Genomic DNA, 143565 nt, shown 5'->3' with positions numbered 1-143565 from the left:
CAAAATACAATCTCATTGATCATTTATTGCTAAGTAGCTCTGTTGTGGAGAGGCGTCTAAACATGCGCCAATAAGGCCCATATTGGGAGAGAGCCAGGGATCCTTGGTTAAAATTGTGGGCTCTCAAGGCTTCAGAGATGGTTCGTCCCATGAACGAGAGGTCATGGATCTTGAACATCTCCTTGCGCTGCTTCGACCAAATGAATCACGACTGTGTTCACCGCACCAAAGCGTAATGACATGACAAGGCCTTATTTTAGACATAAAGTGACTAGGATTTGGTGTGGAATTTTTCCTAGATCAAACAAGTTGCCTACTATCGACCATCCTAGCGGGCCTGGAGGCAATTTTCTAGATTTTCCATTGCCAATTTGGAGGAGAAGAAGAGATATTGTTGCTGAGAAACAAATGGTTGACCAAACAAACAAGCTCCAAGCCCAATTTTACATGACTTGTTATCTTCTACTATCTATAAAAATGAGATGATGAGGTTTTATTCTCCATTTAGAGGTTATGCCTTGGGATTATTCCATATCTAGCTTTCTCCCAACTGTGATTTGATTCTATTTTGTCGTCGTTTAATGGTGGAATTATTCCACACCAACTTTTGCTAATGCCACATGAACTGTGTAATTCTTTGGTGATTTACATGGAAATTGGTGTGGCATTAGCAAAAGCTGGTGCGATAGTAGCAGCTCTTTTAAATAAAATAACTCGAGCCTAGAGCTGGTAGGGGAAGGTTGGAGTGTCACGTTCAAACAATAATTTTTATTTACCATATAAGGAATTAAAAACTAGTGATGAATGCACGCAGTCTTGGGACGCGGTTGGGTATGTGGCTGACATAGCAAGGGCACAGAATCAATCATATAGTGGGTAGTGGGTATATGTGGATAGCGGATAGCACCGACAATAAATTTTATAGAAAGATTTTCCAGACAGACCTATCTGTGGCAATTTTATTACAAAAACTCCCTTAGTTTGTCAAGTTTGTTAATGAACAACCTCACTATATAACTCATTTTAAAAAAAAAATTGTTTGTTTTAGTTGTACATATCATGAACATAATAGGAATATGCCAAAGATTTCTATAATTCTTGGTTGGTAACATTTTAAATCAGTTTTGATTATTAGATGCATGTTATGATGTTAGAATTTCGTTTTAGGCATGTTAAATTCATTGCTAATTCGCCCTAAATCAATCTGTGACTCTAATAAGAGCAACTGTGGTCCAATTTATATATTATTCTTAAGGGTCAGCTTCCGATGACTCATGAAGAATGACTCTTGGGAAAAACACATATTTCTCACTCTACTACTACGATTAAATGATTAAAACTAATTGACCTGGGTCCCGTTCGGCACCCTAAGTTTTACCACACACTTTAACAAACGCGTTTTGTCCTACATGGGTTAGAAGTTTCGGAATGGGCTGATTTTTGGTGAGGATGATCTCTATGGTGAGGAGATCATCCTCACGAAAAATCAGCTCATTCCAAAACTTCTAACCCCATCAAAAATGATTTATAAAAAATGGACGGTTCACGATTTTTCAACTTGTAAACATGGGGCTAAACATTTCGGAATGGGCTGATTTTTGGGGAGGATGATCTTCTAATCATAGAGATCATCCTCACCAAAAATCAGCCCATTCCAAAACTTCTAACCCACGTAGGACAAAAAACATTTGTTAAAGTGTGTGGTAAAACTTAGGGTGCCGAACATTTCCCAATTGACCTAACCCAAATCACTTGTAGAAATAAAGTTTTACTACTAGCATGGAATTGGTGCTAACCAAGACTTAGATTAAAGCCTTAATCGAGAATTCATGTATGGTCAAACATTGTTCTTAGACCACAAACTTTGGTAAATAGGAAAATTGTAGACTCAAAAAAGATCAAAATCCAGCTCAAAACACAAAACCTAACAAATTAAAGACCTCTCTCCGAACTTATCTGGGCTGGGTACCTTGCAAATCAGTGAAAGTTAATATAAGACATTATGATATATATATATATAAAGCATGTTTTTTATTTTTTATTATGAAAAACAATGGCAATAGAATAAATTTTATCAATTGTATCAGCATATATTGCAAAGTATCATACAAGCCTTATCCTTTAAATTTTGAGGTTGGCTATAGTGACATACCTCATGAAAAAAAAAAAAAAAACAAAAGCAAAAAAAAATTACATTTCGTTTTTATTTTTTATTTTTTTGGATACCTTCAAATACTGAGCTATCTTTGCCGATTGGATTTTTCATGATGGATCAAAATATTTTCTAATGTTTTATTTAATGTGTTATATGTAATATTTTTTTCAAAAATAACAAATTATACGATCTAAACAAAATTGTACAAATATAATTTTTTTCACTAATCATAGTTGAATCACCAGTCATTGTGCTGACTTGATTTGAGTCGAGTTTTGGAGTTTTAAAACATTGATTCCTGTTCGAAAATTAAATGGTTAAGGAACAATCCTTTGATTATTAGATGGTAGATTACACGAATACTAAGAGGGGTTTATATGGAAAACAAATCATAGTTAGAAAAAATTAATTCTATATTGAAGATGATCCACGTACCAATATACACCTTATTATAATACATCATATTTAATATTCTAAACTGAACACAATAGATGATTCTTTCAGCATGATTCATTCAAGTTCCACTAGTACATAGATCGCTTTCTAGGTATTGCTTTAAGTGGAGTAGCCTTTCGCAGCGTGATTCCTATCCTATCATTCATGTCAATCGTTTCTGGACTTAAGCCATGTTCTAATTCCCATTCGAAATAGTGTAGGAGTGATCCGAGAACAAAGTGAACAACTTGGTGAGCTAATGGAATGCCAACACAAATCCGTCGTCCAGCCCCGAATGGAATTAGCTCAAAATGTTGTCCACGATAGTCAATATCGGAGCCCAAGAACCTCTCGGGCTTAAAGGATAAAGGATCATCCCAAGAATTTGGATCCCTTCCTATTGCCCATGCATTCACAAATACCTGTGTATCCTTGGGTATCAAATACCCCATGAAGAAATTGTCATTTACAGCCCTGCGTGGAATCAAGAAAGGAACTGGAGGATGCAATCTTAGTGTCTCCTTCACCACAGCTGGTAAATATTGAAGGTTGTCGATATCGCTCTCTTCAAACTTTTTGTTCGACCCCACAACTTGTGTTAGCTCGGTGCACACCATACTCATTGACTTGGGGTTGCGGAGTAGCTCTGTCATCACCCATTCTATTGTGCTGCTCGTCGTTTCAGTGCCAGCAAAAAACATTTCCTACACAATGTAGGCATTTAGGGGTATGTGTAAGAGTAAAACAGTGTAGTCAATCTCCCAATATACATATTTCACCTCAAAATTCTCAAACTCAAAATTTTAATCACTAAATAAATCCCGAATCCATGTCTCGACTATATAGTCAATATGAGACTATATTGACTATATAGTCGAATTCATTGGTTGGTCGTCAATTGGCCATGCGTTTGACGGCACAAAGAGGATGTTATGGACTATTACACCGTTTGCAATTTGTTGGGGGTGTGGTTTGAAAGGAATATACATATCTTTGAGGGGAAACAAAAGGACTGTCCGGACACGATTATGTCTATCTTGGGTTTTATCTTTTGTTGGTCCAAAGTGCATAAGGAGTTTAGGGGTCTGTTTTTTGAGGATTTGCTGTATAAGTGGGATGAGATTTGTAGATTTGTACGTGAGTAGTACTGTAATGTAAGGTCTGTCCAGGTTGGTCAACTCGACCGATTTGATTTTGTTTTCTTGAATACAATACTACTTATAAAAAATAAAAGTCAATATGAGACTATGAGAGAGATCTAACTCCCTAACTAGGTCACTAGACCAGGTAAACCTTTACATGATACATGAATAGAATTATAACCAATTCAAAAAATCATGAAAATCATTGCAAATGGTTGAATGAGCTTTGAACAGAGTAACCCACGTGTAATTTTTGAATTATATTAAGGATAATGGAAAGTAGACACAAAAATTAAACTTATAGGAAAGAAGTCAAAATTTAAGAGTTTTGCTTCAAAAATCTCAAAGTGTACCAAGCAAATACATTGAACAAAAAGTATAGAGAAATTAAAGAGTTTTAAAAAGTAGAGAATTACCACCATCAAAATAACCATGTTTTTATCAGAAATTTTAGTGGGTTCCTCATTTCCATCACCTTCAAATTCCATCAACACATCCAAGAAATCCTTTCTCCTCTTATTTTCACTTTGTTCTTGTTTGTGAACACGCTTCTGCATAAAGCCAGAGACAATATTCATGGCTCGTTCCATCTCTTGTTCGGCCTTCATTCTTATACCTTGTGGATCCAACCATTTAAGCAAGGGAAAGTAGTCAGCTAAATTATGATCTCCAGTCAACTTTATTAATCTATCCATTGTACTAAAGAACTCGAAACCCTCTTTGGATTGTGGATCCAACAAATCACGAGAGAAGAAGAGGTTGCCAAGCAAGTTGAAGGTCATTAGAAAGACGGAGTGAGCTACTTGTACCCCATTATCACCTTCTACCTGATACAAAATTAGGCACACATCACATTTTAATAAGATATACATTGGTGATACAAATTATTTGCTTTTATTTATTTAAGATTACTCTTTATTTTCTCTAGACACTTTTATCATTGTTGTTAGTTTTATTTTAATTAAGAACAATCAATAAAATTCTTTTGATTTTGACACACCCTCCACTTCTTAGTTGATATTTGAGATACCCTTGTGTTTAAAAACACTAAACATGCCTCTTCCACATCAGTCTCTTCTAAGAGACTAACATCAAATGACTTAAATACCCTTTCCTCTTACCTAGCAAAAAGCTTCAAGGATAATTTTTAACCCTCATCCTTAAGATTCTCTCTACCTTAACAGTAAAAAATCTAGACAACAAGATAGTATTTTGTAGGACTATCAATGGATTGGAACATACGTGAATCCATCCATTTCGAAACAATAAGGTTTCGATCCAATAACTTATCAGATCTAATATGGATCAATCATGTCCTGATCCGATAAAACATGAGAAAATATAATTATATTATATATTTTGTTCAATTAAGCATATGGAGTTTATTTAGGTCTTGGATATGTCAAAATGTGTTTGACCCTATGTGAGTATGCGATTTGGATTCTAATATTGAGGTCCAATAAAACCCGATCCAATAAGAATACAATCCGATGCTCTTATCAGATCTGTTCTAGATCTCCTCACCATAGAGATCATCCTCACCAAAAATCAGCCCATTCCAAAATTTCTAACTCATGTAAGACAAAAATGGTTGGGCAAATGGTTGGGTGCTGAACATGTATATATATATATATATATATATATGGATGGCGTTATTACAACCCCTATTACGACTCACATTGCGACACACCGTTTGTCTTATATGGGTAAAAATGTTAGGAATGGGCTGATTTTTTGTAAGGATGATCTTTGGGATGAGGGGATCATCCTTGCAAAAAATCATCCCATTCCAAAACTTCTAACCCCATCAAAATTGATTTACAAAAATTGGACGGTCTAAAATTTTTCAACTTGTAAACATGGGGCTAGAAGTTTCATAATGAGCTGATTTTTGGAAAGGATGATCTCCTCACCATAGAGATCATCCTCACAAAAAATCAGCCCATGCCAAACATTTTTGCCCATATAAGACAAAACGGTGTGTCGCAATGTGAGTCGTAATAGGGGTATACGGAACCCGACCCTATATATATATAATCAATAAATTACATTATTCTAAAGTACCTACCTGTGCTTCTTCTTCTATCCATCGAATAATATCGTCAACTTTTTCTCTCCTTAAAAAGGCAGTCTCATTGATCCTCTTATTGCTAAATATCTCTTCTGTGCAGATGCGTCTCAACATGCGCCAATATGGCCCATATTGGGCAACTGCCATGGATCCATGATGATAGTTGTGGACTCTCATGGTTTCGGTGACAGTTCGGCCTGCAAAAATGATGTCATGGTTCTTGAACAACTCCTTCGCTGCTTCGGCCGATTGAATCACGACAGTCTTCATCGCACCCAAGCGTAAATGGATCACTGGGCCGTGTTTTCGATGTAGGTTGGCTAAGGTTGTGTGTGGAGAGGTTCCTAGATCAAACAAGTTGCCTATTATTGGCCATCCCCGTGGGCCTGGAGGCAACTTCCTTGATTTTTTATTTAGGATTTGATGGAGAAGAAGAATTGTTGAGAAACAAATGGTTGACACAACAATCAAACTCCAAATCGAATCTTCCATGTCTTGTTATCTTCTATCTATGAAAATGAGATGATGAGGTGTTCTTCTTCACTTTAGTTCTCCTAAATACAAATCTTGGGGCAGGGGCAGAGCCAGGATTTTCCTGTAGTGGGGGCAAACTATGGTTATTTGTGTAGTGAAGATGAATGGTTCTAGGGAGAAATTAAGAGGTCTTTAGTTTGAAGTTGAAGAAAATGATATTTAGGTCATTTCCAATTAATATTTGAAAAGTCCGATCAAGAGGCAATGTCATCAACAAAAATTTGAAGAGGTGAGGGAGTGGGGACAAATGGGCATGTAATTAGTTGAAAATATAAGGGTGTCTCAAAGTTCTGTGAGAACAAATGGGGCATGTTATTCATATTTTTAAATAAAAGTTTAGCCTCACGTTGAGGCTCTCCATCAAACAGACGGTTAAGATGATATAGGTTTTCAAGAAAAATGTACCTATAGAAAAAAAAAATTGTATTGATTCCTAGGCGATCAGTATTGACTTTTAGGAAATATTCGTCATTCTTCTTATCTCAATTGTTTGTCTGATGGAGGAGTTGGAATCTAGCATTTTCAAAAATAATAAAATAATAAAATGACAGTGATGTAATTGTCCATAGGCGGATTTGTAGCTTATAATCCAAGACATTAGATGCATTTTTGGATGTGTGGTTCAATTCGAGTTATCCAACTAATTAAAAAAGTATTCTAATAAAGTTGATGAAACATTAATAAGATAGAGACGGGTGGAGCCAAGCTTTTCCTGTAATGGGGGCAAACTATGGTTAATTGTATATTGAAGATGAATTATTTTAAAGAGAAATTAAGAGGTTTTTAGTTAGAAGTTGAAGAAAATGATATTTAGGTCATTTCCAATTAATATTTGAGAAGTCCCGATCAAGAGGAAATGTCATTAACAAAAAATCGAGAGGTGAGGGAGTGGGGACAAATGAGACATGTAATTAGTTGAAAATATAAGGGTGTCTCAAAGTTCTATGAGAGCAAAAATTAGAGAGAGGTGAGAGTGTGGGGGCAAATGGGGAGAGAGGTGAGGGAGTGGGGATAAATGGAACATGTAATTAGTTGAAAATATAGGGGTGTCTCAAAGTTCTAGGACAATTGCCCCCACCAGCTCCTTACTAACTCTTCCCTGTCTTGGGGCGTCGTATTTTTGCATGATTCCTAATACTTCTAACAATTTTGATTTGATTTCATTTGTCCTTATTTTATACAATTATATTGTCAAACCAAGTTTATTTAAGAGCACCCCATTCATATGTAAGAACCAAAGAACTAGCATAAATCTTGAGATGTTCTAAGTAAAAGTTGGTGTGGCAATAAAAATTCTTGTTTTTATTATTTTTAATTAATCGTAGTTATTATATAGGTAAAGTACATGATTTTTAAATTCTATATCGCGTCTCGTCTCGTTCAGCTTCGATACCGAGTCGTCTCAAACGAGTTTTCTGATACGTTTAAAATGTCTCGTGAAATAACTCAAAAAATTAAACGTGAGACGCAAAACTCGATTAAAAAATGACTTTGTGAGTTGATCTCATTTAGCTCTGATACTGAGTTAACTTAGGTGATACATCTCATTCTCGAACGAGTTTAAAATTATTGGAACCGACACCTCACATTGTTTGATGGGACGGTGGGCGATTGGGAGTATCATAATCAAACCATAATTTTATTTATATATTTTAAAATATTAAAATTATCTTTATATCTCAAATACCTTACGTTTGCAACTTGCAAGCATTAATATAATCCTAGCTCTTTGTCCAACACAAGTTCTAAGCAAATTATAAATGAAAGATGAGATTTGATGCAAGATTCTTGGCCTCCCCGAAGAATCCAAAATTTTAAAACTTCAAAAAAATAAATAAATAATAAATAAAATTTCACCATTGACTTTGTAATATTTGGGCGTTCAAGGCCACCATCCATTTTAAAAGTCTTTGCTCAGTCCAAAATAGGCTCCTTTTTATTTATTTTCAATCCGATCTACCCCATAAAATTAGAGGGCTGTGGTAATACATATGTGAGCCTAGCAAACCTTAGCACGGGTGGGAGTGTGAGTAAGAGTGTTTGATAAGTAAGAATTTACTTTGAGAGTTGGACATTCAACTGATTCAACTGTTTCACTATTGGAAATTCAACTTTTGAAAATTGACAATGAATGTTAATTATAATTATTATGTTTTATTACTTGTAAAAATTTATGTTAGAGGTATATAGATCTCCAACTCCATTTGAAGATAAGACGAATTTTTTTTTTATAAATTCAACTTCCTAATTAAGATTGATGATAAATTCTTTTTTTTTTTTTAATTTTAATTTTAATTATTTTTTTAAAATTTTAATTTTAACGAAGAATGCTGATAATATGACGGACTTTTGGTGGACAAATTTGACACACACTGTCTTAGAAGTACATAACTTATTAAAAAATAAAAAGAGAAAATTTCTCTCTCTTGTCTATTCTCTACCCACATATTTATTTTTTAAGATTTCAAATCTTAAAAGATATTGTTGGACCTATATTGATTATCACATTGACAATCCAACAACACAGACATCTAGATTTCATGAAAATATTCATATTCAAAAAAACAAAAAAAAATTTTAAAAAAAAATTATTTTTTAAACTTGATCCATGGTGTATAAAATGGACTGCTACTAAACACTCACATTTAAAAATAAAATTCGACGATGAAAAATATATATTTTTTTTAAAGTTCATATAATTTTATCCTCTACAACCTCATTTCACCCAATCATGATTTTAAATGCCATGAGCTAATTAGATCTGAAAGTTTTTTTTTCCCTATGGGCAAGAGAGATTTTTTTTTTTTTTTAACAAGTTAAATGCTTCCACGGCAGCATGCGTCAAGTCCATCGTATTATCAGCACTCTTCATTAAAACATGGAGTTGTACTTACCTTTGCTTCCTCTTCTATCCATCTGATCATATCATCCACTCTCTCTCTCCTTAAAATACAGTCTCATTGATCCTTTATTGCTAAATAGCTCTGTTGTGGAGAGGCGTCTAAACATGCGCCATTAAGGCTCATATTGGGAGAGAGCCAGGGATCCTTGGTTAAAATTGTGGGCTCTCATGGCTTCAGAGATGGTTCGTCCCGTGAACGAGAGGTCATGGTTCTTGAACATCTCCTTGCACTGCTTCGGCCGAATGGATCACGATTGTGTTCACCGCACCAATGTGTAATGACATGACAGGGCCCTATTTTAGACGTAAAGTGGCTAGGATTTGGTGTGGAATTGTTCCTAGATCAAACAAGTTGCCTACTATCAGCCATCCTCGCTGGCCTAGAGGCAATGTTCTGGATTTTCGATTGCCAATTTGGAGGAGAAGAAGAGCTGTTGTTGCTGAGAAACAAGTGGTTGACCAAACAAACAAGCTCCAAACCCAATTTTACATGACTTGTAATCCTCTACTATCTATCAAAATGAGATGATGAGGTTTTATTCTCCATTTAGAGGTTATGCCTTGGGATTATTCCATATCTAGCTTTCTCCTAATTATGATTTGATTCTATTTTGTCTTCGTTTAATAGTGGAATTATTCCACACCAACTTTTGCTAACGCCACATGAACTTTGTAATTCTTTGGTGATTTACATGAGAATTGGTGTGGCATTAGCAAAAGTTGGTGTGATAATAACAGCTCTTTTAAATAAAATAACTCGAGCCTAGAGCTGGTAGAGGAAGGTTGGAGTGTCACGTTCAAACAATAATTTTTATTTACTATATAAGGAATTAAAAACTAGTGATGAATGCACGCAGTCTTGGGACGCGGTTGGGTATGTGGCTGACATGGCAAGGGCACAGAATCATAGATCGCTGTCATCGGGATACACAAGAAAAAGATGTATGGTTTTGTGCCCTTGCCACATCAGCCACTTATCCAACAGCAGCGTACCAAGAACATGTGCATTCATCATTATTCTAAAAACTATTGTTGCATTTCAAACCCTACGCAAGCAAGCATTAATTTTGAATACATGTTGTAAGCAAGAAATCATTACAAATGAAAGACTAGAATCATTTGGTCAAAAAAATTTGGTCGTAAAAAATTTAATCCAACATCTTGTAAAACCTGAATTGATCAATCACAAGATATCTCCTGTATTGAAAGCATCCCCAACTTATTACAAGAATACTTACATTAAGAAATCCCTCAATGCATGTAATTTCAATTTGGAATTTTGTCAAAGACTAATAATAAAATGACGCGTTAAAAGGTACTCAGCTGACATGGCAAGTGCACATAACCATAGATCTTTTTTCCTTGTGTATCCTAGAAAAAAAAAAGATCTATAGTACTTCTATGCATTTGCCACGCCAACCGCGTACAAACTGCATATGTTTTAGTGCGTCCCTTTGTCAAATCCTAAATTGACTTTTTTTTTTGTGAACAAGAAAATCCTCTCTAGTAAGTGAGAGCTCTAGCATTTGAAAAAAAATAATAATAATCTGACCATACATGTTTGTAAGGTTGGAAGCCTTTTCTAATCCCTGGGTTGGGAGTTTAATTATTCTAATCAAGCTGGTGCTACTGAAAAAACTTATGAGTATGGCAACACTCGGATATGTCATCATAACCTCATTTCAAGAGAAAACGATAAATTATGAGTCTAACTAGCCTTACTAAGTTAGTAAGGATTTCACCCTTACTAAGAGTCTTTGGGCTCACCTTGTGGAATCCAAAATCATGATCTGATGCTTTAGGATTGTAGATGAAAAAAAAACAACAATTCCAAAAAAATGTTATTTTTCACCGTTGAATTTTAATTTAAAATTTTGGAGTTATGTGGCAGTTCGGTAGCCATACATTTTTTTAAACCTTGGATCAAGCCCAAAAAATTTTGTTTTTTAATTTGAATATTTTTTATTTTGAATATGAGTTTTTCATACAATTTAGTGGTATGTGGTGTTGGATTGCTAATGTGGTAATCCATTTGAGCAAAAGGACCCTTTAGGCTGTGTTTGGATCGAGAGAAGTGGAGAGAAGAGAAACTCAATTTCTCTCCACCATGTTTGGATTGACAAGAGATAACTGGGGATAATTTTGAAATTTTAAAATATCTTAAAAGAGATTTAGGGCAAAGTTGAAATTATAAAATATTTTAAAAGGCTGTATCTCCATTTCTCTCCACTTTTGGAGAGAAAGAAAACGCACATATTTTTCTCTCCTTTTTTCTTCTCTCCCCACTTAACAATCCAAACAAAAGAAGTTGTGTTTGGATTGAGAGAAAAGGAAAGAAGAGAAGAAAAAAAGAAAATAAATGAGTTTCTCTCCATTTCTCTTGTTTGGATTGTTAAGTGGGAAGAGAAGAAAAAAGAATTGGAGAGAAGAAGAGAGAAAAAAAAAAGTGAGTTTTCTTTCTCGCCAAAAGTGGAGAGAAACCCTTTTAAATTATTTTATAATATCAACTTTACCCCTAAATCTCTTTTAAGATATTTTAAAATTTCAAAGTTGCCCCAAGTTCTCTCTTATCAATCCAAACTTGGTGAAGAGAAATTGAGTTTCTCTTCTCTTCTCTTCCCTTCTCTTTTCTTCTCTTAACGAGTTTCTCTTCTCTCCACTTCTCTCAATCCAAACATAGTCTAAGGGTCCTTTGCTCAAATGGATTACCACATTTGAAATCCAACACCACAAACCTCTAAATTCTATGAAAAACTCATATTCAATTAAAAATAATAATTTTTTTTGGACTTGATCCAAGGTTTTAAAAATGGATGGCTACCGAACTTCCACATAACTCCAAAATTTAAAATTAAAATTCAACGGTGAAAAATAACTTCTTTTGGAATTTTTTTTTTTTTCCATCTACAACCCTGAAGCATTGGATCATGATCTTGGATGACACAAGGTGAGCCGTAGGACCCTTAGTAAGGGTGAAATCCTTACTAACTTAGTAAGGCTAGTCAGACTCATAATTTATCATTTTCTCTTAAAATGCGGTTACGATGACATGTCCATTTATTGTCATACTCATAATTTTTTTCAGTAGGGCCAGCCTAACTTGAATAATTAAGCTCCCAGCCTAGGGATTAGAAAAGGCTTCTAACCCTACAAGCATGCATGGTTAGATTATTATTGTTTTTTTCCAAATGCGAGAACTCTCACTTACTAGGGAGGATTTTCTTGTTCACAAAAAAAAAATGTCAATTTAGTATTTGACAAAGAGTAATGACAAAGGGGCGCACTAAAACATATGCAGTCTGTACGTGGCTAGCGTGGTAAATGCATAGAATTGTAGATCTCTTTTTCTTTTTCTTTTTCCAGGATACACAAGTAAAAAAGATCTACAGTTCTGTGCACTTGCCATGTTAGCTGAGTACATTTTAGCGAATTGTTTTATTATTAGTCTTTGACAAAATTCCAAATTGAAATTACATGCATTGAAAGCTTTCTTAATGCAAGTATTCTTGTAATAAGTTGGGGATGCTTTCAATACAGGAGATATCTTGTGATTGATCAATTCAGATTTTATAAGATGTTGGATTGAATTTTCTATGACTAAATTTTTTTGCCCATATTAGTCGCATCTTTCATTTATAATGTTTTCTTGCTTACAATGTGTATTGAAAATTAATGCTTGCTTACATAGGGTTTGAAATGCAACAATAGTTTTTAGAATAATGATGAATGCACATATTCTTGGTACACGGATGGGTACGCGGCTGATGTGGCAAGGGCACAGAACCACACATCTTTTTCTTGTGTATCCCGATGACAAAGATCTATGATTCTGTGCCCTTGCCATGTCAACCTCATCCCAAGACTGGGCATTCATCACCACCCTAGTTGTTAATACCTTATAGTAAATAAAAAACAACTCTGAACACATGCTAATCAATATCTAATTTTAAGGAAAAGGGAAAAATATCAAAACTCGAATGCATGGGACTAGAGTCCATGGAGTGCTGGAATCTGATTTTGTGTTGGTTCACACTTTTAAAAGACTTCATATAATATAGAATTTATTATTTCTGCATTTGTCTTCTTCCATTGAGGTTTTGCACCTTTGAGATTCTCCTCTCTATGTGACATGTTTTCCTGGTTGGCTTATAGGTTTGCCATGGTTACCTCTTGGAATTCCTTATGAACAATACACTAATCCATCAACACTTTCTACAAAACACTATTATTTTGTATTTAATGAGAACATAAAAAACTAGATGGCTTAATGTTAAGTGGAATATGAATTTAATTATAAGTGCTTTCTGATTGTTCGTAGATGTTGCATGACAGGGCTCAGCTCACAGAGGTCCAGCATTACCACCAGTAGAAGTGCTGGTTGCAATCCATGACATTAATCCTGAGAAAAATGGAATTGCACTTACGAAGGCATGTTTTCTTTGATTCTTTTTAACATGACTCTTCAATTCTTTAAAGTGACAATGCATCGTTTTGTTAAACCATCAAGATGACCTAATAGAATAACCCTTATCTATGCCAACAATTGGTCCATATGCATGATTGTAATCATCCAATATGTCAAGTCTTTTGGTTGGTGGTAACTATAGAGGTCCAGAATATTGTTTTACTAATACATTTGTGGTCTATGCTTTGAGGCTCACTTCGGGGAGAAGCTCTAAAAAAAGGCTTTGGTGTTTAGAAGGAAATGCCCATTTCCTATGATGGCTTACATCATATTCAAAGAGGTGTTAAACAACTGACACCTTCAGAAAGTCCATACCTTTTGACTAAGGTGCGCATCGTGGGGATCTGTTGTATTTCATTTTTTTTTTCTTCCACTTGTTGTGGTATCATCGTGGGATCTATTTGATTTTTATTCGAGGGAGTAAACTTTGTATTTATGAAGTGTGAAACTATGGGTATGGTTCAGTTTTAATTTTGTTTTGACCAATTTGGGTTTGGATGTTGAACTTTTGGTGGTTAATTTTAAACTTATTTATACACTTGGAAAAGGTTACATGGCCCAAAGGACCATGTCGAGCCTAGACCGAGGTCCTCATTACATCTTAACAAAATTTAAAAAAGAAAACATTTTTTTCCCCAATCAAAGGGCTAGGATTATATTAATGCTTGTAAGTTGCAAACGTTGGATGTTTGAAATATAAAAATAATTTTAATATTTTAAAATATATAAATAAAATAATGGTTTGATTATGATACTTCCAGTCTCCCACCGTCCCATATGTGAGGGGTCAGGTTCCAATAATACTCTACCTATACAGTAACAACTCTTAAAGAAAAATAATAAAAAACGAGAACTTCTATTGCCACACCAACTTTTACTCAGAACACCCCAAGAAGTGTGCTAATTCTTTGGTTCGTACATGTGAATGGGGTGCTGGTTTGACAATAGATTTCTCTAAAATAAGGACAAAATGGAATCAAATCAAAGTCGTCAGAAAGTATAAGGAATCATGCAAAAATATGACACCCAAGATTATATTTAGTAGAACTAAAGTCAAGAAAAAGAACACCTCATCATCTCATTTTGATAGATAGAAGATAACAAGTCATGGAAGATTGGATTTGGAGCTTGATTGTTGTGTCAACCATTTGTTTCTCAGCAATTCTTCTTCTCCATCAAATCCTAAATAAAAAATCAAGGAAGTTGCCTCCAAGCCCACGGGGATGGCCGATAATTGGCAACTTGTTTGATCTAGGAACCTCTCCACACACAGCCTTAGCCAACCTACATCGAAAACACGGCCCAGTGATCCATTTACGCTTGGGTGCAATGAAGACTGTCGTGATTCAATCAGCCGAAGCAGCGAAGGAGTTGTACAAGAACCATGACATCTCTTTCGCAGACCGAACTGTCACCGAAGCCATGAGAGTCCACAACTATCATCATGGATCAATGGCACTTGCCCAATATGGGCCATATTGGCGCATGTTGAGACGCATCTGCACAGCAGAGATATTCAGCATGAAGAGGATCAATGAGACTGCATTTTTAAGGAGAGAAAAAGTTGATGATATGATTCAATGGATAGAAGAAGAAGCACAGGTAGGTACTTCAGAATAATGTAATTTTATAGAAGAAGAAGCACAGGTATATATATATATAGGGAAATGTTCAGCAACAAAATATATAATATAATTATATTTTCTCATGTTTTATCGGATCAAGACATGATTGATCCATATCTGATCTAATAAGATATTGGATCGAAACCTTATTGTATCGAAATGGATGGATTTCGCGTATGTTCCAATCCATTGATAGTCCTACAAAATACTGTCTTGTCGTCTAGATTTTTTGTTGTTAAGGTAGAGAGAATCTTAAGGATGAGGGTTAAAAATTATCCTTGAAGTTGAAAATTGAAGGCTTTTTGCTAGGTAAGAGGAAAGGGTATTTAAGTCATTTGATGTTAGTCTCTTCGAACAGACTGAGTGAAAGAGGCATGTCTAGTGTTTGTAAACACAAGGGTATCTCAAATATCAACTAAGAAGTGGAGGGTGTGTCTAAATCACAAGAATTTTATTGATTGTTCCTAATTAAATTACAACTAACAACAATGATGAAAGTGTCTAGAGAAAATAAAGAGTAATCTTAAACAAATAAAAGTAAATAATTTGTATCACCAATGTATATCTTATTAAAATGTGATGTGTACCTAATTTTGTATCAGGTACAAGGTGAGAATGGGGTACAAGTAGCTCGCTCCGTCTTTCTAATGACCTTCAACTTGCTTGGCAACCTCTTCTTCTCTCGTGATTTGTTGGATCCACAATCCAAAGAGGGTTTCGAGTTCTTTAGTACAATGGATAGATTAATGAAGTTGAATGGAGATCCTAATTTAGCTGACTACTTTCCCTTGCTTAAATGGTTGGATCCACAAGGTATAAGAATGAATGCCAAGCAAGAGATGGAACGAGCCATGAATATTGTCTCTAGCATTATGAAGAAGCGTGTTCACGAACAAGAACTAGGTGAAAATAAGAGAAAGGATTTCTTGGATGTGTTGATGGAATTTGAAGGCGATGGAAACGAGGAACCTACTAAAATTTCTGATAAAAACATGGTTATTTTGATGCTGGTAATTCTCTACTTCCTAAAACGCTCTAATTTCTCTATACTTCTTGTTCAATGTATTTGCTTGGTATGCTTTGAGATTTTTGAAGCAAACTCTTAAATTTTGACTTCTTCCCTATAATTTTTATTTTTGTGTCGATTGATACCTATCAAATCCACTCTGACGCTTACATCATTTTAGAAAATAATAAATAATGAGTTTATATAAATTAAAATTCTCATTTGGCCGACCCTTTTTTATAAAGGGTATGTCTACTTTCCATTATCCTAAATATAATTCAAAAATTACACATTGATCACTAGGTTCAAAGCTCATTCAACCGTTCGCAATGATTTTCATGATTTTTTGAATTGGTTATAATTCTATTCATGTCTCATGTAAAGGTTTAACTCGTCTAGTTACCTAGTTAGGGAGTTAGATCTCTTTCATAGTCCCATATTGCCTATATAGTCGAGTCTTGGACTTGGGATTTATTTAGAGATTAAAATTTTGAATTTGAGAATTTTGAGTTGACATATGTATGTTGGGAGATTGACTACATTGTTTTTTACTCTTACACATACCCCAAAATGCCCACATGGTGTAGGAAATGTTTTTAGCTGGCACTGAAACGACAAGCAGCACAATAGAATGGGCGATGACAGAGCTACTCAGCAATCCCAAGTCAATGAGTAAGGTGTGCACCGAGCTAACACAAGTGGGGTCGAACATGAAGTTTGAAGAGAGTGACATCGACAACCTTCAATATTTACCGGCTGTGGTGAAGGAAACACTAAGATTGCATCCTCCAGTTCCTTTGGTTCCACGCAAGGCTGTAAAAGACAATTTCTTCATGGGGTATTTGATACCCAAGGATACACAGGTATTTGTGAATACATGGGCAATAGGAAGGGATCCAAATTCTTGGGATGATCCTTTATCCTTTAAGCCCGAGAGGTTCTTGGGCTCCGATATTGACTATCGTGGACAACATTTTGAGCTAATTCCATTCGGAGCTGGACGACGAATTTGTGTTGGCATTCCATTAGCTCACCGAGTTGTTCACTTTGTTCTCGGATCACTCCTACACTATTTTGAATGGGAATTAGAACATGGTTTAAGTCCAGAAACGATTGACATGAATGATAGGATTGGAATCACGCTGCGAAAGGCTACTCCACTAAAAGCAATACCTAGAAAGCGAGCTATGTAATAGTGGAACTTGAATGACTCATGCTGAAAGAAACATCTATTGTATTCATTCTAGAGTATTAAATAAGATGTATTATAATAAAGTGTATATCGGTACATGGATCATCTTCTATATAGAATTTTTTTTTTTTAACTATGATTTTGTTTTCCATATAAACACCTCTTAGTGTTCATGGAATCTACCATCTAATAATCAAAGGATTGTTCCTTAACCATTTAATTTTCTAACAGGAAGAAATGTTTTAAAACTCCAAAACTGGACTCGAACCAAGTCAGCACAATGACTGGTGATTCAACTATGATTAGTAAAAAATGTAAATTTGTACAATATTGTTTATCATATAATTTGTTATTTTTGAAAAAATATTACATATAACACATTAAATAAACCATTAGAAAATAGTTTGATCCATCATGAAAAGTCCAATCGGCAAAGATAGCTCAGTATTATTTCAAGGTATCCACACAAAAAAAATTGTAATTTTTTTCGCTTCTGTTTTTCGTTTTTTTTTTTTTTTTTTCATGAGGTATTTCAGTATAGCCAACCTCAAACTTTAAAGGATAAGGCTTATATGATACTTTGCAATATATGCTGATACAATTAATCAAATTTATTCCATTACCATTGTTTTTCATAATAAATAATAAAAAATATGCCTTATATATATATATATATTATAATGTCTTATGTTAACTTTGACTGATTTGCAAGATACCCAGCCCGGATAAGTTCGGAGAGAGGTCTTTCATTTGTTAGGTTTTGTGTTTTGAGCCGGATTTTGATCTTTTTCGAGTCTACAATTTTGCTATTTACCAAGTTTTGTGGTCTAAAAACAAGGTTCGACTGTACATGAATTCTCGATTAAGGCTTTAATCTAAGTCTCGGTTGGCACCAATTCCATGCTACTAATAAATCTTTATTTCTACAAGTGATTTGGGTTAGGTCAATTAGTTTTAATCATTTAATCATAGTAGTAGAGTGAGAAATATGTGTTTTTTCCAAGAGTCACTCTTCATGACTTATCAGAACCTGACCCTTTAGAATAATATATGGACTGGGCCACAGTTGCTCTTATTTAGAGTCACAGATTGATTTAGGGCGAATTAGCAATGAATTTAACATGCCTAAAACGAAATTCTAACATTCTAACATGCATCTAATTGTCAAAACTGATTTAAAATGCTTAAAACATGCTTTAAAATGTTCAACCAAGCATCGTAGAAATCTTTGCCATATTCTTATTATGTTCATGATATGTACAACTAAAACAAACAAAGAAGTTTTTAAAAGGAGCTATATAGTAAGGTTCGTTCCTTAACAAACTTGATAAACTAAGGGAGGCTTTGTAATAAAATTGCAACAAATAGGTCTGCCTGGGAAATCTCTCTACAAAATTTATTGTGGTTGCTACCCGCAATCCACATGTAACTCAACCTGAACTCTCTCTCTCTCTCTCTCTCTCTCTCTCTCTCTATATACGTGTTTTTTTTTTTTTTTTTTTTTTTTTGGGGGGGGGGGGGGGGGGGTTCATGATTTCAAAACTTGTCCGAGACCAAGAGGTATCGGCCAACTAGTCTCAATATCAGGCATGGACGAGATGATAAACAAGTAAATTTTTCGGACAAGATACTAAACCCTATGTTCATTTTCCATTTTTTTGAACGAGATGTCTCAAATGTATCGGAAAACTCGTCTGAGACAACTCAATATCTGGTATGGACAAGACGCGAAATCAAGTTTTAAAGCCATGGAGGGGATTAATCTGACATCTATAGCTAATTGGGTTTTATGCTTGGGAATGGGCTTCCCATGGCCTAGGCATGGCTTTCCATGGATTGAACAACTCAAATTGATCCATGCAATTCATTGGGCTCACCCACATTCTATTTGATTGGTTAGCCCATGATTGAGACAATAGATCCATAAAAATTTGGTGCCAATTTTTGGGCCTCACACTCAAGGAGATGGGTTGGGGGTGCCAAAGTCTTTACACCTCTAAATTTGTAATGAGACTACTTAGCATTTGGATCAATAAACAAAAATCTATCGAGTGAAATGGCATAATAAGTCAATCCCATGATAGTTTTAATAAAGATTAATGCTGGAGTGACCTCAGTGAGAAGGCACATGGGGACATATTGACATGGTGGCGCACACATGCTTATGATACATTTTCTTTAAGATACAAGCAAAATGCATCTACGGACATGCGCACCACCACGTCAAGGTGTCCTCCACTGAGGTCACTCTAGCATGATTCTTTTATAAATGGCAAACTAGAGCCTAGGAGTAATCCTATCATTCAAGAAATTTTTTTTGGTCGAACCTCTATGATAAATATGGGTCTTAGTAAAAAATGGTCTAATATTTTTATTTTATTTTGACAAATTAAAATTTTTGAATTTGTTCTTTCTTAAAATAGAAAAAACGTGAAGGGTGATTGGATTGATGAAAAAATAAAATCCTGGATCACAAACAAAGATTAGATTGATGATGAAGATCATTTTTCTTACAGAAATCAAACTCCTTCTTAAGAAGTGTTAAATAATAGAGACAAACAAATTGACAATGGAAAAAGGAAAAATAAATAACACTCAAATTTACGTGGAAAACCTTTCGGCAAAACCACGGGCAGAGAGAAGAAAATCCACTATGTCAAAGCTGAATAAATCCCATATAGAATTCGGCCGAACAACATATATATAAAAAAGGGAAACCCTAAAACATAATAGGTCCATACTACGGGGGCTCCGCCCCCGCACCCCTAACGGGCTCAGTGGTGGGCTACGAGATCGGACCTATCGGCCTGATCCCTCCGCTACCACCATAGAGCCCCAAAAATTTCCCTTAATTTTATTTCACCACAAAATGTCGCACCGCGGGCCTTCTGAACTGGGTCAATTAGAATTCGGGTCACACACTCAACAAGAAGATCAAGCTTATAAGTCCTTTTCCATATCCATTCAAGATTATTTTTCTAAGAAATGCTTAGACTTCAACTTTAAAAATGATCAAGCTCATAAACTATCTTTAGAGACAGTATCTTCCAACGAAATCATTATCACAAGTCCTTCAGAAGCAGAAGCCTCCTTCTTGACTAAAAAACGCATGCACGAAATCAAAAAGAACAAAAATCCACTAAAAGTTATGGAAGCAAAGTCAAGCACTGCAAGCCTTTCATCACGGAAACTAATGCCTCTTTTTTAGTCGATGTGTGAAGTACGAGGAGAAAAAATCTATGCTAGATTCCAAAGAATGAAGAATGCATGATATGATGCAAGAGAACAAAGCATTATTTTCACTAAAGAGAAGAAACTACAAGACATTGTCTAGAAAAATAAAACATCACTGTTAATGGAGGAGTCGTGTTGGAGTAACATTGAAATTGATATCGTTTCAGACATTTCCACATTGGTGTGCACAGAACCATAGATGCTTCTTACTCGTATCTCGATGAAAAGCATCAATATATGGTTCTGTATACACATCCATCTCGATGAAAAAAAACAATGAGGCTGACATGGATGTGTATACAGAACCATATATAGATTATTTTCATCGAGATACGAGTAAGAAGCATCTATGGTTTCTGTGCACACCAATGTGGCAATGTGACAATGTGTGAAACAAGTTCAATTTCAATGTTACTCCAACACGACTCCTCCATTAAAAGTGGTGTTTTATTTTTCTAGAGAATGTCTTGTAGTTTCTTCTCTTTAGTGAAAATAATTCTTTGTTCTCTTGTATCATATCATGCATTCTTCATTCTTTGGAATCTAGCATAGATTTTTTCTCTTCGTACTTCACACTTTATCGACTAAAAAAGAGGCATTAGTTTCCGTGATGAAAGGCTTGCAGTGCTTGACTTTGCTTCCATAACTTTTAGTGGATTTTTGTTCTTTTTTATTTTGTGCATGCGTTTTTTAGTTAAGGAGGCTTTTGCTTCTGAAGGACTTGTGATAATGATTTCGTTGGAAGATACTTTGTCTCTAAAGATAGCTTATGAGCTTGAGCATTTTTAAAGTTGAAGTCTAAGCAATTTTTAGAAAAATAATCTTGAATGGATATCGAAAAGGACTTATAAACTTGATCTTCTCAAGAAGGAGTTTGAATTCTGTAAGAAAAATGATCTTCATCGTCAATCTAATCATTGTTTGTGATCCAAGATTTTATTTTATCATCAATCCAATCACCCTTCACGTTTTTTTCTATTTTAAGATAGAACAAATTCAAAAAATATAATTTGTCGAAATAAAATAAAAATATTAGATCTTTTTTTTACCGGGACCCATCTTTATCATACGGGTTCGATAAAAAAAAAATTCTTGAATTATAGGATTACTCCTAGGTTCTAGTTTGCCATTTATAAAAGAGTCATGCTATAGTGACCTCAGAGGGGGACACCTAAACGTGGTGATGCGTGCATGTCTGTAGATGCATTTTACTCATATCTCGGAGAAATGCATCATGGGTATGCACTCACCACCACATCAAGATGTCCCCCACTGAAGTCATTCCAGCATTAATCTTTATTAAAACTATCATGAGATTGACTAATTATACTATTTGACTTGATAGATTTTTGTTTATTGATCCAAATGCAAAGTAGTCTCATTACAAATTTAGTGGTTCATAGACTTTGGTACCCCCAACCCATCTCCTAGAGTGTGAGGCCCAAAAGTTTGGCACCAATTTTTTTTGGATCCATTGTCTCAATCATGGGCTAACCAATCTTATAGAATGTGGGTGAGCCCAATGGACTGCATGGATCAATTTGAGTTGTCAATCCATGGAAAGCCATGGGAGGCCCATTCCCAGGCATAAAACCCAACTGGCTAGGTGTCAGATTAATTCCCACCATGGTTTTAAAACTTGGTTTTGCGTCTCGTCTCATCCATGCTAGATAGCGAGTCATCTCGGATGAGTTTTCCAATATATTTGAGACGTCTTGTTCAAAAAAATGGAAAATGAACGTGGGGTTTAATATCTCGTCTAAAATATTTACTTGTCCGTCCGTATCGTCCATGCCTGATACTGACACAACTCGGGAAATACCTCTCAGTCTCGGATATGTTTTGAAACCATGAACCCCACTAAGTTACTTAGCAAATCAAAACATGACAATTCAAAAGTCATATAAATAAATTATTTGGGAAACATTTAACTACATATAATTCATGAATTATTTTGTATCTTTAAATTTGATATTTGAAATATACAAAAAGAAGATGGAAAAAACAAAAAACAAAAAACACAAACTTGTCAACTATATGTGGAGGGGAGATGAACTAGCCTACCTGAAATTGAGGACATGGAGATATGTTTATACTCAAAGATTAGAATTGCCAACAGGAGGGCCCGACCGGACTTGGCTGAGATCTAACCCAACCCTAAAGAGACAGACTACATTTGGTCCGGCCTTAGATCCCCCATTGGTTCTTAGCCTCGACCGGCCCACGTGGGCCAGGGTCGTGTTGAGGCTTTGTGTTGGGTTCAATGTTAGATAAAATCAAATAAATATGACTTTATATAGTTCGACACAAGAATCACCAACCACCGCAAAATTAATTTCGATTATAGACAAACACCTAAAAATGGCCTATATATCAAAAAATAATAATTGCATAGATATTATAATAAAAGAATTTGATAGGATCCAAGCCCCTATCAATCCAATGTGAAAGAGAGAAAGGGCATCATCTTTTGGTTCTTAAGTTGTTGGTGGAAACAAAAACATCCGTATTTCCATTATTTTTCAGAGATTTACATAAGAAAAAGCCAACTAAAATAAAATAATTGAAACTAATCCAATCTTCTATCAAACACCATAACTAAAGATGATAGGATCTCTAATCTTCTATTGCCGCACCAATTGTATTAAGAGTAGCCCAAGATGTGTACTAAATTCCTTTTTGATATCACATGAATTGGGGTGCATTAGTCAAAGTTGGTGTGGCAATGGATTGTCCCATTCTTAAAAAAAATAGAGAATCTCCATCTTTTTAAGGCTTCTGCATCAACAAGCATTAAAGTATTTGTGATACATTATTGTAGACATTATGCAAGAACTTGAGAAAAAATGATCTAAAATTTGATAAATAAATTATTTTATTTGTTAAAATTTGGATACAATGACTTATAATTTTAAATCAGTATTTCAACTTCGTATTTTGTGAGAAATTACTATATTCTATTATGTGTGATAGAAAAAGGGCATATGAAATAAACAAACATATAGTTAAGACATTTATTTTTGGGAATCAAGACATCCAAACCTCTTAGAACATCAAACTAATCTTCGAGTCACATGTAATCCCTTCTAAGATAATTTATGAGATAAATCCCTAAAGATAATTCTTAAGGGGATTTGAACTCAAGACCTCTACTTCCTCTGATCAAAGTAGTGTTACGAGGTTCACTAATATAGTATTAAAATATGAATTAGTACAATCTAAATCAATTCGAGATTCAATTCATAATGGGTTCATCCAAAACAACGAACCTAACATTTTCGTCAATATTGGAAGTACTCTTTATTTCGAAAATCCCTAGATTTAGTCAAATATTAAAGATATCCCTTTATTTTCAAAATGATGATATTTTCCCTTGACCTAAGTCTTCTTCTTTTATGAGATTAACATAAATGACTTAAATATCCTCTACGTATCGGGTTTCTTTCAAAAGCATCAAACCACAAATCGGGAACCCTCGAACCGGGGCAAACCAACCCCTTTTTTTTTTTTTTTCACTAACTAGACTAGCCCAATGTCAGCTCTTTAAAAGATCCGAAACCCTAAATCGAAGAAACTGAAAGTTCTCTCTCTCTCTCTCTCTCCTCTTACTATCATGTCCCAACTACCCTTATCTACTTCCCTAGAGAATCCACCAATAGATTTTCCTCGATATTTACAAACGAATCTTCAGACACCATCAATGGTTCTAAGTAGTTAACAGTCCTTAAAAGTCAAAACAAATCTTTATACATTATTCTCTTTTATTGGGAACTGCGACCCTTTTAAAAGGTCCAAAAGAAACATCAGCTTCTCTGTCTTAGTAACAAACCCTCTTTTTCTATATTGGTCTCTTGTATTAAACTTAATATAGTTTTTAATAGTTTATCTTTGATTCTAAGAACCAATAAAAAGATGCCACGTAGTCGTCTCTTTCTTTCTTTCTTTCTTTGATGGTCAGACTTGCAGTCACGTATAGGAAGGCAATGGGACCGTTGGAAAAGCAAGGCAATTGGGAATCAATCAGATAATAATTTGAAATGTGGGCCCAATTTCCCAAATATTGCACCACGTACAACACTCTCTTCTATATTTGCTTTGAGAAGGGTAGACCAACTTTACAGTTTGCCTAAGAAGTACTTTATCTTTATTACCTTTATTTAAGGGGTAACTTAGACACACCCCTGTATATTTTGCTGAATAGTTGGGATACCCCTCTATGTCATCAAACTGATGAAATACCCCTTTGACCTTTGGTTTTCTCTATGATGTTAATAAGAAAATGACATAAATGCCCTTATTTTTAACATCTTGCTCTCCTTAAGCATCTTCAATTTTTAGGATAATGTTTTTTTTAAAGTTAAGTTTTCAACTTCAAAATTCCATTTTCTTACACCTTCGTACCATAAGCAAAAGATGGGATTTTTAGAAAATGAAGACGATGGAATTTTGGTAAAAAAATAAAGGATTTTCGATAAAAGATTAAAGATGGAGTTAAGGTGACGTAAAATAGATTTAAAAAGAGTTTATTCTAAGGTTTAACTTGGAAAACAAATGTTTAGGTGATAAATCAAGGTTTTGGACTGAAAGTCAAAGATGAGACGAAGATGCCAATTTAGATAAGTTGGTAAGGTTAGTTGAGTGTTGATACGCAACTTGGACTCAAAATCCGTCAAACCTACCTTTCACATTGACCACTAATCCTTAATTTGTTTAGAGAAAAAATAGATTATTTTAAGTCATTTTATGTCTGAGGTCAGGATCAGTAGACTCGTGAAAAGTGAATTCATATGTTCACATACAATCACAACCATTTATATGTGAGATCCAATGATTGGGATAAAATATATGTCCTCATAATATATTACAGGTCTCTAAGATAAATCTCAACTGTTAGATCTCACAAATACATGATCAAGATTATATGTGAATAAATATGAGTTCACTTTCACGAGTTCACGGATCCCAACACTTTATGTTGAATCTCTAAAAGAAAATAGGTTGAGTATGTCATAAGTTTAAATTACCCTTACTTTGATAACATGTCGTAAGTTTAACTAAATAATAAGTAAGTAATATTGATGCTCCTTCATCAACTTAAAAATTTAGAGCTGCCTCCTTATTCTTTTGACGTGAGTAGTGTAATGGAAGAGTTTCCATCTTGTACTCCCAAATGTCGCATAGCTACTTTGCTCCCTATCTGTTTACTTACTACATAGCCCACTAAATAATGAATCTTTATTTAAAGAAAAGTCAGCTTGATTGGTACATCAAGCCAATACGTTTAAGTGCCTTTTTCTTAGCAGGTTTGGGATCAGTTACTAGTCTTAAGGATTTTGAAAAGAATAATGATTTTCTTAACCCCCCCCCCTCTGCCGCGACATACACTCCCATCAAAAAATCATAGATTTTGCCTCGGGATATGCATAACCATAAATCATTTTCTTGTGTTTCCCAAGAAAATGACCTATATTTCTGTGATGGGACGTCAAATTATCACAACTTTAAAAAAAAAGATAAACCGACCTTATTGGTCATGCTCACAAAAGAACTTTAATTGTGAATTCTAATCAATTGATTTGAGGGATTTTTTTTTTTTTTCATGGTCGGTACTCAATCATGAGAATGTGAATTTTCATAAAATCTATCATCACGAGATTTCGAGATTTGCAAGCATATAATAATATTTCATTTTTTTTTTTTTTTTAACAATAAACATCTAACCAAAGACGCTTCGATACTTAAATTAAATATATATTACATACATAGGTACAAACAATGAATCCAATAAGTAAATTTGACTATTATTGACACCTTTCTTTAGGTCATGCTTTCTATTATGATCACATCTTTGTATGTAACAGTTTTTTTTTAACTATGATTATCCAATTTTACGAATCATGTTATCCATTACACCTCTGATGGAGACTCCAATTGAGACTATGCACGTGGCACACCTAACATTTGGATCTTTTATGACTTCAAGACATAATATTATTATCATATATTACGAGTTGATGTTTTTTCTAATAAATAAAATTTTATTTACATCATATGATCTTCAAATCAAATTTATTATTATATATCACGAGGTGATACATGTATAATCTGAATTAGGAAAGTTACATTGGCACCACCCTCTCCATCACCTATGTTTCTTCTCTTGATGAACTAACACACCAATCTCTCTCTCTCTCTCTCGATCACCTCAAAAGTGTGCCCTTCGACATGGAGTGCCCAAAACATTTTTCAATTTTTTTTTTCGAAAATTAGTCTGTCCTTAGAGATTATTGGTGTGTCAATATAATTTCTCTTTTGAAGTTGTTTCTCGAAATGAAGACTTGGTGTACTGGATCCAAACTCATTATAGTCTTTCAAAGTCCAAACAAAAGCTAATCATGTTAGGTAACTTTCCCTTTAATCAAACCAACTTAAGTGATAGTAGATACAGAATTACATAATCAAAGAGAGTGAGAGTGAGAGAGAGAGAGAGAGAGAGAGAGATACAAAATTACATAAACAGAGAGACTGAGAGAGAGAGAGCGAGAGAGAGAAACAGAGACAGAGAAGCTTGGCTTCTTCTTCGTCTTCTTCAGTTCTTCTTCCCACCAACTGAAACTGAAACTAAAACCAAAAATGGGTACTTCAACCTTCATCTTCATCACCACTTTCTTCTTCTTCTTCTCTTCTTCTCTTACTGCTTCTCAAATAACTAACGACACCCACACTCTCACTCTCTTCCGCACTCACACAGACACCCACTCCAACCTCCTCACCAACTGGACCACCACCAACGCTTGCAACGCCTCATGGCTTGGCGTTAAGTGCACCAACGGTCGAGTTACAGCTCTTTCTCTCCCCTCCTTAGACCTCCGTGGCCCAATCGACTCACTCACTCAGTTAGACCAACTCCGTCTCCTTAACCTCAACAACAACCGACTCAACTCAACCATTCTCCCCATCACCAATTGTTCCAATCTCAAGCTTCTCTACCTCTCAAAAAACGATTTTTCCGGACCGATTCCAACTCAAATCGGTTCTTTAAAACGTCTTCTTAGGCTCGATATCTCAAACAACAATCTTCAAGGTGTAATTCCTATAGAGATCTCCGAGTTAACTCGTATCCTTACGATTCGTCTCGAGAACAATGTTCTATCTGGAAAAATCCCTGATTTTTTCTCATTTGCTTTGCCTCAGCTCAGAGACCTAAATTTATCTAACAATCAGTTGTTTGGGAAATTGCCCGAAAATTTACAGAGAAAGTTTGGGGAGGGAAGTTTTTCTGGAAATTTGGGGTTGTGTGGGTCGAACCCATTTCCTATTTGTTCGATAACGGATTCTCCTTCAAATTCGACGACCCAAACAGTTGTTCCATCCAATCCTAGCTCATTACCGGCAACACCCATAGCCGAAAGGCGAAAAATTGGGACTCGGAAGGGATTGGGTACAATTGCAATTGTTGCAATTGTCGTTGGAATTGCAGTAGTTTTACTTGCTATCGTGACTGTCTTCGTTGCTTATTTATGTGGGAGAAGAAGCAAGAGTAGTCGTAGTAGTAGTAGTGAGAAGAAAGTTTATATGGTCAATAGGGGTATAGAGATCGATGGGGATCGAAATAAGCTTGTGTTCTTGGATAAAAGGAACCAATTTGAGCTCGAAGAGCTTCTTCGGGCATCAGCGGAGATGTTGGGGAAGGGAAGCTTGGGGACTGTCTACAAGGCGATTCTCGAAAATGGGTTCACTGTCGCGGTGAAGAGGCTTAAGGATACTAAACCTTGCACGAGAAAGGAATTCGAAGAGTACATGGATGTGATGGGGAAGCTCAGCCACCCCAATGTTGTTCGTCTCAGGGCTTATTATTACACTAAGGAAGAGAAGCTTCTTGTCTATGATTATCTTCCCAATGGAAGCTTGCATTCACTTCTCCATGGTTGGTGTGCTCTATCCTTGAGTGAATTTTTGTCATTTTACATGAATCTCTTAATTGTGGGTACAAAATATGGTCCTACCCTTGTAACTTACATGGTTTGAACTATTTCAGTTGGGCACTCCTTGACAATGGGGACTTGCCAAAATACTTCGACAATCAAGTTAGTTGTTAATCCATTAGTCAGGCAAAGTCTAGACTTCAGTGAAAAGTGCACACATTTCCTTTAAATGAACTTTTATTTATAGAGTTTGCATACAAATATTGTGATCGTAGGAATTGACACATGTCAACAGTTGTCCGAGTCGGCCAATTCCAAACGTGTGATGTAGGCATATGTCCTCTTGTCAGTTTGCGTGTTTTGTTTAGGTTAACTACTTTGTCAGTTCAACCACTCTAACATAACACGACACTTGTCAGTTCAGGTCAACCACCTTGCCCTCTCGGGATAATCTCATTTTGATTTACACGGAAAACTTTGAGTTCTTGGTACTCACCCACCCCATCATTGCATTTTCTCCTTGGCCGTTCAAGGCGTCTTCGGAGAGGTCTCTTGTCCATAGATTTGTTGGGTCTTGGCCTCGGTGTGGTAACTTTTTCAGTACAAAAAATTTTCTTTTGCCATACTAACCATAATCTGGAGAAATGCCTGATTTCTGTTTTTTGTTGTTACAATTAGGAAATCGTGGGCCAGGGAGAATTCCTTTGGACTGGACAACAAGGATCAGCTTAGCATTAGGAGCGGCTCGTGGGCTTGCTAGGATCCATGAGGAATACAGTTCGACAAAGATACCTCATGGAAACGTGAAATCCTCCAATGTGCTTCTTGACAAAAATGGTGTCGCTTGTGTATCTGATTTTGGGTTGGCTCTAGTTCTCAATCCAAATCAAGCCGCATCAAAATTAGGAGGATACCGAGCGCCCGAGCAAGTAGAAACCAAGAAGCTTTCTCAGAAGGCTGACGTTTATAGTTTTGGAGTCTTACTGTTGGAAGTACTCACCGGGAGGGCTCCATTGCAATACCCTTCTCCTACCCATTTGTGTAATGAGGAGGGACAAGTGGTTGATCTTCCGAATTGGGTTCGATCTGTGGTGAGAGACGAGTGGACGGCCGAGGTGTTTGATCCGGAGCTGCTGAGGTATAAGAACATCGAGGAGGAATTGGTGGCAATGCTACATGTGGGACTAACGTGTGCGGTGGAGCAAGCGGAGAAGAGACCCACAATGTTGGAGGTGGTAAAGATGATTGAGGAGATAAGGGTGGAGCAATCGCCGCTTGGGGAAGAATTTGACGAATCACGTAATTCGCTCTCGCCGTCACTAGTTACCACTGAAGATGCCCGGGCCAGCTATTGATACATGCTTTAGATGTCATTCATGGAAAACTGTGTGGTAGGTAGTGTTGATCCATAAGCACTAGTGTTCCTTCTCTTCCGCTTTTGCCTACAGAAATGTTTGTTTACATCCCCAGAGTGATCCCTTGTTTCCAACTCAAGTGAAGATTAGTACTTTGTTTTAATCAAACAGTACATTATTACTTCAAATACAAAACTTCTCTATCAGATTTTTGTTCTTCAGCATTAACTAAGGAACCCCTATGAGTTATCACTTACAAAACATAGCTTCAGCGTTAACAAGTAAAATAAAAATACTGGGCATAGTTTAACATTTATAAAAAGAAAAGGAGAGATTTTATTGCCACACCAACATTTATGTTGAAGTGACCTCAAGATTGTACCTCGTATGGCACATCCTGATGTGGAAGTGTGCAGAAAGCATAGGTGCTTTAAATAGAGATACACAAAAAGCATCTATGGTTCATACACATTTCCACCATGTGCGATATGAGGTACACTCTTGAGGTCACTCCAGCACGACTGTATATAGTACACAAAATAAGATACAAACACATCAATGACAGTGAAAGCTGCCCAAGTTGAAAAAAAACTTTGAAGCACCCCTCCCACTTAGAAAATTTCGGTAGAACCCTCTTCTTTAGATTTCAAGTGATGTCTTCAAGGAGGTATCCCAAATATTAGCAATAAATTAAGAGCATAAAATAAACACAAAAAGCTGTGTCATGTTCCGAGGAGGGTTCCTCCAAAATTTTGAAGCGACCTTCTGCAATGAATTCTGACAACAGCCAATCATCGATTTCTTCCTCTGGACACTCACTCAAATAGTCAGTTTCTTTGGTGTTCAAAGATCTTGAAGAAGAGAGTAAAATAGAAGATGCAGTCATTGAAAAATTGTTCATCCACCTTCCATACACCATATTTAATTTCATTGTTTGGTGTCTTATACTAAAAATTGGTGCGACATAAGCTCTAAAACTAAATAAACCACTGACATCAAATGCATTATTGCAGTGATTTTAAATAGCCTTCAATGCACTTAGCTTACCTAGACAGCCTTCAAGGTTTAATATCTTTCTTTGCGATAATTAAACTCGACCAAAACATTCTCAAAGCATTCAATCCTTCATCCCGATCATGACCGATATTATAATATTCCACAACAACATTCCAAAATGAAACAAAACTATTTTGTCAGGTCATATCGGGATATTAATTTCGGAAAACAATATCCAGAGTCGACAGACATCCACATTTTATCCTTTCCCATCAAAACTACTAGTGGGAAGTATGTATCACAACCATAACTACATTTTTGCATCCCAATTCTTGTATCAGACACTTTCCCCCCAACATAATTTTATGACAAAAAAGACCCTCTAATAAATTTACAGGCAAAATACATACGTCGAGAACAATTGGGGGTGCACATTAGGTTCTCAACCTGTATCAACAAGGCATCCCTCACTGTAGTAACCAGATATAACCTGATAACCAATCAAGCAATTGTCTACTAACCCTGTTAAGTATGGACAAATCAGAACCTCTTCCCAACTTTCTTGTTTTATATATCACAAATGCCAAACTTCAAATGAAGAGCATTGGCAGGATGAAATGCATTAGGGCTTCAAACAGATTTGTGTTTGCCCCGTAGCAGATTTCGGTGTGTAGGCAGTGTTTCAAGAATGATCTCAACTGCGATATTGTGTTGCTTCTGACATGTAAATGGTATGAACATTAGAGAAGGAATGCTCCATATGTATCAGCTAATCCTTCCTGCTTGATCTATGAGGGTACCAACTTGGTCTCCACATAAAGCTCTTGAAATATTGCCCGGCTCATGTAAATTAAAGACCACAACTGCAAAGGGTAGGACATACCTTGGTCAGAAGACATGGGACTGGATAGAGACACCAAAATTTGGATTCCAAAAATCCCCACACCTTAACATTTAAACTTAATACAACCAGGGTCATTTCAGTCAAAACCCAAGAAAATTGTAATCCCACATCCCCTAAAATCACGTTAATTAGTTTTTAAAATTATAAAAATAACCACTTTTCTACAGAATTTTTAAAAACTGTACTTTAATTAACATTTTTTTTTTTTTTTGAGAAGTAACTTTAATTAACATTTTAAATTACAAATAAAAACTTCAGGGTTGTGTGTTTGCACATGCCACCTTCTAGTCCCCAGTAATAAACAAAGGGTCTTGGTATCGTGTGTCCTAAGTGCACATGTTAAGATGCATTTAAAACATCTTGGAAATCAGTATGAGGGTGGGTATTTTTGGTAGGAAATATTTTTTAGGGCATTTCCGGTAGTAAAATAAGTTTTAGAGGTGTATTTAATGCCTCTTAACTCGTTAACAGCACCAATAAACGAATTAACGAAAGATGAGAAGAACTAGAACCAACCAGGAATTCCATTCTCTTCACAGTATGTTATTGCCATCATGTCCATGGAGGTTGTCACACCTCTGGAAACCAACTCCCTGAAAGAAATGTGCTCTAATGTCGTATTGGTGTTGTTTCTGGAATGGCAGTCATAGATACCATCAATGTTGGACCCTTTGAGGAGTGCATCGGCATTAACTGGCCAACGATAACCATTACAACTACATCAAAAATTTCTTTGCAAAACGAGCAAATAAATTACCCAAAATAGAAGGGATGCAATTAGAGAGAGAGAGAGAGAAATCATACTTTCTGAAGCTCTAAGAGCAGCGGCTGTATCTGTTGTAAAGAGTGGATTTCCTGTGCCGGCACCAATCCCACCGAATATAACAACTCTTCCTTTTTCGAGATGTCGAATGGCCCGTCTCTTACTATATGGCTCAGCAGCTTCTTGCATTGGAAATGCACTTTGTACACGAGTCTGAACACCTAGCTTCTCTAAAGCTGACTGAAGTAGTATAGAATTCATTACGGTTGCCATCATTCTGTGACCAATACATGGCTACCACACCATTAGCTCATAATTGGTAAGACAAGTTTACAGTGACAGCATATATTACCGTAATAAAAATAGAATTAATGTGAAGTATAAAACTAGAAATGGGACAAACAAAACAATCACATTCAAGGGGACAAACATATAATTATTAAAAGAGAAAAATAATTAGTTTTTTTTTTTTTATTGCATAAAGAAAGTAACTTTTGCTATCTGTTTCTTTTACACTATGTTGATAGTCCCAACCCTGGATAAATAGTTAAGTAAGGTAGCCATTTAAAGACTTTACCACGTCCTAAGATGGCTCAAGACATTGAATAGAGGAACAGGATTCGTTCAGCCCAACCCAGCATTTTTATGACAAGGGTCTCATATGTTGTCATTACAATCAAAACACTAAATACGGGTCATCAATGTTCAAATCGGTTGTCTGCAATCTGCATCGTGTTATTGGAAAATGAAATGAAATGATTTGCTGTGCGCATGAGATTTGCCACTTGAGACGGCAAATCTTTTCTACCCCCCCCCCAAGAAAATGTTTTGCCAAACGGCACCAAAATTTGGATCTCATAAATGCCCTCACTTTTTTGTCTAAACTTTTTATAATCAGAGTCATTTTGGTCAAAAACCTAAAAATTGCAACCAACGACCTATAATCATGATGGTTAGTTTTCAAAACTAGAAAATATCCGTTTTACTATATAATCTTGAAAACCCATTCAATAAGTATTTTAAATTATAAATAAACCCTTTTGATACGTGTCCATGTGCACATACACTAATTTAAAAAAAAAAAAAAAAAAATTTAAAGAAACATTTTTCTTGCTAACTTAGCAAGATTTCAAATCTTACTAAGGGCCTTGAGCTCAAATGGATTACCAAATTGGCAATCCAACACCATAGCCATCAAAGATTTAATGGAAAAACTTAGATTAAAAAAATAATTTTTTTAACTTGATCCAAGGTTTTGAAAATGGACAGCTATTAAATTCCCAAATTGAAAATGTGGCATAGAATTTTTAAAGTTAAAATCTTAACAAGTTTGAAAGGCTAGATTTACTCAAGAGGGGGGAAATAACCCAATTTAAATGGAAGAGTACAAAGAGATTTTCTGTGATGTGCTCAAACAGTGGAAAAGGATTTGCATGTACATCATTTGCCAGGTAAATATTTTAGTTGCAATCAAACATGCCCTAAGGTCTGAATCATACTAAAGGAAAAGTTTGCATTGCCAACAACAATATAAAAGTAACAACATTACCCAATTTGGTATGCCGTAGATCTATCGAATCCAGTTTCAGTTACCCATGAGTCTCCACAAAAGAAATTACGACCTCCAACAACAATTGCCACCTGTAAATAGTGTAAGAACAAGCATCTCGGAAATCAAATAAAAGAACAGGTTGGATAGAGCAACATTTAGAATAGTAGTCTTAAATTACACAATGAGGGGAGTCTTGGAAAGACCTCCACTCCAAAACGACAAGCCATTGCAACTTCCCTAGCAATCAGCAACACGACCTATCAATAAAAGGAAGCACTTCAATTTCTATAACCCAAAAGATTACACATGGAAATTCCTATATAGTGTAATTTTGGAAAAACCAAATGTTACTTAACATGGAGGAACTGAAGAAAGTACCTTTGGATCAATATTCTGAGATCCAGTCCCAGATAATGCAGCACCACTAATTTTGAAAACCACTCTTCGCCATCTAGGATTTGACAATGATTTTGACTTCATGTTATTTACCAAACCAGCAGTCATAGTTGTTGCATTAGGATATCTGCCCACACAAAAATCAGAAGTTTGACTTGAGATCCGACAGATTACATGATGCATCAAATGGTAACTCTGCAAAGTGGCATTTGTTATGAGGCAAGTATCCAAAACTCAAACCAGCACTCCATTTGACATTAAAGTACTTAGAAAGAAAACAAAGCAACAGAACAATCTCTTCTTTTGTTGGTTAAGGATGCCCACTCAAATATCAGAATTTTGGTCCGAAAACCAATCATTTCTACCTTTTAATCCATAGTATTCACACTACAATGGATCAAATAGTAATACATTACAAATTTCACTCTGCAACGTGACATGTTTTTTCCAGTGTTGGAGGGCAGAAAGAGGATGTCTTTGTGGACCAATGTTCTAAAAACCGGACTGATAAATGAAACAAAATTTTGCTCAACTGGTCGAACCGGGTTTTGACCGAGATTCAATTTGGTGTACTGATTTCTATCCCTTTAACTAATTATATATACAGTTAAATTATTCAATGTCCATTGATTTCCAATTTTTCACTTTAAGTAAAAGTCCTAAAAAGGTAAAAAACTGTAGTAGATTTTTTATTTAATTAAGATTTAAGAAGGTTTTTGCATTTATTTAAACATCCCTAAAAATAAAAACAATTTAGTAAATTTACAGCTTTTATTTATTAATATAGTTGTTAGAGTTTTAGCTTTAGTAGGTTTCTATATTTATTTAACAATAAAATTCAATACAAACCTAAAAGGATTTATTTCCCGATATTTTAAGATTTTATCTGATTTTTTACAAGAGAATCTAAGAATGAAGCATTGAAAACGTGACATATTTTAAAATTTCCAAAATCGGTCCTTAAAAGAGGACAGTTTTCACAGTTGAACTTGGTTTAAAAATAAAAATTTGACGGTTCTTGATTGAATAACAGTTCCTATTGAACTGAACCATTTTTTATTGATATCCTGGTCGGACCTGGTTGGACAGCTGGTTCGGTCTGGTTTTTAAAACATTGTTGTGGACGTTGGATGCAAAGTGAATTGGGTTGGGTGACTAGTGATCCCAACCTTCCGCCTAAAACCAAGTCATCCCCAAAGATCTCGGTCAGAGTGGCATATGCCAAATGTGAATACATTCTGAAGCCACAGGCAAAACACCTGGTAGAGAGACCCAGTCTTGTAGGAAATAAATAACGGGAATATGGCCGTCCAAACACGTACAAAGAGCGGGATACAAAAAGTATAAGTACCAAAGAAGGGGAAAAAAGATTAACTAGAGAGAATGAAAATGCCAAGATTCACTTGCAGAGGTAGACACAAGAAAGAGAGGGATAAAAAAGGCATCTTGTGTGTCTGCAAGTCTTCAGTGTCCAAAAGTGCATGTCTATACATGCACGTATGTACCCTTTCATCATGCCCAAAATCCTCTATTTATAGGTAGACCTATCGTAAAAAGATTAGGGGTGCCCCTCTAACCGAAATTTGTTACAAGGGTCAAGATGGGAAAAAAGTAAAAGGGTGAAATTACCTCTTTCATAACAGAAACCCATAGTGGACAAACAGATTAGCCATGATATCTTATACGAGTATCAGAACATGCCTCAACGACTATCAAAATCAATTGGTTGTAACACATCATGCACTGCACCAAGCGCCCTTGTCCTCACAAAGGCGTGTTCCCACAACAAAGGCATTATATCGGAGAACGTCAACAAGGGATTCCTCCATCCTAAGCTTTCCATAGCCTTTGACCCTCGTATCCCTCACAATTAGTCAAATGGCACTCACTCTAGTACCCTTAAGATCTCAACCCAAGCCCAACCAAAATTTTAGTTGAGTTGATATCCTAGGAGCAAGAAGCTTTTACCTAGCATATTGCCTCCGCTTTGAAAACCATCTCCTACTTCTTGTAAAAAAAGACCAATTTCTACTTTTTTAGGACATTTCCACTTCCAACATAGAGTCGTTCCACAATGCATCCAATAACTAAGGTTCATATTTCCAGGCCTAAGCCCAAATAAAACTCAAAAATTCCTACCCATGCCTTAACCATGGTCGGTTTGAGCCTATCAGGCTCCAAGTTGCACCTAAATATCGGAGGCATACACCTCACCAGGAATGTGGTGTTTGGTCATTGGTGCATACCTCAAGATTTTGCATCGCACACTATTCTGAGCACATCTTACACAATTCCGAACACTACTTGAGAAAGACTGATGATCCATTTAGGATTTTTTTTTTTTTAATGTGAATGAAGGCAATCAAGGCAATGATAACTCTCGGGCATTAAAATTCAACAACCTTAAGACATGAGTATTATAATATATTCTCAATTTCTTAAAATTGGTGTTGATTTCATATGACCTTTAACCTAAAGGTCTCTCTATTAAAGAACCTTGATTTCCTTGGTCTTCTGCCATACATTGAAATGGGAGTCAAAATGCAACACACAAAAAAAAAGCCTAGATTGGTGAGCACCATCCTAAGTGCACCAACCATAGAAGAGACAGTCAAAGAATATACAACTAGTGTTTTAAAAACTGGGCTGGACCGACAGTCCAACCTGGTCCGACCGGGATTTCAATAAAAATCAGTTTGATTCAATAGGAACCGTGGTTCAATCAAGAACCTCCTTTTTTTTTAAAGGTTCAACTATGAAAACCATCCTCTACTAAGGACCGATTTTGAAAATTTTTAAATATTTCAAGTTTTCAACGATTCATTCTTAGATTCTCTTGCAAAAAAATCAGGAAATCAACCTTCTAGATTGGCATTGCATTTTATTATCGAAAAATATAGAAACCTTCTAAAATCAAAACTCTAACAACTATGTTAATAAATAAAATCTGTAAATTTACTACATTATTTTTATTTTTAGGGATCTCTAAATAAATACAAAAACATTCTTAAATCTTAGTTACATAAAAAAATCTACAATGATTTTTTTACTTTTTTAGCATCAAATATCAAGTTAAATTTTTTTAGGACTTTTACATAAAGTGAAAAACTGAAAATCGATGAACATTGAATATATATATATAGTTAAATTAATAGAAATCGTTCTGGCCAAATTGAATCTCGGTCGGACCAGTTGAGCAAAATTTCCAGTCCGATTTTTTTAAAATATTCCAACAACAACAAGACGAATTCATGCAGGTGCCAAGTAGCTTAGTTGGTAAAGTCTTTGGGTGATAATACCAGAGACCTGGGTTCAAATCCTACCAGCAATGAGTTACTGGACTCATTCAAAACAAGCTTACCGATCAAAAAAATAAAAGACGAACTCATGTTCATATTGGCATTGCTTTGCCACCTTCGAAAGAAAACTTAATTGCTTCTTACCATATTAGACAGACCACCTGACTTTATCGTAATTACTTTGTGAAGTAAAACAAACAATTTGAAAGTGTTCGAAAGAAACAATTGTGCTTTCCATTGGAGGAACAAGATATCCAAGAGGTCAATATCTGCATTATGGACCTTATTTACTATTGGTGCAAGAGTTTTTTGAGGAGTTGGACAGGTCATTTCTTGATAGTTTGTTAGAAAAGCATGTAAGCTTGTTCAAGGAATCTTGTTCTCAATTTTGGGGTCTCTCTTTCTTTGGAGCAATGTCTTTGAAGATTTTGTAACAAAATGGGGTTGGGTGTGTAGTATTGAGGTCTAATCTAGGTTTGCTTTTTCTCTTCTTCCCGTTTTGTGTAGCTTCTTGCATGGTCACCTCGACCATGTTTTTTAATAAAGATCCTTCACTTATCAAAAAAAAAGAGGAGAGCATGTAAGCTTGTGCATGTAGCTATTTTCTTCTTTTTTCCGTTTCTTCGTATTTGTCAGGTCTCCTCGACATCCTTTTTTTATATTTCTAAATAATCTTTTTGATCCATAAAAACAGAATTAGCTCAAGTCGAGCATACTCCAACATCTAAATTACAAAAGATAAATCAATATTAAGCACCAACTATACATAATGGGTAAAAATGTTCCTAGGAACTACTAACATACTAAAAACTAAGTATTAAACATGATCAAATAATGGGTAACGTAAAACCGACAAAAAATCAAATCTTTAAGAGAACCCAAAAAAATATACCTCTTTGCCTGCTTAAGCATATTAGCAGAGGAACCAACAGACTTATCTTCATCCGAAACAGCTTTTGATGAAGTCGAACTACTCACAATTTGCTCAATCTTCTTAAACCAAGGCCAATGACTAACAACCACTCCGCTATTACTCATCCGTTGCCGCTCCACCTTATACCTCTTCTTCAAATTATCAACTTTATTCTTACACTGTTCAACACTCTTCCCACACTTCTGCTTCTCGCATCGCTCACTTACTATTATAGCGACTTCTTCCCAATCTCTCCCCCTTAAATTCCCCCGATTAAGCTGAACAAACTTCTCGGTATACGCATCGAGAAGAGATCCAATCGCGGAATCACTCCACTCCTCACGATCCTTCCTACAATCTCCCCTATATTCTCCACCAACACTGCCAGGTTTCGATCTTTTGTAATAAGGAGTTCCACCATCGCTAAGTTCATCTCGATCTCTCCTCTTATCGAGTCGAGAATTAGCCCTAGATTTGTTCGGATCGGATTCATCGTCACCAACGAAGGGATTCGGATCTTCTTCCGAAACAAAGGGGTTAACTCCGTTAAACGGAGGCGGACATTTTGTGTCAGATTTTGAACAGAATCCGGCGTCGCTGTAGTCGTTTTCACCGTCGTCTTCGTCTCCGGCGGTGGCGCCGACAACCTTCTTTAAGTTTCCGGCTCCGGTGATGAGGTGGTGCGAAGGTGTTGGCGCGTGAGATTGGATCGGCATCGCTTTGGCAAATCGATGAGTATTGAAGGATTGGTGGTGGTGATGGTGGTGATGGTGGCTAGGGTTTTGGTTGTCGTCTCCAAGGAGAGAGAAATCGTCGTCGCAGGAAGCCATTAGAGAGAGACGGAGTTAGGGTTAGAGTTAGGGTTTTCGAACCAGAGAGACGGAACGGGAGGTAGACGACGTTAGTTTTGAAGGATGGATTGTTGTGGAAACGTTACTTAAATGAATAACGGTGGGTAGCGGACCGTCACGGCTTGTTAAGACTCCGTTAATTAATAATACAAGTCTGTTTCCACATGGGTGGGCCCCACTAAGATTATGATCACCACGAGACATCTTTAGTTGTTAATCCAGATAAGGAAAAACTACAAGTAGTAGAGGTATCTCTCTTGGTAGGTTGGTGTGGTTGGTTAATGAAAATAACCTGTATAAGATTCTGTGCTCCCGGGAGTATTATTGCAAACCAACTCCATCTTTCCTTTGTGGGTCCACAAGGAATCAGCCCCTACTAACTATAATATGTGGATTCCAAGCTCATGATGCTCAAAACCAATGGATGAGATGGTGTAAGTTTATAAAGGATTGGATCGCATAGTCATTGAAGAGGTTGGGAGTCAGATTGTAACCCAACTCCCGGATGTACAGAATTTCGACTACCAAGAGAGAGAAAATGGATATTCTTTTTATTTGTTGTAGGTCACCTACTTTTTGGTGGGCCACCAATTCATCCAACAATGAGAATTGGTGGGCCACAGATTGAATGGCTGAGATTGTTCGATGTTCGACTTATCAAATGTATACATCTTTATCATCATGATGAAAACCTTATCTCAAAGATTTGGTCGACTACACGAATCTTAATCTTCTATTCGTTTTGTTGAGAATTACGTTTTTTATGTCATTGAAATAGTTTTTTTCATGTCACCTTTCGCTATCATCATCCATGTTTTTTGAATCCTTCTTTCATTTATTTTATGACCTTCAACATGAACATTTTTTTCTAATTATTATCATAATAGAAAAGAAAAAAAAAAAAAATTTAACATGAATCACATATGTAGGTCACATTTTTTTGCTAATTCAACTGTATCTACATCCGATTTTACTATCTCAATCCACCTCATTTTAGTGTGTGTTTGATAACACTTCCACCTTTAAAATCGAGACTTTAGAATTGAAATTCAAAGTTTTGAACCAGTGATGGGGAATGTTGGATGAAACTTTTGAAGTCTGATTTCTAGTTTCCAGACTTCAGAAGTGTTACCAAACATGACCTTAGTCTTCTTCTTCTTCTTCTCTATGTACTTCGAGAAAAAAGAAGGCCAATGTAATATTTTTTGAAACTTAAATCGAATAATAAGTAACCAATTCGATCAACTAAGAAAAGATAACTTCATTTTTAGCTCAAGTATGAAAAAAATTCACTTTTAGTTATAACATGTCAAATTTCCACAAATGCATGCATTTCTAATTTGAAGTCCAATTCCTCGTAACTCAAGTTGAGATTAAACAATTATCACACCTAATTTTAAAATAGGTCATTTTAAGATCTTTGTTTATTTTCCTCAAAAGAATAAAGATCAGACCATATCTCATTTCTACGCCGAGTAGCTCCGGGGCGAGCTTACACCTAACTCTAGGTGACAAATGATATGACCGTTACAAAAATGTCACGGCCCTATTCTTTCGAAGTGAGGTCGTGCGGCGCAAGGGGGTCAAATTCACTTGCAAGCCTGTACCATTACATGATCCAATCACAGTTCACACAATAAATATTGCACTTTCCCAGATTCCAAACAAAGACCAGAACGCCAAAAGAAAAAGAAAAAAAAAAAAAAAAAAAAAGATGATTATGAACAATTCATCTGGGCTGATGTTTAGATTATGGGAGCCCCAAGTCTTCCATGGCTTCTCAAGATTTCTCAAAATTTTACATTGTTTCTCTCAGATCTGTACAGTAATGTATTACAAATAAATCATATTCTGTGTGGTAATAGAAACCTGGTGGATTTTCTCGAAAGACGGATCCACCATATCTTCCAATGTGTACTATTTACCTTGAATAGGCCATGGCCCGAAAATTTGAGACGAAAGTTGCATCAAAATGGGATGAAGCCACCTTTTTTGCCTTTGTTGTAGACATGGCATGCATGCATGCACAAGGTTGGCACCACTGCACCATGTCTGCAGCACAAGAACAAGGGATGGCTTCTTCCCATAAGTTTTGGGGGATTCTAGTGCCACACCAACTTTTGCTAACACCACCCCAAGATGTGTGCTAATTCTTTGGTGATTTACATATGAATTGGGGTGGGGTTAGCAAAAGTCGGTGTGGCAATAGAATCTCTTGAAATTTTGTATGAAATCATATTCCACAGTTGGCTACAGAGTCACTGTGCCTTATATGCTTAGAGCAAAGAGAAGCTTTTTCTGTGTCCGGAATGGCGGGAAGAACGTGACCGATCAAGGGAAGCTCTCGGGCTAGGGCCCACACTATCGATGGTATCGGCTTGTGTATCTGATGCTCGCGGTAGAAGCTTACACCCGAATCTCCTAGCCATCAAACGTGGAGAACTGAGAGAGCTATGTGATTTAGCTACCTTTTGCATCTCTTGCTTGATTTTACCGAATTCTTGTTCAAGCTCTCCAACTCGGGACCTCATCTTTTCGAGGTCTACTCTTAGAACCCGGTTCTCACGAACAACCGTGACCCACCCATCTCTCTGCACTATTGGGCCCGCATTGGTGGGACCAGTTGGAGCTGTTTCACCATCGAAGACAGGGAGACAGCCAGCAAGGGCTGTTCTTAACTGCAATTGCTCAAAGAACAGGACTTGAAGAATAATCCTTAGCGGCAAGCGTTCATTTTGAGATGCGTGAGCACAGGCATCGATAGAGAGTTTCTGGTAGTCAATGATGTTACATAGTTGTTCCTTCTCATTCTCCGAAAGCCAAGGGTGTGCCTGCAAAATGCCCTTAAGTAAGAAACTTTGATGATTTTAAGTCACAAGCTTATATGTCAATCTGCATTACCTTGACATGTGGCACTAGTGATAACTGTCAAGGTGTCCGTCATGGCAACCACTTGAAATTTCAATATGGCGGCAGAGCCATACAAATATTAACTTGTGATACAACATATCTTCTAGGTGGTAATCAAGTAATTTGTGGCACATAAAGGAAACTTTGAGTTGGATAGCTACCCAAGTTATTAGACTACATGATCTGCTCTTGATGTTAATTCATTTGAGAAAAAAATCAGGAAAACCACATTATTCTTCTTTTTTGCTGTTGGCAGATGAGTGAGGCGGGCTAGAAGCAAAGATGAGTGAACCATCCAGTTATAATCCAACTCTTCTTTCTCTTTTTCTCTTTTTCCCTTTCTCTTTTTTTTTGGTATAAACATTCATTTCTATCCGTTAACTCCTAAAATTATGCCTTCTGTTCATAGCCTGATCTATGTTGAAGTTGATGGAAAATCATAGTCAACAACAATAATTTATCCAAAAAAATTATAAGAATTTAATAATATTATAGCAATCAAGAACCTATTGAAGTTACTAGAAGTTAGAACTAGACAAAGATAAGAAAACATAAAGATGAGAGCCTGATAGTTATTTACTAAGTCTTTAAAAACAGAACTACCATCCAAGGGAAAATTTTATAAGAATTTAATAAGACTACATATTCATACCTTGAAGTAGATATCCAGTGCTCTATATAGCCCATCATGCAAAGACCTTGAAGATTCCGGGAGAGCCTCCGCAAGAGATCGTATCTTGTCAGGTTTCAAGTTCACATCAGAAGCAATCTCAGCAAGATAGTTATCTATCAACTTCGAAACTCTTCTTAATGGCTCAGATGACGGTGACGTTTCTAGGTTGAATGATGATGGAGAAAACAATGTTATACTTTGTTCCGAAGACAAAAAATGCTCGACAATTCGTTCCACACAATCAGTATTGTACAAAGTATCAGAATCCGAATAACTAGGAATGAGAAGACCGTCAAGTGTCGCCAAGTCTAGTTGCATCCCTATTCTCCTCTCCAGAGACTTCTGGCATGGTTGACTAACATCTAGTATCATTGCGACACGTAGAAGTCCCGATAAGAAACGACAAAAAGATTTTCCCTTCTTTTCGGGGAGCAATCGTTCAATGCTTTCGAGTAGAACCCTTTGATCAACAACAGCGGGTTTCATGCTAAAACTAGCAACGCTTCTAGTTTTGCCACTTTGACTGCCTTGCCATCTACCAAGACCCGGTAAATATTTTCTTGCATAGTACATGATGGCACCAGCCAAGTTTTCAGGTCTCATACCTCTTGTTTTCATTGTTTGAACAAGTTTCTCAAATAAAGGTACACTAAGATACGAGATATCTTCAAACCACCAATCAGACTCCGAGCTTCTGATTCTAGCCCCCGTATTTATTCCATTCCATAGGATGCTTCCACCAGGGCTTTGTAAGCTACCATACATCATCATGGGCCATCCAAATAAACTTGGATCCGTACATGCCATCATAGATAAAGCATTCAAACATTTGCTCACTATTTGAAGACTTTCAGCTCTTGAAATAACAGGTTCTGAACTTTGAAGACATAAAATACAATCCTTCCAACTACGAAGTATAGTCTTATGAAAGAAACTCTCCGACTTGGCCAATAAATTATCTTCTCCATACTCTTCCGTCATTTCGAGAAAATCTGCTGCACAATATACCATCACTATGTTCTTTGGTGTCAATTCCACTCGGACACCATAACAGAATTTGGCTGCAACCAGGAATGTGTCAGGCCCACCGGGAAATCCGGTGAGTGACGTGTTGAAAGTCTCTCCGTGCTTGTTTTGAGATTCTTCTAATATATTTGCGATCTTCCCACATCTTGACATGAGAGGAAACTGGAAAGGCATGCATTGTTGTTAGATAAACTAAATTCTAGATGAGCATAATGTATTCTTTCTTATTATTAAAGAAAGAAATAAGACAATGAAAAATGCATGGTGAATGTATATTTCAATAGTAACAATTAAAGAGTTTGCTGATTCACTAAAAAGTGAGACAATTAATAAAGATACAAATATATTTATAATCTGCAAAAAGAAAGTCTTCAGGTGCCCATCTGACAGATGGTAAGAACAACATTGCACAGGGTCCACCTTGAAGATTCCCTATGTTAAAAATTGACCCAATTGAATGCTTGTAACCATCCAATCTACAACGTTTCAGATGGCTTGGAAAAGTGTGGAACTGCCAGGAAAGGAGTTCATAGATTAGACGATCACAACCATCCAACAGGGTATATTTTGGGCCTACTTGTGCTGTTATGCATAGCCCATGTGTATTGACAGCCTTTGGTCGATTGTCTTCTGACCTATCACAGAGGCACTGGTACATCTCTGATTTCCTTGTCTATTACAATCAAAAGAATGAATGGCAAGACTCATCTATTATCAACATGATCAATCAAGCCAAGTTCCTATTAGTTAAAATGTATGGCAGATTTAACCATGAAATTATGCTAAGCTCGTTTTGGCCATCTTGTGTTGGGACCCATCATGCCAATCAAATGTGATTCATAAGGTATGCAAGTTAATTAGGTTCATGTGGCTAACAAATTTGGTGGCAAACTGCTTCCTTTATGGAGGAATAGCTGGACTTCAACACAAACCACAAGGTTTCGTTACAATATGTCAGTCAACTAAGCTACAAGTGTAATTTACAATACGTTATCCTATATATCATCAATTTCCAATATTCTTGTAAGAGCAATGCCTCTTTCTCTTAAATTGCTAATTCTCAAATGTCTAGTGCTTAACGCAGATATGCCATAGATTTTCTTCATAGTCCACTGCTTTGAACAGGTGGAACACGAGTAGTCTCACCCATAAAACCTGTCAGTCTGTCACTATATCGCAGAAACCTGTACCCATCAAAGTCTCTAACCCATTCATTCTCTCAAATTTTCAGACACAGATTGAGCCATTCATTCAATGTAAATTCATTTCCAAAAGTGCACAAACAATGCTCCAAAGCTTAAGTCAAGCGATCATATATCTCTTCATTTTTAGTAATAACTATTTTTTTTTCCCTTATTATTATTATTATTTTCTGATCAACTCAGCAAGTATCATAAAACATTGATAGTATAGTGTTATATTTCTTTATCGCTTGGTAATAGCTTCCTTGCAATTCAAGGAATTATCTTTGATGTCATCAACTACATTCTTAGATGCAGTTTCATCTATCACCTGACCAACAAACTTTCATGGCACTTTGCCTGATAATCACAACCATGCCCCAGATGTCCTACTAAGGTTCACTTATTCAATGAACCTGGGGAAGCATGTGCAACAAATGAGATGTTTATACACTTGCATTACCGAAGTTTTATTAATAATAATATAAATAATTTACATGGGAACTCTTGACACAGAATCAAGTACCCATGAGACTTCCCGAAGAATTGTTTTAGAAGGAAATCCACTCATTGCAATGACTTGAGTGGCTCACAAGGAACTCTCCCTGCTAAGGGAAATGCCCTCTGATATCTACAAATGACATATATTTTGTAAATTGGCAGTATTAAGTCCTTCATTTATTGTAAGTCTGTGTTATATTAAAAGAAATATAAAATTTTCTACTGCTATAGTCCCCCCTATTACAAGTCTTTCATATCAGACATAGATATGGTCAAGTTGGACAAAGGGAAAATATAGGTACTACAAAGATTGGGGAAGATCTATTCCAGGTCTCACAATTAATAATGAGCAATTTTCAATTGGTGGCCCTAAACACAATCACTTTGGATCATCCCCCTCATCTAGAATCTTAGGAAAAAGCTTGGCAAATGGTGGAAATATTAAAAAGGAGACATTACCGTCAAAACCTAAATACACAACAATAAAATCCTATATACCTATAGGGTTTCAAGGGAGCGACTCTGAAGTAATGAGTTAATTGAGCATCATATTTTGAGTCGAATCCAACCAAACCCTTAAATCCTTCTCATACTCCTGCTCCCCCCCCCCCCCCCCCCCAACAAAAAAAAAAGTCCATATTCAACTTTAATCAAGTTTTTGGTAAACATTAAGGATTCAAATTCTTCAATTTATACCTAGTTTTAAAAATCTGAATTTCACCTAAACAAGGGATGATTCCCAATTGCCTCAATTTTAAATTCGGCCACTGAGGCTCATTTTTTAATAATTAAAATTTTCTCAATGAGGGAAACCAAACACCAAGGCAGACGAGCAGCATAAAGACAGCAGAAAAACAACAAAATCAAACACCCCAACACCTGCATTTTCAAAATCATGAAAAATATGACTTTAATGTTCTGAATCACGCTAACGGATTAAAAGCGAGACCTACCCCATACATGAAACAATCTTTCCATCAAAATTTTGCCTCTAATTCACTCTTAAACAAAAAAAATTTCCACAAATGCAACATATCCAATCCACAAAACATAAATCCAAACATAAAGAATAAATCTTCTTTCCCCGAAGTCCAAAACATATAAAAGTAATAGAAAGATATGAAAAGGCACACCTTGTGAAGATGAAAAAATACTCCCTCAACTTCGACCGTAATATCACTTGGCAGACCAGCATTACAATACCTGCCATTAAAATAAATAAATAACCCCCCTTCACATTAAAATTGAATAAAATAGTCTCTTTCAGAGGGCATTAAACTAGAATTGAACCCAAAACGTTGAAATTGCAAGACTTAAAGCCCCACCCAATTACAACCGGGTAGTAAACCAATCAACAAAAATCCTACAACCCTTTTTCGAAAAACACTTGATGCAAACCTCTGTTTGTTCAATTATCGAGGAAAAACAAATGCACTGTACTAAAAACACCAAATTTAATTAAAATTCAAGAAATTTTCCAATAATACACATCATTCACATCCCTCACATCAAAATGTCGGATAAAATCAAACTCTTGGAGAAGGAGTTTAAACCAGAATTGAACCCAAAACATTGAAATTGTAAGACTTGGAGCCCCAACCAATTCAAATTGGGTAGTAAACCAATGGACAAAAATCCTAAGACCCTTTTTCGAAAATTGCTTGATGCTTGCCAACCCCTTTTTGTTCGATTTTAGAGGAAAAACACAGGCACTGTACTAAAAACATCAAATTTAAATAAAATTCAAGAAATTTTCAAAAAAAATCACATTATTCACATCCCTCATTTCAAAATGTCGGATAAAATCAATCTCTTGGAGGAGGGGTTTAAACTAGAATTGAACCCAAAACATCGAAATTGCAAGACTTGGAGCCCCACCCAATTCCAATACAACAAAAATTCTAAGACCCTTTTTCGAAAATCAATGGACGCCAACCCCTGTTTGTTCGATTATAGAAGAAAAACTCACGCACTGTATTAAAAACATCAAAATTCAATTAAAATTCGAGAAATTTTCCCGAAATCGAATTCAAAGAGGCAAAAACTGAAGCATAAATGGAATCAAAATTCCAAATTGAACAAAAAAAAAACAAAATTCCAAGCAAAGACAGATCGAAAGAGGAACACCTACCAGTCGTTGCCCTCGCGATGGAACCCACACGCCTTCCCAGTTGGAGCCATCTTCCCCATAGTTAGAGAGAGAAACAGAGGGGGAAGAGAACGAGCGAGTTAACTCAGTAGAAGGAGATACAAAGTGTTGGGGAAACGGAGAACTTCATGCCTTCGACAACGCCAATAACATTAAACAACAGAAGTAACCAACATTGAAAGGAGAGAGAGAGAGAGATTCGAAAGATATTAATGCACACAGATCACGACATGTAAACGGCAAGAGAGAGAAGAGAGAGAGAGAGAAAGTATGTCTGTATGTGTGTGACTGTCTTGCGTTGTGAGATGGACTCACAGACTATAATATATTTTGTTGATTTAGATATTTACCCCTTCATGTTTTGGTGAATATTTGAGATACCCCTGTGTTTTTCAAAATCAATGATATACCCCGTGACCACAATTTATTCATGAAGACTGATAAAAATGACTCAAATACCATCATCTTCAATCTCTAACTAAAATCCTTCGATAATTTGTAAGGTAAAAGTTTTTACTCTCGTCTTCTACCTTAATATCTATTTATTTCAACCATCTCATAAACAATGAAGGTGCCAGCTTGGTAATTGGTTAAAGTGTGTTGAGTATTGGTATCACAAATTAGATTCAAAAATCACTTTTACCTACTAATTATTGACCATCATTTTGCATGCCTAGTAAAAGAAAGGGTTAGATCTCGATGACTCCTGTAAAAATGACTCAAGTGAAAAATATATTTTCTAACATTGTAATCGAGATTTATGAGTATTAAAGTAATACCCATCTCGAAAATAAATCTTAACAATTAAATTCTGCATTCATACAATCCAAGATCATGTTTATTTACAATAGTCATTTTTCAAGAGTCATCAGAACTTGACCCGATATAATAAAATCAACTAAAAAGGAATTTGACTTAAGACACACAAGAAAAATATTTATGATTTTACGTATCCTTAGACAAATGATCTACGATTCTGTGATAGGGGCACGTATGTTAAAGAGGCATCAAAAAATCATTACTATTTTGAGAACTAGAAAAAAAATTGGATTTTAATGATTTTTTTTCAAGAGGTTGAATCTCATGGATTGAAGATGATGGATTATTGGGAGAAAAATCAAGGATACTTACTATAGGTTGAAGACAATGGTATTTTAGTCATCTTCTATTTGTCTTCCTAAGTAGACTAAGATCAAGTGGGCAAAGTATTCAGCTAGAAAACATAGAGATATCTCAAATATTCGCCAAAAAAAAAGTAGAGGGGTGTGTCAAAATCAGAGAATATATTAAGTAAATCTCCACCACCAGAAAACCATTAATATATATTCTATATGGTGGGGGCAAGGAGTAGGCGTACAGAGATTTTGATGGGACCCACAGATTAAACGAAAGGGCCATCACGGCCGGCTATCCTAGTTTCCACGCACCGCACTGCGCACGCTTCCTAATTATCAACCCAACTCATGTTTGTCTCCAACACTTTTTTTTTTATTAATGATCTAACGCTCGAGGAGCATTGAATAATCGATTACTACAAGCACAACAAAATGACACGTAGCATAAGAAATCTTGACTGGTGAATTTCAGGCTCTGGGTTTTATAATTCTGCATCATGAGCTAGGCCCATTGGTGATATAATCGTGAGTGCTGCTATTGGCACCCCAATTAAAAATAAGTAAAGGTTTGGGTGTTAATAGAAACTCTCTCCTCTTTTTTCTTTTTTTTCTGAATTTTTTTTTTTTTTTTTGAGTTTAAGATTTTATACGAGCCTAATATTAGGTAAGAATAATGCTGAAGTGACCTCAACATTGGACTTCAAATTGCACACCCTGATGTCAAAATGTTGGGAACCATAGATGCTTTTCCTAGAGATATGAGTGAAAAAGCATCTATGATTCCTATTCACTTTCAAGTCAAGATGTGTGATATTAGATCCAAGCTCGAGATCACACCAAAACTACCCTAATCATAATTGTAAACACTACTAAATTTTTTTGAAGGATTATGTTTTATAATGTTGAGATAATAATTTGAGCTAAACCTTTGTAGTGTCTGAACAGTGTGTTTTAATCTTTAATTGGGGTGTGAAATAATTTAAGAAATAAGAGTGTAATAAGTAAAAGTTGGGGTGCCAATAACAGCTGTCTAAATCATCCCTTCAAATGAAAGGAGCTTGGGTACAGGTGCACACAGTTCAAACTTCGATGAGTGGATCTCTCTCTCTCTTGTGCCCGCACACACATGGTTTGAATTTGGGTGGCTTTCCAACAACTAAAAGTAAAGGTTTGATTGATCGATCGATCAGCACCATCCGATGCTAAATTATCACATGGACCCACCATATATAATTGCCTTGTCCAGCGTTTTTAACAATCCAATTGAGTTGAACAAACCTATAAGAAGCAGTGTCAGTGAAGCAAAGTTCGCTTTTTCAACTTTTTGTGTTCTTTAAGATATGTAAAAATGAAAGCTGAACTCATATTGTCTAGAGCAAAGATTTGACCCTACAAGCCAATTTAACATGTTAAGAAGAAGAGAAACAAACAATAAAAGCAAACAACAACTATGTTTAAAGTACTAATCATCTGTTGGGGTTGGTTCTTCGTCTCCCGTCTCTGGTTTATTGGAATTGTTAGCTTTCCTCTCCCTCCATCTAGCCCACATCCATCTTACAATCATGAAACCTCCAAGCGCATAAACCTAAAAACAAAAGAGAAGAAAAGAAAAATGAGCCACATATATGAATAAATCGAAACCACTCAACCCTTGATTAGTCCAACCCAAATCCACTGATAAGCTATCTTATCATCCACTCAAAAAAAAATTGTGAAAAGTAACAATTAATAAAGAAAAATGTCAAAGACAATTTACCAATTAGTAATGATGCTCAGTTTATTGCCCTAATTACTACCCATATATGCACTCCAACGGTGTTACCCATAATTACTAACCCTAAATTGGTTAATGATGTTTTAATTCAATTCAGATTTAAAATTTTCTGAAATTGACTTGTTTTCAACATAACTGTCTGAATTTTTTCCCTCCAAAAAGGATGGGTCACCAAGTGGGAGTACCTTTTTTTGGTATCGAAAATGTCAAGACCCAAAGAATGGTGAGGGATGGGTATTGGGTTGGAGACACTATTTTTGGACTCCAGTACCCAAAACAGCAGTTGGGAGGGGATTGAAAGATGGATGGGTATTGCATTGGAGTTGCTCTAAAATGCTTATGGTCATAACAAATGGGCGGAGACTGAAGTGAGTTGATTTCGATCATTGTGCTTATTTTGGCTCCGGTCGAACCATTCTGCTTTCCATAACCATAAAAACAAAGATAAAAAGCACTGGATCATAACATTCACAAACAATGAAACAAAAAAGTACAATGCCAAAGAAGCAACAATAATCCTATTTTTTTCGTCATTTAACTCTGTCACAAACCATATCTTTCCTTACTGCATCCATCTATGTCATTGTCAGTTTTCTCTTGCCCTTTTAGAGTCCTCAACTTGAACCAAAAATCCTCCTCGCTGGTGCTATTATTGCTCTTCTCTGCACATGATAAAACATCTCAAAGTGCATGAAAGCACGAGGCAAATTCTTGGCACAATGTAGGGTCCTCAAATCCTGTCTAAAGTAGCTTTCTTTGCAAATGCGCTGCGGCATGAAATAGAGTTCTAATCACTGATAGTCCAATCAATTGTATCTCATAACACCTAGCTTTTGTTTCCTTTGTAAAGCATCGGGTGAGTCGACTAACCATTTGTTAATCCATTGCTCATTTGTAAGGGAAATTTGATATCACTTCTTACCACTCTCATAATCTCTGGGTTTTTCCTAAATCCATCTCTTAGCCTTCTTTCAATCATGGTAAGAGTATATCTTTATCACATAGGGTTAGGATCTTGTGGATTCAACACTCTTTGCTGTTTGTTAGGGGATTTGGAAGGAAAGGAATACAAGAATATTCGAGGGGAATGAGCAATATTTTTCAAGAAGTCACTATAAGCATTTTAGCTAGGTTTGATATTCTTTTGGTGCAAGACTGGTATGTTTGGTAACATTTCTGAAGTCTGGAATTTGAAGAATGAAGTCTATTTTCTGAAATCTGGAATCTGAAATATGAATTCTTACTTTGGAAAAGTTGTTTGTTTATCATTTTTAAAAGCTTCTGGTTACAAATAGAATTTTAAAACATAATGGCATTTTGACAATAATACCATTTTGTAATTCTAATAAATTGTTAACCGAAAAACATAACATGTTATGCATAATGAAATCATCCACACATTTAATTTCGATTTCTAACACATCAAACACCCTAAAAGTATTATTTTCAATTTAAATTCACACTTGAGAAATTATATTCCAACAAGGTAATACTTAAACAATAAATAATTATTTATTTTCTAATTGAAAAATATAGGGTTCTAAGTTTCATATAAAAATATAGGGTCTTCGAACACGAAATGAGAAAAAGGGGAGAGACTTTGACAACACAGTCATAGAGGAAGGAGAGGTAGAAAAAAATGAGAGGTAGAAAAACTAAAAATAAGGGTTTTAAGGTTCGTACAAAGAAAGAATTAGTGATAGAAATTAGGATTTTGAGGAGGGTATCTTAGAAATAAATAACAAAATCAGATTTCAGAAGTTTCGTCCAGCATCCTTCCATCGCTGGTTCAAAACTTCTAAATTTTGGTTTGAGGTCTGAAATCTGAACCAAAACAAACGGAAATAAAACTTCTAAAGTCTGAATTTTAAAGGTGAACCACCTCCATTCAGACTTCAAAAGTGTTACCAAACACACTTATGATGAGTTCAAAAGATATTTTTTAAGAATTCTTTTGGGATGAGATCTTATAAGTTCAAAATCTTGTTAATCTCTTGTTTTTCTTGTATCTAGGCTGGTCTTCTTGACCTCCTTTCATTCAATAAAAAAAAAAGTCTAGAACACTAGCACCGACTATGGTGTTGTCCAATTCCTACCATTGACATAGGAAGCTAAAAATAATTAAGTGGCAAAAATCTTATATTTTAAGCCCATGACAACATCAATGCAACTTGCAAATTTATAGAATGAGTAATTCCTCTCTCCATTTCTCTAAGTGGCTAGCAACCCTCACATTCACTCTGGCAACCATCATTCTAATCTTGGATGAGAGAGTAAAATATAAAAGTTCCACATTGATGAAATGGCCCCCACCTTTTCTTCCATGACTATATTCCCAAAAAAAATATATAATTCTCCCAACATTAGCCTCCTCTTGTTGAATTGTAAGCATGGTCAAAATCTTTAGAAGAATAGAGAGTAAAACATACTTCACAAATAAAATGTGAGACCATCAGCCGTTATTCAAACCCTTAACCTCCTTTACTAAAGCCTCTGACACCAAAGGCAAGATTGCCAAGAATATATTCATCATAAACATGTTGAGACATTTTCTATTTACCACCCAGTCCAAAAAATGCATCAACAGCAGCCAATTGAAATACAATGCTTGGACATACTCAGGATATCCTCTTAACATCTACACAATGAAGCATATGGGCCATAAGGAAGTATGGCACAACCACACAACATTGGAGTGACACCTTGGAGTGTATCCACATCCCTCCATCTTTGGCAAGAATCCTCTTATCCTAATGCACAACTAGTGAAGTATTTGCCCAAGAAAAATCCGCAATTGACATGGTTTTATAATCAGAAGAAAAAAAAATGGCAAATTTAGTTGATTTTTATAGTTTTACAGCCTGAATAACCAACTATTCAGGAATCATGACCAAAAATGTTTAAAAACATTTCTATCCCCATCTTTTCACATTGGCTCATATTTGGGCTTTGCTTGGTACACTCAAAAACCATTGTCAATCAATGTAAAACCAAAAAAAAAATTGTGGACATGGCCCTGGGCACATGCTTGGTTGTCCCTCTGCAAATCGCCACAATTTTTGTCGAGTGCTTTGTTCCACTATGTGGATAGCAAATTGGCACAAAACTTTGCACACTCCCATGAATTCCCTCAAGAAATCGCGCGCAAACCTTCACTATCCCGCCACCCCCCAAAAAAAAGTACGAAAGACAGCAAAGTTTTGCAACATAAAACTTCACAAATTTACTATATAGGGCACACAAAGTAGGACCCTGGAGGTTGTTCTATGGAAAACTATCATCCGATTAAGGATTATTGAGCAAAAACCAACTCGTGGGGGATTGAAATGAAGATCAAACGCTCCTTAAATTGCGTATTTGATCTTGTTCTTGATATTTTTTTTTTAATGATCTATACGTTTCTTCATACTGTTAGGTTGTGTTAGTATTACATATATGTAAATCTAACATAAAAACATGGTTTGTCTTCTTTTTTTCGTTTTTTTAAAGTATAGATTTTTATTAAGAAAATAGGTGTGGCATTATTTTATTGTCCCTTCTCAACTTGTGTTTGGCATTATTTTCTTTTAGTTTCCAAGTTGATTGGGTATTCCCCTTGGAGGTTCTTTATTTGTTCATTGGGTGGCGTACAACGTTTTCTCCACAAAAAAAAAGATACATGTGGGCTATTCTCCCCTATGCAGTATGTTGGGGACTATGGAAAGAGAGGAATAGAAGGGTTTTCTAGGGAGAGGAAAAGACCCCCTGTGAGGTCATCCTGGATATCTTGGGTTGCTTATATTTGTGGAGTAAATTGAGTAAGGATTTCGTTGGGTTGTTCTTTGAGGAATTTGTATTTAAGTGGGAGATGTTGTGTCAAGAGTAGCTCGTGTGTGTGGGACCGACTTTGTTTTGTTTGTTTTCCTTGTTTTTTTCTTTTTTGTTTTCTCTTGCCTTCTTGTACAGGAGCCATCTCGGCCACTGCTTTTTCTCTCTTCTAATTAAATACGTATCAAAAAAAAAAGAGACAATTATACAAAATTCTAGAGACCCACTCCCATCCCCCATAAAAACTTCAAAAAAGACATTTACACCAAAAGAAAGCAAGTCCCAAAATGAAGATAATGAATGTATACCTTACTGCAATCTGACATGCTTCGATCTAAGCCTAAACCGACCATGGTGCAATCAAGGCCCATCTAAATTGAGTAATTTGCTACTCCTCTTCTACACATATGGACATATGATCCATTTTCTTTCTTAGGCAGACAATTATCATCAATTTTTTTTAACCTTCTCTCTTCATCTCATCAATGGCATACACTAAACAAGACTTCATCAATGGTCATCTACTTCAACATGGAGGCTATATGACATTCAACCCATTCTCAAAGACTTTCTTTGTAACAATTACAGTGCCACGCACCAATCTAGTTTTCACCGTTTGACTGAAGAAAAAACACACAATCTCGACAGTGTAACCGATTGAGAGGGGGGAGGGGGGGGGGGGGGGGGGGGGTAACATTCCATTACTACTCTTAGCTTAGCTGGGGACTCAACTCTTTTTCCTTTTTTTTATCTTTTGATAAGTGACTCAACTCTTGTCTTATCAGTAGTAGTGAGTCTTCTTCAACTAGCTCTTTTTATGTTTAGAAAGAGACTATAATATAATTATTACAACATAGAGTACAGATATTCATGTGACTACTACAACTTTTAGATGACTACTACTAAGATAGAGTACTAGTCCTATTCGTATATCGATGACCAGGGTTACCCAATTCATTCATAAGGTACCGAACTACAAACAGGGTTGAAACCAAACAAGTTCACGGTACGTTCACTCTCGGTTTGTGAAATACAGTGAACCAAACGAACTGCATTTTACCGTATCTTTTTTTACATTCCCCTCCACATGTTGATAATATTTGAGATATTCCCTAAAATTTCAAACTGATTGCATGCCCTTTGACCTTGGTTGTTATTAATAGACTGATGAAAAATGAACAAATACCCTCACCTTCAACCTATAAATGAAAAAGTCTTGATTTTGCGTCTCAAAATCTGCCATCTTCAAGCTCTTTTTTACCCTTCTCATCACTTCAACCTTCAAATGCCATCTCTGCCTATCCCTACGAACCGGGTTCTTGACTTTTTCTTCTCAAAATCTGCCATCTTCTATCTCTTTTTTACCCTTCTCATCACTTCTACCTTCAAATGCCATCTCTGCCTACCCCTACGAACCAGGTTCATTCTCGAGTGACAACTCATGAACTGCAAACCCAAATTCAAACTAAGCGAACCCCAAATCAGGTAACATAATCGATGACTATTACTAAGTACTAGTTCAGTCTTGCCTCGATCACTCACTCAACAAGCACTCTAAAGAAAGTCTATCTGCTTCTCATATTACATTGATCCTCACTCACTCTTTTTGGAGGATCATTCGTTCTTCACTCTCTTGCAACCAAGGTTCATATTATCATATGGAATGCTAACAACTAAGAAAATAAGAAAAATTAAGCAAATTAAAACAATTAATTTCTTTAACAAATCAGGTATTTAGATTCTAACCCTAACAACATGTTTAAAGATCTAAATAACAGTATTCTAGAAAACAAAACAAAAAAGAATTGAAATCATAGCTATCTAGGATTAGGGTTTAAGACGAAGCTAACCTGCCACATATTACTGGGGCTGATTCCTTGTTCGGATTCTTCGACTTCTAACTTCAAAGCTGGGAAGTCTTTCCGAACATCTGGAAGTCTCACAATTTCAGGTTTCTGCGTTTTGGTTTCTTCATCGTTTGTGTTCGTTCTCTCTGCAACAACAATCTCTTTGGTTTCTTTCTTGTTCAAGTTCAATTGGGGAAAGTTTAGCAGAAATTTTTCAAAGATTGATTGCAAAGATAGGTCCTTGATTTTTCTGTTCTTCTTTGATTTGAATCGATTTTTCTTCGATTTTCGCTACGTTTTCTGCCATTTGTTTCTCCTATGTTGAGTTCCTTCGGCAATGGCGGACTTGGCGGTGACTACAGAGTTCGAAACAGAGAGCGAAGTTTTTTTGTCTTTGCGGAACTTTGGCTTATTTCTACTTCTCTAGTCCTATCTATTGAAAAACAGATTGTGATACCATGCACCAGGTGCTATGGTAATTAATCATGATTGAAATCACAACCGTTCATTTGAAAATAAGGATTTGGACCCAAAAACAACTTGGCCGTTTTTAGCTGTGTTTGCGTTGAGAAAACTGGAGAGAAAAGAAGAGAAAAGAAATGTTAGGATTGTTGAGTGGGGGAGAGAAGATAAAAGAATTGGAGAGAAACACTTTTAAAATATTTTATAATTTCAATTCTGCCTCTAAATCTCATTTAAGATATTTCAAAATTTCAAAATTGTCCCAATTTCTCTCTTATCAATCCAAACATGGTGGAGAGAAATTGAATTTCTCCTCTCCATTTCTCTCAATCTAAATAAAGTATTATAGAGATAAATAAGTCCAACTAACTTTACAAAGTTTGTAAGGATTTCACCCTTACTAAGGGTTCTCGGGCTCAACTTTGACTTCCAAAACCATGATCTGATGCTTAAGAGTTGCAGAGAACAAAATTCTATGAACTTTGAAAGAAAAAAAAATTCACGGTTGAATTTTAGTTGTCCATTTTCAAAACCTTGGATCAAGACCAAAAGAATATTGAATTTTTTTTTTCCGAATATGAGTTTTTCCATGAAATATAGAGGTTGTGGTGTTGGATTGTCTATGTGATAATCCATTTGAACAAAACAACTCCTAGTAAGGCTTAAAATCTTATTAAGTGTTAAAGTGTCAGTGATATAAAATAGCAATAAACTGACATTCTTTGTATGCTTCTTGACCTGGTAGTGCACAGAACTATAGATCTTTTTCTTCGAGATACATAAGGAAAAAAGATCTATGGTTCTGTTGACGTGCCGCCTCAGAGAATGTACAAAGATCACCAATTTATCATTGGTCAAAATGATAACATACCCATCTTAATTGTGGTCATTTAAGTTATAAGACTAAAAATACCCTTCTCTTTAAAAGACTTGAATTTATTACCCAAAAATCTACCCTCTTCAATTGGTTTTTTTTTTTAATTTTTTGTATTCAATTGTTGATTTAAAAGATACAAATTAAAAATATCATTATTCAAATTATGTGGAGTGTCGATCTCACGACCTAGTTTCACCACTTTGCTTCTCAACATTATAAAAAACTAAAATATAAAATTAAAAAAATTTCATGCTTGACGCACTTTTTCGTCTATTGACCCCATGAACTTTTGCGACAAACATTTTATGTAAATTAGTTTGATTGATGATTTGTAGTCATTGGATTTTTAACAATTTACATCAAGGCTTGGAAACTCTTATGCTTATCACCCACATTTATATAGGTCATGATGAAAAACGCTTATATGAACAACAAAAAATAATCAATTTTAAAGTGAAAGTCTACTAAGGAGTGAGCCAAAAGTTTTTATAAGAGCAGTGGTTGATGTGTGTCATGGCAAATTAGTAATATTTGGACTTAGAGCCAACACCAAGATGGACAAATTGTAATGCAACTTCAAGGTTGTAGGTTCGAATCCAACTTTCCTAATCAAAAAATAAATCTATCATACACATCCCCCCTCCATATAAACATAGTCGCCCCCATATAAACATAGTCGATGGTGTTAGATTGTGTTGGAAAGATCCCAAGGTTGGAAAGGCTTGAAGCCTCCCATAAACACATTTTGAGGTGTAAGATTGTGTGGCACAGATCGTGAGGCAAAGAGAACTTTCCACTAAAATAACTCAATAGTTTGAAATCACACACTCTCCCATCTCTCTCTCTCTGGGCAAATGGTCTATTGGTTTTCTTATATTATTAGGTACTTGAAAAAGCTCAAATTTCTTTTTTATTGGTTTTTTTTTTTTTCTTTTCTTACTTCAAATTTTTTTTTCATGTGGGGAAGAATTTGTGCACTTGATTTTTGTGGAATTCTTCAGTTGTGTTTCTAATCTCTCTATTTTTTTTATTTTCTTTTTTCTTTTTAAATGAGAAGATGAGTTGAGTTTATTAGGTTTGAAAGTTGGTTCATATAGAATTCTCAAATATGTGTAAAATATTTTAAGTGAACTTCTGGACCCACTTTATTATCTAAATTGGTATTTTGAGACCACATCAAGGTACAATATATCTATTAATGGATAAAATCGAATTCGCATATTTGTTGGAAAGTGGATGGGTTGAAATTCAAAGGGTACCCATCATAGTAATTAAGCATGACATTAAAGTAAGTAAACCGAGTTAAAATCTATTTTCTTAATTATTATTATTATTATATATATATATTTATATATTTAGAGTCGTGCTGGAGTGACCTCAAGTTGAACCTCATATCACACTTCTTGAAGTGAAAGTTGATAAGAATCATAAATGATTTTTCACTTGTATCTCGGTGAAAGTATCTATGGTTCTCATACACTTTCATGTCAAGAAGTGCAATATGAGATTCCAACTTGAGGCCACTTCATCATTATTTAATGATGGGTAGGTGCTAAATAAATATTAGGTAAATATGTATGTAATATTAGTGTGAAATCTTCAAGATATATGCATTTCCCTTATCTTAGGCCATTCCACATAGGAGTAATTCTAAATAGAGTTCAATGGGAAAAAAATTTGAGGAATCTTCCCATTAACACCAATTGCACAATAGAAAATGCCCACATCAATAATCGTAAGAGGAATGTAGTCCCTTGATTTTCAATCATCGAAGAGCGAAGTAGATGAATCTTAAGATTGAAGATGATAGTATTTTTAACTTTTATAATTTTTGAAGGTTGCAGGGATAGAATCTTAGGATTGTAGTGGGGTAAAAACTTTTCCTAAGGGGTTGAAGGTAATTGGTTTTGGGAAGGTTAATGATCTTCCGCTTACATGTAGACTACACAAGTTAACCTAAAAAATATGTAAAAAATAATTTACGATGAGATTAAAAAAACTTGATGATGACATATTTTAGGGAGGGTAAAAAGAGGGGTTTTGTTAAATGTTGAAAAATCAATCGATTTAGGTAATTTTACATTAGTCTAAAAGAAAATATTGGATCAAGGGGACATCATCAACTTGGAAATATAATCCTTTATTTTTTTATTATTTTTTTTCCTTGATGTTGATGCAAAGTAGCTTAAAATGCTTACCCTGACCACATACTTCAAACACATGCTTAATTGTAAGTCATTGCATAGTCATGTCGAACACTTTATCCCAATAAATTGTTCTGCTCTAATACTAATTGTTGAATTTTTCAGGTCGAAACAGAGTTAAGACTTACTTTAGATTTCGTAATTTCAAACAAATGTTAACACAATGGATATCTCAATATTAATAAAGCCGAGAGAAGAATAATGTTTCGCACAAACCATATACATCCAAAAGATGAAGGAGAAAAGTTGAGAGAAAATAATAAAATAAGATAAAATTTATTTTCTCGAAGGCAAAATTCGATACACCTCACCACCCTCGTTGGTATGGTATTTATAGATAAATAAAAATAAATCCTAACACAATAAAAACTCTTAAGGTGTATTTGATGGCATGGAAAATCAAAATCCATAGAAAAATGACAATGAAAAAATGAGTAAGATAGAAAAATTGAATCTATTATTTGATGTTACTATAAAAAAAAAAACAAAAAAAAAAATGAGAATAAGAAGAGGAGGAGAAAAGGGAAAGAAAGGGGTCAGACGGCAAGGGCAAAGGTTATAGAATAAGGATGTCAAGTGGAGATGGAAAAAAAGGGGAAGATGCGGTGATGATAACAGAGGTGAGGGTGAAGAAAAAGAAAAAGAAGGAGCAAGAGAGAGAGAGGAGGTGGCAGGTGACGGAAAGATGGTGATGGTGAGATTGAGTGTGATGGTGGGGAAGAAGAAGAAGGGACGAGTTAGATTTTTAATTTGGGGATGAAAAATAGAGGTGGATTTTGTTGAACTTTCTTTTATGTGAGTGAAAAATCATTTTTCATGAAAAAAATACAATCAATCACATAAAAAATGTCATTTTCCACCCTATTTTCCATATGTAGTCAAACATACCCTTAGGGTATGTTTGATTGCACATGGAAAATAAGGTGGAAAATCAATTTTCATGAAAAATGACATTTTTCAAGTGTTTGATTGCACATGGAAATGGAAATTCATTTTCCACCTCATTCAAAAAGTCCATTAAATCATGGATTTCACTTTCCCACCTATATAGGTGGGAAAATGAAATCCACCCATATTTTTCACCCTCAATTCTTCCCTACCACCACCACTACCATTACACTAACCTCATCGTCGTCGTCATTGTCGTCGCCGTCAGCTCCCTCTCTGACCACCTTCTCTCTCTCTTCTTCTTCTTCTTCTTCTCCTTATTCTCCATCCCTCACCTCATCCGCCGCCACCACCACCACCACGTTTTCCTCCCATCTTCCTTATTTACCTCCGTTGCCGCCGCTACCGTCGCCATATCCTCCCCCCTCCCTCTTCATCGTCATCTTTTTCTTCCTCTCCCCCTCCTCTCATCTTCTTCCTCCTTCTCCTCTTCTTCTTTTTTCTCATATTTTTTCCATGATTTTATCCAAGTGAAATCAAACAATGGAATTTGATTTTCCAATCCTATCTATTTTCCACAACTAATTTTTCATGGATTTCAAATTCCATGGAACGTGACTTTCCATGTAATAAAAAATACCCTTAATTGAATCTAATTTAAATAAAATCCTAATTTAAAACAACTCCTAATTAAACTAAATCACTTAATCATTAAAATAGTCTTAATCTAATTAGGATTAAATCCTAATCTAATTCCAACACTTATTAGATATTGAGTCTACCGTCTCTATGTGGTTGAGTCGTGACGACTCTAACAATTTTGACCAGCATTTATTGATTCTCTCAAATCTCAATCTAATTTTCATCCCCCCCCCCCCCCTCTTAAAAAAAAAAAAGGTTTTGTAAAAAACAACCTTCTCCACCTTAATCCATTCTCCTCTCTTAATACGTTCATTCTGAATAACGAACAAATCTACGGTTGAGATGAGAGGAAAAAGATAGATATTGTAAAGATTAATATAGATTTTGAATATGCTTTATTATCAAATATCTAGAGAATATCCTTTCATTAGAGTCGTACACTCGAGAATGTAATTTCGCTGCGTGAAATAATTCATGTTTGAATTTTGATTAAGATATATTCTCAAACCCCTTTTGTGACTTTGAATGCTGGACTTTATAGTATAATTTTATTTCTTTAATAAAGTCTACAGAAATTTGAGGTCGGCATTGCTTTTATCCAAAAGTTTATTCGAACTTCCTGTTGAAATTGGTATTTCAATGTAGTGGTATCGTTATTGTGGGCAATAATCTTGGTTACCCATAGAAAGCGAAAAGTGAATAAAGAAAAAGAGCATTTTATTATAGACTTATTATTGCCACACCAACTTTTACTAATAACACACCAAACTAAGGTGCAATTCGATTTGCATAGGAATTGGTGTGGCATTAGTAAAAGTTGGTTCGGCAATAACAATTCTCTTTTATTAATACCCCTTGCAAGATTGGCAATGTTAGGTTTATCCCTGCAAAGTGCAAGATTAGGTTTACCCCTTAAAGGAAAATCAACATTCCTCTTTTTTTTTTTTTTTTATGAATTAATAATAGTGGAATTTGATTTTATTTAAAAAAATCCTTCAATAAATTAAATATAAACATTTGAATAAAATTAAAATTCCACAGCTAATTCCTAAAAAATATAGGCCTTGCCTTTCGATAAAGGGGGATAAATCTAATATCGTCAATTTTGTAGGGGATGTTATTAAAATTCTCTAAATAAATTAAAAGGGAAAAAGTAACAAAAAGATCATAAGTGAGGCCAAAATTATGAATAGAGCCGTGATAAATTTACACGCTAAAATATATAATTTTTTTTTCTTGTGTATCTCAAAGAAAAAGATCTATGATTTTGTACACTTGCCACGTCAACCATATCGTTTTTAGTGCATCGTTTTTACATTAGTCTTATGGATACAATCATACTTTTTTAAAATATATATATGGGTCAGGTTTGACAACCAACATTTTGTCCTATTGTCATTTTTAAATTCAGTCCAATCTGAATCTTTTTTTTCCATGAAAAGTGTTTTAAAATGTGGACCGTCCATTTTTTATCGATAATTTGTAAATCACTTTTGATTGGTGGGGGTAATTTGTGAGAAGGGGAGTTACAAAATCATTATTCTTATTAAATAGGTAATACGACGAGATGAGACCCGGGTGACTCATTTAGTAATTTAGTAAACATGTTGGTTTATGTCATATTTAGATCGGCACATGTAACGTGTGAACATGACATGATAAAGACCCAAGACTAACATGATTACAAATTTATAACCCGAACACGAGCATAAAAGTGATTATGACTTGAACATGAGTATAATTTATATCTATCGACTTACCATCGACATAAATTAGGTAACACAAAACATAAATAGAATTCCAACAAAAAAAAAATCAAAAAAAAAAAAAACATTTAAATGGGTTATATGTGCCGGGTTGTATGTGGGTTAACTTGAAACATTAGTGAGAGAAGGGCGGATTTACAGTGGGGGCACTTGCACCCACAATAATTTTCAAAGTCTATAGATTAATGAGTTATTGCATCAAATATCAAGGGTGGATAAAAAAATTTGTCACTATTGCTCTCATAAATATTTTTTTACTCTTAATTGCCCTTACAAAATATTTTTTTCACCCACATGTAAAATTGGTGATATTATATTTACCCCCTTGAAAAATACAAGATTAAATTTAACCCCCTTGATCATAAGCTAACATTGTTTTTTCTAGAGTATTTAACAGTGAAATTTTAATATTTTCCAAATTTTGGTTTACTTATTTAAGTATTTAAAGTAGGGGTGCAACTTGGTTTGGTTCAATTCGGTTTGAGGTCAAATTGGAACCGAAACGACATAGGTCGATTCCACTAAATAAGAATCAGAACTGAACCAAATTCCATTGGAACCAAACTAACCCAAACCAAATTAAAGTCGGTTTGATTCAGTTCGATTCTACGGTATATTTTATAAATTATAAGTAAGATTTTTTAATGAAAAAATAAACATAAAATTTCATATAATAAATCACAAATCTATCAATAAAAATCATTAATTTATCCATAAAAAATCACTAATCTATGTATTAACTCTTAAAATAATTCATAATAATAATTATATACATATATATTTATTTATTATATAGGGGTTCGATTCTCAGTTTGATTCGGTTCTATACAAGCTTGATCCAATAATTGAATCAAATTGATCAATTCTCCATTTTTATAACCCGGAATCGAACCGCAACTTGTTTTAAATCAAACCAAACCACCCTAAAGCTATTGATTTGGTTCGGTTCTCGGTTTGAACCGGATCAAGTTGCACCCCTAATTTATAAGGTATTTTGAAAAGGATTAACATTTCACCGTTGACTCACGGTCAAGGGGTAAGTCTAATCTTGCATTTTGCAAGGGGTAAAATCTAATATCACTAATTTGATAGGGGGGTGTTTCTAAAATACCCATTAATGTATCAGTACACACGAGTGGGCCCAAATGGGGTTTAGTTAACTGTTACGACAAATTAGTGCGTATCCTGTGGGCCTAACTTTTCTGTGAGTTGTTACTGTCGCAATTTCCCTACCTAACTCCCAAAATATCACAAACCAACCACCACTTGCCATGCAGCCCAGCTCATCATTACTTGCCACGTGGAAGCTATGCACGGTTTACTTCATGGTGGTGTAAGTACGGGATCAGCACTCGTTAGAAAACCGCAGCAGCACGTGGATATGAATCGGAACAATTGATAAAGAGAAATTTTATTGGCACACCATATTTTACTTATAACATATCAATTAATTAAACTGTAGATTTCACACCAAATTCAATTAAAGAGACACCAATTTCAACTTCAATTTAAATAAAAAAGAAAATACCACAATGAGAGATGAGGGAGGGAATAGAAAAAAAATTGAAAGATGGAAAGATAGTGGGTTGAAGAAAAAGAAAGGAAGAAAAAAAATTAAATGAATTTACTTTAAAATTTCTATAAGAAATTTTAGATTTCATTTTTTTTTTAATAAAAAAATCCTACCACAAACTCTAAATTTCAAAAATCTCTATGGAACTTTTAAAAAGAACCCATTTGCCTCTCTTTTAAGAGAATATTTGTAGAGAAGAAATGGATTCCATTTTTTCTTCTCTTTGTGGAGAAATATTTGGAGGAGAAGAAATGTATTTTCTTTTTTTTTGAAAGAAACTATCTAGAATATATTTTTTTTTTTTTTATAGAGATAAATGAGTTAAGGGGGTTCAATAATTTTCTAAGAAAAAATAGGGTATTATAGTAAAAAGAGTCGTGATATTTTAATTCCCTCTTTGACAAACTCTCCGAATGTGACTGCATAAAAATATGTGCAATTGTATATCTCGAGGAAATAATTTATAATTCTATACACAATCATGTGAGGAGAGTTTGTCACAAGGGGGAGACAATTTATCATTATTCACATTAAAAAATTAATAATGACTATATGCATATTGACAAATTAATTGAGAGAGTTTCTATTGTCACACAAATTTTTACTAATATCACACCACCAGATTGCAATATTTTTGGTGATTTATATAGGAATTGGTGTGACAATAGTAGCTTTTATTAGTTAATTTGGTTTGATTACTAAATTTTAAGTAAATATTGGTGTGTCAATAGAAATTATTCTCCATAAATTCAACTCTTTCAAATATTTCGCAACAATTATGAGGTTATAAAATTTCCTCGAAATTGATCACAGCCAATCTAGAGGATTTATTAACGGTGTTGATTTCGGACATCAGCCTCTACAAATCGCACACGTGGAGAAAAGAAATCTTTGCTATAAACATTAGATAGAAAAGTTTGATCTCCACCACCCCAAATGCGTTTTTGCGCCAAAGACATATTCTTCTTCTGCTTCTTCTTCTTCTTCTACTACTTCATTGTTGCTCTCTGCATTCTACTCAGCTGAACTTCGGTCGAAGGAATCAATCTCAGCCGTTAATTCAACATGCAATCAACACATCTTCTTCTCGAAGAACCCATTAGGATGTCTTCCATCCTCGAATCATCCAAACCTGTAAGTAACAAATCTCTCTCTCTCACACACACACACAGTTTGTTTTCTTCATTTTAGAGAAATTCGTGTTTAGTTTTTGTAAATTTTTTCGAGCATTTGAGAAACTAATGATCGAAACGTAAAGAATGGGTGATTAAATGATTAGGGTTTCTTCGATCTTTCTCTGACTGTGATTTGGGTTTTTTTTTACGATGATGGTGAATCATGCAGAGTTTCTTTCCTGCAATGACGAAGATCGTTGGAACACTCGGTCCGAAATCGAGATCTGTGGAGGTGATTTCTGGTTGTCTCAAAGCTGGGATGTCTGGTACGAGTTCTCAGATTTTTTTCTTTTTAAGATAAATAATTGAGTGAATTAATTCTGGTTTTATTTCCAAAGATGGGATTTTGATTTTGTGTGTGTTCGTGTGTGGTGGCACGTGGCAGTGGCACGTTTTGATTTTTCATGGGGAGACATAGAGTATCATCAAGAGACTCTGGAAAATCTGAAGATGGCTGTCAAGAGTACTAAGAAACTCTGTGCTGTGAGCTCTGCCTTATAATTTAAAGTTTCTTCTGATTTTCTCTACCATTTTATAGATTGTTTCCATTGCTCCTCACTTGGTGCATTTGTTTTAAACATCTCCAATTTCATTTTATTTTGTTTTGTTCAGTTGAATTTGATGGTTTAGTCCAATTGGGTTTTTTTTTCCATTTTCATTTTGAGGGTTTAGTCCAATTTCTTTTTCTCAAATAAAAGGGTAGTTGGGTTTTGCCATTTTCATTTTGATGGTTTAGTCCAATTGGGTTTTTTCCATTTTGATTTTTTTTCTTTAAGAAAAAAAAAAGGAAGTTGGATTTTGCTATTTAATTTTGATGGTTTAGTCCAATTTGATTTTCCCATTTTGTTTTTTTCTCAAATGAAAAGGTTGTTCGATTTTTCCATTTTCATTTTGATGGTTTGTCCAATTGGTTTTTTTTGGTTCTGGCCCTTTCTTGTTTATTTAGCTAAATTGGATGGTTTAGTCCAATTTGGTTTTTTCTCAAATAAAAAAGGTAGTTGAACCGTGTTTTTAAGAACCCGCTTGTACGATTGTTAATAGTTGCATTAAAATGGTCTTGAATCATATGCCACTTTGTTATATATGTAAATAATGCTACCTAATATAATGCCCATCCTGCTATTTTAGTTATTAGCGAATGAAGAAACATAATTTTTTTGTTTTTGTTTTTTGGTATCAGGTTATGTTAGATACAGCAGGCCCAGAATTGCAGGTTGTTAATAAAAGTGAGCATTCTATTTTGCTTGAGGCTAATACCTTTGTTGTTTTAACTCCGGATCAAGATCAGGAAGCGACTTCAAAATTATTACCGATCAGTTTTGGTGGACTATCAAAGGTGCGCAACTTCTTGTCATCGCAAATGACTTTTTAATCTCCAAAGTCCAAACCCTCGACAAGTTCCTTCAAGTTGAGAACTTTATAGTGTGTATTCACAAATGTTCCTGCACTTCTTGACCATTTCTTCATTATTGTTATTATTTTTTTCGAAATTTTGGATTGAAGGGGATATAAAATGCATTGTGAATGGATCAATGGTTCCCATGACATTTTTTTGGAGTTCTTTGGCATGCTTGAGATTATTCAGCCTCTTGATTAGCATGTAAACAGGGAAGACAGTGATAAAGATGATTTCGTTGTCCTAATATGTTTCCTTCTTTCTTTTAACTCATAAACTGTACTACTAAATTATTGGGAACCATCTTTTATCTTTTCTTATTGTTTGCCCAGTGTTGGCGTTATATTGTTTTTTTGATGCATTCTCTAGATGTAAAATGAAGTAAAATTGGTGTTTTACAGGCTGTGAAGAAAGGAGACACAATCTTTATTGGTCAATACTTGTTCACTGGAAGTGAAACTACTTCTGTTTGGCTGGAGGTATGACAACATTAGGATGGTAGATCAAACTTTAAAGTTGCTCTCAAGACTACTGACTTGGCCAACGTGGAAAAATGGTGATCTTGGTTACATAGGCATGTTAAATCAGCCTATCTGCTAAATTAGAAGTATTTTTTCTCATTTTTTATTCGTTTATGCTTTGGGAAGAGTATTAGTTGTCTTGACTGCCTGCTTGTCAAATTAATGTCATCAGTTGGGGTGGGGGCAACTGCCAAAAGTTTTTTTAGGGCAAACTCAAAATTTTCAAGAGGACAATGTAATTTTTTATTGTGGGGGCAAGTGCCTCCCCTGTAAATCCGCCCTTGAAGTTGGGCATCAAAGCATGGTGCTTTGAGGATAAGTGGTAATCTTTAATTAAAGGTGCCAACTTGGTAAATTGATAAAGTTTGTGAGTCGCAGTACTGCAGACTTCAATACCTGTCTACACACCCACTTGTCTACCCAAAAAAAATGAAAAAGAAAATCTTTAGTTTAATGCATTCTTACCATCTTGATATCGTGAGTCTCTGAATGTATACCCTTAACTGCCACTGCAGGTAGATGAGGTGAAAGGGGAGGATGTCGTTTGCTTGATAAAGAACTCTGCTACTTTGGCTGGGTCATTGTTCACTTTGCACATTGCTCAAATTCGTATTGATCTGCCTACCTTGACTGACAAAGATAAAGAAGTAAGATTCAGGTTATTTGCAAATGTTTTCCTACTATAGAGCTGAGTTAATGCCTATTGTACCCAGATACAACAATTGTATGAGACTGACATAGTGTGGATACACCATTTACATGTAAAATGGAAGTATTCAGTATGGACACTGTTGAGTGTATACTTTTCTCCACTCTTGGTTTCTCATACCCCAGTTAAGCCTTCCCCCTCTCCAACAGATTGGTCTTTTGGAGTAGTTGGTTGGTTAACATGGTATCCGAGCGCTAGGTTTGTATAGGTCACGGATTTGATTCTTTCTACACTTATGGATGAGGGGGAGTGTTGAATATATTTTCCTCCACTCTTGGACGTCTCATTCCCCAGTTAAACCCCATGACCCTCTTATATTCATAGGTCTCCCCCTCTCCAACAGACTGGCCTTTTGGAGTAGTTGGTTGGTTAACTGACACCAAATGGATACTTCATCCATTTTGGAAGTATTTGGGTATGATAGGTTAATGCTTCATGAGCAGAACATGTTTTTCTTTTAAGCCCGACATAATCAAACTTCTGATAACATTGGAATGTGAAAAGTTTAGAAACCATTGATAATTAATATTATTTGTGGATGTGGATCTCTAAACATGTCGCGTTTCAGTGTCCAATATTCAAAGGGACATTTTTTTTAGTTTTCTTTTTCAGCAAATGTTAGTTTGTTATTCTAAGATAAATTCAGATATTGTTTAAATCTGCAATATCCATTCAAAGTTCAGGAGAAATAATTTGCTACAAGGGTCTTCTTTGCTGTACTGCATTTGTGCTTTCTTTAACTCAAATTTCATATTGAGTGGTAATAATGATAAATCAACCATTTCAGGTCATAAGGACATGGGGTGTTCGAAACAATATTGACTTCCTCTCATTATATACCCGGTGTGCAGAGGATGTTCGCCATGTAAGGACTTTACCTGATAGGATATGAGTATTCTTGTCAAGTTCATTTTCATTATATTTTTGTAGGTGCAATACACAGGGCCGTTCATCTTTCCTGAAGTCTTTTTTGATACTTTATGACTATTCCGGTTTTTTAAGACTTACTTTGTAGGCTATGACCTATTTATTTTATATTGAAGACTCTATTGCAGCTCACATGTATGTTTTTTTTATTATAAAGGACCTCTTGCTATTATGCAGGCTCGTGAGTATCTATCTAAATTGGGTGACCTCCATCAGACCCAGATTTTCGCAAAGATTGAAAACATAGAGGTGAGCTATATGAAGAATTTGTTTGCTTGAAAATCTATTTAATCGATCTGGCTAACTGTAACTTATTTTACCTCTATTAGAAAAAAAAAAAAAAAAAAACTTACTAATGTTAACTCGTCAATCTCTTTCGGCAATGACATGCAGGGATTAACCCATTTCGATGAGATCCTACAAGAAGCAGATGGCATTATTATTTCTCGTGGAAATTTAGGCGTAGATCTCCCTCCTGAAAAGGTGAGGATCTTGCACTTGAGCATAACTAACATTTAATTTTAATTACATTTACGTGTCCAACATCATGATATTTTCTTTGAAGTTTGTTTAGGTCTCTGCTTCACTAAAATCTACAAAACTAAATGGATCCAGTAATACTTTAACCACGTTTGCTCAATCAATCTTTAAGGATGCCCTCATTACCACCTGTTTTGAATTTCAAAGAAGCTTCCATCGAGTTTAAGCTTTAGTCGTACTTCACTTGGGTTTCCCAAAAGGGACTAGTCATCTTGTTTAATCAATTAGTCTAAGTAATTCATTGATTCTTGTTATTTAGTGCTAGTTTTTGTTACTTTGTTTATTAATAGAACTCAGAGAGGCCCTTTTGCAGGTATTCTTATTTCAAAAGGCTGCTCTTTACAAGTGTAATATGGCTGGAAAGCCTGCAGTGATTACTCGTGTCGTGGACAGCATGACTGACAACCTGAGACCAACTCGTGCTGAGGCAACTGATGTGGCTAATGCTGTATTGGATGGTATGCTACTTTGTTCTGATGTGGGAAGATATTGCTATATAACAGTTAGTTGATGCGCTCAACACCATTATACACCAATTATTCCATGTCCTGTGCTCTTACATTTGTTACACCTATGAATCTAGCCATCTTGGCAATTTGAAACAAAGAAAAGAAAAAAAAAACTCATCTTTTGATGGTACAGGTAGTGATGCAATTCTTCTAGGTGCTGAGACTTTGCGGGGATTGTACCCTGTTGAGACCATTTCTATCGTTGGAAAAATTTGTTCTGAGGTAAATCTTCCTTGTTTTTAAGCTAATAGAGTTTTTGATTGGGCAACTTTCTTTGGTCTTGTAAAGTTTCTTCAGCATAATCTAATGCAGCAACAAAAGAATAAGAAGAAAGTGCATTGTGAGCTCCATTCATCCATCATCAAGTGTTTTGTGTTCAGTACTAATTTACATATTTGTTTAAACTTTCCATATTTTAGGTATATTTCTGTATTTGGAATGTCTTGAATATTTTAAATGTGTGTGGATCACCTTTTTTGTTTTTAAAAGAACTTCAATGGTGGTTGTTTTCGACTCTGTGTCCTATGTCCAACAATGACACATGAACACATGTCCCAAACTCCAAATTACATAGACCGTATCTTATTCTTTAGATACACGCTTCTAAATAGACTCAGCTTTTTCTGAAATGTCTAGTGGACTGCATTCTGCGGATGCACATGGGGAACAGATGCCTGAAACATTGTAGCCATGCTGTCATTGCAGATACCGTTCCATGTTAATTCAGGTTTCGCCTGACACACAGAAATATGGAATGCTGACATGGTGCATGTAGACCCTCCATCTGATCAGTCACCAAATTCGGCGACTTATTGAAGAAGTTGTGATTAAATTGTGACTTTTTTACTTCACCGGTTTAATCACGACTTTTTCACTAAGTCGTGGATTTTGCAAACTGTGTGATTAAATTAGGAAAAATGAAAAAGATTTATTTCAGCTTTACCAATGAAATGTCAGAGAAAGAGCAAGGTTGACATTGAATTTGATGATTTTGATCTGTTGATGAATCATAGCTTGGATTCATGATTGTTATCTTTTTAGATTTTGAACAATATAAACCTTGAATGTGCTGTGGACTTGAGGTTACTTTTTGTGGATGCATTGATTATATTAGTATGGGGTTTTTGGTGATTTGTAATTTAGTTTAATATGAAATTTGATGATTTAATATGAGAACATGACTTAATAGGAACAATTACACAGCCCTAATCGTAGTTGTTTTTTTCCCCCCATTTTTTTCAAAATTGGCCCATGACGGCTTATTCCCAAATCTGATTGACGACCATTGGGTGGGAGCTGTCCATAGGGGTGATATGTGGCCGTTCTTTAGTAGGTATATTTAGTTGTGTTTTCTTCATTTTTTCTTGTTTTTTTCCTTGTATATGACCTCCTTGTTTATCTTTCTTTGCTGGGTTTCCGTTCAAATTACTCTTATAAAAAAATTACATAAAATGTCCGAATGACAATTGTTTTACTTCTCTGTGTTCCCTATCATCTTTTTACAACTTTTTTGGAATTATATATCTACCGTATGAGCTCACATTTAACATGGATCATTTGCCATTTACTTGAAATGCACTATTTCCAGGCAGAGAAGGTTTTCAACCACGATCTGTATTTCAAGAAGACTGTGAAATGTGTTGCAGAACCAATGAGCCATTTGGAGTCTATTGCTTCCTCTGCGGTATTCTCTTTTGGGAGTTCCCATTTAATTTTTTCTCTCATTGTATCAATAGGTTGAGTTACCCCTTTTGTGAAATCGTTCTTTATTATAATAAAAAAAATACTTATAATTATGGGTTTTTATTATGATCTTTTGTCTAGGTTCGTGCTGCAATCAAGGTGAAGGCATCTGTTATTATTGTCTTCACTTCATCAGGAAGGGCTGCAAGGTAAATTTGATGATGTGTTTGTTGTGCTTCTTTTAATACAATTTTTTGATGTGCATTCTTCCACCTTAGATAAATGGGACCCCTAAATATTTTGTATAAATGCAGATTGATTGCGAAATATAGGCCAACGATGCCTGTGCTATCAGTTGTTATCCCTCGGCTCAAAACTAATCAACTCCGATGGAATTTTACTGGAGCTTTTGAGGTATGCCACTGAGTCTAATTCCTATAATTTGTTCGCCAGAAATTTGCTTTGTTGGGTTTTAGATCATATGTTGATGAAATATAAATTTTACATGGTTCATACAAATAAGTATGAACCACAGAAGTAAATCTCGTTTAATGTGGTTGGTATGTTAATGCCCTTTATTAATGTTCCAAAACATTTATATCACATAAAAAGCATTTTCTTTTCTCACTCAAATTATCACACTTTCTTCTTTTTATGCCCTCTTGTATCCACTTGAAATTGGAGCTAATGAAACTATGTGTACCTTTTGATGTGAAATGGGCAGGCAAGGCAATCACTTATAGTCAGAGGTCTTTTTCCCATGCTTGCTGATCCTCGACATCCAGTAAGTATTTTTTTCCTTCCATATTCAGTACCTTTCTTCTATATGAGCTCTTTAGCATAATTCAGATTTTCAATTTAAAATAATTAAACAAATTTTTTTAATCACAATGTGCCCTCATAAGTAAAGGTATATAAGTCGCCCATGTGACCCCTATCCTGTACAAGTTATCTAAACTCACTGAGATATATCAATTTTAAATTAAGAGGGTGTTTTGCAGTCATAACATGGTTGTTTCATCTTGTTAGAGGTCGATTTAATGTTCTAGATTTATGTTTCATAGAGTGATTAAGTGTTCTCTTAAGAGTAATTCTGGTGTTGAAATGTAAAATTGTCCTTCCTTCCCGCTGCACTATTGGCACACATAGAAAGGGTTGGATTCCATCATTCAATGGGATCGAACTGGTTTTTGTGGTGTCATGATTCATCCAATTAGATTATCCTAACCAGCTGATCTACCTCATGCTTTTGCTCAGGCAAAATCAATGAGCAGTACATAATTTTCTATGTATCAGTTAGTTACAATCGGTTTCAATTGAGTTGCTTTTTGATTTTGAAGTTTGCTTCCTTGGACCACTGAATGGTGTATAAATACCAATTTAATCCCACTTGCACGTCATCATGTTAACCAAAATGTTTTAGAGTAGTAGTGAATGGTCATATGGTGTTCTTCAATGTGTACCAATTATAGTTCATTTTTTTGTTGTTTTGTAATACGGTGTTTCACCTACTGATCATGCAGGCTGAGTCTACAAGTGCCACAAATGAGTCGGTTTTGAAGGTTGCACTAGATCATGGCAAGGCCTTTGGGGTAATTAAGTCGCACGATCGTGTTGTTGTTTGTCAGAAAGTAGGCGATGCTTCTGTGGTGAAGATTATCGAACTTGAAGATTAAACCATTTTCGACCCCTCTTTTTCTTTTTTTCGTTAGAGATGGGTTGATGAGTTGATCTTTGTAGCCATGCACAACTTACTAATAAATCACTAGGTTCAAGAGAATGAGCTTGTGAGTAAGCATGTATTAATTAAGGATGCACTAAGGGAGTTATTACCCTTCAAATACTTCATATATACTTTGTTGCAGTCATCGAAGCATATCCATCCTGCCTATTTCATTTAAATGCGCATCGATTGTGTGTGTGTGTGTAGCTTACATGTAGTTGGTAATTATTCAAATAATTTATATGAATTTTTTTCTCAAATAGTATAAGAACTGGTTTTAAAAAATGACTTTTTGCGAATAATTCAAAATTTATACGTTTTCTGAATTAAACAGTCTTAATTTTTAAAATTTTCTTTCTATGTCGGAAGATAATACTCTCTTTATTCTTCTGGCGCACTTTACGGTTTCACTGATTGCTGATTATTATCTATCATCTAAGGTTACAACCATCAGATCAATTTCTTCTCCTTTTATATGTCTCTTCTCTCTCCTCTCTACAATTTTAGAAAGGAGTTTTGATGGAAAATCTCATTTAGGTGAGTCCTTGCTATGTATTTATAAAGTTGTGTTAGTAGTGTATTAGCTCTTGGAAAAATTTTACCTTTTTTTCCTTGGTTTTAGACTTATTTGACTTACATGTGTAAGAGTGTTCCAAGTTTTCTTAGGTTGTAGTTTGGTTAGTAGTTTGGAGTCATTTATTTATTTCATGTGTTCACATATTTATTTGAATTTTTGGAATTTTATTTAGAGTGTTGAACCTGAATTACATATAAACTATTCTCATAATATATTTTATTTGATTTTATTGAAATTTTTAAAAAGAACTGTTGAATATGTATTCCAAATCCTACTCGAGTTAATCCCGTAACAGATTTTTTCCATTTGGCGAATTGCTAACTATGGTCTAGCTAATGTAAAAAGGATTAAATTTTCAGACTTGAAAGGTTTTTTTCTTTAATTATTGGGATTTAGACCGAAGTATAAACCTTTGAAGATCCACATTGCCAGTTTTGATTTCAATCTATCGAAGATTCCTTGCTTGTTGCCTGCAAATTCCATCTGAAAAGGGTTTCATCTTTCCATATCACAACACCTTGATTAGGCTCATTGTTACCATTGTTTGCTTGTTGCCTGCAAATTCCATCTGAAAAAGGTTTCAACTTTCCATATCACAACACCTCGATTAGGCTCATTGTTACCATTGTCCTTCTTCGTTACATACACTTTTGTATTTTTGGAAAATTACTTTATGGACTCTCGTGGAAGGGGTTCTTTCTAAATAGTTCCTAACTTTTGCGTGGTAGCTTGATAGGACATTTTGTACACTTTTTCTTTCTTAATGGTCCTTCATTATTGGCGAACTCACTGTTTTTTATTGATTGTTGAGTTCACCACTTTTTATTATTGTCGAACTTTACACTAGTAAGACCCACCTATTTTCAATTTTCGAGTTTTTTTGACTAAAATATATGGAAAGATCGTCTAAAAACTTGGCATAATGACTTGTTTAAATGATTTCAATTCAAAAGAATTATTCTTGATCGATTGTCATCCAAAAACAAAGAAAAAAGTGAAAAAAAACTCTTAATATTTTACATACATCTTCAAAATATTTGAAAATGACTTCTTCTTTCTTAAATCCTTTCCAACGTTATGGAGTCTCCAAATTCGATTGAGATGTCAAAAATCTAATTTTTGGATGAAAACAATGAATTTGAACAGTTAACACATTCAATCGAGAGAAATGTGGGAGATGAGGTCCAAGACCATTTAGGAAGAATAAGTTTACTAAATGTCCTGCCAAGTTACTGTCGAAAACTTATGAATTATTTAGAAAAAATCCTTGCACGAGGATCTTTTATTCTTTTTTTTTTTGTTTTGTTTGTGACGTGCCCCAACGCCCCTCTTTAGAAGTGAGATTAATTCTTGCAGATACTCTGCCCCTACTTCAACAAACAAATGTATCAGAAAAAATTGTTAGTAGAGATACTCAAATCTCACAATCCTGAATAGCAAAGATTGGTCGTTGAAACACTACTCTACAACTTGGATGGTTCACCATACACATTTCTACATATATTTAGGCTTTCCCTTGATATGTTAAGCTAGTTGAAGATGTAGTGTACTATCCCATTTTTGTGAAACGATATTAATTGCATTTATTGCAGTCTTTCTCCTAATAAATGTAGTTCACATTGCTTTTAAGTCTTTCCTCTCCTCATGTAAGAGTGTCTCCCTTCGATTTTTTGAAGTCAAATCTAATTTAATGAATTGGTCCTCAAGGAACACCCACCACCTTTATATCTCCGTTGAAAAATCATAGATTATATAACACGCGTATAGTCGCACTCACTTTCCTGAGGGCGACCTAACACATGTACTATACAATCACCCCACTTAGGCGATAATACATGAGAGTAATACTGGTTTTTCTTACTATTTTTTGTTTTACTATATATATATACTTAAAAGGACACATGTTAAAATGCATTAAATAAACCTTGAAAATATACATTTGAAGATATTTTGATAGACTAATGATAAAATGATGTGATGACACATACATGACTTGTACACGGTTGACGTGTCAAATGCACAAAACCATAGATCTTTTTCATTGGATATCCCAAGGAAAAAGATCTATGGTTCTGCATACTTACCCCCATCAACCTCATAAGTGTAAGCGTGCCATTTTATCATGACTCTTCTTGATAAGAAATTTTTCTTGGGGTAGTTTTGGTAGAAAAATCAACTCCCTCCCATGGTGCATTTAATGCACTATAACGTGTGCCTTGAGGGTACATGTTAACAAAACCCTTCGCTTACTGGGCTGTTATCCTGGGGCTGTCTCATTGATTTCTTGTCTACCTATTTTGCATAGGCACGAAATGCTTAAACAGAACGGCTAAATCTACCAGTCATTCGGATTCAACATTGTTTTTAGTAAAGTAAACTATGTTAGAATGGATTAAAATGAAATTTCGTGACGATGATCAAATTCGCCCTACTGTTGGGTGGCCTTAAATGTAATTCACATGGACTATTACAAACCTTATTTGTGTGCATTTCTCCTCATCTAACTTTGAGAGGAGACAGATATATCTGCTTAAACTTGGGACCAATCTTAGCCTATCTTTAATGTCTATTAAAGGATTGAAAGACCACCCAAAGAACAGAAAACCATACAGGAGACAAGAATCAACTGAAAGAGAGAAACTTATCATACATAAAGATACACAACTACAAAACATATTAAACAAAAATTAGAAAAACAGGGAAAAAACCAATACATCCATCCATCAAACTAATTTTCTCTTTATACAATTCATCCAGTAATGGAAGATGGGTCAGGCCTTTTGATGGAGGAATGATTTTGTTGATGTAGATCAAGCAATTCGAGTTCTTTTTGCCGAATAAGAAGAACCATCCTCTCATTTTCGAGCCTCATTCGTTCATTATTCAATTTCATCCTCTCCATCTCCCTCTCTTTCTTCCCACTAAACTTAACCCAATTAAATCGTCGCTTCTCAAGCTTGAACGCTTGGCATTGGTAGCTAACCCGTTGTTCCTCCAATTGAATTGATTGGTTTCTCATCCATTTCCTTTGCTCCCAAGGACTCTTTGTCCCATCTTGAAGCACATTCACCAATTCACTACTTAATTGTTGTATCGATGGCGATATCAAAGACATACCTGTTCTTCGCCTTTTCTTTGATGAAAATTTATCTTCATCATCGTCATCCTCATGTCCTCCACTAGGCTCATTAGAATCCTTCCCACCAACATCTTGAATTTCCTCATCATCCTCATAATCTTCTTCTTCATCATCGTCTACATCGTCATCAACATCATCATCATCATCTTCACCATCCTCATCTAGTTCTTCGTGACTTCCTATTTTCACCATCTTTAACGCATCTGTCTCTACCCTTCTCTTCGAATTAGCAATAATCGTAGCACTTTCGGATGAATGAAAGCAACTCTGCTGTTGTTGATGGTGAGAGGACTCCACTGCCATCTCTGATTGATGGGCATTTGTAACACCACCACCACTATTATGATAAGCACACATCTCTCTAAAGAATAATGCTTAGAATTGAGTAGCTTTCTTGCTTCCTCCTTCATTTTAGGTGGAAGATGATCCATTGAATCAAGCAAACTCTGATTCTCCACTACTCGACAAGCTGTTCCCTTTCCGAGTATATCGTTAACCCTCTTATACCTCTTGTTAAGATCATTGAATTTGTCTTCACATTGTTGAGGAGACACATAGAAACCTTTTTCCATCATCGCTGTGAAACTGATTTCCATTTCCCTTTCTTTTGCAATAGCCCACCACCACCTGATTTCTTCTTGGTGGTACTAGATGGATCATTTGCTTCGGGGACAATGTCGTCTCCAATATAGAAGACAACCATAATTAGAAGCTTAACCATGTTATCTGTCCATTTCACTCTTTGCCAAGGTGATACTCGCTTCCTCCCATCTCCACCGTCTTCGGTCGTGAAGCCATGCTCATCTTCATCGCTTAGTCCTAATTGTTGTTGCTTGCCTTTGGTGGGGTAAGGATAGGAATTTTGTTTAATGGATTGTTGAGATTGGGCGGGATGTTCGGCGCCCTGGGCGGCAAAGGAGACCATTTGGTGGTGGTGGTGATTGGGATTGTGTGGGTATGGTGAGTGGTGGGGATTGGGGTGGTGGGGGTGAAGAGGCATCTCTAGACCAAGAATTCCTGAAGTCATGCTAGGAAGCACTCCTCCTTGCATACCATTGGTGTCCATTATTAACAAAATTTCTTCTTCTACAAAGAAAAATGGGATAAACTATAAGACCCAATTCTATAAAGTATTCTTCACCTCTAAATTCTTGTTTAATGTAGAGGTGAAAACAAATGTTAAACAAAGAGGGACAAAGTCTATCTACATAGACATGATTAATGTAGGAGAAAACGTATGAGAGAGAGAGAGAGAGACCCAAATCTGCAAAGGTCTTATTTTTACAAGTTCTTGTTTACTGTGGTGGTGAACCATATAAAACAGAGAGACAGAGAGAGAGAGAGAGAGACAGAGACAGAGATTTTCTTCTAATAAAAAGACAAATGAGAGAAACTCCGAGACCCAACCTCTAAAAAGGTTTTTATCTACAAATTCTTATTTACTGTAGTAATGAATAGTAAAAATTTATGAGAGAGAGAGAGCATGAACCCAGTGTTTCTCTTTAATTTTTCCCTCTATTACACCCATTAGAGAGAGAGAGAGAGAGAGAAGAACCCACTCTTTCTCTATGATTTTTTTTCCCCCTTTTTTCACACCAATTAAAGATATACAGAGACAGAACATGACCCAATATTTATCTTTGTTTTTTTTTTCTTTATTGGGTGTAATAAACTCTCTATGATTTTTTTTTCCCTTTTTTCACACCAATTAAAGATATACAGAGACAGAACATGACCCAATATTTATCTTTGATTTTTTTTTTTTTTATTGGGTGTAATAAACACTATAATTAAACAAACCCAGAAACAAAACAACCCCAAAACAACTAAAACAATAGTAATCAAGATTAATATCCAATTTAAGATAAAAGAAATGTACCAGTAACAGTTCTGGATCAAATACTGCTTCTGCAGCTTTTATCTCTTCTTATAGAAATCTAAAATCTTCACAGAAAGAAACCCATTCTAAAACTCCAGCTAAAACTCCAAAAAACAGAGAGAGAGAGAGAGAGATGTGGACCGATGGATTGGTGGTGAAGGGAAGTTATTTGTGCTGGCTAACCCGAAAAACTGCCCATGGTTTTGTGTCAAAACCTGCCGTGGGTTGGAATTGGAAATCCACAGGATTTCAAAAGGCAAAAAAAATAAAAAAAAAACAACAATCGTTTGACAATCTTCATCAAACGAACGACTGAGATTATAAACAAAATCCTTACCATTTCTACGTGGCGAATCTCTAAGCAAACTAGAGATCAATATTTTTGCTCTCACATCATGCGTACGTTTGATGAAGACTCAGCAAATCTCGTTAGATATTGAAAAAGTCTGAAAATTTTCAAACTATTTTGAATTAAATAATATAAATATCTTATCCAGTCAATCTTGCTAGACATCCTATTGGGAGTTGGGACCACTTTACAACAACGTTTGATGCATCCTTTGTTGTATTATCCACAAGAAAACAGTTTGATTGGTGATTTCTAGCCGTTGGATTTGGTTTTTTTATTTTGCCCACATATTTGGGCTTGAAGCCCATCACTAGTGATACTCAAAACAACTTCCTAGAACACAGATTTATCAGCAACCATCATGATTTTAAAACTCGTCCGAGACCGAGATGTATCGTCCAAGTTAACTCGGTATCAGAGCTGAACGAGACCAACTCACAAAGTCACTTTTTTGACTGAGATTTAGGATCCACGTTCAATTTTTTTGATTTTTAGAACGAGACGTCTCAAAAATATTAGAAAATTTGTTCGAGATGACTCGGTATCAAACCTGGACGAGACAAGGCAAGACGCAAAACCGAGTCTTAAAACCATGGTGTTTTGTTTGAATCAATCACACCGTTAAACACAGAAATCAGTAATTATGGGCCACGCCCACATATTTGTCCTCATGTAAACTATTGTGTTCCCCAGCTTGGGTTTTGTTTGAATCAATGACCACCGTCGATTTCAGTATTAGATTTGATACCTATAATGCCGCCAAATGCTAAGTCAATTTAACATTAATGATTGAATAAATTTAAATTAACAATAATGATTTTATTGGATGATTTGATTGATGAATCCAAAATTTTTAACTTCAGGTCAGCTCTAGATTACATCGTTACGACGGTGACAGATAATTTATTAATAATAATTTTTTGACATATGCCCTCATCATAGAAACGTAGATCATTTGCCTCCTCGGTATACACAGAACCAAAAATCTTTTTCTTCTGTTTACCAAGGCCAATGATCTACGGTTCTATGATTATCACGACTCATAATTTATTCGACAATTGGATTGTTCAACATGATTTCATATCCATTACGGTTGGATTGTTCAATTCTCAGTTTCTCACCCCCTTATGATACAATGAGGTACTTTTTCTTGATTCGAACCTTACTGTGTAAAGATCCCAAGCTTACGTGGAATGGCGTTGTAGACGAAGCTTTGACAATCAATTTATAAATTATAACATATTATATAAGAGTTTTGGGATTTAGTTTGCATACCTTTGATTATGATGTTGCAGCTATCTATAAACGTTGCTTACGACCGTTACACGTTCATTAATCATTGATCATAGAATTGATTTGGAATATTGTCTCTGATCATGGGCAATTACTAATGATCATGGGGTTAATAATACTTGTCTATGATTATGTGCCATTAACTTCATAATCGTTCACGAGCTCATCATTTAGTACGGGCCATGATGGTTGCATGGGGAACATCGTCCTTAACATCCTAGATGGGTTCTTATGTGTCTTCTTTCTTTCAATCTTCTATGTTTTGTTTGTCTTTCATCCATCTTCGATGTTCCATCTAATATTGTTATCGATTCATTTTCTATACATCATCGAAGCAACTGAATCTCTTTCGATATGCAACTGAAACAAGTTCTTGCTAATAGTAGAAAAGGGATTTCGAATGTAGGGGCTGTTCTTATTTTACTCGATGGATTAGATGAAAGAAAAGATGGTTAATCTGTCTTTTTAGAGTTTTTGCTCCACTCAAATATTCTTGTGGCACTTGTTCGGTTCTAATGACTTTAATACCCTCATATTTGTATTTATAGTGTTGATATATCTAACAAGAGATTGATGGAATTTCATGAGTTTTGTGGGCCCTATTGATTGAGGCCTAGGTAGTCATGTTTGAGACATGGACACGTGTGAAAATAGTACAAATGATAAAATGAGGCGCTGACACATTGCGATCTCTATGTGGTTGATATGGCAAGTGCACAGAACCGTTGATCTTTTCCTTTTGTGTCTTGACAAAAAGATCTATGGTTATGTGCACTTGTCACGTCAATCATGTACAAATCGTGTAAGTGAGAGCGCGTCATTTTTCACAACTCTTTTATAAAACAATGAGGAAAAGCAAGAATGATTGGAGACATGATTAGCACTTGTTGCCCTCACTATAAATGCACCCCAATTGGTAACAGGTTAGCGAGAAAAAATGAACCCACTCAGCAACCATTTGTTATGAATGAGTTTGATAAGAGTTATGGGTGTTAATGGATCGGTTCTGATTAGCTTCCTATAGGAATCAAAACCATTAATTCTTCTCGATTCCAATTTTGTTTCTGGTTCTCAAATAAATGGAACCAAAATTAGAGCCATCAAAAAATTCTCTTTAGACAGTTCTGGTTCTCAGGTGTTATTGTTTCCTATCAGTTTTTGTTCTCAATCAGTTTGGTTCCAAGAGACCCTACTCGAATCAATTCCAATAAAAATGGACCCCAAACCATCCAATCGGTTTTCGTTCGTTCTAGTTAAATGGGTACCTATTGCGACTCGTTATGTCCAAAGCCAATCATTATTTCGGAAGGGCACTCAAACCAACCCTTGCCAATTTCCACTACAATCAGATTCCCCTGTAACACAATTGCTTCTAAGAAGCATCTTAGCATGAGCGGAGTAAAATGTTTGATTATAATTCTATGTTAAGGGGTGATGGACTATTACGTTGGCTACCAACTCATGAAACTCTTCTTATTATGTAAAGTCAAGATATGATGAATGTTTAGTGTACAATTCTATAAGCGCAACCAAACTTGAGATCCGTATACAACATTATGTACAAAAAAAATTCAACACATACCTACAAAATGAGAGGCAGAGCAAACTCTTTAAGAAACAAGAGGCTTCTGCATGTTATGCCCCAAACATAATAGTCTTCAATGTGAAGCACTTCAATATATGTATGGCTTGAAAAGAATTGGACTCACTCCACCCCCTTAGCTGCAATTGGGTTTGCAATGGCTTGCTTGATAGCTTCTGCATATTTCCTGTGTTGATGTGTAAGGGTCGACTCCAACAGGTCCCGGAGTGATGTCTTCGGATTCCACTCTGCATTCAACATCCATAATATTGGTCACATTAATGTCCTTTAAACCCTATAAATTGGGTGAATATCAATGAGTGAGATAACAAGGAAATAATACCAAGTTGTCTCTTGATTATGCTTATGCTGGGAACTCGCCTGTCACAATCATCGTAACCTTCACCATAAAAATCTTTAGAGCTCACATCAATCGTAGGTACCTCCAAAGCTGGTTCCCCGCTTACCTTTGAGTACACCTAGAGCACACAAGAAGGAAATACATATTTCATATCAAGAATTTAAGCTAAGCTACATATACGAAATATAAAAACAAAACAAAAAAAAAAAAACAATATGAATAAGGGATTGCTTGTTCATGTACTTCTATCATCATTTCCGCAAATTGTTTTATTGTAACTTCATTATCAGGGTTGCCCACATTGAAAATGTGACCACTCGCTCTGTCTGGATTTTCCTAAGAAATTAATAGTTATCAGTTGCTTTGCTTTACAAAATATAAACAATGTACAAAAAAAAAAAAAATATTAAAGAAAGACAGGGTTGTTTACATACAATCATCAACAGCACAGCTTCAATAGCATCGTCGATATAGATAAAGGTTCTCTGAGACTGACCACCATCCACAAGTTTGAGTGGCTCACCACGTAGGAGATTCTGATGTAAGGGGGTTGGGGGATGATTATTCAGAAACAAAAAAAATTTAAAAAGGTTATTTTAGAAACAACCCCAGTAAAATTGGTGGTATTGGTTTATCCCCCTTGATTGTATGTCAACGTTTGTTTTTTCTTGATGATTTAACAGTGAAATTTTGATTTAGTAATTTAAGTATTTAAATAGCATTTTGAAAAAAAAAAAATCAAAATTTCACTGTTAAATCATTCAGAAAAGAATAATGATGAACAGACTCCCACTCTGACATACTCCCTTCTACTTTCCTGATGTGGCCATGGATTTTTTCCTCGGGATACATGACTGCACATCCCCGTAAATATGTGCAGTTGTGTATCCCAAGGAAAAAAAATCTATGGTTCTATGCACATGCCACGTTTGGAGAGTATAAGGGGAGTATGTCAGAGGGGGGAGTCAGAAAATCACAACTCTTAAGAAAAGGCAACGTTGACTTACGGTCAAGGGAGTAAGTCTAATCTTGCATTTTTCAAGGGGATAAACCTAATATCACCAATTTTACAGGGGGGGTGTTTCTAAAATACCCTTTAAAAAACTTGAAGCAATGAGAGAAATTTAACGAACATTACTGAAGCAAGCCAGCACCCTAGGAATACCGTCACTTGGTCCATCAATGCCAGGGATGTAATCCATCCTGGGGCCAATCAAGTTGAAAGGTCTCACGATGGTGAACTCAAGGCCATTTTCCAAAGATTCTGCTGTAATCGGTCAGTAATTAACAAAGTTTCAGGGGACTATTACATGAAAGAATGATGTTTTAGAATTTTTTAGCAAGCTCAATGAATATGTCTCCCACCATATATAGCCCTCTCAAGGAGTTGCTTTGCACATGCGTATGTCCACCTCTGTTTCTGAATAGGCCCAAGAATGAAAGGGGAGACATCTTCTTTAAGGACATAGCAGTTTGGATCCTGTTTCATTAGAGCACATACCACTGACATGGAGCTCATAATTAATAAATATAAAGTTGTAGCAAATTTGAAAATGCCAAGCCGTTAAGCCAACTTCTATCTCTAGGTTTGAAATCTCTGTCCATGAGAAACGGCACAACAATTATAGCTTGAAGTTCAATGCACAAGTCCAGCACTACCACGACATGATTTGCAAGGTTGTCTGCCTTAACACAGCCTTGTGTAGAGTCTATGAGATCCACCCATTCCAAAACAAAACATGTAAATATCTAAATATCCAATATTCTGATTGGCATAATTGCAATGGATTAGTGGTCGACAGTGACACTAACAGATGAATGTAATTCACACAAATCCTTTAGAGTTAATAAAACAGAAGCCACACCAAACCATGTGTGTAAGCCCTTCCCCAACGAAAGTTGTATTCTCAGTTAGTTATTCTTAATGAAACCATTTTTAACATTTCTTATGCTGTATGAATGGGGGGAGAGATAATGAATAATTCGAATGCTTGGCTATATCATATCAAGCCAAAAAGCACATGCATATGTGAATGATGCATTCACATCTCAATTAACTCATCACTTCTATTGCAAAAGTGCTTCCCTTGTGCCAAGAAGATCACCAACGTAGCACTTGGCGCTATATACATCAAAAATTAATTTAAGGGAGTAATGCTAGCAAACAAGCCCTCATAGGTGTTTAAAAATTCAATTCTGCATAAATGAAGGAAATCAAAATGTGTTTTTTTTTTTTTTTTTTGAGGTAGTAATTGATTTAAAATTTTATTTCTTCTAAAATTTTTTGGGGGTCTAATGTGTTCAACTTCTCTATAGCATTGCTTGCTAGTGTTCCTATAATGTAATGATTAAACCTAATTGATATCAACAACTCCCATAAAAGGGTACAAGAAAACGCCTCATATCAGGATAACCAAATTTTTTTTTTCTTTTTTAATCACAATCACTATATTAACAATAATATTGTTACACAAGTTGCAGAATTCTAATAATAAATTCAGATAAATAATGAGATAATAAATGGATCTAATATCAGGAACCAAATTACCATTTAGCATGCCAAACCGACCAATTTTCAGCCCTACAATCACTGAATTATTCATGCAATGAGTCATGACTGCTACCAAACATCAAAAAACCATTTCTTGATTAGATGTAAGGCCAAATCCCACACACGGTTTCAAAACTTGGTTTGACATCTCATCTCTTCCATGGACGAGACCGAGTTGACTCATCGGAGTTGTCTCATACGAGTCAACTCATCTTGGATGAGATAAACCATTTAACTCGATTTATAATGATTTCTTCATAAATATTTATATGAAAATAATCATGAATACTTTTAGAAAATAAGGTATATTAGATGATGTCTAGTCATGAAATCATGTTTTATTTAATAAATATTTAAATTCCAAAGATTAATTATTTAACCAAATATACAAAATCCCAAATGCTCAGCCGAGTTTTACTGACTCAACTGGGATTTTTAAAATATCGTCCGAGTCATCTTGTTTATCTCGCAAGATGATGTGAAATTGGAGTCTCGTTGAATGATACCGAGATGACTCGGGCGAGTAATCTTAGTCTCGGATGAGATTTAAAACTATGATCCCACAATCCAAAATTAACACACAACAGATATTAATTTTCTTAAAAACACGCATACATAGTAAGATTTCAGGTCTAAAATCCACTAAATAACGTTTAAAAAATAGAAAAGAAAAAACAACAACAACAGAAGCATTACCTGGCGCAGAGGGTGATCCTTGGGAAGAAAGCTTTCGATAGTTTTCCCATAAACTTCACAAGAAGAGAAGTGAATGAGTCGTTTGGCATAATCCGAGCAGCTCTTAACCTGAAGAAATAAATCATCAAAATTCAAATTCAAGAACAAAAACTAACAATTAAAGAAGAAAATCCCAAACCCTAAACCCTATTCTACTTGATTGACCTAAAAAACCTACCACCAGAAGTGCATCAAGGAAATTGCTGTAAATCGTCTCAATAGGACGACTATTATAATCAGCTGGAGTACAATTCGATGCAAGATTAATCGTCTGCAACAAAACATAATGAATTAACAAGATCTAAATTTACAAATTCAATTAAAGAGAATCAAGAATGAATTAAAGACCAGATCTGCGATCTTGATGAGTTCTTCGAGCTTGGGATCGTATCTGATGTTCATTTTGTGGAACTCGATCCTATCGGCATAAATTAGGGTTTCTGGTTCAAAGAGATGCTTGATCTTATCTTTGTAGAGATCGATGGCACAGACCTTGTGAGGTGTATCCACCATCAATTTCTCGCAGAGGTGAGATCCGATGAATCCTCCAGCACCAATTATGCAGATTTTTAAGGGTTCGATAGGTTTTCCGCACAGATTTACCCTTGAAGACGAAGCCATTTTCAGAGGGATTGTGTTCTAGTCTAACGTGCGCAGGGGAGAGGAACAGAGTTACAGAAGAAAGAAAGGTTTGATGAGATTACGCGGGAAGATTTTGGAAGGAAAGATGTATTTAAAGATGGTTACGTGTCCCTGACCCCACTTGTCTTATTTAGTGACACGCGTACAGGAGCACCATAGTTACCTACTTAGTTATTCATTCTGTCTCTTCTTTCCACGTGTCAGCTTTTTTATTTATTGTCATTTTGTTGATAATCTGACTTAGGCACGTGGCAACTCATTCGACTTATTTGACATGATTGGCTGGAGAATCATCGATGTGCTCTCCTCGGGATGCATTATTATGATCCCAATAAAAAGTGCAATTTTATGTCTCGAGGAGAGTAGATCTACAATTTTCGAGCTTGTCACGTCACATAAGTCGATTGAGTATGCCACGTACCTAACTCAAATTATCGTGACTCCATTTTAAAAGAATAGTCTCTCCATCAATTAGACGTTCAAAATGAATCGTGATAATTGGACTACCCCACGTGACACACTCAATTGACTCTCCTAACATGACAAGTTTCTAGAATCGTAAAAGATCTATACGTCTCAAAATACACAGTTCCCTCGAGATAAACTTTTTTTGGGGAAGTGCAATTGTGTATCCTGAGGCGTATAGATATATGATTCTCGAACTTGTCACGTCAAGAGAGTCGATTGAGTGTGCAACGTGGGGTAGTTAGATTATCACGATTCGCTCAAAATACTTTTCTAGATAGCATTTTAGAAGATAAAGTTTTGATATGAAGCAACGTCGTAAATCTTTCTAGGGTTTGAAACAAACACGTCGGACATTGTTTGAGTTTTTTTCTAGTTGATATTGGATTTACACTATCCAAAAGCCATATCACAACAATTGGCCAAATTCCGACAAAAGAACACTTTGTAACGGTCGACAGTACCATCAAAACCTTCTATTTGATGTGAAATACTCATTTACATCCAACAACATTTTGAGGAATGTCGCAGTGGAATAAGAGACTAGGTTCCACTCTTCATTGAAGAATCAATCTCGTCAAATAAAATTTACTTGTATCTCGGAGAAAACGCATCAACGAACATGTGCGCACGACCACTTCATGTTGTCCCTCATGTGTCCCTCATTGAGGTCCGTCCAGCACGACTCTTTAAGATATGAACTTGCCTTTTATGTTTTTGTTTTTAGCCTTGAGAGTCGAGTAAATAAATAAATAAATTAATCTTGAAGAATTACCAAAAAATTTGAAATTTTATTTTTTAGATTAAGTTGAATTCAACAACGGTAAGCATTTTATCATACGAAACGCACATTGAAAGTAAGATCAAATTCTAATATATTTTATCTATGTAGAAAGGCATTTTGAACGTTCAGTCGAGGGAGAGGCCATCGTTTTGATGCAAAATACCCATTTACATCCAACCATATTCACGGGATTATCATGGTGGAACAAGAGATAGGGTCTCATTCTTCATCAAAATTGTAATCATTAAGGTGAGACTAGTTTCAACTAGGGGTATTAATGGATAGTCAAAAATTCGAATCCGATTAGAATTTGAATTTGAAAATTTTGGATGTTGAATTCAAATTTGAATAGTTTTATATATTTAAATCCTTATTGGATACGTATTCGGATACCTTTCAAATCCGATAATATCCGATTCGAATAATATATAAAATATATTATTTTATTTGATTTATTTATTATACAAATACAATAATATAAATAGTATAATATATAATAAGTTTTTTTTTTAATAATAAAAAATCAGTTGGATAAGGAAAAATTATGTTTTTTATATATACAAATAATTCGAATTCTAATTGGATTTGAATTCAAATAGAGTTTTAGAACATTTGTCGGATTCGAATTCAAATTCGAATATCAGATAAAAATTTTAGATTTGAATTCGGATATTACCGTATTTGAATCGATAAGTATCCGTTGACAACCATAGTTTCAAGGGCAAGACCATTTTGTTCTTGAGTGTGTGGGCAAGAGAAGTTATTAGTAGAAGTTTGATACAATAAGTTCTAATGGATACTCATACATAGTTGAACTAGAAGAAAAAGACGATCTACCACTCTTTCCTAATTGACAATAAAAGTGAAAAAAGAAGTAAATATATTTGGAACAACAAGATCACGATTAGAGACAACGATTAACAATATGCAACATCGAACCTTCTCTTACAAAAGAATCGATATTATTACATTCCAATTCCTTTCTGATACTTCCCAAGGAAAACTCGGAGCCGGATCCCAAATTGATGGGTTAGTGTGGGCTTATCCATGCAATTATGCATTCGTCAATTGAAACTCCATATTCTAAAAGACCGACTTTGGCACTTTTTGATCATATTCTTGGGATGCAGTTACTTCGAGGAGATTATGCCTTAAAAATCATTTACACCAGAATCATGGTTTTAAATCTCATCCAATACGTCTTGGTATCGTCCACCAACGAGACAGATAGACAAGTCAAACGTATAGGACAAGATTTAAAACCACGGTTCATTTTTCTCATTTTTGAACGAGATGGCTCAAATATATCAGAAAACTTGTCCGAGACGAGATGTCAAAACGAGTTGTAAAACCATGACCAGAATCCAATTATTCAGACATTTTGGTTCGATTATTAAAAATAGGACAGTAGATCAGACCAACTTGGAGATTCATTTATGACCAAGTCATTGAAATATTACCAATTTTTTTTTTTTTTTTTTCAAAATGAAAGAATATAAATGGAAAAGGAAAATCGAAAGGAATTTAAGAATCTATAAAAGAAACACTTGCACTATAATGGGCTTGTTCTGGAATCCCACAATCAGGCCAATCAAGGTTGGTCTCAACTTTTTTAACTTTGTTCAGCAACTTTTGACCTTAAAATAGATTCAAATCTTGCTTTTCTGAAACAGACTAATTCAAAAAGCACAAAAAGAACTATAACTTTTAACTGGGCTAGGTCTAGGATTATGAAAACTTGATCCCCTACACAGGCCAAGTGGTCATAAAGCTCTTCACTGGAGTGGCAGGGTTTTTCTACTATGTGAATGGCTCTCTAAATTGGCCACTCTAGTGGAGAGATCTCTAGTTTCAGTCCAGAATAGCCATCCCCATAACGGCAATACTTTGATGGATCTTCGATCAAGTTGACCCTTTTTGCTATTATAGATATTATGTCAGACACATCTTCTGATTCCAATCCAACTCCTTGTAACTGTGCTAATGTTGAACATATCAGACATTAGGATTCAATGGTATAGATCTAATGGTGCTCCTAAAAATTTCTGAAAATTTTATTACCACAGTAATGCGAAAATGCAGACCCGTGTAGAAATTCAACCAAAACTTAACATTAAGATGATCTGTGAAGACTTATACTATGAAAAAAATTACCATGTAATGGATATAACCCCCCAAACCCACACTATAAGACCTTCACATGATACCCACATATGTGCAGTCACTCACAAAGCTCTCTTTGTCGCATTCGGTTCCAAGGCACAAGAGAATGGGGAGTTACAAGTAGGTGTGAACCTTGAAAATCGCTACTTCAAATAAATATTTCTCCGGAGAATCCAAACAATTAGGATCTCCATACAAAGAATGTGTTTTAGAATCGATAGAAATGTATCACCGGTTTTGAAGACCTTCGATTGCCTTCTTCCATTGCAATGCTCTTTGTTTTGCATCCTCAAATGATATTACCTTCTTCGGCTAAATATTCCAAGAAATATAATTCAGCAAAAGGAGAAATAAATTCGTAAGTAGGATAAGAGAAAAGGAGGGAGGAGCATACTATGCAAATCTTGAAATGTGAAGAACTTGACACTTGTATGCTGAGATCGTTGAGGTTGTCAGACAAAATTATTTTCCCTTTAAGCATCATTTTTGCGGGGTTCACGCAAATCAACTTGGGTTTGTCGGTGAGGATAAGTTGCACCTTTTTGTTTGTTAGTTTTTGTATTTTCTTCAGAGTTGAGATCATAACAATAGACTCCCCAGGATCCAGGAATTGTTGCCTGTAAATACAACCAACAAACAGATTCAACATTCACAGCTAACAAACGAGTAAAAAACAAAAAATTATAGAATACACCACTCCCATCCCATGTTAGCCTACAAACATAGAGAAATTCACTCATTCTGCCATCTTTGTGTATATCAAGATATGTACAAAATTACAGGGAAAGATGGATGACTTTGATCCACCAAATATCTGGTCTACTTTCACTAACTATGCTCTCTTAGAAGTTGAAGCTAATTATGAAAGAACAAGAAGCATATAACCAAATAGAATCTTGAGAAAGTTCCAAGCTAAGAAACTTAAATTTCAGTGGACCTCTCTATGTGATTTTCTAAAAGGAAGCATTGAATTAATGTCAAGCACATAGGTGTTCAGTCAATACCATCTAGAATCGAAAGAGTCGATCGAAGCAAGCCTAGTTATATGACCATATGTCTCAGAAGAAGACGTGGCACCACCATTCCCATCATTGTATCCGACCGACCCATCACCGATGTGTGAAAGATTCCACCCAGAATCCTGAATGTCATCACCCTCGCTCGTCTGAAACGAAAAATAATTTGTGTAGTTTAAATTAAATTATCACTTTGGGGCCCCAGTAAAGAACTGCTAGAATCCTCGAAATCAATAAAGGAAAATTGAATTTAAAATAAAATTCAAGAAGCAAGAAAATCATACATTGGGGTCTAAAACAAGTTTAGGAGGTGATAGCAATCTTAAATTCTTCCAGTCGATTCCCTTAAAGAAGGGATGCTTCTTGAGTGCGGCATAACCACCCAGCCCAGCGCCAGGTCTTTTGCTGGGATCTGTATCCTGAATTGGAATTGCATGACAGATTAAAATTCAGAGTCATGAATTATTTAAATAAAAATGGAAATTTCTCATTTGTCATTGGAACGGCAGGAATCATCATTATAATTAAGTCATGAGGTTGGAAACATTTATGTAGCTAAAAAAGAACTTGGTCTACATCAAAATCGATAGGAAAATGGTTTTCCAGGGTAAATGCGATTTTCAGGTGTATGACTGCCAATTTTGAAGGGAAAATCCTTTTTACCCGGAACCTAGGACGTGGGAACAACACTCTACACGTCTTGCCAACTTATTATCTAAGTTGGCTATGCTTGACATAGACTTTGATAAATGATTATCAATATCTTGATGTTTGATGAATTACTTGTATCAACAGAGAATAGAACTCAAGGCTGATAAGTAGGCTAGTGAATGAATTAGTTGAGAATTTAGTACTGCAATTAAGTTAGCATTCTAAACAACATATTAAAGTAGCGGATGACTGTTAATCAACCAACTACTCCAAAAGATCGATCTGTTGGAGAAGGGAAGAACTATGAATATAAGAGGGTTTAATTGGGGTATGACACACCCAAGAGTGGAGGAAAATATACACCCAATACTCCCCCTCACCCATAAGGGTGGAAAGAATCGAACCTATGACCCATACATCAATCTGTTGGAGAGGGGAGAACTATAATATAAGAGGGTCACAGAGCTTAACTGGGGTATGACACACCCAAGAGTGGAGGAAAATATACACTCAACAATGACAAGGGTATTCATGACCAATAAGATTTTTTGCGTAGGTAATGCAAATATGACAATCTTTCGAAAAAGAATGTCAAGCTTCAATTGGGTACGTAGTGGAAACAAAGAAGATGAGATGCGTAAAAATAGTTCATGAAAATAAAGAAATGTGGGTTAACAAGCTAATACATAATTCAAGGCTAAATGTAACCTGCAGGTGAATTGTTTCTTACCAATAACTTATCTATAAGGTCTCTAGCTTCTTCTGAAAAGTAATCTGGAAATCTGAGATCCCTCGCAATAATTCTTTGAAAAATAAGCCATTCGCTTGCATCTTTAAAAGGAGAAGTTCCTGAAAGCATCTGATATAAAGTGCAGCCCAATGCCCAAATGTCATTTCTGTTTCAATATATATAAACAAGTGCATGAGTTACCAACAAAAGACAATACCTAATGAAAAGAAAAAAAAAGGAATACATATAAAAGCATACAATCATACAAATAGTGGCATCTAAAAGAAATACTTTGTCAATCAGCTACACATAGACTAACAAATATTACATGGAGGAAATAGGTAAAATTAGGGTTTAGTCCCGTTTGTCACATTGAAACATGTCGATTTTGACAAATAAATTTGGAGAGTTGCTATTGGCACCCCAACTTTTACTTATTACACACCAATTTCTTAAATTACTTATCGCCCCAATTAAGATTAAAACATATCATTCAAACATTACAAAGGTTTGACTCAAATTATTATCTCAACATTACAAAACACTATAATACTCATTCAAAAAATTCCTGTAATTGTTTACAATTATAATTAGGCTCATATAAAATCTTAAACCCAAAAAATAGAAATCTAGCGAAAAAAACAGAGAGAGTGCTTCTATTGGCACCCCAACTTTTACTAATTCTCAACCATTTAATTATTTTCTTTATTCTTAATTGGGGTGTAATAAGTAAAAGTTGAGGTGCCAATAGCAGCTATCTAAATTTTCCCTTACCCTAAAGTGGCTGGAGAAGAATTAAGGACTTCGGGTGGGACATATGCAGCTGTTCCCACAAAGGTGCAAGCTTTTTCATCTGCATAGCACATCAAAATAAATATACAGAAGGTATCACTTAACCATCTCAGTCAATGTGCTTCCTAAGAATTGTATGATAACCTTACCTGATGATAAAGATGGAAGGAATGTAATCCGACTGTCCTTGATAGGCTTTACACTACCAAAATCAGCAATTTTAATATGCCCTTCTGCTGTAAGTAGCAAGTTCTCTGGCTGATATTAGAAAAACTGTTAGAAAGTTTAATGTTTCAAGGAAAGAAAATGTGAATATAGTCAGAAGTACCTTAATATCCCGATGAATCAATCCAACACTGTGTATGTATTCAAGAGCATCAGCGACCTCTGCCGTGTAGAAGCGAGCTTCATCCTCTGACAGACGGCCTTTCTGTAACCACAAGAACAAGTTGGATAATATTAAAAGACTGACTTTCCAGGCATTATATTGCTAGAAATCAAAAAGAAAAAAAGAAAAACTGAAGCCATGTACTGAGTATTTGAAGTTTACTTGCCCTGGTTATTTGGTCGAAAAGTTCTCCACCTTCACAAGATTCGAGTGCCATGTCTTCACAGAAGAATTAAAACCACAATGTCAGACAACAAACCCAGTTGGATAAACTAAGCAATCATGACAAAGTAAAAAAATCATGGCCTCTATGTGAAACTATGGCAATGGTGCACTATGACAACTATATGATGAGTTGACGACGGCAAAACCCAAAAATACCTACATAGAGAAAAGGAATCTTGAAATGTGAAAAATAGTCGGACAATGCCGGGATGATCCAACTGATCAAGTACAACGCGCTCCAACTTCACATATGATGTTTTGTTTTCTTTGGTGATGAACTTTTTGTCCATGATCTTCAAGGCATACACATTTCCTGTGTCCTTTTTCTTTGCCTTCATAACCTGATTAGAAAAAAAAAATTTATATTAAGAAAACATTAATAATAACTGCAGACAAAGTGACAAGAAGTAAATACCTATGCTCCACGTCTCTTAACTACTGCCAATAGTCAAACATCCAAACATATTAAAGATCTAACAAAAATTCAGTCCTGGACTTTTAACAAGAACTGAAACTCTATTATTATTTCCCATCCATGTGCATCACTGCAGCAAACCACTTCTCCCTCCGCTCATCATTTTACTTTTATAAATGAAATGACAATTTGATTCCTCGGCGACAGCTACACACCTCCATAGAAATAGTTCAATTCAAGACAAGCATGAAATTAATACCCTCAGTCTAAGATCTTGATATGAACGAAAACAAGCCATCCACAGACACGCCCCATTAATCAGAGTCTATCTAATCGTCATAAGTTAAAATTTTCTATCATGTCTAGTCTTGACCAAAAAAAAAATTACTATAAATCTGAATTCTTTCCAATCCCCCACCCCCACCACAAATTACAAAATTATAACTAGAAAAAAAAAAATCTGTTGTAATTTCTAGATTTACTACCAGTAACAATCCTCAATCCTGATGTAATTTAAGTATCAATCGGGATATGGTAGAGGCCCAATGGATTTCTCACAAACCCATTGAAGCTCAACTAAAGGGGAATTTTTTTTTTATTTTGTTCAATGTGGAATATCCAACAATTTGTTGCAATTTATAAGATCATATACGTATGTGGGTTTAAGAGTATTACAGCTCTGGATTGCTTTTGTTTGAGTGCCCTCATCAACTCATTTACAAAACAGTTCCTAATTCATCACAAATACAACCACTCATCCCCTTCCCACCATCAAAGATCCCACCTTTGAGTCAAACCCACATCACAAAACCAATTTTATAATAGTTTTCAGCTCCAATTGGATTTTTCACATAATCAACAAAAATTAAGTAATTAAAATAAATGCAGCATTTGATCATAATTAGATCATTAAAACCTTAATGAGAGAGAGGAGAAACCTTGGAATAAGAACCAACGCCATAGATCTTGCCCAATTGGAAGTCGCGAATGGAGAAGTTCTCTTGTGGGGCCCTGAAAGCGAAGCTCTTGGATCTCTGTACAGATTGCTGATTGGGGTTCTGAAGACGAAGTTTGGAATCGAAATCTTTCTCCATTTCTGCTACACCTTCATCACCCACCAACGCCACCAACATCTCTCTCCCACACACGCAACCCTTGGTCTCTCTCTCTCTCTTTATCTTTCTATTTCTAAATATTTTTGAGAATTTGACAGAAAGAGAGAGGAGAGACTCTTTTCGGGAAAAATAGGGTCTCACGGCCTCCAAAGAAGGGAAGACTGGTCAACGAAAAACATATAAAAGAAAGTAACAATCACTCTCTCTCTCTCTCTCACATCAGAAAGATTCCCTTCTTTGCGAATTTTGATAAAGAGAAGGTTCTATCTGCAAATTTCTCAGCCTTCGAAAAAGTACGTGACGTCACCACCACCACCAACAACAACAAACAGAGAGAGAAGACGAAGAAGAAGAAAGAAGAGAGAGAAAGAGAGAGAGAGAGATCCTATTATTTAGGGTGATTTAGACCATGCCCCTCCGATTTTCTATGAATATTTGAGGCACCCCTGTGTTTTCCAAACTGATGACCACAAAATGACTTAAATACTCTTAGACCCTGGATTTTTCTATTATAAAAAAGGAATATTGAAATTGACATCGATTCATACATTGCTGATGTGGATGTTTGTATTGAGCATGAATGCTTTACGTCGAGATGTAAGTGAAAGCATCTATGATTAGGTGAGCACCTCGACATCAACAATGTGTGAATCGATGTCAATTCTAATGTCACTCCAGCATAACTCAGGAAAAAAAGTCGTATGGAAGTGGCCTCATATCACACATCCTGACATGAAAGTGTGGAAGAACTATAAATGCTTTTTAACTCGTATCTCAATGGAAGCATTTATGGTTCTTACGCACTTTCACATTAGGATGTGCAATATGAGGTACAATCTTGAGGTTACTTCAATGTTAGCCCAAAAAAACAAGAGTTGTGCTGGAGTGACCTCAGCGGAAGACACGTTGAGGTGGTGGCTCACACATGTCTATAAATGCATTTTAATCATATTTCGAAGAAAACACATCTATAAGCATGCACACACCGCCATGTCAAGATGTCCCCCACTGAGATCACTCCAACATTAATCGATAAAAAAACATCGTCTTCTACCAATACTCTAAAATAAGACTGATGTAGTGGTTTCAACAAGGTCTGGCCGAATTTGGTAATTAAATCAGTTCGGGTTAGGGCTTAATGAGGGTATTTAAGTCACTTAATTTAAGTCTCTTTTAAAAGATTGAGATCAAGGGGTATGTTATAAGTTTGAACATAGAGGGGTATCCCAAATTTATGGAAAAACTGAAGGGGTGTGTCGTATAAAATATATCACCCCATTTGTTAGGTTCAGACACGTCTGGCCGGCCAAAACACCTTTGTCTTTACCTTTTTGGGTAAATTACATCAACCACCTATAGTTTGGCATAATTTTATTGTAACCCTATAAAATTTTCATAATTGCACTTACCAGCCTTTTCATTGACGGAGTTAAAATTATGATGTTATTTTACTATTTTACCCTCTTATTTTATGTTATTTATTATTTAAAATAAATTTTAAAATAATAATTAAAATGCCTCCGTCAGGCATTCATTGAACTATTTTTTCACTACCATATCTTTGTCTATAACATTTTAAAAAGGCAAAATAGTCTTTATAAGAGGAATTTAACTCTTAAGTTAAAGGCAATTTGACATAAGGGGGTAAGGGAACCTCTTAAATAATTACATCTATAAGGGAGGTAAGTGCAATTATGAAAATGTTAAGAATCAAAATGGATTTATGCCAAACTATAGGGGTCAAAGTTTAATTTACCCATCCTTTTTCAGAGAAGTACTAATAACAGACGAAATTTTACTTATGAAACACCCAACTGTATTTAGATAACCATTTATCTCACAAGGATTGGTGTGTAGTAAGTAAAAGTCGGTGTACGAGTAGAATCTCTCTTTTTCTAACCACTTGTAACCATGAGGATTTTATTATGATGTTTTGCTCACTATTTACTCCATAATTATGACTTAGTACATTCTAAGCATCCTTGTAGTACCATAGTATCTCATCACGGGGCTGTTGTTCTAGAAAATCGATCAAGTTGAAATGACTTGACAACATCCATATCAAAAGTGCTCGGGCGAGATAGTCAACGTGAATTGTTAACCACATTGATTCGTCGAAGATCTAAGATGATTCGTTTGATATTTGAAAATAATGATTAAGTAAATCAAGTTTTATAAATTTATATATGAAATAAGTATTTTAATAATTTAATATTTTATTTATATAGAATTTGATTTACTCAAAATGAGATGATTTTGATTAACTTAAAATCAATAGAGTACGAAACAAGACAAAATACCATGTTTTAAGACCACAGTCCCAAAAATTACCATAGAGTCGTGTTAGAGTGATCTCAACATTGTACCTCGTATCTCACATCTTGATGTGGAAGTGTGTTGGAAGCATAGATGCTTCTTGACTCGTGTCTCGATGTAAAAGCATTTATGATTCCTACACACTTTCTTGTTAGGATGTGCGATATGAAGTACAACCTTAAGGCACCCACCAGGGGTTAGATGAGATGGCAAGATTGATTGGATTTACTCTTCAGGTCATGATTTCGAATCTCTAAATGCCCCCTCCACCAAAAAAGTGACTATTTAATGATGTACATGCATCGAGTGCTAGAGTGACATTTTGACGTGAAAGTGGATAAGAATCATAGATACTTTTCACATATATCTCGAGGAAACATTTATGGTTCTCATACACTTTCACGTCAAAGTATGCGATGTGAGGTCTAATCTTAAGGTCACTTCAGCATTATTCTTTAGAAAGAATTGATTAAGCTAGACCACTCAATTCTTCTTCACCAAGAATACACTAATACAACTTTCCTTTCTAAGTGTCTTGATTTCAATTGGTTGAGAGCTAATCAAGAGAACCTCAGTCCCCATATGGTATTATTTTGATAATACATGAGAGGACATACATTATTGCTATAGGGGTGACCCCACATATTATTATTTATTCAATAAAATAAAATAATATTATAACTTTACTTTTGTGGGTGTGTGCCAAGTAGTAGGATAAGGAGCATTTAAAGATAAGAGAGTAGAGAAGCCCATACTTAATGCAGCCAAGAAATATGAAGTTTTGTGTCTCTAAAGCCAAATACAGTTTTGTAGATGAACTGGGCCATAGTTTGGTTGCAATTATAATCCTATAATAATATGGACATCACCACAATCAATGAAAATTATGGGTGAAGTTGACTTGGTTCGAATTGAACAATCTGATTCTTGCACATTAGCATTTCAATCATAATCAGAAATCTGCTACTATCATAAACAAGACAAGATTTAATTCTTATATTTTTGGAATATGTTCATTTTATACGTTTCGAACGTTTTTTAAAGTGATGTTTTTTATTATTTTTGTCGCGAATGTAAAACCTGATAAGTAAAATGAGATTCTTAAATCAATTTTATAATCTGATTCTTACAATTAAAAAAAAGTGATTCTTCATTTTTTTCTGTTTCCAGGACCTCTAGACTCCTTTAAGAAAAAAGGGCAAATTCACAAGTTGAAAAATCAGTATCATCGTCCGAGGGCAGATTTAAGGGAACAAACTCATACAAGTCCAGGCGCTTCTGCTCGCCCGATGATTTCATGCACGTCTTGTTCAGACATAAAAGGACAAAAAAAAAAACTCATAATTTAGTCAATTGTAACCATTTGATCAAAGCCATTTGATGAACCATCATCGTAGTCTGATGAAACCTAAGACTAGATAATGTCCGGGATTTACTATGTTGAAACTAGTTTACAATGCCTCTTTAAGCTGGAAGGTTCGGGAAATTGCCCTGGCATTGTCATATTCATTGAGCTCTACCAGCATCTTTTTCAATCGACGAGCTAGCCCTCTAGTTTCACTCTCACTCACACCCGACACGTGCTTCTTCTCGAGTGTCTTTGCTAGTGTTAGCACGTAATCCACCAATGGTTGCAACTTGTAGCTGCATAAAAAAGAGGACAAAAGAATTATAAATCGAACAGAGCTCGGAGAGAAATGCAAACTAATTCTTATATAGATGGGTAAAATAGTGAAGACAATTGATGATGCACAATCTATGGCAACGAACAAAATTCAATAATGTCGTAAACCAATCAAAAACTTCTCAAATGATAGCTGTTGGTAAGAGAGGCAATACAGGCACACGTTAAGGTGCATTAAATACACCTTGGAAAGGGTATTTTGGTAAGAAAAAAAATTGAGGGCAGTTTTGGCATGAAAATCAATTCCCAAGCTGTTTTTAATGCATTTTAACATGTGCCCTTAGGGCACATATTAACAAAACCCCAAAAACATATACATATGAAGCCCCTGGCGTATCCACCCCTGAGATTGGGGACCCATGCTTCCTGGGCCGAACTAGAATTCCAAGGAAAATAGTTGCTAAGTAGATGATCTCTGCTCCCAAAATGACTCCAACACGAATCTCACCAAATAGGTAATATGCTTATTCAAGCCTCAAGGGCCTTTTTTTTATTTTTTGATAAGTAAAGATAGTTTATTGAAATAAAAGGGAAGAGAAAGGGAGGTCGAGGTGACCAACCCAAGAATACAAGGAAGCAAAAACCGAAAAAACAACCCCAACAAGGATGCCCAACACAACCCTAGGTTGTCTCTAAGTTACACACCCTATCCCAACTTATAAGAAAGTCTTCAAAGAAAACCCCCCTATGTTGTCTCAAGGGCATTTCATTGGACCAATGTACTGCTCAGCTATATTTGTTTCAATGACAACCATTGTATCTAAATCAAAATGACTAATTACATACACATGCATATGAACACAACTTTGTTAGGGAAATGGTTATGTAGGCTCAGTTCAGACCGGGTGAGTTTCTGGAGGAAAGTTACCAACAAAGTTTGGAGAATTAAGGTACAGTAGGGAATGTAGGTCATCAAGATTAGGAATATAGAGTAATACACATATATAAGAGTACTACAAATAATTGTACCTGCGCTCCGCTATGACTTTGGTTCCTGTCCAAACCCCAGATAATGATGAAATGATCCTTTCAGTCCTCGTGATCGCATCATGAATATTTGCAGTGATACTTCGTACGTGAGGCAGAACTTTTCCACAAAAAAGTTCATCAAGAGCCAACTGCTCTAAAACTGGCAATGCGAGGATATCTTTCCACAAGCAAATGTTTCTAAGCAAACGAATTGACATTCCAAATTGATATGCTGCAACTCGTGCCGCATTTGGCACAGCCTTTATTACAAGTGGACTCCATGTTGGAACCTATTCATTAAAATTGATATAAGAAACAAGATCAACAGAAATGCTATTATATTTTTTTGCATTGATAAGGTTCGGATCAGATCAGGGTCGATTTGGTACCAATCTGATAAGCACCGGATCTGATCCCATAAATATCGGATCGGGCTCTTAATGGACCGGGTTTTATTAGGATCTCAATATTAAGATCCAAACTAGGTCCAATAACAATTGGATCGGATCAAACCCGATTTGATGTACAAGATCGAAATAAATTTCATATATTTAAACAAACATATGATATAATTTATATATAATTTCCAACATTTGATCAGATCGGGAAATGGTCAATCCAGATCTGATCCAATAAGATATCAGATCGGAACCTCATCAGAATCTAAATCATCAATCCATACCCAAAGTTATTGGATCAGAATGGAGATTTCGGGTCTGATCCGATTCATTGACAGCCCTATTGATAACTAAGGTTGTGTTGTCAGGCATAAAGGACTTACAATGAGGTTAGCAATAGCATCTGCTAGACGGGTATGAATAGCACCCAACAATTCTCGTAGGGCCTCACTGGAAGCTGGGACGTAATTAATGACCAAGTTCATGGCAGAAACCGCATTCCTTGTCCCTCTCGTACTGAGCATATCCCAGCAGTGAGCAATTTGATGATGCAAAATGGGAAGCGCAATCTTTTCCACTAGTCCAGGAACAAGGTCAGCATCGGCGTCACCTGGGTTAAAGTCGCTTGTATCTTCCGGCAACCCATAATCAAACAGAAGAGAATGCCTAAAAGTGCAATGAAATAAATTGTAAGGGCAAAAAAAAAAAGGGTAAATACATTTTCACCTCGTGCTTTGGCCTAATTTTATGTCAACCCCCTAGCGTTTTGACCATTGCACTTACCTCCCTTATAGTTATCTAAGGGGCCCACTTACCCTCAATGCAAACAGTTAAAAAATGATTTTTATTTTTACAAAGACCATTTTGCCCTTTTTAAAATGTTCATTTTTTTACAAACAAAAATATCCCTGTCAAAAAAATGGGTTCATGTGCAATAATGTGAATGATTAGACGGGTGCATTTGTAAATATTGTTTTAAATTTAAATTTTTTAAGAAAAAAAAAGGATAAAATGAGAAGGTAAAATAATAAAATAACATCTGAATTTTAATTTCATCAATGAAAGGACAGGTCGATGCAATTATCAAAATGTTAGGGGGTCAACATGGAATTATGCCAAACTACAGGGGGGGTAAAGTGTAATTTACCAAAAAAAGGGGGAGAAATGAAAACAGAACTGCTTCCATGGAAGCCTTAAGTTGTGAGAACATCATAAATGAAAGAGAGAACAATGGTCCAAGTCTAATAGACCATGATACTTCATTGTAAAATGGAAGTCGTGCACATGGCACCCATGCAGAGCAGGATCCGCCATTCGATGTTTCCCACCTATGAGATGCCATACCACAATCAAACAAGATCAATATCTCACAGGCAGGACTTATCAAGCAGAGTTCCCTTCCCCTTTCTTTCATGTGTGCCACTAGTACGATTATACCATTTGGAAACTGTATTCATGGTCTAAGACACTTGAGACAATCGACTTCACCTAAATGAACAACCCTAAAGATCGCAAATATTTACCATTGCATATCATTGAAATCTGTCTCTTCATAGAGTGGGTCCCATTTTAGAAGTTCTAGTCTCACATATGGGGAGAAGATAGCAGGAACACTTAAAGACATATAAGCATCCCGGTAGCTTGATGAGTAATGTTTCTTCCATCTTTCAAACCTTTCTTTAACAACAGAAAGATGAGAGTATTCTTCAGCTGCATCACTGAAAATCTGCGCAGCCGTCTGTAGCAACAAGTCGCGGTTAGATCGGTAAGATGTACTCTCGCTATCACTCTCATCTGTGCTTGACTCTCCTTCTATGTGACTAAATGCACTATCATCTCCAACAGATGACATTCTCCTTGACTCAGACTTAGCCTTCCTGCGCTTCCGAGCCTCAGCCCTCCGCATCATATCCATACGTTTCTGTAGGTTCATATCTCTACCAAATTCATCTAACTGAACCGAAAGATTTGATTGTTCCCTTGCAGAAGATGCAGCCTGTGCTGCAGTCGCAGCGGCAGCAACCATTGCTGCACTGCCACCACCTTTACCAAGTACTGACATTGCAGTACTCACAGCTGCTTCGACTTCCTTAAATTCATCAGTATTATCAGCAGCTCTTCTTTCTAGAATAGCTGAAGCACGTTCTTCATGAAGTTTCTGCATTTGCTCTTCAAGTTCCTCTATGAAAGGTGCCTTATGCTGGAAGGAAAAAAGTTATAGCATAATGGTCAAAATGCAACCATGCTATCAGAAACATGGTTCAAAATATCGGAATGTCTCGCTTCTATGCATATTGGTATCGATTGACCACGCATAGTCACAAAGTCGGAGTACGGGTTTTGGAAAAAACATTGAAAACGGGAAAAAAAACGAGAAAAAAGAGGGAAAAAAACGATAAAAATAAAAGATAAAAAAAATATATTAAAAGTTATGAAAAATATATATATCTAATGAAAATCCATCAAATCAAGTTATTATCATCAAATCCCATATTTTTACATTTATGAATCACCAAATTCTATTATGTACCAAATCCCACATTGAAAAAACAAGACGTGTTTAATTTTATTTTTCCTGTGAAAAAATAGGGAATAAAATGGTGTTTTTTGTCACAAATGAAAAGGTCGCGTTTTTTAATCGTTTTAATCGTCAGAGATACAAGATGTGTTTTAAACGCATTTTTTTTTTCAAAAAATCGCCGTTTTTTGTTACTATGCGACCACAAAACATTGAATGTATCAGGAATGTAGCAATCGATACAGTATTGGGTTTTTTCTTGACCAAAACGTCATTTTAAACATTGGGGAACGTAACATATAATAGTTGCTGCCCATCTTATAAACGAAGATACACAATCTTAACTAGAAATGAAATTGAAGATCCAAATGGGAAGCAATAACAGTCAAAATGCAGGTATGTTATGGTAATCAATTTAATGGAATTCACAAATCGCATTACTGCCTATAGGTCAAGGTTTAAGCATAGGGAGACTCTGGGCTCAAGTCGATGTCAGGCACAGGAGCCCATGACAATCACCTCATGTGAACTAAGGATCTAGATGTTCAAATAAGAGCACCCCGAGACCCAACATTGTACTTCAAGAAGCAAAGAAGCTTGGCACCAGCATATTTCTGTTTTGTCTGGTACAAGCAAGCATTACCTCGCCCCTTCTTTTTTCATGTAATTACTGCAGGTAATGATGCCAACATCTTGTTCCCCCCACATTCAGGAAGATGGGGATGAAAAAAAGGACGACTTGAAAGTCTAATTGTAATGCAACTAATCGAATTCAACTGATGATTCAGAATCAGTAGAAGAGGTACCATTGTCAGTGAAGGCAGGAGAAGTTGAATTGGTCACACGTTTCATTCTGATGGACATTGAAGGGGACCAGCGATCAGGTAAACATTGTCAACTTGTCGCTTTAGAATATGCCAAGTGCTAGAGAAATAGGAGCAAAGAGAAAGAGGTGTTGAGAATGAATTTGCTTTTTTGCATCCTCTAGATCGCAATCGAGAGAGAGAGAGAGATGAGAATCCACATCAAGGATTCTAAAAATAGGAAAGGATTCTAAAAACTTTTACTTGGATAAGATATGAGCTGGGTTGAGAACCCATACCAAGGCTTTGGATCAAGAATACATGGAGAGGATTGACAACCTTGGCATACTGAATTGAGAACTTGGTTAACTCCTGGTTGAGAACTGGCACACGCAAAATAACTTGGAAATCCCCTAGCTATGATTACATGATAAGAATTTTCTTAACATTCTTACAATGGGTCCTTGAGCAAGGATCTCAAGATTAAAAATAAAAAATAAAGAAACCAATGCTTAAGACAACATTTTCAACATAAGTAACCTACCTCTATTACTATTCTAGGGTTTAACAAAAATTCATCAGGGCATGATGTGAAATACACATGGCAGAAGTAAAATAGTTAGCAAATAAAAAATATGCTAATGTATCACTCATCGATAAATTCTACCATGGATAAATACTTAGGCACGAAAATCTGAATCCGATTAACGGATTCTCCGCAATTGTCAAAGCCACTGGGCATCCAGCCAAGACAAAACCTAGAGGCAAATAAACATGTCACAGGATAAAATAAAAGTTCCAGGAAGTACACGAGTTTTAAAGACCAGCCATAAGGTCATGTATTCAAAAAAGAATGAAGGGCAAAAAGATTAGTTGGACCTTTCAATTCATAGATTCAGATCTCAGACCTATGAATGGGGATAATCCCGATACTCACAAACAAAAAGGGAGTGACAAAACAAAAAGAGAAGTGACTCGGAGAAAGAGAGAAGTGACTTGGACAAAAGAAACATAATGACTTAGACGCTATACTCAAGGAATTTCTGTAAATATTTTGATTGGATAGCTTGTTATCAAAGTGCGACAAATCACAATTGTATTTACTTTACCAGATGGGTTAAATGCATATGGGTGAATACTTCCTCAAGCCTCCTTTTTCAATTTCATAGGTGTATTTTTAGGAGGAGTTTTTAAGTGGGATCTCATGTGCTGTAATCTACCATGTAATCAAGGTGAGTCATCTTGACCTACTTCTTCCATTTCAATAGAAGTGTACTTATAGAAAGAAAAAAAAAATCCCTCAACCCTTAAAAATCAAACCTAGCCAAATAAAATAGCCAGGCCCACCCAATCACGAATAATTGCTTTTAAAAGCACTCAAAAATGGCAGAATGTAGGCTCAGAGTGACCTGAAAACATTCAGCCTCTGCTGCCAACAAAACTCGAAAATTGGCAAACTAGTGGGTTAGGTTTGACCGAACAAACCAAACCCAACATAAACTGCCCCACTCCCTGATTCAAAAATCCACAAAATTGCATATTTCAAAATGTGAAGACTATGCTATGATCAACATGAATTCTAGGTACTGATATTTAAGGACAGATGCTGGCATCACTGTTCACAGGAAAAATAAAATATACTAAAAAGAAGAAAGGAGAAAAGGTTGCATATCTGTTCAGCTAGTTGAGTATTCAAGAAGCTTTTTGATATAGATAAGTATTCAAGAAGCAATATAGAGGCATAAAAACCAGGAACACAAAGAAAATGCACACTAGCAGACCTCAGACTGAAACTCATACCTGTAAGAAGTCACATATAACAGAAACAAAGTCACGAAGCTTTTGCATAAAGATGAACTTCTCACCCGCTGCTGATAAAGACTTCTCCAGATCAGTTATATTTGAAAGTGAAGAAGACAAATTCTCATCAGTCCTAGCTATTGATGACATGGCTCTTCCATAAGATTCCTGATTAAATGAAAAATTGGATGCGGTGAATTATAAACTCCACACAAAATGTAATACTAATGCATGACGAGTGTATGGTAATTTTCTCATGGTATGAGATTGTACAAAATAGGAAGAACAATGTGTCATAAATACCCCTTCATAACATTTATGGAATTTTAGAAACATTATGATATATATTGGCAAATTCTGAATAAACCAACCAGACTTGAGTTTATTTCATCATACTAACCATGTTCTAGAGCCCTTACTAGATACTGTAAATTTGTAATCATTCACCAAATTCTCCTACATATTGAAAAAGTCGTGACTCCTTCCTTCACCGATTTAATCACAACTTTTTCAACAAATTGTGACTTTTAAAAACTTCTTGATTAATTCACAAACTTTGCGATTAAATCAAATTAAAATGAAAGATGAAATTGAAGCATTAGTAAGAGAAGATAGCCTTGATGAAATGATGATGAACATTCTATTAAAGAAGCATTAGATACTGAGGATGACATTGAATACTTTTACATTTTGAATAATATAGACCTTCAATGTGTTGTCGAGTTGTGGTTAGTTGTTGTGGATGAAACGATGATATCTATATGGGGGTTAAGTGATTTATTATTGTCAATTAATATGAAATTTGGTGATATAAAATGAGAGCACCTAGTATGAACAATTACGCATATTTAAGCCTAGCCCAATTTCTTTCCAATTTTACCAAAATTTTCCCGACTTGGAGACTATGTTCGTAATTATGAATAATTTCTTCTATTAAGTTAAGAGTGAAAAAAAAAAAAAAATTTTGAGATTTCAAGATTAGTACTTAGCAGTAGAACATAGCTACAAACCTTGAGCCTTCTAATGTTCTGTTGAACTGCTTGGGTAGCAACCTCGGCCTGTTGAGATATCGACATCACCTCCGCACTCCGTGACCCTCCAACGGCTCCACCAATGGTTGGGGCAGCGGGCACACTCGGACCCAACCCATACCCCGACCCGGGATACCCATAATGTTGTTGCTGGACAATCTGATTAACAGATGCAACACTGTTACTCACTTTATTTGAAATCGAACCATCTTCAATCCTCTTCCCCAATCCCTTTCTGAACTGCTCTTCTTCCCAAATCTTCTCCTCGTCATCCTCATCATCCTCAACTACAAATTCGTCAACTTTCCTCAAATCATTCTCTATTCCCCTCTCATCGACACTCTCAAAAACACCCTTCTTCGCAACATCGGTCTTATCACCAAGCAATGCGATTCGCCCTTGAAATTCGGGCTCTTCATCGCTCAATCCCTCGGCTGCCCCATGATTACTTCCTCCGTCCAAAGAAATGTAATCAGGAGCCGCTGCCCTAGACTGCCGAAGTCGCTCTCTTTTAGCCCTAATTGCGTTAATCGTGGCTTGATCAGGAATCAAAGAACCAGAAGAATCCCTAGATTTCCCAATACCCATTGACGCTAATTGATTCTCAGCTTCATTCAATCCTTCTTCTTCCTCTAATTCTTCATCTTCTCTCGAATTTCCTCGATCTTCATCAACAGAATGGGGTTTAACGAAGCCCTTTAAAACAATTACAGGTTCTGATGTATTGGGTGTAGAACTAGCTAGGGTTCTGGTGTTCTTCTGAAGCTCTCGAAGTTTCTCCTTCGTGTACTCTCCTGCTTGAGGTTGAACATTGGATGGGAGTGAAGGAGAGGTAAAGACTCGATCTTTGGTGGTTGTAATCTTGTGAGAAGATGAGGAGGAAGAGAGAGAAGATTTACTGAGACGAGAAGAGGGTTTGATTCGATTGGAAGATGAGGGTTTTGATGAAGGTGGACGAATTGGGGATTCTTCGTCTTCTTCGTCTGCAAAGCTGAGAAGTTTGGGTCCTTTGGGTTGCTGTTGTTTCTTGGTTTTAATCGATGAATCCTTCGATGAGGGTTTGGTGGTAATAGTGGTGATGGACGTTTCTTCGCCATTGACGTCTTCGTCTTCGGCTCGCCTACGAAAGTTCTTGCTTCTGCTACTCATCTCTGAAGCCGCTTGATGAACTCAGGACTAAGGTTGCGGGTTTTTCTTCCTTTTTGGTTTGAGAATTAATTTTGGGTGATTTAGTCATGCCCCTCGATGTTTTGATGAATATTACAGATACCCCTGTATTTTCAAACTAATGACACACCCCTTGACCTTGATTCACTAATAGACTTGTGAAGAATGACCTAAATGCATGGTTTTAAAACTCGGTTTTGCGGCTCGGCTCGTCTCGTCTCGTCCATGCCCCGTTACCGAGTTTTCTTAGAGGAATCATCTCGTCTTGTTCAACAATGATTTTAAACCATTTAAAAAATTTGAATTTTTTTTTTAAAACCCACTTCGATTTCATCTTGATTTAAAGGAGGAAGATGAAATTTTTTACCAAACTCCTTTATTCTATAGTTCACTTGGTTGAAAAGATGAGAAAAAATCATTTTGGTGCTAAAAATGATAGAGTTTAGAAATGAAAATTGATAATCTCGCTTGTCTTGGATTAGATTTTTGATATCTCATCCGAGACGTATCTTTGTCTCGCGAGATTCGGTAAAACCCAAAAAACACGTCTCAATCTCGACCTCGCAAGATACTAAGATGACTTGGGCGATATGTCTCGATCTCAGACGAGTTTTGAAATTATGCCTAAATGTCATCATCTTCGGAGTTTAAGTTAAAAACTCATTGAGTAAAATATTTTATCCTAAGATGAGGAAGGAGAATGGTACGATTCTAGACAATACACCAAAAATATCCCAAGTGTTAGTGGTACGCAAAATTAAGTTTGTATTTCTTTGGGGTCATAAAATACCATGGTCTAAATGGGTCGATAGACACTCATTTAATCGAAATCGAAAATTTTAGTTCTAGATCTTTTTTTTTTTATCAAAATTGAGAGAAAAATCAAAATACCAAACTAATTGAGAATCAGAATTGATGAGGACTGGTAAAATTTAAAGAGAACTTTTTTAGGATTACATTGTTTATTTCATTAATTTGGAATTTGCATGAGAACCAAAATTGAGAAAATTTAATGACTCTAATTCTAATTTCTTTCATATTGACCCATTTGCACTCTTATGACCATGCTCTGTGGTCAATGTTCACAAGGGCCACTTTATGGCTGTTTTCACTTTGATATTATTATTTGTAGGTTTCTAGGTAGTCATTTGTCAACATTATCCTTTATGTTAGAATTTTTTAATAATTTTAAATTATAAAAGAATATAATTTAAAAGTAAAATTATTTTATTATTTATTTTAAAGTTTTATTTGAAATTTCAAAAAGTTTATTTAAAAAGTGATTGTACTTTTAAATAATTTTGTCTTTTTATAAATTCAAATGTTTTTTAGGGAATTCAAGCTTATTTTAAATCTTTTAATTTTATGAAAACTTTCATTTTTATCTCATGTGGAATAGGAGTGAGAAACTCATATCAAACTAATAAATGACTCATCTTTTATTGTAATTATTATTTATTGGAAAAACTTTGTAATATGTGCAAAGTGACGGCTCGCCACCACGTTCATAAACTTGTTGAGCGATTGGGTGATTAGGGCTTTTTAAAAGCACACTTTGCACTTGTATTACAGAGCTCTTTCCTATTTGGTAGGTATACCACCAAGGTTCGATTTAGACCATTGGATGGATGATCCCATTGTCGCAAGGACCATTGATGAGCTCTTTCTTATTTGTTAATTATACTATCAAGATTTGATCTATATAGTTGGATGGATGATCGAGTTGATCAATAGTTCAAAGTAATTGATCGTGGTCAATGGATGGAACGTTGTGACCTTAACCATCACATGACTGTTGGTCAACGTGATTTGACTACATGATGACTTGTTAATGGGTATGTATGACCATGAATCAAATAATGTTGACTGTGGGTCAATGCAGTTTCTTCAACTGTTGGTGTCTATTCTAGAATAGTGTGACTATTTAACAGGAACCATTAGATGATTGTCTAAAGAAACATAATTCATTTTAAAATTTCAAGTTTGAAAACTCATTTTACTTACTGAAAATTACAGATTTTTTGTATTTTCAAATATATCTCTATTCTTCTTGGGTATAAATTGTAGTGTTCACATTTCTTACTGTTAGTGCAAAAAAATGAGAAATAACACAAAGATTAGACTTTGTTGTATCTTGGGAACGTGTTTGGTATAACTCATTTGCATTATTGATTTAATAATGGAAGGGGATAAATAACGTTTAAAGAAACATTGCTACAACATGCCTCAAAGAACAATCAATATTTCTTCATCTTCTTTTTAGTTATGTGTCGTTTCCATACAATTTTTACTACACTTTCTACTAATGCCCTTGATGCCCACTTTGAGAGAGTGGTATCTTCCCTCAAGCTGCTCATTTGAGTTTGAATTCGAGACGTGGTACTAGTTCTCATACCGAATAATTCTAACCCAATCAATACATCAAGATACATGTGTTTATGGTGTAGAAAATTAACCAATATCTCTTTGGAGACATAATAGATAATGAGAGAGATAAAAAGAAGCAATGACCAACATCATGATTGATACATACCTCTTCAAGTTCTTTTTCAGTAACCAAGAATGGGTCAAGATCAAGTCTGAGTTTTGCTTCTTTCGAGTTCTCAACTAGTTCAATGGCTCCAGTTCAAAGAGTCAACTTGGATGAAAATCTTTGTCCACACATTGTGTTGGGGAATATGCGAGCTTTGATACCAAACAATTTATACATTTTACATGTGTTCTCCTCACAATAGGAACAACTTATTCCAATAAGCACTAATCTGATACATATGTATGGGGGTCTCTTACATGACATTATTCTCAAAAGCAATAAAAATTGATTGATATTAGCGTTCTATTGGTGGACTCTGAGGTCCTTCTTTCCCATCCGACTTTACAACAATCACAAGGTCTAGGACTTAACAAGAAGATGACCTAAAAACATCCTATAGTCACCATTTGAGCATGGGATCCCAAAGATAGTGCAGTATACCAACATTGTGATAAGAATCGAGGAATAACAAAATGCTAACCTCAAAAGAGTTGTTTTTAATAAACTAGGGATATGAGAATGATTCTATCCACTCGTTCATAAGCACGGTATGAGCCTTTAAAGGATAGCTATTTAATTAGAGTTGTGAGAACTCTACCAGCAACAAGGATTTGAAAGAGAGATGGAATAGTGTGTGGAGTTCAGGAACGAGCATATGAAATAAAAGCGAGTGGAGTGCTTGCATACTGATCGAAATTGAAGGAAGTGAAGTGTCAACTATACCTGTGCGACATTCACACAATCACCACTTTAAGTAATTGAGTAAGCCATCCCCAAAGAGACTTGAGGGCTCGTACACTCACTAAGGCACCCTTCTCCCATTCTCTCTATAAACAAAATCAGTCTAATATTGAGATCCAATCCAATTTTGATTCTATTGTTATCAAATTGAAATTAAATCTTGGTTTTTGGATATGTGGAAAGGAAATTAAACATCACTCCAGGACCAGTTAAGTTATGTGGTACCAATTGATGCAACCTTAGTTCATTTTGCATATATATAAATAATGATTTTCTGATGCCCCACTCTCGCATATGTTCCTTGACGTGGCATGTGTTAGAATCATGGATTTTTTTTTTCTCGAGACACATAAATATGTGCAATTGTGTATCCCGAGAAAATATATGATCCTAATTTGGATTGGTTTGGGTTAGGAAACATGTTCATCGTTGGACACTAATGTGTCCAACGTGGTTGTAGCCAAGAGAAGTCATGATAAGTCAACAAAACTGAGAGAGGGCTATGGTTGGGAGTTGGGACTTCGAAGAACCAAGTCGATAGATCGAGAGAGGAGCAATTTGAATGGTTCGTCTCTGGATTCCATGGCTGAACCTCGGAAACAAGTCTCTCTCTCTCTCTCTCTCTCTCTGATCTGATAATTTCTCGAACAAATCCACTTTTAATTTAATTTAATTCATCAAATTGTTCAATCTTCTGTATTTATCCTCTCCAATCGATCAGATCTCCAAAAGTGAAAATTTCCATTTTTTTTTCATAAGTTTGTGAACGATTGATCGAAATCTAATTAAAGTGTCTACTGTTCAATCGATTGATTTTGATATTCTATGATAATCTTGATTGCTTGATTGTTAAAGCAGGTGTCGTTGAGAGGAGCGAGCGCCAAAGAGATTACAAGGGACGCCCTCCTCGAGAAGGTCTCGCATGAAAGAGAACTCCGCAATTACACTCGTAGGGCTTCCGCTGCGCTCTCCTCATTCAGGTTCCCCTTTTTTTGGGCGAAATTAAATTCTATAAATCGAGATTGTTTAACTGCTCTTGCTTTTTGGTTGTATTTGTTTTTAATTTTTATTTTTGATTTGGGCAAAAAGTTTACTGTTACTTGGTTGAAGATAAAAATAGGATCTTTAAAAAGTGTACCTTAAGATGAAATTGAGATGCAATTCTTAACAAGAACTGTGATTCACACAAGGTGCAAGCTTGCTAAGTTGGTTAAAGTCTGAGTGTTGATTTCGCAACAAGGTTCAAAATCCATCTTCACCTACTAATTACTGATCATAATCTCACTTGCCAAGCTAAAAAAAGAAAACACTGTGATTCACTGACCACTTCAATAGGCGTAATTGAAAATCCACGCCCCCCCTCCCAAAAAAAGAAAAGAAAGAAAAAAAAAAGAGGAAAAAAGAAGAAGCTCATTTAGAGCAACTCCAACACACGATCTATCCTACTGCCATCCCCTCTTGTCTGCCATTTTGGGTCATGAAAGCCAAAGTAGGATTCTCCGACACACAACCCATCCCACGACCCAAAGTAGGTAGCTCCACACAGCTTCTCCATTTTTTGGAGGGAAAAAATTCAGACAGTTGGCTGAAAAATATAACAATTTCAGACCATTTGAAATTTGAGTCGAATTAAAAAATATTAAAATATCTATGGATAGCCTTTTTTGGGTAGCACAATTGTGGAGTGTATACCCATGAATGGCTATCCATAAGCCCATGGTTACCCATTTGTGGGTATGGAGATGGGTATCCCCATTGGAGTTGCTCTTTGAAAGAGAACTAAATAGTTATAAAAGTGAGTAGCAGCTTCGATCTGAAGTCACAAACTATTATGGAATCGGCTTTGCATGGCAAAGTGAGTGGTGCATTCTTTTACCGAGGGTGAAAAAATAGATGTCTTCTGGTTTTTGATATCTACATTGCTTAATTAATCTTATTGTTTGGTGGGTAAAGTTATTTTCTCCATTGGCACTTATAAGAATCTTTATCTATCTTTGAAACTGCATATGAATATATGATTGATGAAACAATTTCTTTCAAACACATCACTATTCATTTTTCAAATAAACACTCATTTCACACAAGAACAATCGTCAATGAAGGTAACAAAGCCAAAGGAACCGGAATTAGAAGCAACTAGGTAAAAGCCCTACACTTAAGTATGAAGCATATTCAAGAGTGCCATGCACCAAGTTTGACTACTGGAAAAAAGGAAGTTTCAAATTTTCTGGTAACTGAAATGTAACACATCCACGTGACTCTTGGGTGATGGACATAGGCGAAAGAGGAATGGGTTCTACATTCTAATGTAGCCCTAGACTGAATCATTCTCGAGGGGAGAGAAAGTGCTAAAGAGATTTCTTTCTTCTGGAGTGTATGGGTCCCTTTGGAAGGAAATGAATTGAAAAGTGCTCAAGAAAAAGGAAAGTGCCGAGGCTATCATGTTGAATGTTGAAGGACTAATCACTCATGTATTATTGTAAATCAGCCTTGAAGGATTTTTTTCCCTTCATGTATGTATATAAGTGGCCTTGAAAGAATTTAGGGATGCCATTTTGACGATTTCGTTTTTAGTAGCTGTTAATTAATTTTTGTATCTTTCCCTGTTTGTTTCTCTCACTGAAACTCCTTTGCTTTTTGTTTTTTTGTTTTATATTTTTTTAATAATTTTTTTGATAAAATTCCTTTCTACACTATTGCCTTTCCATTTGGAGCTTCTCTTCACTAAATTCATCTGTTTCCAGTGTTTTTATTAAAATATAATTTTCACTAATAAAAAACTATACTTTTCTTGTGCCTGTTAAATAAAAGCACTCTGAACAACATAGTATTTTCACGTGAAAAATGTTTTGGCTTTTCATTCTTTCAGAGAGTCTGGAGGTGCTACAACATTACAAAGAAGGTGTCTTTGCAAGTTCAAGAAGAATGGAAAGCCTTAGTGAATCATCATAATATTCCAATAACCAGCACATGGGTTTCTAGTAGCTTGTTGAGACCTTTTCTTTTCTTTATCACTCACTCATCCATTGCACATCAGAAGCAGCAAACCAGAAACTTAAAGTGTATGCTGACCTGCTTCAAAATTCTATTGCAAAGCATAAATTCAACTGGTAAACCATCTTTCTCTCCTTGTTTTGTGTTTTATTTTCTTTTTCAAGTGAGAGAGTCTATGATGTCAAGGTTATTTTTAGAATGCTGGCTTTAACTGTAACTTGTTACATAATGTTGAGCTTACATGGGGGAAATAATTTGACAACTTGATCTTTTTTGTTTTCTCGCTTCTCAATATGGGTGCATATCTGGTAGGTTATAGTGGACAAAGTTAACCAAAATTATGTGCTACATGCTCCCAACCCTTTAATTAGTTTGCAGAAATGTTGACTTGGATTACATAATGCCACTGTCTCCCTCACATGCGGTGACTTGGGAAAAATATGGCTACTATAGTGAACCTAGGTGTCAACTCTCTAGTAGGTCTCTAGATTTGTTGAGATTAAGACACCATACTTGATTGAACTTGCTATAATACAATAAATGTTATACCATGGCACATAAACCCATTTGGGACTTTGGAAAAACAAGGCTGATGTTTGTCCCAAGAATCTTTCCCCTCTTAAGGTTGACTCATCCAGTTGAGTTCTTGGACATGCCATTTAACTAACTCCCTGATTTCAACATTAAGAAGCTCTCTTGGTGCTCTTCGACGTTGCAAAGGATACCATATTTGCACCATGTTATCTTTAGAGATCCTGTTTAGAATATAATTTTGTAAATAAATATTTTTTTTTGATAGGTAAATGCAAATATATTAGAAATTGGTCGAGGTGACCAAAGAAAAACGTACAAAATATAAAAGCAAGATAGAACCCAGGCCTAATGCATTCTATCCCATCTTCCCATGAAGTCATTAAAGAAAATCCCTCTGAACTCCACAAAGACTTCACACCAAGAAAAAAAGAAACCCTTTTATAGAGACTAAAATGTCCAGCAACGAGGCCTCCTTCCTATCGAATATGTGACAGTTCCTTTCTTTCCAAATGCCCCAACAAACCGCAAACAGTGTAAGGGACCACAAAATTCGCTTTGCCCTCATAAAAGAAGTTCCCAAGGTGAGTCAAGATTCAAATAGGCTCCTCTCCGAACATGGAAGACATCCCAGCACACCAAAAATACCCCAAAAGAGGGCATGTTTGCTAGCCACTGAGTTATGTAAAGAAATATTAGTTAATGAATATGTAAACACTTTTTTTTATAAAAAAATGATTTTATGAAGAAAAAAGGGAATGGTCGAGAAGACCACCCCAACACAGGTACAGCACAGAAATATTACAAGTGACAGACCGTACAAATTATGTGATTACACAGAAATATTACAGTCAGTGTTGATATAATGAATATATCAATACTGACTTAAAGAATTAAGCTAATGGAACTTGTGAATCTATAAAACCGACAAACTACTAAAAGATAAAGGAAACAAGATAGAAAAATGATAATCAGAGCTTTCTGAGTTATTGTAAATGATAAGATTTTTTTTTTTGTTGAAAGTTATATTATTTTAATATAAAGAAAAAAAAAAAACAATGGTCGAGATGATCAACCACTGCAACTCGAAGAGCTTTAATCAGTAGGCCTACAAAGTGAATCACACCTGAATAAAAAGTCTTCAAAGAAGATACCCCTAAAGTCCTTAAAAAGATGACATCAAAAGAACAATAGACCAAGGGTGGTAATAATAACTTCCTGAAGTGATTGCTCCATCCCTTGAATCATCAGTTATTACACACAACAAAATGGGTTAGGTCCTTGATTGTCAACGTTCAAACACTGACAGGACTGAAGTAGGGAAACATCCTAGTTTATGAAGTAGTTATGTGAAGTGGGATCAAACATCCAAAGCAAATTTACAATGGATTAAGATTTGATTAATCAACTCACCACAAGCCTTACAAACACTGGAATAATTTACAGAGGTTAATAATAATAATTTACTGAGGTTGTACCATGTGCAATGACATTAATTGGCTATAGGAATATATTCAAGGTAGCGGACCAAGTGAAAAATGCTACCTTTGATGGAATTTTGACTCCAAATGAAGGACATTGGAAATGTCAAGTAAGAACGTCCCTGCTTTAAAGCCTTATAAAACGAAACAACTAGTATTGTTGAAATCAAGACTAAATTGTATATATTTCTAATATTGTTGCCTAACACAATAATTGGGGTGAGCCATAAATAATGATGAGTTTTTACAATAACCGTTTTGCTGTTTTTGGTTGAGCAACTATGTTTGGGTTTATGTGTTAACCCCGATGGAGAATATTGTTGGATCAAATCTTTTACTTTGCAAAAACAAATTATTGTTGAAACTTTCTATGTCACGTTGTGTCTAGAAAAGATCGGTTGTATGCTTTAACTGGCTAGTGTCTAAAACTCTTCAAGGATTACGTGGATTCCCTGGACTCAGAGACTCAAGAAATTTGTCAAAGATGAGAAGCACATCAACAAACTTATAGTGACTCTTAAAAATTCTTTCCATAACATTGAACGTTGTTTTTAATGTATTGAAATTAGCCATGACCTCGGCACTTGTGCTTGCCTTACCCAATTTCTCTTAAAACCTTTTTAAGGAAGATCCATCATCACATTTGTGAGTAGAGTCTTCTCAGAGTGAAAGAATGTGTCCCCCAAATGATTTAGAAATGAAGAGGATCTAGTGAGGGTGAAAGAGAGAAGTTTGGGTGCCAAAAGGTGTTAGGCATGAATCCCATTTAACCAAAAGTTGATCTCTACTACAATTCATTATTAATGTTCTAAGGTCACTCCAATTTGTTTTAAACATGCAAAAAATTATAATAAGGGTGTCAAACATACACAGAAACATGGGTTATGCTAGATTTTCGTACACGATTTGAAATAGGGTGTGCTTGAAGCCAAGGGATGGTCCATCATGCTTCCATCTTATGGCATATCTAAGGCCACACTAAATGCATCAATTGTGTTCATCCTGGTGTTAATACTGATTAAAGTTGGCACACTGGGACCATGACTATGGAAGAGGGAGCTAGAGGTCCTGTCATATTGGCTTTGCTACCTAATAATGGTGGGATTTCAGGACACTATTTTGATCAAATGGAAGTTTTGGATTTTTTATTGGGATTGTGAGGAAAGAGGGTAGTTTTAATATCGAACGAATATCTTGACACTTCTAGTACATTGTGATATTATTATAGGAGGATTATCTTGAACTAATGTTGGATTGAATATTTTTACCAAACTTTCTTCTTCTACTTCATCTCCTTTGTTTTGCTCTTATCTCGAAAACCCTTGATAGAGTGGAAGTTTTTTCATGAAGAACCCCCATAGAAAGTAAATGAAGAAAAATAGCAAAAGCATTTCCCATTTACTTTAAGTTCTGTACAAACAATAAAATTCGCCCAAACATCACGGGTAAGCTTCATCAGCTAGGTCATAAATTTAAAGGTTTTCCAAAAATTAAAATAAATAATCTTATGCTCTATGAATAAATAATTTATTTATTTATTTTAAAGTTGGGTTATAAAGCACCCTGCCTAAACATCCCAGAAAATAAAATTTATGTAGCTTTTGAATTTTAAAAAGATAGCAGTAAACCTATTTCTACAAAGTCCTCATTTAACTCCAACATGCACTTGATTACCAAGTTCAGTTGTATCCAATGAAGCAACCCGAAGATGGTCTGAACAAATTTATCAAATTAGAGTGTCAGTAGTCTTGATAGTTCATGACGTGGGTATGGTGTATTTTGCTCATTGGTTATTTTTGAGGTTCGAAAAAGGGATATATTTGAGAGTGGTCAGAGAAGAAGAAGGGTAAGAGAAGCGTTTTTTATTTCGAATGCCCCCTTCTTATGAAAGAATAGGATATTTATTGAGACTTCAGAAGGTTTTGGAAGGCTTTAGAAGGGACAAGTGTTCGGTTGAGATTTGGCCAACACATTTGTGTTTGTGAAGGCACATGAAGAGTACACGTGTCACCATATTAGTTGACCGACAGTGCAACAGTAATAGAACACGTGGCACCATATTAGTTAACCGATAGTGTAATAATAATACTACATTATTGAGGAGTTTGACGGCTTTGACGTATTTTTGCATATAACTTTTTATAGACTCTTTGATATATTTATACAACCTTGTACAGACCTTCATACTTTTCATACAGATCTTACATATAATTTTACATATGACTTTAGACTATTTTTTATATTTTAGAACAAAAACCGTTTTTTTCTTTGTCATCAGAGATATTTTGAGGAGTATTTGAAGAGGACGATTTTGTAGCGATAGATCCTTGAGCTGACATTGCATCTTTGAGGCTTCTGAGTTATTTGGATATCTTTTGCATTTATTCGATGGCTAATGCAAATTCTTGTGTAGAGACTTTTGTAGGAGAGGTTGTTGGTGTAGTCATTGTTGAGGTAGCTGCTTGAGTATAGGATTTTTTAGAAAACTTTGTGGCGGTTTTTGGTAATTTTGGAAAATTTTCTAGTGACATTCTTTTGTGTGTTTTGAGGTGATTTAGAAGTCACTTTGTTCTGATCATTTTTATCCCACCATTTGACATATGTGTTTTTGAAGAAAATGGGAAAATTGTCCAATAATTCTTTTGAGTGGTTCCACTTAAGTATCCAATGATAACTTGCGTGGGCAAAGAACAACATATTTTAATAATTCAAATCTTCATTTTGAATTTATTATTGTTGACAAATTCTTCAAAAAGAGAAACTTGTTCATATGGAAAAATTTCAGTGATAGCATCATAATTTTGCCACCATTGGTTAAAGAACTAATAAGGAATTTGATTGTTGAAATTTTGGCAGAATTGGATGAGCCATGAGTGAGATCTTTTTGTATTTTGGATTAGGAGAACAAATTCTCATGCATTTTGATAGTCCCAGTAGGTGTAGGGAATTTGCTGATTGGTTGGAGATTTGACATATTTTGAGATAAAAAAAGATATACCCCATTCTTGGTAAGGTATGATTCTTTGGATTTTTAATTTGGAATATGCTATTTCTTCATTTTGATCAAGATTATGAGAAATAATTACACTTTGAGATTGGGATAAAATTGCTTCATAAAATTTTGAGGATAGATTGGGTTGTTTAGGATTGAAAGGTTATTTCCTAGGAATAAGTGCTTTTGAATTTGAGGGATCGTTAAGGATTCGAATTGCTTTTGAGATAATGAAAATATGACTTGACTTATCTTGTGGAGGTATTTAGATTTTGGAGCTATAGGAGAAAAATGAGAAGGAGAAATTTGAAATTCAATAGGAATTTTCTTCTTTCTTTTTGACTTTTGCTGACTTTTGGAAGAGCTCATTTTGGCTTTTGAAGAAATTTTCTGGTTACAAAATCAGGGAGACTATTTTGAGAACCAGGAATAAATTCAATATCAATTCAAAAATATAAAGTAAAGCTTGCCATCTGGCAAAAATTTGTTTTGATGCAAGGTTTTTTACATCTTGTTCTAAAACATTTTTTGCAGATTTGCAATCAATTTTTTATAAAAACTTTTGATTTAAAACATCACTTCGAAATTTTAAAATTGTTAAAACAATTGTTAAAATTTCCTTTTTGATTGTTGAGTAATTTTGCTGACAGGGATTCTAAATTCCTGTAGTATATCTCTTATTATTTGTTCTTCATTTTTTGTCTTTTGAATTAATATTCTTTAAAGTCATATGTAAAATTATATGTAAGGTCTGTAAAAGGTTGTATAAATATATCAAAGAGTCTGTAAAAAGTTGTATGTAAAAATACGTCAAAGCTGTCAAAATCGTCAAAAGCCATTAGAAGCCGTCAAACTCCTTAATAATGTAGTATTACTGTTGCACTGTCGGTCAACTAATATGGTGCCACGTGTACTATTACTGTTGCACCGTCGGTCAACTAATATGGTGACATGTGTACTCTTCACGTGCCTTCACAAGTACAAATGTGTCGGCCAAATCTTAGCCGAACACCTATCCCTTCTAAAGCTTTTCAAAACCTTCTAAAGTTTCTATAAATATCCTATTCTTTCATAAGAAGGGGGCATTCGAAATAAAAAATGCTTCTCTTCCCCTTCTTTTTCTCCGACCACTCTCCAACCATTCTCAGACCACTTTCAAATATATCCTTTTTTCGAACCTCAAAATTAAACTTTATCCCCAAAACTAGACTTGATCCTGTAATTGGTATTAGAGCCAAGTTCCCAAAAGTCCCCAGAAGTAGTGTAATATTGTAATCATCTATCAAAAGTATCTTTTCGGGATTTTTGGTTCATTCCCATAACTTGTGATGTTCATAAATAACAACTGCACTGATATGTTCACCATTCCTGATTTGTAGACTCACAGAAGAACTTTTGTTCTTTGGCTATGGGCACACTTGAGGAGAGAAAGACATGGCTTCATCAGTCACGGAAGCTGATTTCAATATGCTTATTTATTCTTGCTGAATGTGATCACACCGGTTCAGAAGATACTGTTTTTCTTACTTCTCTGGCAATGCGTCTGGTTGTTGCCTTAACTGATTGGAAAGGGTGGAAGAACATTAACAATGTGGATCTCAGAGATGCAGATATTGCTGTAAAGGATTTAATCAAATCTATTGCAACTGGAGAACTTGGTCTGTATGGCTGTATTAGGAGATACATTATTAAACTGGATTCTCATATTGCATTACCGAAGAACTGTGGTCTACAGACAGATGACCATTTCTTGATTATCGCAAGTGCAATAACTTCAGCTTTGCGACCTTTTCAAGTTGCAAAATTAGACGTAAATGATTCTATCCAGTTGGATATGGAAGATGCTGTGGAGCAGTATTGTGTCTTTCTACTTACAGTTCCCTGGCTTGTTCAACGCCTACCTACAATTCTCATACCAGCTCTGAAGCACAAGTCTATTTTGTTACCTTGCGTCCGGACTCTACTGGTAAGGCTCATCTAAGCTGCACAAGGTCTTTTCCTTCATCTTGGTAACGAGAAGAGAGATTTATAGTTTTATGTATATTCTATATTGTTTGGGCTAGTTCGGTTAGTGATTAACTGGTTATACCTTTCATGGTCAGTTTTATATTCATTTTGATATTATTGTACATGCTGTGCTTTACTTAAGTTTTCAATGTAACTAAACAGCTGGGAATACATTAATCTGCAAGTTTGAATATGGAATATTGATCACAGATATTGACATTTTTTTCTTGTATTTTCAATCACAATTTTGTTATTCTATGCTAGTTATGAATAATTTTTTTCCTCGTCTCCTGCTGTCTGCTGATGCTTGTCTTGCTCCAATTTCGAAACTTCAAAGTCCTTTAGAGGTTAGAGTCACTTCATCATTCTTAACTGGCTTACAACCTTAAGTTCTTAAATTTGTGGTCGTGGTGATTTGGAAGTTTTTCTTCGCTTGTCACTGGGAAAATGGTAGAAGTTACTTTGCATCATTTCATCTGTTTCAAGGGATTTATGCATTATCTATTATTACTTTCTCGAGTGAACTTGATCTGACATCTTAGACATGATATTAAAATTCCAAACATGTGGGGACTGATCAAACTAAGGCAGGTGGTGGCAGGCCGCGAATAGGAAAATATTTATGGAGATGTCTAAGTTGGATCAATCAAGAGCACCTGATTGTCGTCTCAAGTGGATTCCATCTATTGGTTGGGCTCTTGCAAACATTATAAACTTGGCAACAGAGTGTGAGAATGATTCTTTGGATACTGGACGATTCACTCAAGGTATAGACTGCATGTTGTACGTCCGTGCTGTCATGGTTGTTGCAGATAACTTATTGGCTTGGCTTGAGAGTGTTGAACAAGTAAGGAAGAACCATGAGGACTTGGGTAGTGTTGATGCTTCTACAGATGCTAATTATGGATCATTAAATACATCATACATGGATCTCTTTAGACCTGTTCATCAGCAGTGGCATCTTATGACTCTTCTGGCCATGATGAAGAAGGATGCTAACATTCAGAGGACTTATACTTCTCTTCCAAACCAAGACCTCGAAGATTTGGGGAAGTTGGAATTGTTTGATATTGCATATTTTTATTCTTATATGCTGAGAATATTTTCATCATTAAACCCGACAGGTGGGTCATTGCCTATTCTTAACATGCTATCTTTTACTCCGGGATTTCTTGCTGATCTGTGGGGAGCAGTGGATAATTCTATTTTCCTTAGTAGAGGTCACACCTATGTGGATGATAAACCTTGCACGAGTGGAACTTCTATGAGTCAGAATGATGAGATCTCCGAGAAAAAGCTAAGAAAGACCTCTAAGGATGCTGGAAATAAATGGGTGACTGTACTGCAGAAAATTACTGGGAAGCCTCCGACAAATGTGGATAATGTGCATACAACCCATGGCCCACCTAGGCTCTCTCAGCTCAAAGAGGATAATTGGGACTTATGGGATGTTGAGCCTTTTAAGTGGGGTCCACAAGGTATTTCAAAAGACATGTCCTGTATGCTGCATCTGTTCTGTGCTACATATTCACATCTGCTGTTGGTTCTTGACGACATAGAGTTCTATGAAAAGCAGGTATATTGATTCTAGTTTTATTTCAAAAACACTTTCCTTACAAACTTAGTAGAATTTTAAGCCTTACTAAGGGTCGTTTTGCTCAAAGGGCTTAATACTTTGGCAATCAAACACCACAGCCCTCTAGATTTCATGGAAAGACTCAGATCCAAAAAAAATGAAAAAATATTGGGCTTCATCCAAGGTTTTGAAAATGGACGGCTACCAAACTTCCACGGAACTCCCAAATTTAAAATTAAAATTCAACGGTGAAGAATAACTTTTTTTTTGAAAGTTGACAGAATTTTGTCCTCTACAACCCTGTGGCTTCGGATCATGTATTTGGATGCCACAAGGTGAGGTCAATGACCCTTAGTAAGAGTTAAAATCTTACTAAATTAGTAAGGCTAGTCGGATTCTTTTGTTTTTTAGTATTAAAAGTCTTTTGCTGTTTTTAATTGCTCCCTGACCATTTATTTATGCGAACTAGGCTCCCTTTACACTGGAACAACAGAGAAGAATAACAGCAGTGCTTAATACATTAGTATATAATGGCTTTTCTCATAATAACGGCCAGCAGAATATTCCCTTAATGGATGCTGCAGTTAGATGCCTCCATTTGTTGTATGAGAGGGACTGCAGGCACCAGTTCTGCCCATCCCCTCTGTGGCTTGCACCTGCTAGAAATGGTCGGCCTCCAATTGCAGCAGTAGCTAGAGCTCATGAAGCAGTATCCGGTAATCCTAGATTTGGAGATGCTTTGACCATTCCAAGCATGGGTTCTGTTATCACCATTACTCCCCATGTATTTCCATTTGAAGAAAGGTAAGTATTATCAGAGAAATTTGAAGAATTGTGCCCTCTTCTATTTATGTTTGATAGCTCAGATTCGTCTTTGTCATTCTATATGAGATCATTGTTGCTCTTGCTTTTGGGCTTTTGGCAAAAATTGAATCTTAAGGGATTCTGTCTGATAGAAATTTGTGACTTGCCAATTTTACTGGATAATGTTTTGACCATATGGACCGACCTTTTTCTGATGTTCATCACATTTCTTTTTCGTTGTAGTTCTTAGGTCCATATCAATTTTCACAACAAAATTATTGTCCAAATGAACCTTCATCAAGACAGATGCTCCTGCATATAGGAAACAATTCATGAATGTGTTGTGATGGATCCCAATCTGATCATTACCCAAAAACACTATGGTGGATTTGCGAGTGATCTCAACAAAATCGAATGTCGGGTTTTGTTTCATATAACAAATTTATCATTCAAATTAGTTATTGTCCTATCTGAGGTGCCCGTCTTCAGGCATCTCGGAATGGAATATTTTCTGCATTGAATGTTCCAGTTCTTAAAATCATGTGATAGGATCTGAGCACCAGCACTATGTAGTTATGTGACAAACATATGGGGACATGTCTGGGTGAATAACACCAATATTGTGTAAGGCACACTGATTCCTACAAATCCAATAAATTGACATGTCTATACTGTTTATATTGCCACGGTCATTAAATGCATTGATTTGTTTGCTGAAACCAACTGCACATTAAATGTTCAGTTGAAATAGCCACTCCCTAAAGATAATATCTGAAAACAAAATATGGATAAATTGAGGTTATTCAACAAAGTATGTAGACATGTGTCCAGCATGTGAGTACAACCACAATCTCCTTGTTACTTAGGTTTCTTGTATTATTGTGTGGTTTTTGTTACCATTCTCTTCTCTACATAACCTAACTGAAACTTACATTGGAGATGCTATTTGATTATGCCAGCAGTTTGGGCTGTTATTAGTTATTACAAGGGTGAAACAGGTAAGGAAATATTAAATTATTATAAATTTTTAAATTTTCCTAATGGTTTCTGTAACTCCTTATCCATAGCACCACTAATTGATACCATCTCAGCATTGTCAGTCTTACCCAACCATTTGGGGCTGGCAATACAAATCCCATCCCTTCCATTCAGGCCTAGTAGGAGCCATAACTTCTTACTTTCTAAAAATTACAATCCTCTCTCAAGTGTAGACATATAATGATCTTATGGTGTGGGTGTGGGTAATGTTTTCAAGCCATAACGATGATTTCTTACATCACTACTTCACTTGGCAGGGTTGAGATGTTTAGAGAATTTATCAAGTTGGAGAAAGTCTCTCGAAGAATGGCAGGTGAAGTGAGTGGACCAGGTCCAGGATCAATAGAGATAGTGGTTCGCAGGGATCATATCGTTGAAGATGGATTTAAACAGTTAAACTCTCTTGGATCGAGGTTAAAATCTTGTATTCATGTTTCATTTGTCAGTGAATGTGGCCTTCCAGAGGCTGGCCTGGACTATGGTGGGTTATCCAAAGAGTTCTTAACTGATATATCAAAAACAGCATTTGACCCTGAGTAAGTCTGAATGAGTACTTTGCTTATAATAGTTCTAATTTCTTTTTCATTCCATTTTCTGTTTACTCTTTAAGTTTGATGGCAAAGATTACCTTGCTTTGTTGTTGCAGCTATGGACTATTCTCTCAGACCTCAACTTCAGAAAGACTTTTAATACCAAATGCATCAGCAAGATTGCTTGAGAATGGCATACAAATGATTGAGTTCCTTGGCAGAGTTGTTGGGAAAGCATTTTATGAAGGAATTTTGTTAGATTATTCTTTTTCCCATGTTTTTATACGGAAGCTTCTAGGCCGTTATGGATTTCTCGATGAATTATCAACACTAGATCCAGAGCTCTACAGGAATATTATGTATGTAAAGGTAAATTCTTTTCGCACTAGAAAATTTGAAGTATGGAATGTCATTGTGTTCTCAAGTTATCCCTAATTGATCCTTCATGAAACATAAGGTCCTGTAATTGCAATTAAATAAATGGTAACTGCGTTTGTTTTTACCCAAACAGCTCCCAATGTTATGCTGAGGCATTGCAATATAATGTTCTTCAAACTCAAGATTGAAGGAAATGTTATCGAGATGAATTTTTTTATATAAGGTATTTGTTCATGCAACCTAGGCTGTTGAAACAACTGTAATGTAATAAAGCTATAGATAATTCTATTTCCAAAATAGGGCTTTTTAACCAAAGGATTGGGATTGGTGGAATTTCCTCTGTTTGTGCATGTTAAAAAAGATTGTCTCTGATAAAGCATTTTGGTCCTGCTTTGGAAGCCTGATCATTCATTCCATTGCCTAATTCATTTTTTTCCCCTTTGTTTAAGTACTTTTATATGCATACATATGATCAAATTTAGTTATCTATATGTCTTACCCATGTATAAAAAAAATAAAAAAATTCAGTTATCTCATTACATTGTCCAAATAGTCTGATAATTAATTGGTTTTTTTTTCTACAGCATTATGATGGCGATGTCAAGGAGCTCTCTTTGGATTTTACAGTTACCGAGGAATTACTAGGCAAACGGGTTGTCACAGAGCTTAAACCTGGTGGGAAAGATATAGCTGTGACAAATGAGAACAAGTTGCAGTATGTTCATGCGATTGCAGACTATAAACTTAACCGACAGGTACATAATATAACATAGTTCTGGTTTGCAAGTTATTGAAATTTATAATACATATGTTCTAGATTTTCTAGCTTTCTCAATATTTATTTGCAGATATTGCCTTTGGCCAATGCGTTTTATAGAGGATTGATCGATCTTGTATCACCATCATGGTTGAGCTTATTTAATGCAAGTGAATTCAATCAGGTATATTCTTCTTTCTACATAGATGGAGTCAGTTTTAAATAGTAGCTATGTTTGTTGATAAGTAGTGGGAGAGAACTTAGTTGCACAGAGTAGGATTAGAAACGAGAGCTAGAGCGAGGAAATGGGTGTTTTAAAGAAGTTCTAGGGTTTGGAGTGTCTATGGATGCTCAAAAAGTAGTTTTTTACCTGATATCCGGAAATAGAGATACTGCACTACACTATGAGTTCATACTTCATTTTACCTCGGCAAGGTTAATAGAAGGCTATCCATACTCCCCCTGGAGGTGAGACACAGCTGGAAGGAGGCCCTCACCCCGGGGGGTGCTGTGATACTCTTACGTTCAGTCAAGCAGCAGGCAAACACTAGACTTAAAAGCACTAAACTTATAGCTTCCTTGGGGGCCCCATCAAGAGACAGGCTTCTTACTCTAGCTAGTTAAGAAAGAGCTTAGAACTATAGCTACAAAAAGACAGAAAGATAAGGACAGTTTGTACATAATCAAAATTTTTAATCCATAATCACCATATGCATATAATTAATTTTTAACATTATTTGCTTCTCCTAGTTAGTAACTTTTTGGTAAATTCTAATATAGACTTATACTTGAATATGTTCTAATCCATAATCACCATATGCAGTTACTTTCAGGTGGAAACCATGACATTGATGTTGATGATTTAAGAAATAACACACAATACACTGGTGGTTATTCTGAGGGGAGTCGGACAGTTAAACTCTTTTGGGAGGTATTGATCCAAAAAATGATTGGTTTAAGTTTTTGACGTGGTTGACTTTTGCTCTTCAGCAGCAAACATGTAATTAGCTTCACCATGGTTTATATTGTCATTCAATTGCATCCTAACTTTTTTTTTTTAAACTTCAGGGCAGTCTTGCATGAATGGGCCTTTTTAAGTTTCTTGATGGAAATAAAATTCCATTTATCCTTTATCATTTCATTGTTTACTAAATAAAGTCTCCTTTTAGCTGTGTGGTTGGAAGCTCTAATTCCTATAACCTTTATGAAACATCTTAGGTGATACAAATCGACTAAGAATGAAATGTTGTAAGGTGCCAACTCAGTGAGTATGAAACTATAGACCTGAGATAAAAATAGGCATATTTGTAAGGTGTAGCAGATTACCCTACAGGACCTTTGAGGGGTAATACCATAGACCTGAGATACACCTCATGCCTTCATCCTCTTCTCTATAAAAAAGAGAAAAACAGAACAAAGAAAAAAGAATGAACTGTTGGAACCCCACTAGAAAAATACTGTTGGGTCCAGGTTGGGGAGATCATGAATGCTGGCTTACTTATTATTTTTACATACTTCCATTATCTGTTTCTATGTTATCCTGTCATTGCAGGTTATTGCAGGATTTGAGCCAAACGAGCGTTGTATGCTTTTAAAGTTTGTGACAAGTTGTTCTCGAGCTCCATTGCTTGGGTTCAAACACTTGCAACCAACCTTTACGATTCATAAGGTACAATCTTACACTGCTCTTGGTAAATTTCATTAATGCTCGATGTTTATACACTTCAAACATCTCAAGACCCTCAAATTATATTTGATAGGTTTAGTTTCTTAATTAAGAAAGAAGTATTGTTTAGGCTGAGGGCCGTCATCTACAAACATTGGCCTCGATATGGACTCTGGTGGAGCATAACCCTTAGTTCGTAAGGACCAAGGATCTTAGCCCTCTAACCTAGAACTAGAACTTGAGCGTCTAACAAAAACTACGAAAAAGTTGAAAAGTTTGTGATACATTGGACGCTTGCTAACACAGCCTCCAATCTCTTTATTGGGTGGGCCACTAAGGCCTTGTCTAAGAGGAGGATTACTGTGGGAAATTTTCCCATTTGGCCTGAAGGATGGTCCCTTTGGTTGGGAGGAAAGGAATAGGAAGCTTTTGAGAACTCGGAGGAGGGTGTCGAGCTCACAATAAAGATGACCAAATCCCTTTTGTACCTCTGGACCTCTATCTTGAAGGACATTAGTTGGTCCCATTTCAATGACATTTTTTTATTATAGAGGGGCTAGTTTGGTGGGAGCCCAGTCTCTTGTTCATTTTTGTTTTTAGTTGATCATTTTCTTTAGCGATTCCCTTTACCACGGGAGACTTTTGCGGAGAACTTGGCCTTTGCATAATGACCTAAGATCTGATCCAAGAAGGTTTGAATTTCAAATTTGGTTAGGTTAACGGTCCACTGGTATGTTGTACTGTAATTTTATGTGGTCTTGGCTACTTTTCTTTGATTAAACCGATCTTTTTAGGTTGTATGCGACGTCCCTCTTTGGGCAACGTTTGGAGGGCAAGACGTGGACCGGCTTCCCTCAGCTTCCACATGCTATAATACACTTAAGGTATTAATAATATACAGAAAAGCCTCCTACTCAATTTTTTTATTTTTTCTACACAGCCACAGAATGCAGTCGTGGCCATCAGCTTGTTCAGTGATATTGTTGTGTTAATTTCGGGTTTGTTTTGGAATTACAGCTTCCGACGTACAAACGTGCAAGCACTTTGAGGGCAAAGCTTCTCTATGCAATCAATTCCAACGCTGGATTTGAACTTTCATAGACATGCTTGGCCTCCTTACTGCTGCTAATCCTGGTGTGGAGCCTTCTACTTTTCTCGTGTCTTCAACCTTTTATTTGCACAAGATCAAATAGTATGAAAAGAACATATATACTTCAAAGTATACCAACTTGTTTTAACTTACTCTAATTACATGATATCAGCTTTCTTTGATTTTTGAATTTTTTTTTTAAGTAATATTATTATTTGTTAAATTTGAACCGTCTTATTTCATAAGAGGATAGATCGACATTTTAATAAAATTTCCACAAATGGAAACCCTAAGTAGCCCCCTTTATACATTATACAATACACACCATTCTAAACCACCAAAACCATCTGCAAGTGATGGAAGAGTTGGGAGTCCTTAAGAAATGAGGGAGATGCCCTGGACAAGAAGATCATCAGATAAGATCTTGTTTGTGGCCTCAGAGGGATGGAATCCATCCCAGAACACATATTCTGTGGCATTGGCACATGTCCCCACCGACTCGGAGTTGCAAAGCAGCGATGTCTCGATCGTTCCAGTCCCACAACATGCCTTCCTTGCCTCGAAAAATCCTGGTAACACAATATCAATCTCACCATGCAACTATGCAAAAGGGTTATCATGACCGAAATGCCCTTGTATTCTACATCCTTCAAGAACAAACGAGACAGATTTTGGGACATTGAAAATTGAACCAAAGTCCAACCCGGTTGAACCAATTAGTCAAATTTTGAGTCCAATATAAAATAAAAAACAATCATGGTCTCTATTCGTCACCAAAACTAAGAGGGTTACTTCAAAATCATGTTATAAGTGAAAGATAACTAAGTGAAGGATAATTGTAAAATGTACCACTATCAGAAGGCTTGGTGATGATGTCTAAGAGAGGCTGGTAGATGTCGAAGAGGACCATGTTGAGGCCGGACAACTTACTCTGCAAGCTTTGAATCGAGGTGTTTAGTTTGTTATTGAATGCCACAGTGTCTCGATTTAAACGTTTCACACATTTGTTACTATCAGAGCTAAACAGGGTGATGGTTGCAGGCAAGCATCCGAGGGGTGGCAATGATGTCACCCCGATCTTCCTCGCTCCCAACCCATACAGTTTCTGTCACAAAATGTTGTGTCAAGGTTAATAATCATGCATTGGACCATAGATAGACACATATGGAATAGGTTTAAAATCTTGTTTCAAGAAATTATCAAAATCTCAATTAATAAAATTTGAGACAATTTTACAATGTTGGAGGACCAAGATTTTGTTTTGATCTCGGTTGAGATCCAAGACATTTTGAGACATAGTTTCTAATCTCAATTTTAAATATTACAACCTTTGAGATCGATTGAATCTGACGAGTCGAACACTCCAAGTCAATCCAAGGGTACTAAGTAACACCTAATACTTCAAGGGAAATTAGCAACTTCAACAACGATGGGTTTATCATTAAGGTTTGAAATCTATGAACTCATGAAAAGAAACTTATAAACAAACACACCTTTTACAACAATAACAAATCTCACCTGACCTTTTACGACGATATATTTAGCCCTGAACCCATCCTCGTCACTAAGTGTGTATTTACAGTAAGAATTTATCAAAATTTATATATATATAAATTTGATTAATTAATAGATGATAAAATCACAAAATCTCATTTTATAAATCACATATCCTTAAATTCACAAAAATCAATTATATTTATATGAATAAAAAAGCACAAGAACTGATTTATACACTAATCAACGTAGCCGAGTTTGAAAAACCTCGAACAATTTTTTGTGAATTTAGACAAGTAATTGAGGTGGCCCGGCATTGACAATGGAAATCTTGCTTGGATCGTCCCAAGAACAGACGACCAATCATCTCTATATCGATCTTGTTTGAGATTTATGAACATGTTCGAAGATGGTATGAAACTTTAAACCATATACACGGCGAATCCATATTTATAATCTTAATTATTAATAATAATGTAGATAGTATAGGATTAGAATAATGTGGTGTAGTATTGTATAATGTGAAATGGAGACCTGAATGAATGCAGAGAAGGATTGGACAAGTAGGTCTGAGAATTGATCAGGTGTGTAGACTTCATAGAGAAGAGGATTGATGTAGTAATTCTGAACAAAATCACTGCTTCCAGCACCAATCAAGTAGATTGAATCTGAGATTATAGAAGAAGCGTTGGATTTCCCTGCAATCTTCACCAACTTTATTTGATACTCCTTGTAGTACTCCAGCTGTTGTGTTAATGAAATGGTGTCCTGCATACAAACCAAACAATTTATTACATAATAGTGATATATATATATATATATATGGTGTTGATCACAAATACCTGTCTCTCATATCAGCCAACCCGGCACACTCTTAGGCTCACCCAACCCCTTTGAGGGCCTTTGCACCAAAAATCGGACTGATTGATAATTTCTAGTCATTGGATGCGAGTGATTTTCGTAAAGGGCTTGAAGTGCTTATTTTAGTCACCCACTCTTTAAGTTTATGATGAAAATAGTCTGATCTGATGGCTAGAAGTCATTAGAACGATTTTTTTCAAGGTGAAGGTCAAAAGAAAAAATGTTGGAGGGATATTATTATAATATTTTGAGATTAAAGGGGTAAAAAATGAAAAATAATAAAATAAATTAAAGAGAAATTATAGTAAAATTAGAGGGGTGAAGAATATAAGAAATAAAGTGGATCCCACAAAATCATAACTTGATATATAGTTGGATGTAGGGTTTATCCCCGATGATGCTATAGCAAAGTGGGCCTACAATTGTGTTTTATTATATAAATTTATATAAGTTGGGACCATGTGACAATCCTTATTTGACAATTAAATTGATAACCCTTTGTCATATATATGAGTTAAAAGTTTTGGAATGGACTGATTTTTCGTGAGGACGAATTCTATGGTAAGAAGGTTATCAAAAAGAGTTGTCATCAATGCATGCGGTAAATCATACGCGATTGACATGACAAGAGTACAGAACCATAGATCTTTTTCTTCGGGATACACAAAGAAATGATCTACTGTTCTGTGACTTTGCCACATCAGCTGCATATGATTTACCGCATGCATTCATCATTATTCTTACCAAAAAAAAAAACCTTTCTCTAAAACTTCCAACTCTATTAAAAGTTGTTTACAAGGTAAAAATTGACAATCAATAATTTTTTTACTTTGTAAATTACTTTTGATAGGGTTAGAATATATATATATATATGATCTCCACCAAATAAAATCAGTCCATTGCAAAGTTATTTGTCTTAAAAAGTTTTAGAATGAATTGATTCTTTTGTGAAGAATGAATATACGACCACGATATCATCCTCACAAAAAGAAAAAAAAAAAAAAAAAAAACTCATTCTGAAACTTTCAATCCCATCAAAAAGTGATTCACAGGTTGAAGAATCATGGACCACCAATAACAAATATTTTTATTGACATTTTAAAACTTTCAAAAATGTGGAGAGAGAGAGAGAGAGAGAGAGAGAGAGAGAGAGAGAGAGGTGTGATGTACAAATAATTGTGCTGTCTTATCATAATAACCAGAACCAGCTGAGGCAAAGTTGGCTCCAATCAATAGATTCTCTCCTTTAGCTTCTTTGCTAAGGTAGGCTGGTGGGTATGAAGTGAACCCAAGGTTCTCAGCTGTGTTTAAAGAGATCAAACAACACAAACCAATTAAAAAAACACAAGAAATTAAAAAAAAAAAACCAAGAGTAGAGAATTTAATCAAAGAAAAAAAAAAGAGTTTTTGAGCTTTGATACCAGTGAAATCAGTGGCTAGTTTTCCATTACAGAATCTTCCTGTTGGCGATTGTGTAGCAAAATCTCTCCCATAAGGAGGAAAATTTGCCTTAATAAGAGTGGAGAGGTGGTTATTGTTACCCACATCAACAACAGAGTCTCCAAAGCTGAAAAGCCCAGGAACAAGAGGCTGCCCATGGGCCATATAAAAGCCCATAATAACAAGAAGAAAAGTTCCCAAGAAAGCTCTTGAAAAACCCATTTAGTTGAGAAAAGGAGGGTGAGTGTGGTGAAGGTTAGTAAGTGGTGGTTAAATAAGGTACAATAACTTGTAAAGAGACTATTAATGTTCCAAGAAACCTCTTCATTTCCAGCTAAGGGATTATGTTTGGCAGTTCTTCAAGCTATAGTGATCACCTTTAGCTTAATAAAATAGTCTTTTTTTTTTTTTTTTTTTGAGGGAGAGAGAGAGATGGTAAAATCATAGTCTTGTGGAGTCAACTCAAAACTCGTTTGAGTTGACTTGATTGGATTTTGAGGGGACTGTGACTCGACCCTAAAATTTGATGGAACCAACTCACCGAGACAACTAGACCAAGTAACCTTGAAAATGTACCAAGTTAATATGTCCAGAAACTCGACCAAGTTAGTCGGCTATAAATAATATTTTGTAGAGCATAGTAACAAAGTTTGGATTCGGTAATTATTTGTTAAGGATTCAATTTGGAAAAGTTTCGTAAACAAATCGGGAAAATTTCATAGATTATACCAAATATATATATATATATATATATATATATATATATATATATATATATATATATATATATATATATATATATTTTTGGGTTTCCAACCAAAACCAATCATTTTCAACCTCTCTACAAATCCCATCTTCCTTTTTATGTTTGAATGTTGGAAAAACTAAAATTTGGAAGGTATAAGGTAAAGATGTTATCATAATTCATGATTAATCAAAGGAATCATCGATTAAGTCGTGAAATTTTTTTTTTTTTTTGGCTTGTGACTATGTAGTGGAGATCAATGTGGACACGGGATTTTAAATATTTTTCAAACATCCCTCCACTTTGGGGTGTTTTGGAGTCGCCACCATTCAAATATGGAATTGGGTGTGAATGGTCACCCGATGTCTCATTTTTTGAAAATTAAATTATTTTTGATGTGATGACTCTCGTAGGATAATGCACGTGGTCCAACCTTTGATTCAAGGTAAGGGGGTCCATTTATGGAGTAGGGAAGGTGTTAGGCACCCTACTCCACCCACCATAGGTGATAACCTCGGATCCGGTCATTTTTAAAATAAAGAAAATAAAATCGAAAATGGTTTGAGGTGTGCCCTCAAGTGTGAGGGGCTTTGATATTGATTTAGTCCATTGAGGGCACCCTTATTGAAAAAGGGGCCCTTGAAGGACTCAAATCATTGTGGTGTGTGCAAAGTGTGGGAAAAGGGAAAGTAGAAGAGGGGATGTAGAGGGGGTGTTCCTTTTGTTGAACCCACCTTGACCCTTCCTTGACTTCCTTTGACCTTCCTTTGAGTTGACTTGGACTTGCTTGAAGTTGTAGGAGAGTGAGTTGAGTTGAGAGTGAGGTGTTGAGAGTAGAGTAGAGAGTTTTGATTTTGGAGGATTTTTTATCAAAATTTCATTAGTTGTTGTATGGGGAGAATGGAGGGGTTTTTATAGAGGTTGAGAGGGTTTTTTAAGGGTATAATGGGGTGAAGGATGAGAGTAGTGGTTAATGGCATGGGTTTGAGAGGAAAAGGGTATGAAATTTGAGATGAAAATGAGGGTATTTTTGTAATGATGGAAATGGGTTGTGTTTTAACCCAAATGGTTTGGATCTTACCCAAATCCATTTGGGTAGAGTGTTTGGTGGGGTGAGATGAGTGATGGTTGATGGGAGGAGTGGTGGTGTAAGGGAGTTGTTTGGAGAAGGAGTGTTGAGATGGTTGAAGAAGTATGGTGTTTGATTTGGAGAGATGAGTGGTGATTGGTTTGATTTTGAGAGGATTGAAGGGATGATGACATGTGGCAAATGGAGGGATGGAGAGATTAGTTGATTGGTGATGGTGGTTAGATGATTAAAGAGAAGAGTATGGGAGGTATGGGTTGAGGTATGGGTTGAGGTGATTTTATGGGAGTGTTTTAAGGGAAAGTGATGGATAGGTATGGGTTGTGATGTGGGTGGTTAAAGAATGAGGGATAGGTTAGGGTGTATAGGGTATGGGTTGAGTTGTGGGTTGTTGATGATGAGAGGATGGGGAATAGGTTAGGTTAGGGTAGGGTTATGGGTTGAGTTATGGGTTGTTGATGATGAGAGGATGGGGAATAGGTTAGGTTAGGGTAGGGTTATGGGTTGAGTTGATTAGATGAGGGAGGTGGAAGGGGATGATGACATGTGTCATTTTTTGTATTGAGTTGGTGATTGGTTTGATAAGATTGACAGGTTGGATTGGGTTTGGGTATTGAATTGGGCTTAGATTGTGAGTTGGGCTTAGGTTGGGTTGGGTTTAGGAAAGTAGTTTGGGTTTTATGTGATGGGCTTAGCTTAGGTTGGGTTTGTGTTGGATTGGATTGTAGAATAGGATGGGCTTAGCTTAGGTTGGGTTTCGGTGTGGGTAATTGGATGGGCTTGGGTTTAATGAGAGTGATTGGGCTTGGGTAGAATAGTAGTGGGTTGAATTTAAGGATGTAGGAGGGTGGTGAGGTGTGCGGGTCCATGGGCCACGTGGGTGACCTCGGACATTTATTAGTTGAAAATAGATTGGGTTCTTGTAGGTTTGGGCCTCGGGGCCCGTTCCGATTTTTCGATTTTTTGGGGCATCTTGCGTCGAGGGCCCGCTCAAATTCGGGTGTCTACAGCTGCCCCTCTTTGCAGGAGTTGCGTGCAAGGAACTGCAAAGAATAGACGAAACCCTGATTTGTGCGGGTCCGAGGATTTTGCTCAGACAAGTTTTTGAAAATACCGACTTGATTTGATGGTTGAGAGATGGCTACCCAAGCACGGGGTCTGACAGGGCGCCGGTTGATTTCCTCGATCTCGTGGCGCGGAGCTCGTGTGAGGTCTTGGATTTGTGATGATTTGAGAAAAACTTTGACATAGGTATTTTCAAACGAGTCTTTGAGCAATTGATTTTGGCTTTTGCAAGAATACCATTTTGATTTTTTTTTTTTTTTTAATATTTATTGGCGGTCCGTTCTTGAAGCACGGACTGTTTAAATCTTATTCGGTCCGTGCTTTAAACACGAACTCTACTTTTAATATCTTCGGTCCGTGCGTGAAGCACGGACTGCGCACAATTAATTCAGTCCGTGCTTCATGCACGGACCAGAACATTTTTTTTTTTTTAAAAAAAATCGAATGTCGCACCTAGACGTTTCACTCTGCTATTCTCCTTCGTTTTCTCCTCTGGTTCTTCGTCTTCTCTTTCTTCTTGCTCTCTTGTGAACGGTTAGAGAAAGCTTGGAAGAGCGTGGTGACTCTTGATCATCCTGTATTTCCTGGTTATTCTTTTCAGAACTACCAACTTTGGATGCAACAACAGATTGCTGAGAGAACTTGTGCCACGTTCTTCAGTTCAAATGAGGTCTTCTGGTTCTCATTCCTCTGACCACCGTGATCGACTGGCGGAGATGAAGGTGTCTCATAAGCGGATTGAGAAGATATGGCTACGTTCTGAGAATGATCTGAAGAACCAGATAACTCGACTTGAGTCTTTGAGGATCGAAGAGTCTTCCATTCTGAGGGTGGAGATTGAGGATCTCCGGGAGAGGCTTGCCCAGGGTCCCTGTTTTGATGCCTTTACATCCTACCTGGTGAGCCGTGATGCTTCGGACGCTGAGGTGGTAATGATGGGGCAAGCTGCCCGCATTCGCGCCTTAGAAGAAAGACTTGATTCCTTCTTCATTTCTCGTCGAAATGTGTGATTGGCACCATTTTTTTTTTTTTTTTTTATTTTCTTTTCCTTTTACAAAACGTAATGTGAAACTTTTTGAAATGAAAGGAAAATAGGTTTTTTACTTACTTGGCCTCAGGTGTATCTATTGCTTTGAAAACATGATGTTTGAATAAGTCCTAGATTTTTCGTCATCGGCCAAAATAGTAGTTTTGAAAACATTTGAATTTTTGGTAATTTGTCTTTGTCGAATAGATATTGTAGATCCAAAATATGAAGATTTTCGAAAAACCTTTGTTATCTCGATGATATTGGTGTTTTTGCCAACTACTGAGGATATAGATGTCAGCAGTTCTCATGTTCTTCTTAGAGTCATCCCCAGTGCCCCAGTACTGGGTAAATATCGATCGAGCAATGAGACTTAGGATTCTGGGAAATTTTTGCCGTTCACAGTTTATACTCATGCGGGCCAGGAGTTACTTTTTTTTTTTTTTTTTTTTTTTTTTTGTTTTTTTGTTTTTTTTTGTTTTTTTAATTTTATGATTCCCTTATTGCCCCTGGTGCCAGTTACGGTTTTCACCAGACCCGGTTTCCACATTTTTGCGCATCGATGCCTTTTTGGGTTTTCATCGTGCCGGTGGCTTTGATCTTGCCATAGTCTGATTTTTTTACTCATAGCGCCCTTTCGGGTTTTCACTATGCCCTTTCAGACTATGCTTGTATTTTTTTGGATTTTTTTTCATTACAGATCTTGTTTGGAGCCTCTGTGTCTTTGTGGCTTGGTGACTCAAGTTGAGCTGCGAGATCGGCGACTCTACTCTTGTAGTGGCACTCTTTCTTGAGTAACAGATCTAGATTCCCCTCTCGAGTTTGCTGACGACTATTCGTGGCTCGGCAACTCAAGTTGAGCCGCAAGATCGGCTACTCTACACTTCGAGTACTCTTTTTTTTCGAATTTCCGACCTGGACTCCCCTCTCGCGTCTTCCAACGACTAATAAGACTTGAGGTCCGAATCAAGCTGCCAGATCATTGGTGCTGCCACCGTCATTATGATGCCTTAGAACATTCCCTGATCCGAAAGGACTTTTAATGGGACGAAGTGTTGGCTAAGGCTGAGTATAGTGGAAAGGTACAAAAAGGTTAAGGTAGTTGCGTCTAGAGTGGGTTAGACTTGGGGTTCGTCTATTTTTGTTTCGAAAAGGTGATCTATGTCTCCTCCCAGCGTCTCTCGAACTTGTTTAGGCTGGAGATTTGGGTCGAGCTCAGATCAAGTGTCCGAGTTTTTGAATTTTTTGATTTTTTTTTTGTATTTTAGCCGTTCACAGTTTATCCTCATGCGGGCCAGGAGTATTTTGATGCTTTGACTTTTTGGATTTTTTTTTTTTTTTTTTTTTTTTTTTTTTTTTTTTTTTTTTTTTTTTTGTAACGTTGACTTGCCCCAGTCTTGGGTTAAGAAATGAATGTGATGGCTCAAAGGGGTTGACTAGGGTTAGATAGTTTGTTTGGGATAGCAAAGATGGCCTTCCGTCATCTCAGGGTTAGATCTCAAGCGTAGTACTTTTTAACGGTGTCAGCATTGATTGGCTGAGGGAAGACTTGACCGTCCATTTCTGTAAGGATCAAAGCTCCTCCCGTCATCACTTTCTGCACAATGAATGGTCCCTCGTAATTTGGTCTGAATTTTCCCCTAGCATCTTCTTGTATTGGTAAGATCTTTTTCAAGACAAGGTCTCCTGGTGAGAAATTCCGAGGTTTGACTTTCTTGTTGTAAGCCCGTGCAATTCGCCGTTGGTAAATTTGACCATGACAGATAGCTGCGAGACGCTTCTCTTCAATTAGATTTAGTTGATCAAATCGAGCTTGAACCCATTCTGTTTCATCCAACTCTGCTTCTTTTAAGATCCGGAGGGAGGGAATCTCAACCTCGACGGGTAAGACTGCTTCCATTCCATACACCAATGAGTACGGAGTTGCCCCAGTTGAGGTTCGAAATGAAGTCCGATAAGCGTGAAGGGCGAAAGGCAACATGTCGTGCCAATCTTTGTAAGTGACTGCCATTTTCTCGATGATTCTTTTGATGTTTTTGTTGGCAGCCTCAACTGCTCCGTTCATTTTGGGCCTGTAAGGGACATAGTTGTGATGAGTGATCTGAAAGTCCTCGCACATCTTGATCATGTCCTTGTTTTTGAAGTTCTTGGCGTTGTCCGTCACTAATCCACTAGGAAGTCCGTATCTGCAGATAATATTGTTCTTGACAAATTCAGAACACTGCTCTTTGTGACATTGGCATAAGAAGCGGCCTCTACCCATTTTGTAAAGTAATCGATAGCGACTAGGATGAAGCGGTGCCCATTTGAAGCTTTTGGCGAAATCTGTCCAATAACGTCCATGCCCCAGAGTGAGAAGGGCCAGGGAGTAGTCATGTTGTGCAATTCTGATGGTGGCGCGTTGATCTTATTGGCATAGATCTGGCAGAGATGGCATTTACGGACGTGTTGATAACAGTCACTTTCCATGGTTGTCCAGTAATATCCCATTCTCATGATCTTTTTAGCAAGCATGTGACCATTCATGTGAGGTCCGCAGACTCCACCATGTACGGTTTCGATCAGTCGTTTTGCTTCTAGTTCTGCCACACATCGGAGTAAGACTTCATGATGTGATTTCTTGTACAGAATGCCATTGCTTAGGAAGAATTGGCCTGCTAGCTTCTGGATAGTCCTTCGATCATTAGACGTTGCATCTGATGGGAGAGTTCGATCTTCGAGGTAGGCTTTGATGTCTGAGTACCAAGGTTTTTCTTCAGATTCTTCGACTTCGACGGGTAGGCAGTAAGCTGGCTCGTCTTGAAGTCCAATCTCAATAGGATCAATGACTAAATCCTCTGAGATACTGATCATGGAAGCGAGCGTTGCTAGTGCATCAGCAAATTGATTCTTAGCTCTCGGCATATAAGTGAAGGAGATTCTATCGAAGCATGAGCTTAGTTCTTCTAGATACTCGTGGTAAGGGATCAATCTCTGCTCTCGAGTCTTCCATTCTCCAGTCGTCTGATAGACTACTAGGCTTGAATCTCCGAAAACATCGATCTCATCTACCTCGAGATCCAGTGCTGCTTTCAGCCCTGCTATGCACGCTTCGTATTCAGCCTCGTTGTTGGAACATTGGAACTTTAGTCTGATTGCAATTGGCACGTGAGACCCGTCTGGTTTGATCAAGACTGCCCCTATTCCGTTTCCTTTTTGATTTGCTGCTCCGTCGAAATACATTTTCCAACCTGGTTCTTCATCATCGTCCTCAATCTCAGTGAGCAATATGGCTTCATCAGGAAAGTTTGTCTTCAATGGTTCGTAATCAGGCAATGGATGCTCGGCTAAGTAGTCGGCGATAGCTTGCCCTTTGATGGCCTTTTGAGTGACATAGGTGATGTCAAACTCGGATAACAGTAATTGCCATTTCGCAGTACGACCTGTTAGTGCTGGCTTTTCGAAGAGATACTTGAGAGGGTCCATTCGAGCGATGAGCATAGTCGAGTAGCTGAGGAGGTAGTGGCGTAGTCGTTGAGATGCCCAGACCAATGCACAACAAGTCTTCTCGAGTGCCGAATACTTTGCCTCATAATCAGTGAACTTTTTGCTGAGATAGTAAATGGCTTGCTCTTTTCTACCTGACTCATCGTGTTGCCCCAGTACACAGCCCATAGACGTTTCTTGCACCGAGATGTACATCAGTAAGGGTCGTCCTGGCGTAGGAGGAACCAAGACCGGTGGATTGAGCAAATATTTCTTTATCTTGTCGAAGGCTTCTTGACAGTCTTCGTTCCATGCTTTCGGCATATCTTTTCTGAGTAGCTTAAATACTGGTTCGCAGATAGGCGTGAGTTGTGCAATGAATCTGCTGATATACTGTATTCTACCCAGAAATGCTCGGACGTCCTTTTCTGATACCGGTGCTTTCATTTCGAGAATGTACTTGGTCTTTGCTGGATCTATCTCGATGCCTCTTCTACTGACGATGAAGCCTAATAACTTGCCTGATGTTGCCCCGAATACACACTTTGCTGGATTGAGCCTTAAGCTGTATTTCCTTAGCCTGTCGAACAATTTCTTGAGATTTACCAGATGATCTTCTTTATGCCTGATTTAGCGATCATATCATCTACGTAGACTTCCATTTCCTTGTGGATCATGTCGTGGAATAAAGCCGTCATTGCACGTTGATAGGTTGCCCCTGCATTTTTAAGCCCGAATGGCATAACTTTGTAATGAAAAGTACCCCAGGGCGTAATGAATGCTGTTTTCTCTTGGTCTTCTTCTGCCATTTTTATCTGATTGTACCCAGAGAAACCATCCATGAATGAGAACATACCATGCCCTGCTGTACTATCGACTAGAGTGTCGATGTGAGGTAGTGGAAAATCGTCCTTAGGACTGGCTCTGTTCAGATCCCGATAGTCGACACACATTCTTACTTTCCCATCCTTCTTTGGTACCGGAACGACATTGGCTAGCCATTCGGGATACGTGGAGACGGCGAGAAATCCTGCTTGAAACTGTTTCATCACTTCATCTTTGACTTTGAGTGTCCATTCTGGCTTAAGTCTTCTTAATTTTTGCTTGATCGGCTTGCTCCCAGGAGCGATCGGTAGCTTATGAACAACAAGATCCGTGTCCAAACCGGGCATATCTTTGTAGGACCAGGCGAAGATGTCTTGATAATTACGCAATAGTTCGATCATTTCTTCTTTTTGCTGAGGGGTTAACAAGGCTCCGATTTTTACAACACGTGGGTCATCTTCAGTGCCGAGATTAACTGAGTCTGTATCCTCAATGTTTGGCTGAACACCCTTTTCATGTCGTTCTAACAGGTCCTTGATTTCTTTAGGAGGGTATTCCACTTCGTCCTCAGACTCTTCTTCAATTCCCATGAGATCGAAGTCGAGTTCAAGATCGAAGTCATACTCGTCCTTTTCATATTCTGTTCTGTCCAAAGGTCCATTCGATTGAGACAAATCCCCTAAATTTTGAGAAAACTCTTTTTTTGGTTTTTGGAATATATCTGTTTTTTTGAGATTTTGAAAACTTTTTGATTTTTTTGTTTTTTGAAGACTTTTCGATTTTTTTGATTTTTGAAGAATTTTTGATTTTTTTGGTTTTTGAATGCTATTTTCCGGACATCTGAAATAAGAAGAACAATCATGCATTAGTAAAGATAGGGAGCCCTCAAAACAGTCTTTACCCGAGGACGAGGGCTCGTTATGATCCTCGGGCAAACTGATGTTGCCTAACGGCGTTTTTTTTTGGAGGCTATGGTAGCCTCAAAGGTTAGAGGGAATTCTTCCCAATTGTGTAGTGTCTCCCCTTCTCTGAGGGGGCGGATGAGATGTGAAAGTGATTTGTTGGGTGATTTGGTTGGTGGTTCGGAGATAACCATGATCTCCGTTTGATTGTTGTTGTTGTCAGGTTGGGGCACAGTCCCTCCCAAACTCGGTGGGATGACGACTGATGCCCAGTCAATGCCCTTTGGAAAGGGTGATTTGTTCCCTTGGTCAGTAGTGATTTTGACTTTGATGGATGTTGGCACGGTCTCTAATGGACTTTTCTCGGAATCCCCATTGAACAAAACGTCAATGCCTTCTACGAAGGATGGTTGGGACTCGACGATTGGGTCTTTGCGAATGTGCACGGGCTTGAGATTTACCGTTTTTGACCTTTTAGCCGTTGGTGGTTCTGATAAGCCCTCAGGTCTGATATGGGATTTCGGGAAGCTTACGCTGATGTGAGGGACTCGGCCCGGGTTCCAGACATTCGATTCCCGATTTTGCTTTCTTGCTAGTCGAAGTTCTTTCTTCTTTTCTTTCATTTCTGCTATGTCTTTCTTTGTGGGCCTGAACCCTAGACCAAAATAAGGAGTATATTTGCTCGCTTCGACTGGTGTAGCTCTT

The 143565-nt window shown here is 36.0% G+C and overlaps 10 protein-coding genes, 1 long non-coding RNA gene and 2 pseudogenes across 13 annotated transcripts; 4 read left to right on the top strand and 9 right to left on the bottom strand.

The window, feature by feature from the left end:
- Nucleotides 1-2549: 2549 nt before the first annotated feature.
- LOC147384881 (cytochrome P450 76A1-like) lies at nt 2550-6330 on the bottom strand. The gene is made up of 3 exons (XM_086426859.1): nt 5801-6330; nt 4149-4559; nt 2550-3294 (listed from the first exon to the last, which is right to left on the bottom strand). Exons 1-3 carry the CDS (start codon nt 6293-6295, stop codon nt 2680-2682), a joined length of 1521 nt encoding a protein of 506 aa, XP_086282985.1. The 5' UTR covers nt 6296-6330; the 3' UTR covers nt 2550-2679.
- Nucleotides 6331-14798: 8468 nt separating this feature from the next.
- LOC147384880 (cytochrome P450 76A2 pseudogene) lies at nt 14799-17528 on the top strand (annotated as a pseudogene).
- A 9706-nt stretch (nt 17529-27234) lies between these two features.
- On the top strand, nt 27235-30236 carry LOC147384879 (leucine-rich repeat receptor-like protein kinase PXC1). The gene is made up of 2 exons (XM_086425823.1): nt 27235-28688; nt 29365-30236. Exons 1-2 carry the CDS (start codon nt 27395-27397, stop codon nt 30039-30041), a joined length of 1971 nt encoding a protein of 656 aa, XP_086281949.1. The 5' UTR covers nt 27235-27394; the 3' UTR covers nt 30042-30236.
- Nucleotides 30237-31216: 980 nt separating this feature from the next.
- On the bottom strand, nt 31217-39944 carry LOC147384878 (aspartate/glutamate/uridylate kinase family protein). The gene is made up of 7 exons (XM_086425825.1): nt 38844-39944; nt 34635-34779; nt 34460-34513; nt 34254-34345; nt 32746-32981; nt 32458-32634; nt 31217-31900 (listed from the first exon to the last, which is right to left on the bottom strand). Exons 1-7 carry the CDS (start codon nt 39692-39694, stop codon nt 31803-31805), a joined length of 1653 nt encoding a protein of 550 aa, XP_086281951.1. The 5' UTR covers nt 39695-39944; the 3' UTR covers nt 31217-31802.
- A 1489-nt stretch (nt 39945-41433) lies between these two features.
- Nucleotides 41434-48456, bottom strand: LOC147384877 (Phototropic-responsive NPH3 family protein). The gene is made up of 4 exons (XM_086425824.1): nt 48138-48456; nt 47140-47209; nt 43278-44486; nt 41434-42546 (listed from the first exon to the last, which is right to left on the bottom strand). The coding sequence occupies exons 1-4, from the start codon at nt 48194-48196 to the stop codon at nt 41992-41994; spliced, it is 1893 nt and encodes a 630-aa protein (XP_086281950.1). The 5' UTR covers nt 48197-48456; the 3' UTR covers nt 41434-41991.
- A 2111-nt stretch (nt 48457-50567) lies between these two features.
- LOC147384876 (uncharacterized) lies at nt 50568-57280 on the bottom strand. Its single transcript, XR_015172975.1, has 2 exons — nt 56702-57280; nt 50568-50855 (listed from the first exon to the last, which is right to left on the bottom strand). It is a non-coding gene; the product is annotated as an uncharacterized LOC147384876 (long non-coding RNA).
- Nucleotides 57281-65903: 8623 nt separating this feature from the next.
- LOC147384875 (pyruvate kinase 1, cytosolic-like) lies at nt 65904-74472 on the top strand. The gene is made up of 16 exons (XM_086425696.1): nt 65904-66244; nt 66455-66551; nt 66671-66768; nt 67466-67621; nt 68083-68160; nt 68718-68849; nt 69699-69776; nt 70016-70087; nt 70232-70321; nt 70692-70836; nt 71021-71109; nt 72476-72571; nt 72712-72779; nt 72885-72984; nt 73295-73354; nt 74094-74472. The coding sequence occupies exons 1-16, from the start codon at nt 66176-66178 to the stop codon at nt 74244-74246; spliced, it is 1581 nt and encodes a 526-aa protein (XP_086281822.1). The 5' UTR covers nt 65904-66175; the 3' UTR covers nt 74247-74472.
- Nucleotides 74473-77492: 3020 nt separating this feature from the next.
- On the bottom strand, nt 77493-80082 carry LOC147384874 (uncharacterized; annotated as a pseudogene). The gene is made up of 2 exons (XR_015172867.1): nt 79889-80082; nt 77493-79095 (listed from the first exon to the last, which is right to left on the bottom strand). The product of XR_015172867.1 is annotated as an uncharacterized LOC147384874 (transcript).
- Nucleotides 80083-82958: 2876 nt separating this feature from the next.
- On the bottom strand, nt 82959-87452 carry LOC147384873 (UDP-D-apiose/UDP-D-xylose synthase 2-like). Of its 2 annotated transcripts, XM_086426733.1 has the most exons (9): nt 87108-87452; nt 86938-87030; nt 86721-86828; nt 84839-84953; nt 84607-84740; nt 83908-84009; nt 83717-83809; nt 83456-83591; nt 82961-83360 (listed from the first exon to the last, which is right to left on the bottom strand). In XM_086426733.1, the coding sequence occupies exons 1-9, from the start codon at nt 87378-87380 to the stop codon at nt 83236-83238; spliced, it is 1179 nt and encodes a 392-aa protein (XP_086282859.1). In that variant the 5' UTR covers nt 87381-87452; the 3' UTR covers nt 82961-83235. The 2 variants fall into 2 exon arrangements, with proteins under 2 accessions (XP_086282860.1, XP_086282859.1); XM_086426734.1 differs by lacking the exon at nt 83717-83809 and having other exon boundaries at nt 82959-83360.
- A 3233-nt stretch (nt 87453-90685) lies between these two features.
- Nucleotides 90686-96514, bottom strand: LOC147384872 (3-phosphoinositide-dependent protein kinase 2-like). Its single transcript, XM_086426048.1, has 11 exons — nt 95969-96514; nt 94776-94956; nt 94553-94609; nt 94331-94428; nt 94152-94260; nt 93985-94063; nt 93211-93376; nt 92114-92248; nt 91818-91978; nt 91208-91430; nt 90686-91125 (listed from the first exon to the last, which is right to left on the bottom strand). Exons 1-11 carry the CDS (start codon nt 96161-96163, stop codon nt 91042-91044), a joined length of 1488 nt encoding a protein of 495 aa, XP_086282174.1. The 5' UTR covers nt 96164-96514; the 3' UTR covers nt 90686-91041.
- A 3156-nt stretch (nt 96515-99670) lies between these two features.
- Nucleotides 99671-108850, bottom strand: LOC147384871 (GC-rich sequence DNA-binding factor-like protein). Its single transcript, XM_086425281.1, has 6 exons — nt 107644-108850; nt 106634-106801; nt 103036-103712; nt 101896-102178; nt 101115-101404; nt 99671-100105 (listed from the first exon to the last, which is right to left on the bottom strand). Exons 1-6 carry the CDS (start codon nt 108811-108813, stop codon nt 99913-99915), a joined length of 2781 nt encoding a protein of 926 aa, XP_086281407.1. The 5' UTR covers nt 108814-108850; the 3' UTR covers nt 99671-99912.
- A 3705-nt stretch (nt 108851-112555) lies between these two features.
- Nucleotides 112556-130139, top strand: UPL7 (ubiquitin-protein ligase 7). The gene is made up of 14 exons (XM_086425284.1): nt 112556-112708; nt 112964-113082; nt 114965-115215; nt 121483-122069; nt 122712-123686; nt 124156-124490; nt 125786-126064; nt 126175-126427; nt 127021-127191; nt 127285-127377; nt 128017-128124; nt 128746-128862; nt 129654-129743; nt 129877-130139. The coding sequence occupies exons 1-14, from the start codon at nt 112688-112690 to the stop codon at nt 129958-129960; spliced, it is 3483 nt and encodes a 1160-aa protein (XP_086281410.1). The 5' UTR covers nt 112556-112687; the 3' UTR covers nt 129961-130139.
- On the bottom strand, nt 130132-134004 carry LOC147384869 (GDSL esterase/lipase At5g22810-like). The gene is made up of 5 exons (XM_086425282.1): nt 133726-134004; nt 133475-133605; nt 131978-132211; nt 130799-131054; nt 130132-130518 (listed from the first exon to the last, which is right to left on the bottom strand). Exons 1-5 carry the CDS (start codon nt 133964-133966, stop codon nt 130325-130327), a joined length of 1056 nt encoding a protein of 351 aa, XP_086281408.1. The 5' UTR covers nt 133967-134004; the 3' UTR covers nt 130132-130324.
- Between the last annotated feature and the right edge of the window lie 9561 nt (nt 134005-143565).

This window comes from Akebia trifoliata, chromosome 15 (assembly GCF_017979445.1).
Source record: "Akebia trifoliata isolate Shusen 1 chromosome 15, ASM1797944v1, whole genome shotgun sequence".
Classification (NCBI taxonomy): Eukaryota; Viridiplantae; Streptophyta; class Magnoliopsida; order Ranunculales; family Lardizabalaceae; genus Akebia; species Akebia trifoliata.
Note: the sequence above shows the minus strand (reverse complement) of the source record. Positions and strands in the feature narration are given on the sequence as shown.

Excerpts from the sequence above, each read along its gene's own strand:
- LOC147384872 (XM_086426048.1), bottom strand. The coding sequence starts at position 96,163 with ATGTTGGTGGCGTTGGTGGGTGATGAAGGTGTAGCAGAAATGGAGAAA. Across the intron at positions 93,377-93,984 it reads TCTTCTCCAGCCACTTTAGG|AAATGACATTTGGGCATTGG; the intron begins GTAAGGGAAAAT and ends ATATTGAAACAG. Across the intron at positions 91,431-91,817 it reads GACTCTTTCGATTCTAGATG|GCAACAATTCCTGGATCCTG; the intron begins GTATTGACTGAA and ends TTGTATTTACAG.
- LOC147384869 (XM_086425282.1), bottom strand. The coding sequence starts at position 133,966 with ATGGGTTTTTCAAGAGCTTTCTTGGGAACTTTTCTTCTTGTTATTATG. Across the intron at positions 133,606-133,725 it reads ACTAGCCACTGATTTCACTG|CTGAGAACCTTGGGTTCACT; the intron begins GTATCAAAGCTC and ends CTTTAAACACAG. Across the intron at positions 130,519-130,798 it reads CACCAAGCCTTCTGATAGTG|GATTTTTCGAGGCAAGGAAG; the intron begins GTACATTTTACA and ends TTGTGTTACCAG.
- LOC147384878 (XM_086425825.1), bottom strand. The coding sequence starts at position 39,694 with ATGGCTTCCTGCGACGACGATTTCTCTCTCCTTGGAGACGACAACCAA. Across the intron at positions 34,346-34,459 it reads CTTGTCGTTTTGGAGTGGAG|GTGGCAATTGTTGTTGGAGG; the intron begins GTCTTTCCAAGA and ends CACTATTTACAG. Across the intron at positions 32,635-32,745 it reads TGCTCTTAGAGCTTCAGAAA|TTAATGCCGATGCACTCCTC; the intron begins GTATGATTTCTC and ends ATCGTTGGCCAG.
- UPL7 (XM_086425284.1), top strand. The coding sequence starts at position 112,688 with ATGGCTGAACCTCGGAAACAA. Across the intron at positions 123,687-124,155 it reads TAGAGTTCTATGAAAAGCAG|GCTCCCTTTACACTGGAACA; the intron begins GTATATTGATTC and ends TATGCGAACTAG. Across the intron at positions 126,065-126,174 it reads AAAACAGCATTTGACCCTGA|CTATGGACTATTCTCTCAGA; the intron begins GTAAGTCTGAAT and ends TTGTTGTTGCAG.
- LOC147384871 (XM_086425281.1), bottom strand. The coding sequence starts at position 108,813 with ATGAGTAGCAGAAGCAAGAACTTTCGTAGGCGAGCCGAAGACGAAGAC. Across the intron at positions 103,713-106,633 it reads TTATATGTGACTTCTTACAG|CATAAGGCACCTTTCATAGA; the intron begins GTATGAGTTTCA and ends TTTTCCTTCCAG. Across the intron at positions 100,106-101,114 it reads AAAGTCATAGCGGAGCGCAG|CTACAAGTTGCAACCATTGG; the intron begins GTACAATTATTT and ends TTTTTTATGCAG.
- LOC147384879 (XM_086425823.1), top strand. The coding sequence starts at position 27,395 with ATGGGTACTTCAACCTTCATCTTCATCACCACTTTCTTCTTCTTCTTC. Across the intron at positions 28,689-29,364 it reads CTTGCATTCACTTCTCCATG|GAAATCGTGGGCCAGGGAGA; the intron begins GTTGGTGTGCTC and ends TGTTACAATTAG.
- LOC147384877 (XM_086425824.1), bottom strand. The coding sequence starts at position 48,196 with ATGGGGAAGATGGCTCCAACTGGGAAGGCGTGTGGGTTCCATCGCGAG. Across the intron at positions 47,210-48,137 it reads CATCGCGAGGGCAACGACTG|GTATTGTAATGCTGGTCTGC; the intron begins GTAGGTGTTCCT and ends TTTTAATGGCAG. Across the intron at positions 42,547-43,277 it reads CACTGGATATCTACTTCAAG|GCACACCCTTGGCTTTCGGA; the intron begins GTATGAATATGT and ends GGCATTTTGCAG.
- LOC147384875 (XM_086425696.1), top strand. The coding sequence starts at position 66,176 with ATGCAATCAACACATCTTCTTCTCGAAGAACCCATTAGGATGTCTTCC. Across the intron at positions 66,245-66,454 it reads TCCTCGAATCATCCAAACCT|AGTTTCTTTCCTGCAATGAC; the intron begins GTAAGTAACAAA and ends TGAATCATGCAG. Across the intron at positions 70,837-71,020 it reads GGCTAATGCTGTATTGGATG|GTAGTGATGCAATTCTTCTA; the intron begins GTATGCTACTTT and ends TTGATGGTACAG.
- LOC147384873 (XM_086426733.1), bottom strand. The coding sequence starts at position 87,380 with ATGGCTTCGTCTTCAAGGGTAAATCTGTGCGGAAAACCTATCGAACCC. Across the intron at positions 87,031-87,107 it reads TCATCAAGATCGCAGATCTG|ACGATTAATCTTGCATCGAA; the intron begins GTCTTTAATTCA and ends GTTTTGTTGCAG. Across the intron at positions 83,810-83,907 it reads AAGCTGTGCTGTTGATGATT|GAAAATCCAGACAGAGCGAG; the intron begins GTATGTAAACAA and ends TTAATTTCTTAG.
- LOC147384881 (XM_086426859.1), bottom strand. The coding sequence starts at position 6,295 with ATGGAAGATTCGATTTGGAGTTTGATTGTTGTGTCAACCATTTGTTTC. Across the intron at positions 4,560-5,800 it reads GGATAGAAGAAGAAGCACAG|GTAGAAGGTGATAATGGGGT; the intron begins GTAGGTACTTTA and ends ATTTTGTATCAG. Across the intron at positions 3,295-4,148 it reads ACATGGTTATTTTGATGGTG|GAAATGTTTTTTGCTGGCAC; the intron begins GTAATTCTCTAC and ends TACATTGTGTAG.